Here is a 144179-nt window from a genome sequence, read left to right as displayed (position 1 = left end):
GTTAACCATCATGGTTAACTATATAAAAGAGCCCAAAATAGGTGATAATTCTTTCATTAGGAGGCAAAGGATATTCTAGCAATCAATCTCTGTTTCGATGATGGTTAATACGCACAGTAAGAAATTGGACAGCTCGTACATTATCCTTGCTTCAGATTCAAGCATAGGAAGAGCCATCATCAAGAGCTTTTATTTCCAAGCGGACTTCAGAAATGTAAGGTTGCCCAAGAATGATAGGGTAACTATAAGAGTCTTGAACAAAGTGAAAATTGCCTTTATGTCTCCAATAGTTACTTGCAAATTAGGACATGCAGCATATAACTCTCCAGAAGAATTGTTTGCGGCTCTCATTCGCCAGCCTGGATCAACATCTATGGGCCATTTGCCACTTTCATAGAGACTCCTAGCCATGATGATTATCTAAGAACCATGATCTAAGAGTGCAATACATGGTGTTTCTTTTTCTCAAATTTTGACAATTGTCTCTGTTGTTGCTCTTACCCAATGCGTACAAGAGTAGTGACTGCTTAGAATGAATCAAGTTTCTTCCTCATCATGCATGTGTTGTAGACGGCCTTCTTTTTTAGAGATAGACTGCCCAACCAGCTTGGACTAGCTGACCATTACATTTTCAGCCTTCACTTCTTCAATTTCTCCATCCATGCTTTTTTTATCTTGAGCTTCAATTGCTGCAATTAATTCCTTCAAGCTGAATCTCTTGTGCCTTCATCTTCTCTTCATCCTGCACATACACTTGAAGAGCTTGCAAAAAAGCATGCACTGTTTCTTCAGCATCATCACCAATATATTGTCTTTTTCTTTTGATTACATTAATAATTACGTCATGACATTCACATTTGGCAATTCTAAGAATTTCTCCTAAGGTAAACTCAATTTTTCTTCCGAGAATTCATTTTTCTAGGACTAGTTTGAGATCAGTTGCAGTTTCTATGTCAGACTCTGCAATTTGTAGCCTAGCTGCTTGCCTTTCATTTTTCCTTCAGCCTTCTTGAATTGTGTGCTTCTTTCATCTCTTAATCTGAGTTTGTATTTTCAGTAGGCTTTGGTTGTTTAGGCGTTCTTCTAGTTATCCATTTTCGGAGGGCAAGAAGGGGAAGGACCAGGATCTTCTTCTCTTCTCTTTTCTTCAACCAAGACATCTTTATGATCAACTTCAGCCAAATGTGTAAAGGCGGAGAAAGAATCTACCAATTCTTTCTAACCAGTTATCCCTTGAATGCATTGACTGGTGTTAGTCAAATCATCTTTAGCTGCTTTGCCATGTTCCATTTGATCTAATGCCTACATCCATACTTTAGATTACACATCAGCTTTACATGCTTTCAAATTGCAGCTCATAGGTAGCCGCATCAATTGATGCGTAGGTATTCTTTACAGCTAAATCTTCTAATATTTTCTTCATTCCACCATTGCCAAAATTTGACTCCAGTGGAAGACCACAGTTTCAACTGTATGGAATTTTCCGTCTTTCCAAAAGATGAGCTTTTGTGCTTCAGCCTCACGAAAGGCAATACATGTCCTCTTGTTGTGTTGTTGGCTGTCACACCAAATGCAGCGCCTCTTATAGCCTTCTATCATGGGTCTTTGAGTTGATGATTGTCCTCATTCTTCAATTTTGACATCCGACTTCTCTACTTTGGAACTAATTTTTGTAAGATTCAAATGAAGATCTCTCATTCTTTTAATGAGTTCATCCATGAGATAAGTTTTAGAAGGAACAGAAGAAGAAAGAGTTGGTCAATTAGTCAAATAGATAGGGGTTTTTGGAGGTGGATCGAGCTCCATCAATGGAGTTGTTGAAGTTAAAGTAGAGCCCAATCTTAGTCACATTTGCTCTCTTCGAGCAATCATGTTAACTACATCAATAACATCTATCCATACAATTTTGACTCCTATTTCGGAGGTAGCATCCTCTAGGAGATCAACAAGCTTCTCTTGCAGGATGGGATCTGCAGCCTTAAGAAATAATTCAATCTTCTGACCTTCCTTACTTTATTGGTCTTCAGCATCAAGTTGTCCAAATTTACTTTCAAACTCATGATATAGAGCTGTTGCATCTAATCCTTTGTTGGGTTTCTCAACCCAATAAGTGAAACTTTTCTTTGTCATAAGGCCAGAGTCTTCTAAGAAGAATTCTTTGTGTAGGGCTTTTTTAAATGCAGCCCAATCCACATCTCGCTGAAAAAGACCATGGATTCTCTCTTGAAGACCGTGCTTGGCTAGTCTAGCAAAATAGCGACTCCATGCATGTTGTGGTACACCAAAGAAGAGCATTTTCTCAACATACAATCGAATGAAAACAGAGAGATTTTGACCATTAAATTGTTTTAATTCTCACCCAACTTCTTCTAGGGCCTTGATAGCTATGGAGTCAGACTTCTCTTCATCTTGCCTTTGTTGTTGTTGTTGTAATATTTGAATTTGTTGTTGTTGAGTCTGCAGAGTATGCGCACCAACTGTTGCAGAGTATCTCTTGAAGAATCCCCCATCTTGAAGTTTTCTTACAATCGACCTTCACGTTGAAAGGTGAGAAGGATCAAAGCTTGCACTCGAGAGCTATGGCGAGAGAGCAAGAGCAAGAAAGAGAGAGACAAGAAATGGGAACTCCAATAGTCACAATATGTTACTGGGCCTTCCTTTATTCAAACTGTCACTGAAAGAATAAAGAATAAAGTGACGGTGATGGGCGCCCGCCACCTGCAGTGTGCAGTGGTGGTGACTGTCAGTGTAGTAATACACGAGCGGCTAGGCGGAGGCGTCTTTACCCCCAACAACCTCCCACTTAAAGGCGAATTTGCCCGAATGAGGAGTGAAAAGAAAAAGAAAAAGACAGTACAACATGTACACATATACAACATAATGAGGAAAGACATCATCTCATCCCATGCCCATTAACCTCCTGAAGAAGGCAAAGCGCTCTATAGAGAGGCTTTTCGTGAGCAGATCTGTAGGATTCTGGTCAGTCCAGATCTTGACAAGGTCAACAGACTTGTCCTCAACGACCCTACATATGAAATGATACCTCACCTCAATGTGTTTCGTCTTCGCATGGAAGACCGAATTATTGGCTAACTAAATAGCACTCATAGAATCCGAATGCAGTGTAGGGATAGCATCAATACCAACGTCAACAACCAAATGACCCAACCAAATGGCCTCCTCGCAAGCCTCAATGGCTGCAACATACTCGGCCTTTATAGTAGAAAGGGCCATGCATTTCTGCACCCTGGACATCCAAGAAATGGCACCTCTAGCATAGGTGAATACATAGCCAGAAGTGGACTTCCTACTATCTGCATGTCCTGCATAATCAGAGTCAATGTACCCCACGACTCCTGTATCCTGGTTGCCATGGCATATGCACATATCTGCAGTGCCCTTCAGGTACCTCACGATACCCTTCACGGCATCCCAATGCTTCTTGCCAGGTGTAGCCATATAGCGTGCCACAACACCAACTGCAAAGGCAATATCTAGACAAGTGGCGATCATGGCATACATAAGACTGCCCACTGCGGATGCATAGGAAAACTTGGCCATCTCAGCCCTCTACTCATCTATCTGCAGACAATCAGCCTCCTGTGATACTTTCACATAAGAAGGCAATGGATAGCCAATAGGCTTTACGTCTTGCATGCGAAAGTGCTCAAGGACTTTATGAATGTACTCCCTCTGTGACAAGTAGAGAAGTCCCTGATGCTGCCTGTCGCGTCTAATGTGCATACCAAGTATGTGAGCGGCATGTCCTAGATCTTTCATCTCAAAGCTCTTCTTGAGTTGAGCCTTAAGAGCATCTAGCTCATCATGAGCTTTCCCTGCTATCAGTATATCATCCACATAGAGTACCAAAATCAATAAAGAACCATCACGGGCTTTCTTCGTGTAAAGACACGGATCCATAGCACTCCTGCTGTAGCCCTGTGACTGCATAAAGGCATCACACTTATGATACCACTCCCTAGGTGCCTGCTTCAAGCCATAAAGACTTTTCTTCAATTTGCACACTAGGTGCTCCCTGCCAGGTTCTGCAAAGCCCTTAGGCTGCTCCATATAAATCGCATCATGCAAGTCTCTATGTAAGAAAGCCATCTTGACATCCATCTGGTATAAATCCAAGTCAAGCTGAGCAACCAAAGCCAAGACTAAGCACAGGGTGGTCATCTTAACCACAGGAGAAAAGACCTCATCAAAGTCCACACCATGCTCCTGCTTAAAACCCTTTGCTACCAATCTAGCCTTGTATGCCAGCTTGGGGTGTCCATGATGGCTTGGGATGTCCACGGGTACTTTTCAGCTTGTACACCCACTTGCATGGCAACACCTTCTTGCCCTTAGGCAAGGAAACCAAATCCCAAGTGTCATTCTTATGCAAGGAGTCTATCTCAGACTGCATAGACCTCTCCCAGGAGTGACTGTCACCCCTGCGCATAGCCTCATCATAAGTGAAAGGCTCTCCTACATCTATAACCAAGACATAATGCATCGAGGGTTGAAATCTATCGGGTGGACGTCTGTCTCTAGTAGACTGCTGCCTGTCCAATGCCCTGACCATGAGCATCTCCTGCAGCAGCTATAGGTTGTCCAACTAGCTACGTGGGAGCTCTCGGCTCCTCCTGAAATATGACCCTGTAGATCTCAACAACTCTCTCAGGTTGCCCATGCATCTTGTCTTCATGGAAGACTACATCATGACTGTGGATGACTTTCCACGCTTTCGGATCCCAGAGACGGTAACCCATCTCGCCTGCATCCCCATAACCAAGAAAAATGCAGCTGACACTCTTAGGATCCATCTTACTTCTCTTGTCCCTGGGCACATGGCAAAATGCCTCACATCCAAAGACACAGAGATGCGCATAAGAGGGAGGTTTTCCAGTCCATACCTCCTCGGCAACCTGGAAATCCAAACCAGTAGAAGGTGATCTGTTTATGACATGCACAACTGTACTAACTGCCTCAGCCTAAAAGCTCTGTGGTAGGCCTACATGGCTAAGCATACTGCATACATGCTCCTGGATGGTTCTATTCATCCGCTCAACCAAACCATTCTAGGGGGGGTGTAGGGGGCGGTCAACTGATGCTTAATACCCCTCTCATCACATAAATGCTCAAAAGCACGTGAGACATACTCACCCCCATTATCTGTCCTTAGGCATTTTAGCCTATACCCAAACTGGTTCTCAACCAATGCAAGCCATGAAACACAGCCAAGACATCGGATTTCAGCTTAATGGAATAAGCCCAAAATTTTCGTGAAAAATTATCTATGAAAGTAACAAAATGGCACCACCCATAGACTGACAAGGCATGGGCCCACAGACATCCGAATGTACCAATGCCAAGGGTTCACTCATGCATGGCCTACCAGACTTCTTATGCCTAGACCTAGTCTGCCTGCCATAAAGACAATGCTCACATGAATCAAAACATGCATAATCAAGGGGCGGTAAGTACTGCAAACCAGAAAGCATTTTCATTCCCTTCAAAGACATATGGCCCAAATGGGCATGCCAAAGAGATACATGTGGGATAGAACCCATAGACAAAACATGATCAAGGGAAGAAGCGGATACAAGCAAGGGATAGAGGCTGCAAGGGATAGCCCGAAACAGGACGGCATAAATGAAACCACTCTCGGCAAGGTGTCACATGAAAGGATGCACCTGACTCCAAGAGCCAACACTGTGCATACATAGAGTGTATCTCTATCATCTGCGAAGCACTAGAAGAAGCTGCAAGGATATAATCATCATCATCAACATCCTCAGGCTGCATAACATTGATCTCTTTAATTTTAACACTGGACTTTGCAGGCACTATGCTGCGATCAGAAGACTTATCCTGCACTTTGTCTTTCCCCTTATCTTTGCACCTTTCATTGCACAGTTCATGGCATTATGGCCTAATATGGCCCTTTTTTCCACAATGGTGACAAGTAACATCTTCATTCCTGCCACGACATTTACTACGTGACTTCCCATGAGACTTGGACTGAGATTTTTGAGAATCCCGTCCACGGCCACTGTCACTGCCATACTTTCCATATCCATCATTCCTGTCTCTAACTATCATAGCATGCGACATACGAGAGGCATCCAAATTCTTACGGTTAACCTCTTCCTACAGAAGAGCACTATCAACATCAGATAATTTCAAGGTAGCAGTAGAGGCACATAATGTAGTGCAGAATACATCCCATGACTCATTAAGAGTACCAAGCAAGAAAAGAGGAGTGACATCCTCTGCAAAAGTGATGTCCTGCAAAGTCAAGTTCTTGAGTATAGCATGGAACTGGCTCAAGTGAGCAGACATAGTCACATTCTCCTTCATACGTAGATCCATAAGCTGCTTCAGCCAATACATCTGACTCACTGGACTTTTCTTGTCATAGAGATTTTTTATTTTATCCCACAACTACCATGCACTTTGTTCTTCCTCAAATACATTGTAATGAACCTGTTCTGTGAGAGATAATACAATAGTGGACTTGCATAACTCATCAAGCTCAAGCCATTCCTCATCTGCCATAGTTGCAGGCAGATGCCCGCTCAGCCTCAAAGGTTTGATATGTGATTTCTGCACCAACACCTGTCAAATCTGGCTCTTCCAATAAGAGTAATTTGTACCATCAAGCTTAGTGATGTTGAAAATAGCATGATCAATGGACGAACTCGCCATAATGCAGGCTGGAAGACTGTAGACAGTTCAAAACTGTTTGCTGTTTACTATAGAAAATGGCAAAAAAATCACCAAAATCGAGAGAAAATGGCGAGAAGTGTAACCAAAGCTGCTGTCCACCAAGTACTAGTGAAAGTACATCATTTCAGAATATTTTAGCATGAAAAATCCATGTCAGTCCATACATATATACTTGCTGTAATAAATTACAGATTTCAGTAAATGAGAGCTAACAGTGCCAAAATCAGATCCCAAGTCAATCAGATACTGCCAAGACCAAAGCCCGCATCATGCGGGCATAACATAGACATATGACAATCGATAAGCATGAATCCAACACCTAAACATGTCATACAGACATTTGCCAGTGAGTAGGCACACCCCCCAGTCAACGGGGCAAAGTGTTCCTGCCACTACCAAGACTTGACACAAGTAGGTGTCAGCTCACAAAGAGAGGGACCCAAAGCAAAGAGTCAGCTCATAAGCATCAGAGGAACCAAGACATATGAACCATGCATCATCCTGAAGGGTAAAAGATCCCAAATAGTCTTAAAAGCTCAAAGAGCATAGACCGCCTGCTCAGTGGGGCTGTCAAGCATCCAAAGACGCTCCCACTGGCACAAAAGCCGTAAATATCAAGCAACAAAGCTCAAACAAAGCATGTATAGGCACCAGTGACCAGTGTCCAAGATAAAGCATCAATGGTACATCCCGGACATGTAGGTGGTAGAGCATTTGTATGTAGCTTCCATAAGCATGTAAGACATCAAGTACATCCCAAGATACAACTCTCGCAAGCCAATAAATAGCTCAAGTAAGCTCCCGGAATCCAAGGTCAAGCCAAGATCGAGCTCCAGTAACAATAGGCTCCAAACAATGTAACTAGATGTAGTAATGGCATAGGCTAAGCATGTCAAGACCGGTCAGACATAAGCAACATACATGCCATAAGTACATCCAAGACAGAGCATCCAAATGCTTTGCAAAGCGAGCTCAAGCTCAACCAACGATCCCGAATCAAAACCAAGCTCTATGTCGAGCCCCAAGTGTCAAGTTGAGCCCCAAGTGTCAAGCCCGAAACATAGCCCGAAAAGCATAGGCATAAGCATATGTGAGTAAAATGACTTCAGCCCAACTGTGTTCATCAGTGATTTATTGTTCAAAACTGAGAATTTCAGCACCAAAATCAGCTCCAAATGGTTGCTAAACAATAGGCATACATTCCCCTAACATCCAGGCATCAAATGGCAATGCCAAACAAGCTGTAGCATCAAATATCAGTGTAACACTATCATAAACTGCCTATGGACTATTATGATAGTCCCAAAACAGTGTTAAATCTGTCCAAATGCTATGCCAACACATCAACCATCAAAACCAAGCATCAAAGCATGTTCATATGCCCGAAATGGAGCCTTTCCAAGTGCCAATGGAGGGGGACAGCTGCTGTTGTGACTGTCAATGCTGAAGACACATATGGGAGGGCTGCATGATTGTGCCAACTGTAAATGCTGGTCTTGGGGCTACAAAAAATGGTGGCCAAGCTTCAAAGGGGTCCAGTTAAAGCCAAGGAAGGCCTCAAACAAGCTCCAGCAAAGGGGAGAGCAGCCCACATATGAAATGAGAGCTGGGAGTGTAATGGCTGCCCTGTTTCAAGAGGGCTGAAAAACTGAGGTAAATCCTGTAAAGAGTGAAGCAATACCTCTGTGTAAATGCCTTGAGGGTGCCCAAAGGGGCCGGGAAGGTGCTCGGGAAGCCGAGGAGTGACGGGAGTTCAAAGGAGTCGGATATGGCTGCCGGGAAGGAGACCCAATGTGACTGGGGATTCGATGGGAAGCTAAGAATGCAACGAGCCAAGATCAAGAGTTGGGAAGCCGAGCTCTGATACCAGTTGAACGGTGAGAGGGATCGAAGCTTGCACTCGAGAGCTATGGCGAGAGAGCAAGAGCAAGAAAGAGAGAGAGACAAGAAATGGGAACTCCAACAGTCACAATGTGTGACCGGGCCTTCCTTTACTCAAACTGTCACTAAAAGAATAAAGAATAAAGTAAGGGTGACGGGCACCCATCACCTGCAGTGTGTAGTGGCGGTGACTGTCAGTGTAGTAATACATGGGCGGCTAGGCGGAGGCGCCTTTACCCCCAACACAGGGGTACTTTTCAGCTTGTACACCCACTTGCATGGCAAAGCCTTCTTGCCCATAGGCAAGGAAACCAAATCCCAAGTGTCATTCTTATGCAAGGAATCTATCTCAGACTGCATAGCCCTCTCCTAGGAGTGACTATCACCCCTGCGCATAGCCTCATCATAGGTGAAAGGCTCTCCTGCATCTGTAACCAAGACATAATGCATCCAGGGCTGAAATCTATCAGGTGGACATCTGTCTCTAGTAGACCATCTCACGGCAGGCTTTGCTGCCTGTCCAACACCCTGACCATGAGCATCTACTGCAGCTGTAGGCTATCCAACTGGCTGTGTGTGGAAGCTCTCGGCTTCTCCTGAAATATGACCCTGTGGATCTCAACAACTCTCTTAGGCTGCCTATGCATCTTGTCTTCATGGAAGACTACATCATGACTGCAGATGACTTTCCACGCCTACGGATCCCAGAGAAGGTAACCCATCTCGCCTACATCTCCATAACCAAGGAAAATGCATTTGACACTCTTAGGATCCAACTTACTTCTCTTGTCCTTGTGCACATGGCAAAATTCCTCACATCCAAAGACACGGAGATGCACATAAGAGGGAGGTTTTCCAGTCCATACCTCCTAGGTAACCTGGAAATCCAAACCACTAGAAGGTGATCTGTTTATGATATGCACAACTGTACTAACTGCCTCAGCCCAAAAGCTCTATGGTAGGCATGCATGGCTAAGCATACTGCGTTCACGCTCCTGGATGGTTCTATTCATCCGCTAAGCCAAACTGGGGGGTGTAGGGGACGGTCAACTGACGCTTTATACCCCTCTCATCACATAACTGCTCAAAAGCACGTGGAAATACTCACCCCCATTATCTGTTCTTAGGCATTTTTGCCTACACCCATACTGGTTCTCAACCAATGCAAGCCATCTCTGAAATGCAGCCAAGACACTGGATTTCAGCTTAATGAGATAAGCCCAAACTTTCCATGAAAAATCATCTATGAACGTAACAAAATACTTTACACCACCAATAGACTGACAAGTCATGGGCCCACAGACATCCGAATGTACCAATGCCAAGGGCTCACTCATGCGTGGCCTACTAGACTTCTTATGCGTAGATCTAGTCTGCCTGCCATAAAGGCAATGCTCAAATGAATCAAAACATGCATAGTCAAGGGGTGGTAAGTACTGCAAACCAGAAAGCATTTTCATTCCCTTCAAAGACATATGGCCCAAACGGGCATGCCAAAGAGATACATGTGGGATAGAACCCACAGACAAAACATGATCAAGGGAAGAAGCGGACACAATCAAGGGATAGAGGCTGCTAGCCTTGGCACCTCTCGCAATCACAAGTCTGTCACGAGTGATCTTCCATGCAGAGTCAAAAGATACATGATAACCTGCATCATTAAGATGTCCAGCTGACAAGAGACTGCATGTCAAAGCAGGTACATGATGTACATCCTGCATAACAAAACTCCTACCAGAAGGGAACTACAGCCTAACATCACCAATGCCCACAATATTAAGAGAGTTATCATCACCCAAGCGCACAGAACCCGAAACAATATGGTATGAATGAAACCACTCTCGGCAAGGTATCACATGAAAGGACGCACCTGAGTCCAAGAGCCAACACTGTGCATACATAGAGTGTATCTTTGTCATCTGTGAAGCACTATAAGAAGCTGCAAGGATATAATCATCATCAACATCCTCAGGCTACATAACATTGATCTCTTCAATTTTAACACTGGACTTTGCAGGCACTATGCTGCGATTAGAAGACTTATCCTGCACTTTGTCTTTCCCCTTATCTTTTTGCCTTTCATTGCACAGTTCATGGCATTGTGGCCTAATATGGCCCTTTTTCCCACAATGGTGATAAGTAACATCTGCATTCCTGCCACGGGATTTGCTACATAACTTCCCACGAGACTTGGACCTCTAACTGTCATAGCATGCAATACACGAGAGGCATCCAAATTCTTATGGTTAACCTCTTCCTGCAGAAGAGCACTCTCAACATCAGATAATTTCAAGGTAGTAGTAGAGGCACATAATGCAGTGCAAAATACATCCCATGACTCATTAAGAGTACCAAGCAAGAAAAGAGGAGTGACATCCTCTGCAAAAGTGATGTCCTGCGAAGTCAAGTTCTTGAGTATAGCATGGAACTGGCTCAAGTGAGCAGACATGGTCACATTCTCCTTCATGCGCAGATCCATAAGCTACTTCAGCCAATACATCTGACTCACTGGACTTTTCTTGTCATAGAGATTCTTGATTTTATCCCACAACTACCCTGCACTCTGTTCTTCCTCAAATACATTGTAATGAACCTGTTCTGTGAGAGATAATACAATAGTGGACTTGCATAACTCATCAAGCTCAAACCATTCCTCATCTAGTATAGTTGCAGGCAGCTGCCCGTTGAACCTCAATGGTTTGATATGCGATTTTTACACCAACACCTGCCAAATCTGGCTCTTCCAATAAGAGTAATTTGTACCATCAAGCTTAGTGATGTTGAAAATAGCATGATCAATGGACAAACTCGCCATAATGTAGGCTGGAAGACTGTAGATAGTTCAAAACTGTTTGTTGTTTACTACAGAAAATGACCAAAAAATGACCAAAATCGAGAGAAAATGGCGAGAAAAGTGTAACCAAAGCTGCTCCCCACCAAGTACTAGTGAAAGTATATCATTTCAAAATATTTCAGTATGAAAAATCCATGTCAGTCCGGAGTTATATGCTTGCTATAATAAATGACAGCAGGGTACTTTGAGAGTCAATTTTTTACCAAATCACTGCACCAAGACAATAAATGACAACCAAGACATAACCAGCCATAAACGGGCATAAAGCAGCACCAAACAGTCATCAAGACCCTGAGCAAACACCCAAGCATGTCACCAAAGTATCTGTCAGTAAGTAGGCATACCCCCTGGACAATAGGGCAAAGTATACATAGCACTGGCAAGACCTGACACTAGTAGGTGTATGCTCACAAGAGTGCAAAGCCCAAGCTCAGGTCAAAAGCAATTCCAAGATATCAGTGCATGAACCATACAACATGTACTTGTAAGAGATCCCAAAGTCTCAAGTATCTGCAAAATGCTCAAATAGCATAAACCTCCTGCTCAATGTTAGTCAAGCATACAAGATGCTCCCACTGGCTCAAAAGGTGGATAAACGAGCTCAACAACTCAAGCAAACCAAGTCAAAGTACCAAAGACAGGTAACCAAGACAATGCCTCAATAGCATCCAAGGTCGTAATGCAAAAAGCCAAATCGTAACGGAAAAATCCAAGTCAATGTCCAACCGCTCACAGGAATACTCAAATGAATGTTGAGACAAGCTCAAACAACTGCCATCCACAGCCAAAGCATAAAGCATTCACCAAGATATCATAACCCGTACTGGGTAGCCTAGGCATAAACCATGTCATAGATGAAATGCCAACTACAAAGAAGTGATAGTCAAACCCAAATCGAGCTCTAATCTCAGCTCAAAAGCATTCCGGAGCATAAACAAGACATGTGGCATAGTCCAAATACATCATGACATCATACCGAGTAGCTGGGAGCACCCCGTGACCAATAGGCATAGCCCAACTGTAGCATAAATAGCTTCAACCTGAAGTTTCTAGTAGCATATAACCTCTGTAAACTGAGCATATCAGTGCTCAATCCAAGCTCAAATCCATAGGCAAACCATAGGCATACATTCCCGTATATATAAGCACCAACCGGGCATAATCGAACATAAAATGCCAAGACTTATAAGCATAAAATTGAAGTAACAGGTGGCTGCCCTGTTTTGGACAGATCTGGGATTGTTCAAAATAGTCAATGGCTGAGATAAATCAGCTCCAAATGCATCTCACATAAGAGGCATAACATCCACAAGTGATCCGGTATCAATAGACATCAGTAGAAGCATCATATAAGCCATAGGCATACAAATACATGTTGTCTCAGACCTAAAATCTATTGCAAAATATTATGTCATCAGAATTTGGCAAATCTGACATCACCATCGCGTCCGAGCGTGCCAAAACCCCAACTTAGACTCTTACCTTGCCTGAATCGAGTTCCGAATGCCCGAGATATGACAAAAAGAGTGATTTTTGGGCCAGATTTTGAAACTGTCACTAAAAGAATAAAGAATAAAGTGATGGTGACGGGCACCCGCCACCTGCAGTGTACAGGGGCAGTGACTGTCAGTGTAGTAATACACGGGCAGCTAGGCGGAGGCTCCTTTACCCCCAACACACATCGAGTTCACCAATTTCGAAGTGCGTAGGGTTGAAGGTCACCAGAGGGGTTTGGCAAGAAAATTGGACAAGATAGATGGAGATGTGTCTTCAAAAGATAAGTTGTTTCCAGTGAATGTTTAAGGGTTCAAGGGGAACTTCATGGTCATCCACAGGGGTTTGAGAGAGAAGAATGTATATGGTTTCAAGAGCTTAAACTCTGGAGATGGTAGAGATAAGAGAAGGGTTGAAGGCTTCAAGCCAAGTTGTCAAAGATGTTAATAAAGCTTCCAACTGTGTGTTCTTAGCATAGATCATTACCTCATGAGATCTAACTCAAATCAAGCTTGTTTAATTGACTATAAGAGTAGTCTCAAGATATGTATTCAAGTACAATAAGCCGTCATATATCATAAACAACTCTACATTCCATCATTCATACATGATGCCAAAGTATGAATCAACTTTGCATGATTACATTCAATGTAGACTGTCAGGGACACAAGACTATGAGTCAATTACAAGGCTTGTAGAGTAAAAGAGACTTGCTTCAAGAAAGCATCAAATAGAGTTTCTGATAAGGTTAAGTTATTACAGCCAAGAAATAAAGGGAAAAAACTCCTCTTAATCAAACTCAAAGCATCTATGAATGATCTACAAACATTGCCCTACCATAGGGGCACATAAGACTTGCATGTCTTGTCAAGACGACTTCTGTAGGGCAAGAATTGAATCAAAAGTTCAATGTTGTAGCTAATTCTCTAATTATGTCCAAAGATTTCTTCCCCAAATCAACCCAAATATCTTCTGGGATTCACCTTTGATGATAGCATAAGCTTCTCCTAACATGGAGTGCATAGGTCAGCCAAATGCAAGTGGCTTTTTTATACCGGTTGCACAATAACTTATGAGTACATGGAGCTTATCATGAGCTCTACATTTATTGAGATTCAAGCTTAGCAGTTAGTCACTCACACCAACTCTATCTAAATAATTCTAGACCGAATTGTCATCATCCATGTGTGCTATAATAACTGAGTTGGTCAAACTCAAACATAGTTAGTAGTACGATCGATTATAGTGACCTAGTTCATTTTGCCATGTGTGACTTTTATTTGTTACTCTATTGAGCATGATGATGGAATATTAAAAACAATGAGAGTACATTGTTCGCTCCATTGGCAACTCCATGTCTTTGTCTATCTCTTCTTCCCTCTTCTTTTGACATGGTATCAAAACTAGAGAGCTCGGCTTTGTGGTGCACAGGAGCTCAATTTTGAAGGAGTTGGAAGTGAGAGAGTGATTGTGACCTACAGTATGTGAACAAGATTGCCTTGCAACATTGGCAGCCATATCCTGCACTTGATGTGATATGTATCAGTGATTTTTTATGCCTACTCTCCTAACAAAGACTATTGAGGCTTGTAAAGTGAGTTTATTAGTATCCATTGGAGCCTTGAGGAGTGCTCATTGTGGCCAACATCAACAGCAATAAATCAACATGGTCTATCCAAATTTGTGCCTATTTTCATCCTAAAGCAATCTGCTAAAAATGGGCAGTAAGTTGTGTAGTGGGTGCACTCCTTACTGAGCAACAATATTGGCCATTGAGTGAAGATTCTAAGAACTACTAAGTGCACAATATGCATCAATAAATAATAGCTTAAAAGATCTTTCAGACCAACATGAACAAGCTCAAATTATGTCTTAGTCTCATAATAGAAAACTCTGTTTTGGTGCTCATCTACTATGTCTGAACACTGCAAGGATGCTTGACATTGAGTTTGGTAATATACTTATGCATTTGGATGCCATTCATAGGATCTAAAGATTAGTCATTAACTAAATACACAGGCAGGGTGTTGTCCTAGATTTATGATAGCCTGTACTTGACATGTGGATCTCACTGAAGGTTATGCTTGGTACCTACTTATGCTTGGATGATGCCACATGTTTATAGAATGGTTAATTGGTTGATTGAGCACTGAATGCTTAGATCTAGACCAAATTATAGTTGATTATAATAGAGAGTTAGCCATTTGCAGGTTGTGAGAAGACTCCTTGATCACTACTACTATTTATATGGACAACCATTGATGCTCACATGTCCCTATATTGAGTCCGAGAGTTTATGGTACATGTCAAATATGTTTTGAGGTTGTGAGAAGACTCCTTGATCACTGCTACTATTTATATGGACAACCATTGATGCTCACATGTCCCTGTATTGAGTCCGAGAGGTTATGGTACATGTCAAATATGTTTTGAGGTTGTTATGTGCAGAGAATACCTTGATTATTGTAGAGTTTTACCGATGGTTGCTTCCAAACTATTGTTTGTCATTTGATGTTGGAAGATATCTACATGAACTGTATGCAATCAATGATATCTACTTGAAATGCTACTACACAAACATGTTATGACAAATGTTTGAAGATGCTTGGCATGTTCTAAGCTGAAATATCATTGATTATTATAGAGATTTTATTGTCATTAACACTTGCTACTACTTGATTGAAAATTGGAATTTCTACTAATGAATGGACATGTCTAAATTGAGCTAGACTAAACTGAATACATGGTATCTATAAAAAAACTAGTGTTGAATCAATAAACCTCCTTAGTGCTCCACTTCTTATTAATGAAAATTATAGGTCTCAAAACCTCTTCTTATTAGTGTTCCACTTCATCATCAATGCAAAAGTTCAAGGACTCTCCTACCTCTCCACAACAAGCATCAAACACCAACAAAACACAACAAAGATTTAAGGATAGAAAAAAAGGCTTGTTGTGGTGGACTTTAAGGGGGGCTACTTCAGGGACATGTTGTTCTAGTAGTATCCCGGATGATCACACACATGCACACACAAAAATTCCTCTACAATACTTGTTAGATAATAGAGGGAGTGCTTTGCAACAAACTATCGAACACATGGATATCTAACATTAGGACTCCAACATCAATGCTAATGATCATGTTTGAGAACACATTTCTCAATTTGACACTCATATATTTTCCATGAGTAACATGCAACTTTAATAAAACATAGATGTCACAAAGAGAGTTCCCCTAAAACAGCATAAACCGGGATTATTCTAACCTAGACTCTAGGTCAGTGCCCTTGCTATTCATTTCCTTTGAGAAGATCTCCTTGCTATCCATTATGATAGAGAAAAGTTCCCAGCCAACTGGGGCCACCCATCCGTAGGATGGACCCATGGCCACATCCACCGCACTTTTCTCAAGGTTGCTTTAGTTGTCTAATTACCTACCACATTTAGTTGGATAGGCATCAAGCAGCTTCCTTAATTAGCCCGTTAGACACTAGTTCATTCACATAATATTAGCACTTGACATAAAAAAGCAGTGTCAAACAAGTTCCTTTTCAACAGGTTATCATATTTATCTTTGGAATACATTCATAAAGTCCAGCCCGCAAGCTTATCCATAATCTGCCCGAAGGCTGTCCATAATCCGCCCGAAGGCTATCCAGCAATCCACAGGGATTACTAATCCAAGATTCCGCCCATAGACTAGTATGCGGGCCTCGAGATCCAATCCCGAGTCACGTTGGCCTCTTGTACAGGGCCTGGAAGGCGAGGGATTTACAGCCAGAGCCCCCCTTGGCACCCAAGCGTCCTCCTGATCCAAGTAGTGCCCAACGGAGAGACCTCATGCAGCGGGTTCGGTCCACATTCTCGGTGCGGCTAACAACCCCCTTGGTTAGGGTCAGGCAGAAAGTTGGGGGTAACTGAGGCTGCCTCTCCCTTCAGGCCTTCAACTTGAAGCATTAGATATATTTTCATCCTTTAGTTCCTTGAGCAAACAAAGCAAACAGTGCTCTCTAAACTGTTACAAGCATAATCATTTCCAGTGGTCGTTATTTGGCCAACTGCTAAGGAGTAAATCCTTCTCTCCGAATGCATCCAACATTCAATCTGGGATCAATTGCGACTTGGCAAGATCCCCAAGGGTTTGTCTATTCTCCCTTTTGTCCTTGGGTTAGGGCCGTACCCTATTAACCCAACCTAACCAATACCTTAGGTTATATTAACAGTAAATCATGGCGAATATGTTGCCCCAAATTATTGATTGGTCCTTTGCAAGTACCTAATTTCTCTTATTTTGGCAATTTTTCTCAAGAAAGGTGACATAACAGGATGACTACTCATCCTCTTGCAAGTTAAACTTGCGCAAGAACCTGCTAATCTCATTCCAAGGAAATGGCAACTCTCTTGTGATCAAACCACAAGATCATGCGACATTGCAACTTGTTGCACAATTTCCGCATCTATTCCATGGGATTATTTTACCCATCGAACGGCATCTTCTAGTCACGGAATCATGATTACATAAAAAGCAGGGTTTAGGGTGTCTTCTTATTCAACCCATTCCCAATTGCACTAGGCCGACAACATTCCTAGGGGTTCCAACTCAATCCGAGTTTCATCTTTTGAACGAGTGATCCTTAGGGTAGAAACCCTAGATCATTTCTTGCAAGCACGTCCAATTTTCCCTACATTCCGTGAATGTGGATAGGACCTTTAGGTATGAGGGTTTCGACTTGGCAACAAGTGCGAAACTAGGTCAAGTCCTTAACGTGCTAAACCCTAGTTAGCACTTGGAGTATATTGTATCGATTTAACCATCCTATGCGAATCCTTTGCGGTTTAGGTATTTTGGGTAATCCGGTTTACTTGTCGTACGACAAGGACGGACTATTCCATAAGATGTTGTCCTGATCTAAAAGGGGAAAAACTAGTTGCATTACAATATAATTCACATAAGCACGCGATTCGTTGCCTCTATGTACGACTAGATTCACAATCCCTAACTTTACTTGTTAATACCAAGCACATGTTAAATTACGGCATAATTTCCATTGATCCTACTAGGACTTGCATTCACAAATTATGCCACTAAGCTTTTAAGATTTTACGCTTAAATGAACCATGCAGCCTTTCCCTAACTACATCTCTTGATAAATGAAATTCTTCGTACGATGAATGTGTATTATGCAATCTTTCCTAACTACTACGTAGTTAAATGAGATTCATGCCAATTGAAGCTAGAGTTAACCTATTTCATGCAATCCTTAGAATCTTTTGCATGTTGCAATTTCCTATGGTTGATAACGACTTCCTTAACAAATCATTACAAAGAAGATTTGTCTAAAAATGCGACATGCGATGTAAACTTTCCATGCATAATCAAAGGTGTACTACAATAATTTCAACTTTGTAATGATAGTCATTAGTTGTTCTAGACTCGTCACTTTGCAATGCACCAAAAAGCAACTTGCTAATAAGGTGCTAAAATGCATAGACACCTTATGTTCCTTTTTGGTTCATTCCATTGAAAATACAAATGACCAACTTCGTATCGTGAATTACTTTAGGTAAATTTCAACTAGCCAATTTATTTCAATCGCATTTAGCTAGGTGGATTTGACAAGCATAAGTGTATCCTAATTCCATGAAATAACCATGCATAACTGCATTACTTCTATGTAATTTAAAAAAATAGGAAGAAAACCTAGACTTATGGGCTCGGTGAAATATCCACATGAATATTAGGAGATGATCCTCCTGCAAGTGCGCCTTGTGACTTTTTAGGGGCCATCGTGATTTCGGCTTCTGGTTTGCCTTCGCGGTCTATAGATTACTCGCCTTGGTATGTAGCTTTAAGATCTTTGGCCATCTCCCTCGTACGCGGAAATTCCCTTTGAAGTACGGCTCCTTGACAAAAGTACCGACTTGTGGAATTTGGCTTTGGAAGACCTTAGGGTTCGGAGTTTAGGCCTTCTTTCTTTCGGGAAAAGAGGGGGTTCGTGAGAGGGTTCTTGTGAAAGCCTTGCGGAAACAGAGGCTTGAGAGTTATTCTTCTCCTTGAAATTCTGGGCTAGGAATGGTTTTATGGGGCCTTGCGGGAAAGGGGACTTATGAACTTCTCCTTCCTCTCATAAAAATTCTGGGGGTAAAGATCTTGTGGAAAGGGGGTTTAAGGAAACCCTCTTCTTCTTTACAAGACCCGGGGCCTAAAGGGCTTGTGGGAGATTTGGTAGGAAGGCCTTATAGGCTTCCTCTTCGAAGCCCGGGGGGGAAAAGATGATTGGTGGGAAATCTAGTGGGAAGGGCCTTTGTAGCTTCCTTTTCTTCAAAGCCCGGGATGGGCCTATTGAGTGATTGGTGGAAAGGGGTGTTATGGAAGCCCCTTAGAAGCTTCCAAATAAGAAGCTTCTAGGAGCTTCTGATCACGGACAGCAGCCCGATACCACATGGTGTGAAATGATGACGATCGGCCGAACGGAAAAAGGCTAGATTTTGACTTGGGATGGTGGCAGCATGGTAGCCTATGGCGAAGCTGGCGGCGGCGTATCAAGCCTCAGGTGGCTCCCTCCACCCCTTACGCAACCTCCTTCCCTCTTCTATGGCGACAATAGCAAGTTCAGGGCAGCCTCCCTCCCCCTCTTCTCACGACTATCCTCAGCTTCGCCTCCTCTTACACGATGACCTTATGCAACCTGACGCAGTCTCTCCCTCCTTCAACCTGCCTGGTTACCCCCCCCCCCCCCCAAAGGGGGGTTTTTATAGTCCAGGGGGGAAAGGGGTCCCCCCCCCCCCCACGTGGCCCCCTTGCATGGCTCACTTTCCCCCTTCCTCATGCAGCCCTAGTAGCCCATCCCCCCGCACTCCCTCTCCTCCAGCCGTGCATCGGCTAGGGGGGAAGGAATAGTAATAAATAAATAAATTGAATTTTATTTCAACATTATCCTCTTAACCTCCTCCCAAGAGGATGTTTCCCCGCAGATGATGCGGTTTTGAACCTCGGTCCCGGTTTACCAATGTGGAGTACTCCATTTCTTGCGTACGATTATAGATTAACTGCCGGCACTGGTAATAATATTTGCATGAGTTTACGGTGAGAGTGGGAGGTCAGTTTAGTAATATTTTTTTATTGAGATATCGAGCTCCACTCGTGATATACCAGGGTAACCGTTGTGCATTTATGTCACCGACTTGTCAGTTGCAGATGCGGTTGGTACACCGCCCATGAATTATAGCTAGATGACAGCTATCCTTATCTACTCTAGTTCGTGGCTCAGTTAGTATGCCACCTTAGTTAGTTGAGTTTGGTTTGAGACCCATATATAGGGTTCTTCTATTTCTATGTACTTGAGTTCTTTTGGCTTACACAACTAAGAAGAGGAAAACCGTTTTCAGCCTCCACCTTTGTATGTATTCCCCCATTGTGCAAGCAAGAAAGCTACAAGTGAGACTCCTTCCTTCTCTCCCACAATCTTGACATGGTATCAGAGCCTTGTTCGTGGTAAGGAGCTCAAGAAAGCAAACCAAGCTCGCGATGTTCTGGTAAGAGGACTAGTGTTGCTTTCATTTTTCTGTTTTGGGAGCAAGTCTTTGCAGGTAGCACAGCCGGAAAGTGCAAGAGTGCATTGTCTTAGATTGAGACGCCCTTCGCGGTGTAGCAAGAGGGTAGTATATGCTACGGGAGGGGGCTTTAGCCCTTGATTGCTCTGTTTTTTTTATTTGAGGCCATTTCGGGGCCATTTTTTTGAGGCGAAAGTTCTCTGCACGTACTCAAGAAAAGGCCATGTTTTATGCTGTACGACCACTGTTCTACAGGTCGATGAAAAGTTACTGTAGAAATTGCATTGTATGCCTGTGCGCAGAGACATTGGGAGTTACAGAATCATCCTTGTTTCCTATTGATGCAAAATCGTCACTAGGAAGTGACTGTGTAGTCAAATACCACTTTCATCAGTTTTGCAGATTTGCCCTTGTGAGGTTGAAGCTGTGTTCTTTGCAATGACAGAATTTTTTGCAGTGTTCTGTAATGGCGTCTGATTCTCTTTCACAAATTGTCACTGAAAAGCTTGACAAGAACAACTTCCAAGCATGGAAGTTTAGAATGACGAATTTCCTTATGGGAAAAGGATATTGGAAATTCGTTGCAGGAAATGAAGAAGAACCAGTTCTTCCTGATGTTCCCAATCAGCAGCAAATGCAGGCATTTAAAGCATGGCATGAGAGGGCCAGGAAAGTTATGTACTGGCTGTCTATCAACATTTCAGACTCTATGATTGTGCATATTCAAGATGCACGTATGCCAAAGGAGGCATGGGATACTTTGTCAAAAATTTATAGCACAAATACGCAAGCCAGGAAAATGCAGCTCAAGCAAGAGTTGCACAATGTGCAAAGAGAAAGTATGAGCATCAATGACTACCACATGAAGGTGAGGAAGATTGCAGATGCACTTGCTTCCATTGGGTCGCCAGTGGAAGATGATGATTTAGTTTCTGTGACCTTGAATGGTCTAGGAAAGGATTATGCACAGTTCCGAACATCCATTTCCATCCGTGAAAGATTTCCTGATTTTGAGGAGTTGATTGCTCTTCTAATTTCGGAGGAGCAGAGAAACGATGGTGCATCTTCTTCAGGAGGAACTTCAAAAGAAGCTGTCTTCTACTCAAATGCTGGAAGAGGTAGAGGCAGAGGTAGAGGAGGCCGATCTGGAGGCCATGGTAGAAATCAGAATATGCAGCAAACTCAAGAAAACCAGTCCTATGGAGGAGGACGTGGTAACTCTAGAGGCAGGGGGAGCCAAAGAGGTCGTGGTGGACGGCAAAGAGGCCAAAATGCAAATAGCAATGTTGAATGCTACTACTGTGGTAAAATGGGTCATATGGCTAAAGACTGCTATAAAAAGCAGAATGACATCATGAATGAAAAATTGCAACAAGGGAATTATGCATTTTCTAGTAGACAGGGTGATGACAGAAATGAGCATTTGTTTATGGTACAGCACATGACCAATTCTGTGACAAGTGCAGAAGAAAGAAACGATGTGTGGTATGTTGACTCAGGTGCATCAAACCACATGACAGGTCATGCAGAATGGATGCAGGATGCAAGGAAAATGAAAAAACCAGGATTTATGGAGACTGGTGATGATACTGCACATCCTATTGTGTAGATTGGAAAAATTCCATTGTCTATGCAGGATGGGAAAAAGAAATACATGTCGGATGTATTTCATGTCCCGAATATCACCAAGAACCTGGTTTCTGTTGGTCAAATGGTTGAGCAGGGCTTGCAGGTCAGATTTAATTCTCATGGATGCTTTGTTGAGGATATGAAAAATAAAGGTCGCTTGATAGCAAAAGGAAAGAAGAAGGGCAGAATGTTTACGTTGGATGCAGACATGCCTGAATTGAAATGTTTGCACATGGGACCGGTGTAGTTGCAGATATTGATATCTGGCATAAACGCATTGGCCATATTAATGTACAGCGACTTAAATCAATGCAAGCCCAAAATATTCAAGGTTGCAGAAATGCATAAGGTATGTGAAGCTTGTCAATTTGGAAAACAGGCAAGGAAACCATTTCCTAGACATGTTCAAGAGAGTAAGAAGCCATTGGAATTAATCCACTCTGATGTGTGGACTACTAAAGCTGCATCTCTTGGAGGCTGTCATTATTTTGTCACTTTTATTGATGACTACAGCAGAAAAGTTTGGGTGTATTTTATGAAAAAGAAAAGTGAAGTTTTTGGGCATTTCAAAACTCTTAAAGCTATGGTTGAAAAAGAAACAGGCCTACAAATAAAATGCCTAAGGTCAAATGAAGGGGGAGAGTACCTCTCAAATGAGTTTGCAAGGTTCCTGCAGGAGCATGGCATAAAGCAGCAATATTCATGCAGTCATACTCCACAACAAAATGGAATTGCAGAAAGAAAAAACAGGCATATTGGAGAGGTATCTCGTGCCATGCTCAACGAAAAAGACTTACCAGATTTTTACTGGGCTAAAGCAATTGCTACAGCAGTATACATAATGAACAGGACTCCCACTGCAGCAATACATGGGTTGACTCCAGAGGAGAGGTATACTAGTAGGAAACCAAATATTTCTCATTTGAAGATTTTTGGTTGCATTGCCTATGTTCATGTGCTAGATGAGTTGAGATCCAAGTTGGATCCAAAAGCTGAGAAGTGCATCTTTATTGGTTACTCTCTGCAGAGTAGAAAGGGTATAGATGCTATAACCCTTCTACTCATAATTTTACAGTGAGCAGAGATGTTATTTTTGATGAGATGAGTAGCTGGTATAAACCAGTAAATGTGATTGATGATGTAGATGCACAAAATGGTAATGCTGCACAGAATTCACAGCAGCAGTCACAAAATATTAGTGGACCTGGAGTGTCCTCTAGCAGTGATTCACATTCTTCGCCATGGACAGGCAGATTGAGATCAAGAGAATCTCCTCAAAACAATGCAGATAGTGGTATGCAGGTTTCACGAAAAGAAAAAGAGAAGGTAGATCAGCTCATGTTTGATGTGAATGCAAGTCACTCCTATGTGGATGGTGAATCCAGTGGCTCAAAATAGAGCATTGATGATGAGTTGGGTATTCCTTCTATTGTTACACCTGGAGTAAGGAAGACCAGGGATGTTTTGAGAGCACCTGGGAGTGAACCTACTTTGCTCAAGTCTACCAGAGCTAGGTATCCTGTGGACAGGCTGAAATATGATGGATTTACAACCATTCACTATGCCTATATGGTCAAAGTGATACAGGAAACAGAACCCACTTCTTTTGAGCAAGCCATGGGAAAAGAAAAATGGGAGAAAGCCATGGATGAAGAAATGGATGCCTTGGAAGCAAATGCTACATGGGAATTAGTACCTTTGCCTAAAGGTAAGAATGCAATTGGTTGTAAGTGGGTTTATAAGGTGAAGCACAATGCAGATGGTTCTGTGAACAGATACAAGGCAAGATTAGTAGTCAAGGGGTATGCACAAACATATGGCATTGATTATGAAGAAACATTCAGTCCGGTTGCAAGGATGGCAACCGTAAGAGCAGTCATTGCTATGGCTGCATCAAAGGAATGGTATTTACATCAAATGGATGTAAAGAATGCCTTCTTGCATGGTGATTTGCAAGAAGAGGTATATATGGAGCAGCCACCAGGTTATGTGCATGTTGTTCATCCTGAGTTTGTTTGCAGGTTGAAGAAAGCCTTGTATGGCTTGAAGCAAGCACCTAAAGCATGGTCTGACAAGATAGGACAGTATCTTGTCACTATTGGCTTTCAGATTTCTAAGGTAGATTTCTCACTTTATGTGAGAAAAATAGAGAAAGGTATTATTCTACTTGTCATTTATGTTGATGATTTGATTATGATAGGTAACAGTGATGAAGATATCCTTCATGTGAAAATGCTATTGAAGCAGAAGTTTGAGATGAAGGATTTGGGAGAACTGCGTTATTTCTTGGGCATTGAGGTGATTAGATCACCAAGTGGGATACGGCTCTTGTAGAGACAGTATGGATTGGACATGATGTCCAAATATGGGATGACAAGTTGTAAGCCTATTTCAGTTCCTTTGGAGCAGAATGTGAAGCTAAGCGCATATGCAGATGAGCTTCTGGAAGACCCTACTATGTACAAACACATAATAGGAAGTTTGATTTATATGACTATTACCAAGCTAGATTTGAGCTATGATGTTGGATTGGAAAGTCAGTTTATGCAGGCTCCAAGGAAACCGCATTTGGATGCGGCTAGACGCATACTCAAGTATGTGAAGTCCACATTGTAGTATGGGCTACTTTATGAGACTGGGGTTCAGATACAGTTGCATGGATACACTGATGCTGATTGGGCTGATAGTATTTTTGATAGACGATCTACCAGTGAATATGTGTTCTTTTTTGGGAGTGCTGCAGTCACTTGGAGCAGCAAGAAACAGCCTACAGTTGCCTTGTCGAGCATAGAGGCTGAGTACAGGGGCGCAGCAATGGCTAAGCACAATGCAGATGGTTCTATTAGTAGGTACAAAGCTAGGTTGGTTGCAAAAGGCTATGCCCAGACATATGGCATAGATTATGATGAAACCTTCAGTCCAGTTGCTAGGATGGCAACTGTCAGATGTGTGATTGCTTTGGCAGCAGCCAAAGGTTGGAGGTTGTAGCAAATGGATGTGAAGAATGCCTTCTTGCATGGTGATTTGCATGAAGAAGTGTATATGGATCAGTCAACAGGTTATGAATATTTAGAGCATCCCACATATGTGTGCAGGTTGAAGAAGGCACTCTATAGGCTCAAGCAAGCACCTAGAGCATGGTCTGACAAGATCAGAGAGTATCTTGTCAATATTGGCTTTTATATTTTTGATGCTGATCACTCACTTTATGTGAGAAAGGGAGATGCAGGTTTGGTCATCATAGTCATCTATGTGGATGACTTGATTATTACAGGTAATAGTGATAGTGGGATTGCTAAAGTCAATGACTTTTTAAAGAAGAAGTTTGAGATGAAGGATTTAGGTGAGCTAAGGTACTTCCTTGGCATTGAGGTGATCAGATGTGATGATGGTATATGGCTGTCCCAAAGACAGTATGGCTTGGATATGTTATCCAAGTATGGTATGACAACATGCAAACCACTTTCAGTCCCGTTGGAGTAGAATGTAAAGTTGAGTGCTGATATTGGGGATGAGATAGAAGACCCTACTATGTTCAGGAGGATAGTGGGGAGTTTGATCTACATGACCATTACAAGGCCAGACTTGAGCTACGCTGTTGGTCTTGTGAGTCAGTTTATGCAAGTACCTAGAAAGCTACATTTGGATGCAGTCAGACACATATTGAGATATGTGAAGTCCACATTACATTATGGACTTTTCTATGAGGCAGGTACAGATGTACATGTGTTTAGATACATAAATGTAGATTGGGCTTGTAGTATATCTGATAGAAGATCTACTAGCGGATACATGTTCTCTCTTGGTAGTGCAGCAGTTGCTTGCAGCAGCAAAAAGGAATCTACAGTTGCTTTGTCGAGTACAGAGGCTGAGTATAGAGGTGCTGCTATTGCAGCATGTGAGGTAGTATGGCTACAAAAGTTAATGGCTGATTTGGATGTGCAGGTGGAAGGTCCAGTTGTCATTTATTGTGACAACATGAGCAGTATACAGTTGGCTAGGAACCCTGTGTTCCATGCCAGGACAAAACATATTGAGGTACACTACCACTTTGTGAGAGAGAAGGTACTAGCAGGTGAGATTGACTTGGTATATGTCAGCACACAGGATCAGATAGCTGACATCTTCATGAAGGCATTGGGTACAGAGAAGCTTCAAAATTTTCGAAGCTTACTTGGAGTTGCAGAGATGCAGTTGAGCTTGAGGGGGAGTGTTGAGATGACAAGCTCAATACATGTGGACATTGATGATGGACGGCCTGGTTAGATGGGTCCACACATCTACACTTAGCACGTTGGTGGTCATTATGACTCTCACATGGCCACTGACTCATTACTTATTATATTCAGGTTGTTACACATATTTACAGAGCTGGCATAGTTATAGCGCCAGTCGACTAGTGTAGTCGGTTATGCATTGTTTGACTTAGTAGGCCACTTTCCTTTATGTTGTATCTTATCTATACTTCGTGTATATTGTAAAGTGTGTGGAAGAAGAAGAAGAAATCAGCAAGAAAACGTTTTGGCCTCCATCTCTCTTCTTGTCTCTTGAGTGAGCTTCTCCTTGTGCATTCTGTGTGTGTTCGGTGCATCATCTTGAGCAAGTCCCCCCACCACGCGATTCTTGACAGAATTGGGATTGAGCTCGAGGGGGAGTGTTGAGATATCGAGCTCCACTTGTGATATGCCAGGGTAACCGTTGTGCATTTATGTCACCGACTTGTCAGTTACAGATGCGGTTGGTACACCGCCCATGAATAATATCTGGATGACAGCTATCCTTATCTACACTAGTTCGTGGCTCAGTTAGTATGCCACCTTAGTTAGTTGAGTTTGGTTTGAGACCCATATATAGGGTTCTTCTATTTCTATGTACTTGAGTTCTTTTGGCTTACACAACTAAGAAGCGGAAAACTGTTTTCAGCCTCCACCTTTGTGTGTATTCCCCCATTGTGCAAGCAAGAAAGCTACAAGTGAGACTCCTTCCTTCTCTCCCACAATCTTGACATTTTTTTCAAGCGGAAATATTACAAAAGTTAAGAGGGCATGCACTTGAGGAGGTGGAGGTTTGCACACCCCAATGGCAAGGATGCAATGAACAGAAAAGACAAGGTATGGAAATATTGGCTATTGAATCTTGCCCCACCCTTGCTTACACATGCACTCAATTTGAGCCTTAGGCTAGGGAATCTTGCCCCACCCTTGCTTGCACATGCACTCAGTTTGAGCTTTAGGCTAGGGAAGGGTGTTTTGCTTAGGAGTCTTGCCATGCCCAACTACCACATTGGTATAATCCTATTAAATGTTTTGCTCAACACTTAATCTTGTCAAGAATACTTATGTAAAACTATCTTCCCTACCAATCAAAATAAGGACAAGATCTCAAAATATTTGGTTTCTTATGTTCAAAACATGTATGAAATGTGGCACTTTATGTTAAGGGCATGAAAATTTTCTAATCAATATTCTAGATTTCCAACCGAGACAAATCCTCTAAAGTGATGTTTCTTTAAGCAGTGATCGCTTTTTTATCAAGCATTTACATACACACACACACACACACATAAAAATGCAAGGAGAGAGAGAGAGAGAGCCAGCCACTCAAGAATACTTCTCATAAAAATTTAGTGCAAACAATAAGAGTGTAGAATAAAGGTGCTAAAAATGAGATGATCCTTAAAACTACCCTTTCAACCTTTGCATTAGAATGGAGAACTAGTTTATGATCATGGAAAATCTAGGTCCCTCATGGGCTAAGGAACCAAATCAAGGAAGATTCATTTAAACTTTGCTTAGAGTGCTTCAATCACTCCAAATGTCTCGTGTAGAGTTGCACATGCCAAGCAAAGGGGTTGAGATGGGCCAAAAATATCTACCTCGGAGTAGCAGCTTAATTGGTGGGAATATTGGGCATGTCGAGTGTGATCACAAGTTCAATTCTTGGCTGGGCTGCTTCAAGGGGTACTTCATGGACATGTGAGCAAAGACGTGAGTTCGTCAAATAAAACATATGCAGAAACGCATCACATTTAGTTTAAAAAATCCATGCTAAGACGTGAGAGTTAAGGTCGACATATACATGTAGGATAATATTGGCCCTTAAAGCAAGGTATGTCCCTCTTACCTTAAATACATTCTCATCAAAGAGCATGCCTCAATACAAGGCACTTCTCTATTTCCAAATAAGGGCTATTTTCTTTTTCTTTTTTTAAAAGGTACATCTTTAGAGTAGGGCCACACCTAGCTACTTAATCAAACTTTCAAAAAGTAAAGGTCGTCATGTTTTTAGCAAGGGCCAACCCGTATGTAGGATCGGGAGACAGTGGGATGCCACTCGCCCCACTAACCCAATGGTCATGCTTGTTGGGCTGGGGAGGGGGGGGGGGGAGTGAGGTCAAGTAAACCTCTCCCTTCCCCTTCTAGTCCCCCTCTCAAAATGGGGTTATTAACAAACAATCCATGGGGACTTTGCTAGGGAGCCTCTCAAAATGGGCTTATTAACAAAACAATGGAGAAAGCCTAGGCCTTTTAAGGCAACGGTCCCAATAAAATTTGTCTCGTGACTTGCCACCCGTTATTCGCTTAAATTTTGAGAGGCTGGCAAAGCGATGGAGCATTGGGCAATGTAAAAGCTGCTAGCGCAGCACAGCGCCTTTTGCATCAGTTTCTATATGCGATGATGATGGCGATGACGATGTTGATGATGTTGATGATGATGATGATACCACCTCTTGGAGGATCCCGGTAGCCAACCCTTTCCATTTGTCCGCCATAGCCATAGCCATATTTTGCTTCTGCACAGTTGCTCCCACACCTATGACGAGAGATCAGGCCGAAGACGGCTTGCTTGCGGACAGAGGAGCTCCCCCCATGGAGACAGAGACACAGCCCCTGATGAGCCCCTGCGTCTGGAGCAGCTTCCCAGACGACCTGTTCGCCCGCGTCCTCTCGCGGTTGCAGATCCAGGCTCTCGTCCGCAGCCGCACGGTCTGCCGCGACTGGAACCGAATGGTCCAGTCCCCCAATTTCATCCATCTGCAACAGCAGGTGCCTCCCCCGGATCAGCCGTCATGGCTTCTCATGTGCTCTTCCTTCAACTGCAGAGAGAATTGCTGTGCCTATGACCCCAATTCGGACCAGTGGCACAAGATTCCCCTGACATTCCTGCCATCCTACATGCGGTTCCCTCTTATTACCCTTGGGGGCCTTCTCTTTGTCAGAGGGGTAGTCAAGGAATCCAATGCAAGCGGCTCTGCACGTCTGGCTGTCTGTAATCCTGTCACAAGAGCTTGGCGAGAGCTTCCGCCATTGATCTGTCGGCGTGTAAACTCCTTAGTTGGTGCCATTGAGGACAAGAGCACCAGGAGTTTCAAGGTCATTGTCGCTGGCGGGTCTTCTGAGTGTGGGAAAGATTATGAGTGCTCAACTGAGGTTTATGACTCTCTCACAGATTCATGGCATATTGCAGGGACAGTGCCGCGGGATCACACCGTGAAAATTACAGTTTGGACATCTAAGACTGTGTCCTGCAATGGGATTCTGTACTGCCTCACATCGGCGAGGCCCTATAACATAATGGCCTATGATATGAAGAGGGGGATGTGGGAAGAGGTGAGGATACAACAACCAGAGGAACTTCTCTATCCATTCCTTTTTGCGAGACGCGGACAGCTGATGCTAGTCGGTGGTGTTGGCTTGGACAGGATGTGCCAAAGCGTGCACATATGGGAGCTCAAGGATGGAAGCCCAAATTGGGAAATGCAGCCAGCAGAGAAGAATTGGGTGGAGATCGAGTGCATGCCTGAACATCATCTAAAGAGATTTTGCCAAGGCAAAATAAGCTTGAATCTCAAGTGTGCAGGGAGTGGTGATATGGTCTACTTCTATCAGGATTCACATTCTGAAATGCTGCTTTGGGATTCCTCACAGACCCCCACAGCTTGGAGATGGCTTCCCATTTGCCCACTCAAAGCACGATTTTCTGTTAGGGGTCTATTCATTGAACCTAGGCTGGATGCCAATGTATTCTAAATCAGTGAAAAATCATGGTAACACTGCTACTGAGTTTGCACAGGATTTTGGAAAGTGTGGTCATCCGTTTGGATGTTGTTTAGTAGATATTATGATTGCTTGCCATGGTTGGTTCTCATAATGGCAAACCGGTTGTTCAGTATTGGATATTTTCAAAAGGAGTACTATTTCATGTGGCTTGTTGTGGAAGCCATGCCAGCAACTGGGTATATGTTGTAGATGGCATCAAATAACTGCCAAAGTCTATGGAGCATGTACATATATCTCAGTGAATCTCACTGGAGGACAGAGTGTATGGCTGTGCACATAAACCAGTTCTACAATAACCAATGGAAATAAACCCAGCTCCAAAAGTTAGTGCGATATGTTGGACTAACAGCCACACGGAGCTAGGAGATCACCTTCGTGCTTGGAAGATATGTTCATTCATGATTTCCATCACAACAATGAGATCATCCTAAGAATGTACATAAGCATTGATGTTCTATGCATAGACTCGCTTCCCTTTGACACAACTTATACGCAAATCATCAATGATTGGAAACAGTGCCGCTGTGATGAAACTTAGAGCATCTTGCAAACATGCTTCGTTATGCATGAGAGACGCTGTCCAGACAAGAGTCTCCCCTTTTACCAAAGACCATATTAATATAAGACCCTATGATGTAAAACTAAGGGGAGAAATGTTCCTTCCATCATGTCCTATAAATTCCTCTTCATAATGCCCACTAACCTCTCAAATCTCTCTTACACCTCCTCTGCTTGAATGTGGCCATATTCGGTTGCTTATCTGTTAAAGATTGTGAGTGTATGTATCTGTGTCTGTGTGAGGTGGGAATATTGAACTAGTATCCATGGTCACATTGGATAAGCCTCTCTCTCTCTCTCTCTCTCTCTCTCTCTCTCTCTCTCTCAAGCATGAGGTCGCACACAAAGGTCAGCATAACCCATGATTGATGATGCCTCCATCTGTTGAAAACAAGCTGTAAGGTACAACAATCTGGGATGCAAATTGGAATTGATCAATTGTTAGCAAGAATACCTGATACATTCTTTGTCAAGACCACCCCCATCAACATTGGGTGGAACTCCAACACATCCTGAATGTCAATCAGCAAGACCTCGACATGATTGCCAAACCATGAATCTCAAATGATCCTAGGTACGATTCCTCAACTCTAAAGCTAACAATGTCACATAGAGATTACAAAGCAAATCAAGGAGGCTCTAGAATGTAGGCCAAAAGTAATGGGGAGGATAAATAAGAGAAGAGGCATTGTCAAAGGAGGTTCAAGGTTGTGGATTTGATCACATTTGTGTCTTTCCATCCCACCCATGTAGCCTTATGACCCGACACCATGCCAAGAGTGCTCCATCAATAAGGACATTTTGTCTTTCTTCCCCCTCATAGGGAGTTTGGAGTATTGGGATCTCTAAGGCGAGTGCTTTGTTTGTATTAGCAAAGAAAGTTAAAACAATCTAGATCCAAGTCCCTTGGTTCTTAAGAGTGGAGTGCTAGTCTTGTAAGAGTGGTATGTTTGAGTTGTGGGAGCGGCATTGTGAACTATGGTGGTGGTGGGAGAGGTGGAGTCTCATCAAAAGTGATATACATGTGAGGATAGCTAATATTAGAAAGGATTTGAGGTAGCCTATGGAGGCAAAATGTAACCATGGGGAACATACGTTTTTAAGGAGATGGGAAACATATATGTAACTTGATAAACCTATGAAATTTTGCAACATTCTTGGATATTTTAAAATCTTATTTAGTTAATATTAGAGTGTCTATTTTGTTTTATTAGGTTGATTGCACAAGTCTTTAATTATGATCAGCATTAAAAGTCGTAATTTAAGAATTCAAGTCTAAGCCAACCAATAGGTATTAACACCTTACTAATAAGGTAGAGCAATTTCTCACTAGGGTAGGGTACATGAAAATTCTTGGGAGGCATTTGTTCTTATGGCTTTGGGCAGCATGTCTACCTTATAATAGAGAGGGTTCATTATGTTCCCGCATAAGCTCTTGATCAAGCATTTTGTACATAATTAGAAGTAAATCAATCCTATCTTGGCATAGATGAAGCCTTTGATTCTTTTAGAATCTAACCAATAGCGATACCCATAAATCTTTGATTATTCTTACATACTATTCATTTATAAAATTGTTATCTTGTCCTTTACAGGGAGTGTAGAACATTATTGTGTTACTTCCTCATATCATTGCCTCATATACCACCATGGTTCTACTTTCTAACGATGGAGGATTCTATGTAGTTCCTTCATTTATTTGAACAACTAGCATATAAGAATGGCAATTGGAAGGCAATAGTTTGTGGAAATCATTCCAGCATGCATAAATACAATTATTCTTAATAAGTAAGGAAATCTATAAGGAAACAAGTTTAATATTGAAAAGAAGTTGATGTTGTGTCCCTTAAGATACCTACCCAATTGCTATGTCACAAGCTATCCAAATAATGTGTTTAGTGTAACTATGATGTAGGTTTACCATCCCTAACCCACCTTGGAACTATAATTACATGAGATTGTTGGTTAGTAGCACTCTCAAATAGTGTTAGGGTACAACTAGCCTAGAATGAAAATTTCATAAGCATTTTATATATATTTCAACTTTAAGATTATAGAAAAACAACTATACATAATAACTCTTTGTAGAACACGTAAGTTGATCCCAAAACATGGTCACCAAGAAGAATAATTTTAGTGGCTAATGTTACAAGTTAGGTAATTTTAAAGAAGAAAAGTAGGGTTTGAAAGCCTATTAGAGTCTATATGCACTTTTAGAGGAAGAAGAAAATTTAGGGTTTGAAAGTCTATTAGAGCATATATGCGCTTGCACATATAGCCCATTGAAATCAATGGATCTATATATTTGTTTCAAGCATCAATTTGTTTGCATCCAGTACAAGAGGATATATTATCTACATTCTAATGCAATTGTGTGCTTTTAGCTTGTCATTTTATGCCTACTTTACATCGTTCCTATTAATAATGTCTTGCTTGATATTTTCCCTTGTGATGTAGAAACTTGGTCAAACTAAGACGCCAAGGATTAAGAAGAGTTCAAGAAAGGATGACAAAGGACCATTCCTAGCTAGGATGGTGACAAGCAAACAATCCCTGAATGTTAAATCCAAAGGCAAAGCCTCTCATGCAAGAAGGGAAAGCCAATGCATCTTCTCCAACAAGCACAAACAAGGAGGTAGATATAGGCAAAGACAAGGAGGTTAAAGCAAAAGATATAGTGCTTAGGGAAGCTCAAAAGACTTTGGATGATATTGTATTGATAATAACCAAGGCCTTTCACAGGGTTGTCAAGGAGGTGTTGGACTGTTGGTCCATCAATATGAGGTGGCAAATAATTGAAATATTGATTCTCCAGGAAGCAACATAGGAGTTTCTAATTAAACTCTTCTAATGCACAATACTAGTTGTTGTCCATGCACATAGAGTGATTTTTTTTGCACAAAGACATGGAGACCTTGAAAAGGGTATGCTATAGGTATGACAAGCTACTTCATCCTACCAATTCAAACAAATTGAAGATGAGGGATATTTTTCTCATCCCTTCAGTAAGAAACTCCAAGGATGAGGGTACAATGGGGTCAAGAAGTCTTCCAAGAAAGGGAGGCTAAAGCCAAGGAATGTATGAGGAATCCTTTAGGAAGGATAGGTTGATCACCACATCCATTTCCCACAAAACCTTAGGACTAGATGCCAAAACCTAAATAGACCAATTATCCATGGGCCAAAGATACTAATCAAATTGTATGACTAGGGATTCCATTGAAAGCATACCCTAAGGCATTTTTGTCTATATGCTCTCATGTGCAAGAATATAGATATCACAGATAATCTAATTTATTGCATTCTCTAGTAACACAACCTTTTCAAAAAAATTTCCATCTTTGCATCATTTTCAAGTCAATTTTGGTATATTGTTTAATTTTGGATCTGCATACCTTGCATTGGTTACAAAGTTCAAAGGAGATAATCATAACTATTGCTAGATAGTTTTGATATACCATCTCACATAAGTTACAAAGTCTAAAGGAGATAATCGTAGTTTTGGTATACCAACTTGAATATAATTGCTGTGATTATTCCTTAACACTCAAGTTTCAACACAATAATATTACACAAATTAGAGTGGGCTGACATTGCACTTGGTTCATGGTGAGTAGAGATGTCTTTAAACTTCCAAGCCCACTAAGACCAATACTCAATAGCACTCAATTCCCATTAAATGGTGTCAATCCAAGTTCTATCTAATCTAGAGGGGGTCACATTCTATCTACTCGGAGGGGTGTCACATTCTAGTAGCTCTATTAGCAGTTCATTCACTTCATTAATGGTATTAACACAAGTTCTGTCAAATGAGAGGGGGGTTACGTGTCCTACTAGCTCTATCGGCACGAAGATCTCCCACTTTTCTCGATAATTTTGTTTTAGTTATCTAATTACCCAGGCATGCTATCACACACAATGAGGACATATAAATGTAGCTTCTTTTTATTAAGTTGTTACACATGGTTCATTCCATGTTTGTTAGGTACAATACATAAACAACCAAATATTAGAAAACAATTCCTTTTAAATAGGGTTCAATTTCTTTATTACAATCCCCACAAGAATCATAACTTTCATGAAGCCCTTATAGTCCTTGTAAGCACTTATGGCCCCCAATGTCATTCCACCTCTTGAATAGTACTCAAGGTCATCCTTGCCTAGGAGGTGATGATCATGAAGTTCTACATCTATACCATAGGCCACCGAGGGATTTACTAGCTCAGAGCCTTACTAAGCTCCTCATCTTCTAAGTCTATCACTTGAGCATTCTCTTTGAATTCTCTAGAAGTGCCTTCCATGACAGACCCCTTTTCTACTTGATAAAGTATTTTAGGAGGTATTGTTTTGGAGTAAATTTGGTAGAGCTTCCACAAGGTTATGGAAAAGAGAGAAAAAGTTAGAAGGATTGATAATGCTTTCACATAAATAGAGAAAACTTAGAGAAAATGATGGGTATATTTAGCAATGTTTTTGCATAATTATGCTTGGATTTTGGCAAAGTTTCCATGCAAGTATAGCGAAAAGGAAATAAGATCAATGAATTTTGGTAGAGCTTTCATGCAGTTATGGAGAGAAGAGGCACAAAGCTTTGTGGATTTTGGAAGAGTTTTCATGTGATCCCCAAGGAGTAGAGCTTCCGTGTGTTTATGGAGAAGATAAAAAGATCTTGGTGGATTTTGGCAAAGCTCCTATGAGATCATGGGGAGAATAGGGAAAATGCTTGGTACATTTCAAGGGAACTCCCATGAGATAGCTAAAGAGAGGAGACAAACTAAGAGAGAGATGCTCCCCATAGCTTCACTCATGCTTGTAAAGTGGTGTCTCGTTTAAGAAAATTAGAGTGTCTCTAATGCTCACCATGGGTTGTTTATATAGATAGAGAGGAGTTAGTGCATTAAGATTGAAGCCATCTATTTCAAATGCTTTTTTAGAGATTTAGTTTAAGAAAGAGCTACACATGTTTTTAACCAAACAAAGATGTCAAAAAAACAAAAATACGGCCCATCCACACATGTGTCTAGCATGTGCATAAACATTCCTACACACAAAATAGAACTTCAAATGGCCATAACTTTTGATCCAAAACTTGGAAATTGGATTTGTTTAAAGCATTATGATTGTGATAATGAGATTTATGAGTTTACCACTTCATCTTGAGTCTACCACGTCATCTTAAGTGCTTAAAATTTTTGACAAAAAGCCAAAGTTGAATATCCATGTTTTGGCATCAGAAATTGCTATCAATATCTTTAAAAAACAAATTCTAAGAAGCTCATCAAATTCTCTAAACATTATTACTCTAGAACCTAGCTCATATGCCATAAAAGTTGCAATATCCTTGCTTTTATTACTAAATGTTACATAATGTCTAATTTACCAGGATGAGCCCATTACAGGAGCTTGCTACATATGATTAATATCAACCATAAACAATGCTTTTATTTCAACTCAATTATTAGACCCACTTTGGAGTAATTTTGTAAGTGTTTAAATGTCTTATTATTCTCTAAAATGTAAATAACTTTCAGAGCGTATTCTAATCAACAAACTTTTATTCTCCACTTCTTTTATCATTGCCCACAATTGAAATTAACACTTTTTTGTATTGTGCAAACACCACAACAAGATGGTAGTTATTCTTATGGTTGAAGAATAATGATCAATGCCCAATATGTCCTTAACAATTGCTTTAGGAAATCTTCACCTTCAATAAAATCATGTTGTCCAAATGGATCCGTAGGCATGGAAGTTTAAGCAGGAGACCAAGCATGGAGAGGACATGTACATCAATTGGCCTCATCTCAGAGCAACAAGAGGATGTAAAAGAGGATATTATTCCAAGAGGAAACAATAGGGTAGAGGGGCCAATTATGAAACACAAGCCAATAATAATAGACATTCTTGGTGCTACCAAGGCCAAATGATAAAACAAATTACACTCATATACAACACAAAAGTGTTTGAGGGAAAAGTGGCTTATGTCACATGGATTGGCTCAAAGCTGTAGGATGAGGATTCAAGTCCTTGTTTTATCATTGGTCCTACCTTGGCTACCACATGTTGACAATTGGAGGTCTTCTTTTATTTGATGTGATTTCACTTTTCATCTACGGCATAGCATCGTTGTTCATCGTGTGACCAGATTTATGTTTCATTGCTTCCCCTTAATGTTACAAACATGTGTGAAGCAATAAGGCAACAAATTTTTCAATGTTCAATGTGAGCACCATGCTTGAAGTTACATGTTCTAGTATTGGCCCTTGCAAAATGTGGACTATATTGCATATTCTTGATTGATTCAAATAGCACATCGTGGTTAACTACAAGAATCGTCATTATTTTGACATATGCATCAATTCATAACTTATTGACAAGACATTCAAACTATGTCATTAGTTCATTTATTATACAATAAAAAAATAGGCTCAATGATTTTCCATTACATATTATTTCACATTGCCATATAAGTATGGATTAAGTGATATCATCTAGAATTATCTCAAAAGGTAGTGGTGAGATACATGTCTCACGTGGATTATTCAAAGCCTTTTGAGGTGTGCCATCTAGCAGCAAAGCACTTAATCAAAATGAATTGTAAATTTCTCATAAGGCTTTGTTAACAAAGGTCCATGAGGCATTTGTGGATGGAAGTGACCTTCATCTTGATAGCACTAGTCGTGGTCATATATAAATGTGAAATATACTTGAAAATATGTATTGTGATGTAGAAATTAATTTTACAAGCTAGGTCAAGTTATGAGATGTGCCACTTTTGACCATATTGCAATGCTAAAATGTCTTTTTAAGGATTCCACAAATTATGAAACAAGAGGCTGTTGTCTCACACATAGTGCTTTCCTAGTCTCTAGGTATCTGTGGACACTACAAAAAAATCCTCTTTGTACTTAAATAGCAACTCATTCATAAAGTAGGGATGATGTCTTTGAAAAAAAAACAAAGGTTGTTGTGATGAAATGGAAGACAATCGATCATGTCAACAAAAAAAGACATTGGGAAGTTCAAAATGTTTACTTCGATTGACTCATGTTTTTTCATGCTCATGGGATCCATTGTGGTGTTCCTTTTGTTTTCAGCCTCTTCCTAAGTTTGTTACAACTCTTGTGAGGGTTGCATCTATTGTGAACGAATCATTTGCTCCTCCACTTCCTCTTCTTGTAATTCAGAACTAGGCCTCATATACCATTAGCTCAACCCCTTTCTTTGGCTATACCTATTTTAAGAGCTCTTCAATAATAAGCTCAACAATATAGGCATCCTCTTATGCCATCTTCTCATTAGAAACTATAGCCTCATCAACAATAGACTCAAAAATAGAATAAATATCTTATGTGATCTAGTCATCAACAATAGGATAATCAATTATAAGCTCAATAGCATAGGGTTTCTCTTGTGTCCTATACTCACATTAATAGTAACCTCCTGGATAATAGGCTCTTCAACAATAGTATGGGGTTCCTCTTGTGTCCTATACTCATTAGTTGTAACTCTTGAACAATAGGCTCTTCAATAATAGACTCAATAATAAAGGTTCCACACTCGAAGTTTTCTCTGTATTGTTGTCTTTTAAGGTTCAATCCTCTACACTGATCTCAAATGTTTCATCCTCACTAGGGTTCCCCTCCTTCATGCAGAGATACATCAACTATTTAATATTCATCTTCAATAACATTATTATGGACCTCTTCAGAGAGTGATAAAATGATAGTGGACTTACATAGTGCATCTAAATCAACCTAGTCATCATCATCCATATTTTTGGGTTTAATAACTTTGTTTCTTAGTGGCTTAATCTGCAATTTCTATACCAAAACCTGCCATATTTGAGATTTTCAATAGCCATAGTTGGTGCCATCCAAGTTGGCAATGTTAAACAAAGTTGTATCTTTGAGATGACTAGCCATAATGAGTCAAACAGAGGCAGACTATGCAGAAAATAGCATGTTGTAATTAGTAGTAAACATGCCACAACCACTACCAAAACAAGCTGAAAATAAGAGAAACGGCTAGAATGAGCAGTTGTCCACCAAATAATACCAAAAGTACATAAAAAGGACATGATTAAGCTCAGTAAATACATCACAGTCCACATAAAACAGCTTGCTATGATAGATGATAGTAGTGAGTAAATGAGAGCAAATAGTGAGTTAATAGAGATCTAATGACAACAGTAACTGCCAAGTCCGATCTTGCATCAAGCGGGCATAATAGAGGCACTATGATAGCCAATGAACATAAGCCAAACACCCAAATGTATCAAGAGAGTTCGTCAACACAACCGATACATCCCTTGAGTAATAAGCAAGATGTACACACCACTGGCAAGACCTGACAAAGGTCGGTGTATGCTCAATGAAGATGGATCAAATCAGCTCATAAGTATCCAAGAGCAAACATGGAAGCATCTACTAAGCAAATATCATAGTCAAGGACGTGTAAGAGATCCTAGTCTCAAATCTAAAGTAATAGCTCAAATCCATAACCTGCAAGCTTTGGGTAAATATAAGACCATAAGCATAAAGCTCCCATTTGCACAAAATTCGATGGCAAATGAGCAACCAAGCTCGAAGGTAGCATGTAAATGCATAAGACATCTCATAGCCAAGACCGTATATCATGAGAGCACCAAAAGCATGCAAGTGGTCAAACATCTGATAGCATCCAAGTACATCATGTACAAACCCAATTCAATCTCTGACAAACCAAGAAACATCCAAAAGAGGTTCCAAAGTATCCAAGTTCAAGCTCAACTGAAGCTTGAAGTGGCAAAGAAGCTCAAACAATGTAGGTAGCATGCATCACTGACATATGCTTCAAAGCATGTACCAACGGGTCATGCATAGACCATAGGTTTAACCTCTGTCACAAAGCATACCAGTGTAGACTAATGTCAAGTAAGAGCCAACCAATACAGAGCTTAAACAAGGCTCAAAATACATTCTGGAACCATCCAATACATTTTACAACCTCCATTTGCATCCAAATAGTCATAACAAGCATCTGGGAAGCACTCGAGACCAATAGGCATAACATAACTCGAGTTAAATAGCTTCAGCCCTGCTCTATTACAGTAGTAAATTCACTATCAAACTGAGCATAAATAGGGCCAAAATCAGTACCAAATCAATGGCATATCATATGCATAGCTTCCCATAACATCCGGGCATGATTTGGGTACCAAATGGCATCAATAGCTACTACCAAGCAAGCATAAACATCAAATGCTAATGTAGCACTATTTGGGGTTGTTTGTGGACTGTTATGACAGTCTTGGACTGAAGTATATCAAACCAAATGTCAATGCCAAGCTCAAGCCTTCAATGCCATGGTTGAAACCTCAAATGAGACCTTTGTGTAGTGCCAATGGCCTGAAGAGGTGTTGGAGACAAAGGCCACGTTTTTGACAGGCTGAGAAAATGGGGCAACCTACTAAAATCACATTTTTAATGTTGCTAAGGGAGCTGGCCACTACTTGATGGTTAGGGAGCTTCTATGGCTCCCCAAAGAAGCTTCCCAAGAGGCCTCAATAGGCATAGAAGAGAGAGAGCTTAGTTCCAAACCTTCATGGGCTGAGCCATGGCTGCCCTGTTCTTCAAACCCTGTGGACTAAAATAAAGAGTGAAATGAGAGCTCCAATACCTATAGATGAATGCCATGAGGCTGCCCAAGAAGGCCCAATGCTTGCCCAAGAAGGATGAGACTGACCGGAAGCTCAAAAGATGTGGCTATGGCTGCCAAGAGTGTAGGTATTCAATGCTAAAGGAGTGCCCCACCATGTTCAAGTTCTTGAAGAGCCAAGCTCTGATACTAGTTGAAAGGCGAGAAGGATTGAGCAAGAGAGCACTGAGGTGAGAGCTATGGCGGATGGAGCATAAGCAAGAAAGAGAGAGATTTCGAATGTGGGAAGTCCAACAGTCACAATGTGTGACCGGCCTTCCCTTTATTCAAATGTCACTGAAAGAATATAGAGTGAAATGATAGTGATGGGCGCCTGCCGCTTGCAGTGTGCAGGTGCGAGTACTGTCAGTGAAGTAATACACGGGCGGCTAGATGGAGGCGCCTTTACCCCCAACATCTATAGCTTCTACATGTAACTACTATGTTGAGTTTTTAATTACAACACTATATGCCTTGTTTTATACCCTGTTTTAACAATCAATTCTAGTGCCAAATCATCCACAAAGGCTTCCACTTGATGTCTCAAGTTCAAGGCTAAGTCTGGGGGTGTACTGAAAAGTGTCTTCAAGCTGAAAACATCATGAAATTTGATAAAAGACACAAAGAAAAATCACTATTTCTATAGTGTCCTACTTTGGGTAGCAAAGACACTTTAGGGTTCACTCCTAAAACCCTCCTTGAAGTCCTTTTGTCACAAGCTTTGATGGCTTTCCCTTCTACTTTGCCTTGGGAGATCTGTTTGAGCATAAGAAGCATACATACTTCCTTCCTAACCTCTCCATGTTTTTCCCCAAGTATGCTATCCACAATTGGCAAAAAGAAGTCCCAATTTTTTCATTCTTACCCTTTGCATGTTTATTATATTTGGACACTTTATCCTTGTCCCATGAAGAGTGGAAATTATATTGGGCACTCACTTATTCTTAACACTTTTGGTCCTAACCATTTACAACCTTTGCAAAGTACATGGTCATTGACTTGACAAGTATATCATATGCAAACTCCATCTTACACTTAGCAAGTCTTTGATGTATCCCAAACTCTCACTTATACTCCCATATAGTCTTTAAGAAATAATTAACTTTCATCTTTCTTGCCAAACACTGGTCATGACACACACATGAAATCATAATATTTCTACATAATCTGTAAATTTTTACTGAATGAACAAGCTGTGTCACAACATTGGCAAATAGGGTGAATAGTTTTGAAACTTTACTAGATAGTGATGGAAGACTTCACCTATTAACTTCCTTTCCTTGTGCACCAAAATTTGTTCTAGAATCAAATCTTATTTAGCCCGTCTTTGAACCTCACTAGGAAAATCCTATAGTGAATAGATTTGAAACTTTATCGGGTAGTGATGGGAAACTCCACCTCTTACCTTTCTTTCCTTATGTGCCAAAGTATGTTGTAGAATGAAAAGCTTATCTAGTTCCTCTTGAATATCATAAGGAAAATTCTCTCAAACATCACCTTGGAAAGGCATCAGAAGACTCACATGTCATGTAAGACATTATGGATCTTCCAATGATTTGATAACTTTAAACTACATGTCACATGATCAATATTTTCTATTACTTGAAAAGGCCCATAATGATCATGCTTAACTTAGGGCATAAATATTGTTTATGCTTCATCTTTTAATCCTTGCCTCTTCAAATCACAAAGAACCCAATCACCAACTTAGAACCCAAGTGCTAAATGGTAATGGTGCTTTGATTTCTTTTGTTTGTCCTATAATATTTGGAGACCTAGTTTAACCTTATTAGAAGCTTCTTTCAAACTTCTGATGTACTTATAAGCCTCAAGATCTTATCATTAGCATTGTAAGATATGTGAAATTTTCTTTCCAAGATTAACATTCTAATGTTGCCTTGCTAGTGGAACTAAGAATAGGATTGTCATTTGCAAACTCTATCAATGGAAAAAACTATTTTCATCCTAACATTTTAGAAGACACATATAGTGGAATTTTCCTCTTTTGAGTAATCTATAGGACCAGGAGAAAGACCCGACACGGAAAGCTAGACACATAGAAGGATTGGCACCATTGGAGGCGCAACACTGCCCGACTTAATCAACCTCATCGACAACTTGTGGAGCAAGAGACCACAAATATGGCAAAAATGAGTCCAAACCGTAGAAATGAAGAGCTTTACTTGGGAGATTTCCTAGTCAAAATCCATCACATAGTAAATAAATACGATGTGCACACCAGCATGGACCACCACGGTAGGCCATCAGAGGACATCATATTAGACCTCGAAGAGGAGAGGAAACTAGCATGGAAAGCCTTGCAAAGCATAACGGCATACAAACTAGGAGTAGCAAGCTGGAAAATTGTGCTTGGACATAGCGATGTGGCGAGTGTTAGCCCTAGCTAATAAGAACCAAACATGACCAAACACACGCACACACACATACACACAGAGCTCTAGAGGTAGACCTAACACTGAGCGAGCTTCTTACAAAGCGGCTTATAGACTATGTCAGCAGAACAAAGCACAGCATTACTAGTGACCTCATTGCTTGCAAGATTAGGAGTTGTCTAGGGCTCTAAGAGGCAATAAAAATTTCTTGTAGTTGCAAAGCAGCTAGATAAATACCAACCCTGAACAACGACCCTTATAGCTTCATGGAGCAATTAGAGCAGGCCTGTGAAGCCAATGGCCTCACTGATATTGCTCAACACTCACAAGCCTTCAACCTATCCCTAGGTGATAAGGGTAGGATATGGTACACAAGCCTAGACATTGCGGAGGAGTGCAACAACTTCAACAACCTCAAGAGTCTCTTCATAAAGAGATTCTCTGAGGCTGGGTACTCTGATAATCTCATAGTGCAACTAATGAACGTTACGCATAAGGACAAAGAAGACATCAGGGACTATGTTACCCACATGGGGAGTCTCTTTGAAAGAATCCTAACTAACGAATAACCCATTGAGAGAATGGTGTCCATAGCCTTCATCAATGGAATTCATAGCAAGAAACTCTACAAGGCCTTGGCAAGCAACTCGAGCATGTAGAGAGATGCACTAACTAGGGTCTTCGAAGAGGCCATATGAGTAAATGACCAGCTTGAGGAGAGGAGCTCTAGGAGCTCAAATCGAGATGAGGCCAACTCTAGAACCTTAGAAAGGGAAACGAGGTCTAGCGAATGATCAGTTCCAAGCACTCAGGAGGATAAGGGAAAAAACTTGACCAAAATCAAGAGCTAGCGGAGATGAAATGGAGCTAGCTAAACTACAAGAGATGATGAGAAGACCTATGCACCCACATGTCCAATGCATGTATTGTGACAGAAACCACCTTCCAAGTGAGTGTCAGGACCCTATGTCTTGACCTTGCACCAATTTGCAATGGGTTCGATCATGAGGCCATGCATTGCAGACTACCGAGGAGACTTCCATACTCACAATCTTATAACCAGCCATATCTATGGGAGAGGAGTCCCATTGACTCTTTCGACACCGAACGACGTGAAATCAACCATTCCTAGGATGGAGATCAATCAAATAGGCATACCTAGGCCGTTTGGATCTTTCGTAACCCATCCATCAAGCGACGCTCTAGTCCGCTATACCTGGAGGAGCCTTATGTGAACCCTTATGTCTTGTATGATGAAGAGGGCAATCCAGTTCTCATCAACTATCGACCAATGCCATGTGATGGCGTTAAGAAGAGGAAGATGCAGAGGCTTAGGAGGACAAACTCAAAAGCCGATTTCGTGTTGGACCTTGCGGTCACCCAGGACACATCTCTTCGCACTTCTTTGACAGGGAGCAAGCCAATTGAGATAAGGCTGACCTCAGATGTGCAAAGTGTGGAATCACTCACCTCTTTGCTGATTGCCCTAGACGGACACCAGCCTCTAGTTTGGCAATCATACCTTTAGTACCATTGGGGGTGTTCGGAGTTGAGACACTCGACAAAGAGGCCATGCCCATCTTGTTGCATGTTATGACACGAGCACAAATGAAGTGAATTGGCATGTCACTACCAGGACCTAGTAACCTAGATGCAGCCTCGATGGTGGGGAAGAAGAGCTGTTGGCGAAGGAAGAAGAAATCGATGCAAAGGTCACACTTAAAATTGAGAGTGCAACGACACTACCTGTTGGAAAGAAAGTCACGGATGCAGAACTAGAGACATCCGCTCCAAAGACTTCTGAGAAAGGGAGTGTTAAGGTAGGGAAGTATCCCAATTCGAAGTGCCAACTCGAAGCTATAGAGAAAGTCAAGGAATGGGTGAGAGAAGCCCAAGAATACCTAAAGGGATGCTGAGCCCATCTTGAGGACGAGATCAATAATCTCTCTAGCATGAGCACGCTAGTCTCTCCCACATGATTGAGAGATGCATCTACACCTCAAGTAGTGCCACCTTGACAGAGCTTGAATGCTACGAGCCAACAAACTAGTTAAGGCCATTGGCCAAGGAGTACTGAATTAGGAGAGAAGCAAGCAGCCAATAATCTTCTGACAACGCTAGTGGCAACCCATGTAACTCTGAGCTTAGGAGACTTGCTTGGACAGTGACCCTATGTCAAGAGTTAAAGCAATGGGTAGAAGGATCGCTAGAGCAAATGGGAGTTGACTTGCAAGACTATAATGCAATAATGCAAATATCGAGCCTGACGCTGCACTCAGTGCCCAAGTCCTTGCACGTTAATGCTTTCTAGAAAGGCACACAGAGATGCACGCAATCTTGCCGATCCTAGCTCTAGGTAATACCATGAGGAAAAGCATTGTAGACATGGGAATAGGAGTCAGTGTGCTTAGCCATGCAGCACCCCAGGCTTGGGGTAACCCGCCTATCAAGAATGCTAAGTTCAACATCACACTAGCTAATGGAATGAAAGTAAAGTCATTCAAAGTGCTGAAAATTTGGCCATTGAAGATCACAAGAGTCCAGTTCTATGTAGACTTCATAGTCATGAAAGGAGTGGACTATGACATCATGTTAGGCCGCCGACCCTGGATGTGCAATGCATGAGTCATAAAAGACTCAGGCAACGGTCTAATCTTCCTAGGAAATCGAACGGAAGTAGTGAGGTGGAGATGGATACTTGCATTAGGAAAAAATTGAACTCACAAATGGGCCTTTTAGCCCCCCCTCTCTCCTCCTTAAAACAAGGAAAAGAGGAGAGAAGAATAGTAAAATAATCCTCCTCTCTCTCCACTTTTGCAATCTTGTTTTGCCTTTTTTATATTATCTACAAAGATATACTCAGATTCCTTCTCTCTCCTCATTCAAGAAGTCTTTTTCAACCAAATTTTATATTAAAAAAGAAGTTAGTTACGGGAGTGTGGTGCTTCGTTTTCAATGCAAAATGATTAGTAGATACGATGTAATTGATTTTTTAATCGAGAATAAGGAAAATGAAATTTCAGAAGTTCCTTTTAAGATATTTTGGGGATTTTTTATATCCTAGCTTTTGGTCAAAAAACAAACCAATTGGTCAAATTTTGTGTTTTTTGGAGATGTTTTTGGAGGCAAAATAGAAATATCTAAAATACGAAAAGTCTTGGACATCCCTACCCTCTGAGCTATTTCCTCCCATATCTATACTCTCTCATGGCTCTATTGTGACCTCTTCTCTATGTTTATGCAACCTTCATTAACAAAGTGAATTACTTACACCCTCCTTTCCCTTGGCACCTTTGTGTGCCTCTCTGCGCATCTCCACTCTACCTCTTGTGACAACCAAGTAGGCTCCTCGTTTCTATTAATAGTAAAATGAATACAAGAAAGAAGGAGCTGCATATTGAGGTAGAGATTAAATATGTCCCATTATTCAAAAGAACCCAGTGTACCAATGTCAACCCTCAGGTTTTGTAGAGTTACAGGTAAATGGGATTGAAACATGTGGATTTGTGGGGTGATGGGGGAATCTACCCAATTGACCCCTTAAACAATAGACCTCCAACCTTCTCACGAATCACAAATTTGCTGAAGTATGTGTGCGAGGGTGAAAATGGGTTACTTGGTTATACTAGGCGGCTCAATGATCAGGCGTTCAAAGTATTTACAACTTGCCAAGCAACCATAAAAAATTGCCATGATGTGATCGCTGCACATCAACTTCATATACAACAGCTCACAGGACAAGTGGTACAACTGAATGACACTGTAATTCAACAAAATAATCAAATTATTTCAATGCAGGACACTATCCATGACATCGGTATCTCATATGAGGAGGCAAAGGCACAATTGGAAGACTTAAGAAAGATCAACAACAAGCTAACACAGGAGCACAAACAAAAGAAGAAGCCAATCAATGAGTTAATTGTGAATAGTGGCTAGTGGAAGCGACATATCAAAGCATGTAAGGTAGCTCAGAAAGAGAACCTAGGTGAGGGTGAGGTTGGATATGGTGCGCAGATCGGTCGCAGATAGCTCACGTGGTGAATCCCGGAAGGTCCCCAAGAACAAAGTACTCTACCTTTTTGCACAAAAAACCATGTAAAAGCATGCACGACAAGAGGCAAGAGACAAATTGGGTTCAATCTCCCCCATGCCTTGTGTGAGCGCTTCACAAAGCATATATTTAATGTATATTTCCAATCTTCATGCTCAATAATAGCCCAATTACAAAAATATGACAAGCTTTTAGCTTTTGAGTTTGCTTTCTACAAAAATAGGAAAATAAAGCTAATGGACGGTGCCCATAGAGTCTGGCACGCCCAATCTTAATGTCCAAATAGAAATAACATATCCGGGCGCATAAGCGCATACAAAATAATAATCAATAATCAATGTCTCTATAGACATAACAAAATATAGGCGTGGCGCCTATCAAAATATAGTCCAAATGTCGAATACCCGCTAAACTCCAATGCTTTCCTCCGCCACTGCTGCTATCTCTACACATCAACTGAAGCATTCACAATCGTTAGTAAAATAATACAATTAAACCGACAAAAGTGAATACCTAGCAGTCTTCAGCTACATAAATAAATCAAATGGTTAGAAATAAATCCTAACCTTAATTTATTACGAGTGCGCACTCTAAACTCATAAACGTTTATTAATTTAATATGCATTTTGCGAAATCACCTGCTATGGAATCACCCATGTACACACTAAATTAATGAAACGCCCAAAAAGGACAGGCGTCCCCATCAACTTCTCGCACAAAGAATCCTCTTTGTGTATGAGCCCCGGTCATCTAAGTTTACGGAATCCACCGTAAAACCTCACGGAATCCACCGTGGAATATGCCTCCTGGCATCAGGATAGGCCTGATCGCTTCACAAAAGAATGTTTTCATGCTCTACAGTGTGCTGCAGTAGAGGCCTTTTTAGTTGACTTGATGTGACTGATGCTCAACGTTGTGCAATACATGCGAAGCGCATCACTGTAACTCCCAAGGACTTCCAACTTGTAAGAAATCTTCAAGTAGTGAATGATGCATTCGTTCCAATGGAATGAACACAGTTTGCAATGTTATCTTTTTTGGCATAGTATTATCCTCGTGCATTGGACATATGACTATGTCCTAGTGCAAAACTATTGTATGCACCCTTAAAATATGAATTAAAATTTTACACTTGTCCTTCGCTCTCAACTTTGACTGTGCATCTTCGCTGTATTTTCAATTCTTACTTATAGTTTTTGTTAGCACTGTCAATTTCAATAGGAATAACATGCAAAAATTTGCCATTTCTTGTTGTAGACTTTACTCCTAATGCCTCTATATAGTTTATGTGGTGCGAAGTTTCTAAGGGCCAGTAGTCGCGTTGTTGATTTCTCAATTATCAATGCCCAAAATCTGGAGCTACATGGAGAAGAAAGTGCAGAGGTAAGCAAAACGCTCAAAACCCTAATTACTCTCAGCAAGGAGCTTCAATGGAGACGAAAATTCACGAGTATAGAGAAGAGAGGGAAAGTGGTCTGTTGCTCAACTTTTGGGTCAAACTAATTTTGTGAGAGGGAAAAAAATCGAAATTGAAAATTCTCCAAAAAAAAGGGGGGAAATAAGAGGTGAGAGAAACTCAAATTTTGTGTACTATTCATTCTCCCTTTTTTTAATCCCCCACTACCCCTTTTTTTAATAGAAAACTCAAGATTTGGAGAGAGAAGATTCACCCTCCATGGATGTCAACATCTAGCCTTCCTATTGGACAATCCAAAAGGTCCACATCTTAACCTATATTATCTTTAAGGGCCCATTTGTGAGTTCATTTTTTTCCTAATGGAAGACTACACCAATCGACCTAGACACCATCTTAGCCATGCTAAAGGGCAATGCTGAGATCAGAAAATCTTACAGGCCGCTGACCAAGTATATCCCTTGCCTCGAGGATGAGTGAGATTGGATGCATGTGTTAGCCACAATTGATCTTCCATTCTTGGACAATGAGAAATATGAACAAGTTGCCAAGGCAGTTGGTGAGCCCAAGAACAAACCCTTAGTACCAATCTGTATGATGGCTAGAAGCTCTCCTAGACAACCCACCCCATCATGTTCCATGTCCCAAACAACAAATGAGAGCTCCACGAGATCTTAGAGCACCTAATAGACAAATTAGCTGGTAACCCAGCTGCAAATCTTAAACCACTCAAGGATCTCTTGGACGAACCCAAGTGGCGATGGACCAAGGTGCATGATTTGAACTTGATGTACAATTGGGCCTTAGTCACCAATGATAAGGAAACATAGTATCAAGACCTAAGGGATGACGAGCAGTCGGATGATGACGACTCAGACAATGAGTATGAGGACTATTGTTTCTTTAGTGACGAGAGCAAAGGAGAGCTCGACACAATAGAGTATGACACTGAGGGACACATGATTAAACAAATATGGGCAGACTTTGAACCACAAAAGAAAAACGTCTTCAGAATCGAGAAAGGAGTCATGCGTAGGGATTGCGATCGCACATGGTTGGAGCACATAGGAGTGATCGATTATTATGAACAAGTAGGCCTTGTCCAACTAAGTGTCGTACCATTATTTAGAATGAAATCACCATCCGAGCTATGACCACCAAGAGAGACTCCCTCTTCTAGCAAAGATGGAGAGTTCAATTCTGAGTCGAAACTAAGCTCAAACAGTGATTCTAAGATACCCCGACCATCTAAGACCAAACACACTAAGGGAGACCTACAAGTCCACCTAAGGCGCCAAAGGTTGAAAGAGGAAAGAGGGAGACAGTCTAGGGAACCGCAAGCTGAGGAGCAGAGAAAGACACAAGACCTACTGAAACGATTCACAAAATTTAAGAAAGGCGATAAGGTAGTGATCTTGCTAGGAGCAAAACGACAAGGGCAAGCAAGTGAGTTGATAGAAGGACCTGCCAAGGTGAAGGAGGTCAATTTGGCTACGGAAGGGGAAACACCCTGAACCTGTGTGACTTGAGCAAGCGAGAAAAAGTGAGTCTCATTTCTCTCTTACAAGAATATATAGACATATTCAATTGGTCCCTCAATGAGCTGAAAGGGGTAGATCCGAGCATGGTGACTCATAACATCCCCATGACACCTAATGCAACGTTGGTCAAGCAGTGACTGTATCCTATGAATCCCAAACACGCTTACGTTGTCAAAGAAGAAATCGATAAGCTGTTGAGAGCAAGATTCATTTATAAAATTGAGCACACGAATTGGGTTTTGCCCATCATGATCATACTAAAGAAGAATAGAAAGATCAGAGTGTGAGTCAATTATAAGAAGGTCAATGCTGCTACAACGAGAGACAATTATCTATTGCCATACATTGAGCATATGCTCGAGACAGTAGCTGGTAAAGAGGCCTACAGTTTTTTGGATGGCTTCTCACAGTACAATCATGTGCAAGTACATCTTGATGATAGGCATAAGACCGCATTCAATATCGTGTGGGGTGAAGGCCTACATAGTCATGCCCTTTGGGCTGACAAATGCACTAGCCACATTTCAACGGCTCATGTGTGCTATATTCAAGGACATGCTTAGGTGAGATTTAGATGTGTTCATTGATGACCTAAGTATTCACTCAAGTTGGAAGGAACACCTAGACAAACTCTAAGCAATCTTTGAATGGTAAAGTTTATATCGTCTCTCATTTAACCCCCTGAAGTGTGAATTATGGGTGAAGCATGGATGTATCCTAGAGCAGTGGTGTCCAAGAACATCATTACCATGACTTCTCAAAAGTTTGGGTTATTGTTGACCTACCACCACCACAACCGATTACAAAGGGAGGTCAGTGCTTTCTAGGCCATACGGGATACTATTGGTGATTCGTGTTGAACTATGCATTAATTGCTAGACCTCTATACAAATTGCTAATAATATTCGAATGGACCAAGGAATGCCAACGTGTATATGAAGAATTGAAGAAGGCTCTAACTATCACACCAATCCTAAGAGCCCCAAACTGGACCATAATCTTCCACGTTCACATTGATGCCTTGAAGTTTGCTGTGGGAGCTGTGTTATGCTAGTCTGGTAAACACAATCTAGACTATCCACTTAGCTTTGCTAACAGACAACTCACGGATATGGAGATGAACTACTCCATGATCAGAGATAGAGGGTTTAGCCACGGTGTTTGTTGTAAAAGAAATTTGGTACTATCTTCTAGCTACGCCTTTTACCTTTTTTGTTGAACATCAAGCCTTGCTTTATCTCATTAACAAACCCTGTGCTACCAGACGCATTGCTCGATGGTTACTTCTACTATTAGAATTTGACTTCTCTGTGGTTGTATGCAAAGGGAAGCAACACTACATGGTTGATCATATGTCTTACATACCCACGAGAGAAGCTATTGGATAGGGCATCACAGACGATTTGCCAGATGCACATATGTTTAACCTGTCTAGCGAGAGGGATTTTTTTAGAGTCGATTTGATGCCATATTGGGCAAATGACATAGTCTAAGTGTTGGAACACGAACTACTTAAACGACCTATCGAGAAGGCCTGACTTAGGTGACTCATCCTCAAGATACAAGCCTATCAATTGGTAGCATGCCAGCTCTATAGACTAGGGCAAGACGAATTGTTGCATAGATGCATGTGCAAATATGAGATGCAGGACGTACTTGCAGAAGCACACATCGAATTTTTTGGAGGACACATCAGCGAAGTCTGCAAGGTGCTGCAGTCTCAACTATGGTGGTCTACTCTTTTTCGAGATGCCGCACAATTCGTAAAGCACAATGATGAGTGCCAATGGGCTAAGGTACCTATCCGCAAAGACCAAATGGAGCTAACTCCAATCATTGCAAGACAACCTTTTGAAAAATGGGGAATTGACTTCATTGGACCGATTAGTCCTACATCACAATACTCAACAAGCTAAGTACATTATAGTTGCCATGAATTATCTCACAAAATGGGCAGAAGCACGAGCCACTAGAAAAAACGATGCTAGAACCACTACTAAGTTCCTTTGGGAGCAAGTGATCTCACGATTCAGTTGTCCCATTGAACTAGTTAGTGATCAATGCACACACTTCCTTAATGAAATGATAACTCACCTCTTATCGGTCTTTCTAATCATCCATCAAAAATCCTCACCCTACTACCCTCAAGCGAATGGCCAGGCTGAGTCTACTAATAAGATCTTAGTGAACATCTTGACCAAAGTAGTCTTTGCCTCGTGTAGCAACTAGGACAACAAACTGATGGCAACCTTATGGGCCTAATGAACAGCCTATAAAATGGTGGTGGGATGGACTCCCTTCAAGTTAACCTACGGGATTGAAGCTATACTACATGTAGAGTTATTTGTCCCAAGCCTGAGAGTAGCCATCCAAGAGAGATGGGATGGATGGAGCCCTAATTGAGCTAGAACGCTTATCAAAGACTCAACTCCTAGCTGCCCATGCGTTGATTTGTGAAAAGGCACGATGCAAGAGCTAGTTGACAAGCATATCAAGCAATGAGAATTCGAGTAGGGTGACTTAGTGTTGTTGTACTCAGTAAAAGGCCATAAACAAAATATGAAGTTTAGGGGATTAGGGCCTTTCCGAGTCTGCACTATCAGCCGACCAGCAATATAGAGCTCCAGACCAAGATGGAGAGGGCATAGGCTTATTTAACGGTAGCATCATAAAGAAGTACTACCCTCCCACACATCCAATGCACAAACTCCCATGCTAGAGTCCCTTGTGAAGGTCCGAGTTGCCACAATAATGGAAATTGATGAGGAGGATGAAGAGACAGTAGCACATGCTTACCTGCCGCGCATAACGGTCACTACCCACAACAAACACATGCCTTTGATGCATTGATTGATGAGGAAGCTGATTTTAATATCTTAACTCACGATCATTGGACTCAAATTGGCCAACCACAACTACAACTCACCAATGCCAAAATTAGCACATTTGGGGGCCAATCGTATGCACTTTTTGGAAGTGCAAGGTCACAGTCTCTCTATCGAGTCTGAAAGTATATACGTATTTTTTATGTGTTACCGAATACAAAAGATGTTGGTAAGGAATTGCTACTAGGATGCTCATTTAAAAAGCAAGCACATTGTAATGTTGACTATGAGTCGTAGCGTATTCACTTTATTATCGACAAGGTATGAATAGTCATAGCTTTCAACAAGGGTAGCACGGCTCCATCAAAGCCTGCAAGGCCACTAATAGAGAAACTCGCCACCAAGCACAGCTTTCAGCAAGGGTAGTGCGGCTCCATCAAAGCCCGCACGGCCACCAGTAGAGAAACCTGCCACCAAGCACCCACCAAGCCACACTGCCGGCAAACCATTGAGATCAAAGCTAAGGCCCCTGAACCACAATTCAACTAGATGCCTAAACATCAAGGACTACTGCCTAGAAGCATATACACATGACCTCTTAGTGCCCCTAAAGCTTCACAAACATTTGGCATCCCAATGTCAGAATCACAAACCATGCTTAGTGCGCACAAAAGGCTAAACCACACACTTAGGAGCAACCGCAACCGTAGACATCAGCTGCTAAGCTGTTGAGTCCAATCAAACCCTAGCCTCTAACGACCTGCTTTAAACCCTCCTATGAACGATGATCAATTCTTACCTTAGCCTCAGACTTGGCTAAAAATACTGGGGACGACTTGGCTGTTTGCCTTAGCACTTGGATGCCACATTTACCACATGTGCTAAAAGCTATGACCAATTAGACCTAGGCCTTTTAGACGAGCCTTTAGCAATGGAGGTACACACACTGCCTTACTCATGGGAAGAACTAGAATTTGTATTCGTTAAGGCTCCCCAGGTAGCTTAGGAACTAATTTCTAGTGAGATTTTTTGTGAACGAGCACGCAAGCAACACCTCATTATGTCTTACAATAAGGACAGATCCTTGCCATTGACCAGGAGATTGAGGAATTGAAACAACTTGCTAACAACAACTTCTCTTTCTTGCAAAATTGGTATGCTCTCAGACTTCAATGGGAGCAAGAGGGCTACCAAATCATGACCAACACTGAGCAAAGTCGTGCAATCAAGACCTCAAAATATAACCCAACTTATGTAATAGCTTTGACCTCCTATATGGTGTTGACCACCATTCTCAACCAACCCCTAAAAGAGCACATCATGACTCACCCCTATGTAGATCGCATTTTGATAGAGGAGGAGTTACACATTGCCAGCAGAATAGACTCTAATGACTTTCTAATGGATGTCCTCACCTACCTCGCTCATGTAAGCATCCGACCTTTTGACATGGACCACTCTGCTAATCTGGAGTACAATCCGAACTTCTACACTTGACTCATGTGAAAGTGAAGCACCGTGAGCATGCGTTATGAATGCCCTTAACCCTTTAAATCCTACGAAGGATTCTTCTCATCTCCTGGGGGGGGAGGAGGTAAAGTGTGGAACATAAAAATGGACTAGTAGAAAAGAATGGATAAAAAGCAACTTGGGATTGAGAAAAGCATCATAAAATTTGTTGGAATGCATGGAGATGCCTAAAGGAAAAGTCTCTTTCTATACTTAAGCATTTCATTTTTCCATAAGCACAAAACCATTTTCTACATGTATATCCACAAGAAATTGTTTTAAAGAACACTAATGGTGAGCTGTGGCTTCATGACACGCAGCTACAATGGCAGGATAGGAAAAAACCAGCAAGTTGCCATTCTTCGAGGAAGAGCATGTAAAGTATAACCTCTTAGTGGAGACGAGGGCCTACAACCAATTCAAGTTCAGGAACATCCATCCTAATTTTGGAGGATGTAGTCATGGAGGAGTAGGCCATAAGGATCGTGAACCAATACAAGTTGTAGAAGTATGAGGAAAAGGTTAACCAAGCCATTGATTATGAAAAGTGCATGGAGTTCATTCCGACCTTCGATAAGAATCGCGGCATTGTAACGGTGCACTAAGGAGAAGACACCTTCGATAAGAATTGTGGCATTGTAACGGTGCATGGAGTTCATTCCGACCTTCGATAAGAATCGCGGCATTGTAACGGTGCACTAAGGAGAAGACACCTGCCAAGTGGAAGTTGAGCTAACCCCAAAGTTGGTGGAGAGGGCGTTGGGCCTAGCCAACAAGGTGGAGAGATGGCCAAAAAGGGATGTATATAGTATGCTTGGAATAGACAAAGTTCTGGTCCATACTAATCATGGCATCATCTTAGCAGATATCCCTAATCCAGAGATCCAGCTGCAAGCCAAAATGGTGCATGCTCTATTTTCCAGTCAAAGGTACGATGCATTGATGAGAAGGATCAATGTGTTGATGTTGGAAAGCATTGCGGCTAAGTCTCTAGATGAAGTAAACTTGAACGACTTCGTGTAGAAGACCATTGAGACTTCAGCAAAGGCACTGGCCATAGGAGGAAGACTTGCAGGTGGAGAGTCCTTGGCCTCCAGGGCAAGAAAGACATCATTCTCTAAGGCCTTGACCATAGGATTTTATGGGGTCTTGATGGCCATCATCAGGGAGACATTGGGGGAAGCCCAAGGTAGAGAAGAAATCAATGAAACACCGGACACATCACCACCTCACCGTGAACAAGAGCAGTCTCGTGAGAGAATAGTGAGTGATGAAGAAGAAGAGTAGGAAGCACAATGTACCTGTGGAGGGGCCAAGAAGTCAAAGAAAAAGACTCCACACGAGAAGGCCGAAGCAGAGAGCATGAAGAAAGAGAAAGAATACCTACAAAGAGCCCAAAGAGAGTCCAAAAACACTAAAGAAAAAAGAAAGAGAAAAGAAAAGGAGGAGTCAAAGAAACCAAGAGGGGTGAAGTAGAGAGAAAGAGGAAAGCAAATGAAGAAGTTGAAGAGCTCAGGAGGAGAGAAAAGGACATAGCCATGGCCATCCACCTAGTGGAGCAACTCTCCAGAGAGGAGAAGCTGGCTACCATGAGCCCTCATGAAGAAGAACGCCCAAGGACAAGCTCCCAGGTACCCAAAAGTATGCCACCCCCAATAGTAGAGGGCAAGGGCAAGGGTCTAATTGACCCCATGCCACCTATCCTAGTGCCTACCACCCCAGTCTCTGCACCCACCCAAGGCACTTCTACCACAATAGATGCCAGTAACCTTATGGCATGGGTGCAATCTGGTCAATAAAGAGATAACTCAAGATGCAAGTGGAGCAAAAATATCGCCATCTTGCAAATGCAAAGTCTAGACAAGATCCCAAGAGATAGAAGATAGAAGCATCCACAATGACTACTTCTACAGCACTGCCGTCGTCCGCCAATTATGATGATTACGTCAAAGAACTCCTTTCATAGTTGAAAAGAGCGGAGGAAAAGAAGGTGACCGTTGCTGAGCTAGAAGCCGAAAAGGATACGTTAGTGGCCTTCCAACATCTCGAGAAAACCCACCAAGTGGTCTTGTGTCAAAAAGAGATAAGTGAGCTTAAAGTCGAGCTCAAGGCCAAGGACAGAGAAGAAGACAAATGGCAAGTAAGGCTCGCCGAAGAGACAAGAACCTCATGAGCCTACAATGACATTATGACAATATAGTAATGCTATATAAAGACCTACAAGGGGAGATAGAAAAAATCCAGGATGCCGTGAAGGAGTTAGCAGTAGCAACAAAAGAAAAGAGGGGCCGAAGGTATTAGAAGAGGGTAGCCTTAGAGCTAGAAGAGTAGAAAAGATTGAAAGAGAAATTGAGGAACAAGAGCGGAGACTAATGATCCTAGCTCAAAGGTAGGGTGAAGGCTTGGAAGAGATGAATAAGAGAGCAGATGAATGGGTGGGCAAAAGTGAAAGAAGAGTCAAAGACCTAGCACATTGTCTAGCTCATGCAGAAGGTGACAAGGTGCTAGCAGAGAGTAGGGCAAAGGCCGCACAAGTAAGCTTAAAAGCCCAACAATGCGCCTTCCTCAACACTGTCATGGACATCACCCAACCAGATGAGGAGGAGGCCATTGATTCATTAAAAAGAAAGCTGGGAGTCACCTGTAGGGCTCTGAGACAGGGGTTACATATGCCACCACAAGCAACAGGAGTCAGCTTAAGCCTACAAGATTAGAGGAGATATTTGCTAAGGGAAAGCTTGACTATACAAGAATTGGATGCCCTAGGATTCACCAAAGGAGCACCACATAAACATAGAGAAGAGGAAGGAGTAGGATCGAGCTATGAGATGATGGGACAACAAGATGATGAGCTAGTCCCACCGCCTCCCTCTCCACAGCCTGAAGTACAACAGGAGGTGGACACCTCTGTTGAGAGGAAAGCGAAGCTCAAAAAGAAGAAAATGAGAATGCTAGAGCATGCACGATTGCAAGCTCAACCGGTAATGGTTCCAATAGCGCTAATCCCGCCAAGAGAAGACTGCTTCCCAATGAACTGGAATGCATAACTCATAGTTTGGGAGTAGCAGGAGAATGGTCATGAACCATTCGACTTTAATTTCTGTTTCCCCACCAGATTGAGCAAAGTATTATCAATCAAGGTGGTGGAAGAGGTGACTAATGTCAGAAGGAGGTTGGGAGACAGATGGACCTGTAATAGAGAAAAGAATCCTACCCTATGGGGAACAGAGGCTCTGACTACTGGGAGAACAAGGTCCTAGAAGTGCCTACAATGGTAAAAGGCTATGAGTACCAGCCAAGATGGAGGAGGATGATCTGGGATGGCAACATGGACTCCTTGATGTCATTTTGCAACACCCTGCCCTTCAAGAGAAATAACCCTACCTATATACCATATCCTAGAAGGGTTGAGGTGGACTACAATCTAGATATCCACGGCAGATATGATTTCCCAAAAACATACAACGTGAAGGCCACCAAGCCAGAGGACGCTTTGACCTTCAACAAGAATGACTTATATGCTTCTATTGACTTTCCTTAGTGAGTTTTCCTCTTGCCCAGACCTTCACTACTTGTAATTATCTTAGACTCCTTAGGATATTGCTAAAGCAAGATCCTACCCCACCAGAGTACTGCCTCCTGCCACTCTTTTTTATCTTAATATTGGCATAAATAGCTGCGCCATAGCTAGATTGATGATGCAAGCAACTCTCTTACCATCCTTTTGCATGGCCCTCTTAGAGCACATGAACGACAGCCACTTCACTCAATGTAACCACCCATTCCTATCCACCACTCCTCTTAACGTTCAAATGAACCTAAAAGGATACATCCAAAGTAGACAATTTCTTAGCAAATCCATTAAACCTTCAACTTCTCCCTTGCATGACCATGACAAGAAGATTAGTTACTTAGTTATAATCCAAAAAAACGAGAAAAGAAAAGAAAAAGGAAAAAAGAAATGTGAAAAATATAAGAAAGGATAAGAGAACAAGCGAAGAAAATAACAAGAGAAAGTAAATGAATCACTTCACTATATGTATAGGCCACAGTCAATGCACCTAGGGGTCCTCAAGTTAGGTGCGTCCAATGGCCTCGGTCAGTTGGCTCCGCCCCTAACCCCATAGCCCTTTTTCAATTCCCCACTTCATGCTTAGGGCACATCAAGGGCAGGACATACCTAGGGAGGTCACCCTCACCTATGATTAGACCTGTCTCCCTAAGCTGCACCCACTGCACCTCCCTCATGCACGAACTGGGTCTTCAAGTGTGGGACAATACTCAGGCTTTGCTTGTGGTTCGACCCAGCTCCCAGTTCCACTAGCACTAGCACAATGCACCACAAGGTAAGGTAGACACACCCCCAAGTAGTGCACATTCTTTTCTTTTCTTTTCAAGTAAATACAAATGCTGCAAACCACCAACTTCGGAGGTCCTGGCATCCACCCAATTCGCTCTCAACCTCCACCACCTCAATCATTTGATCAACTTCTCCCCAAGACCAATCCCCATGAGGCCCCATCATCATCAACTCATACAACTACCCTTCAAATCACCCAACCCTTATCAACACAGACCCACAAGTGCTATGGGATTGGCACTCGTCTAGGAGGGGGTAATGTTAACCACAATGTAAGAAGAAAATTCAAAAATATGGAACAATGCAGAAAAAGGTAGCCATGCACTACAAGATATAGACCTTATAGCGACGTTTAAAGCGACGAAAATACAAACAACAAAATTTGCCCCCGTCGTCGCAAAAAGCGTCGTTATTGACGACGCCATGGAATCGTCGCTATTTGCGTCGCTATATGCGTCGCTATTTGCGTCGCTATATGCGTCGCTATTTGCGTCGCTATATGCGTCGCAAATGCGACGCATATAGCGACGCATATAGCGACGGTTATTTGCGACGCATATAGCGACGCATATAGCGACGGTTGCAGAGAATTTGCGACGCTGATAGCGACGACAATAGCGACGCCTGCAGTAAATTTGCGACGCAAATAGCGACGGTAACAGAGGAAAAAAAATTTTTGTGGCAGGGCAGCAAGCTGCCCTGCCACATATAGCACTGTGTGCTGTATGAGAGCCATACAAAATAGTTTCTGCACTGCTGCATACAAAGCGTTTGCAAACAAAAAGAATCTATACTGAAATCATAAAACTGATAGATGAAATAAATACATGATATCGCATAAAATGCGATTGGTACAATCATAAAACAATATCACTAATACATAGAAAATGTCTACATAGATCGGGCGACTAAAAACTAAAGGTATGTGAGCGCTAAGGATCCGAGGGCGAGCTACAAATCGTCGTCCCCCGAAAGCTCGTCCCTCTGCAAAGGAGCATCAAACGGATTCTGCAGAAAAAGAAACAACATATCAATCCACCATACAATAATGCATTCAAATATCTCATGGTAACTACGGACATGAAAGATGAGAGACTTACTGGGCCGCCGCGTCTGTACAATCGGTCAATCAATGATCTGAGACCGTGCCTCTCTGCATATTGAGTCTCAAGGCCTTGCGGATCACGATTTGTAATGGAGTGCTGCAAAGAAAACAAAATGCTAACTGTTAGAAATATGATTGTCAGTACAAATAATATCTCAAAAAAACAAATAAGCAAAACAAAAGAGAAACTTACAAAGTCCTCCAAATATGTCCTGTGGCCGCCACTCCCAAGATGATGTACCGATCCGGCCTCGATTCGTGCCCTCGCCGCCTCCCGCTGCTGACTCCAACGTCCTGGCGAATTTGTAGCCTCCTCCCTCAGTCGGCGCCAGTCCTCTGCATCTAACCACTCGGGCTTTGGAGCCCCACTCTTGATTGCCTTGCGTGCGTCGGATCGTCTATGTGACATGTATGCACGCATGCAATCCATCATCCAGCCCGTAGAGAATCTATCCACTGCGGCTGGCACCGGGAACTCCTCATGCAAGGATGCTACTATGTACTCCTTGCTCCCCTCCGGTATGTTCCTCCAATGATCCAGGACGTTGTGCCGAAAAACTTGTTGGCACAACTCCCTCATGCGAGCTATCACCCTCCTCCCCTCATCATTCATGATGATAGCTCCTGACCTGCCATCCACTAGGTATCCATAATCCCTAGGAGTGTGCCTCATATGGGCCCTCTCCCATCTCCGTCCACGCTCCTGGGCATATCCAGGAGACCCCTGAACATCCGGTGTACCGACGGGGGTACCCTCTCCCGGAGTGCCACTGAAAGGGGTGCCACCAGAGGGGGTGCCACCAAAAGGAGTGCCACCAGAGGGGGTGCCACCAAAAGGAGTGCCACCAAAAGGCGTGACATCTGCCGACGGCTGCGCAAAAGCCGGAGTAACTGGAGTGGACGTCCCCACAGGTGTGACAAATCCTGGAGGTGACCGAGCTCTAGCTGAACGACGAGACGGAGACACCGCGTCCGTGTCTCCACAGCAGCACCCCCCTGATCCTCCTGCAGTCGCAGTCCCTCCCTCTGGCCCAAGTCGCGAGCGTCGAGATCGTCTGCTCGAAGCTGAAGCATCTGATCGCACTGAAGCTGATCTAGCAGAGCGCCCTGACGAAGAACGAGACAGCTCCTGATCTGCTATCTCTCTGAATCTCGCGAGCTGATCTGGAGACATACGTGCCATCATCTCCTGAAACTCCTCATCGCTCATCCCTCGACTCATCCTGAAAATAAAGATACCTGCAGAGATAAAAAATAATGTTAGAATAATCAATTGAAACTATACAAAGCGCATTAATATAAATCATTTTTGAAAAATCCATCTTAAAATGCATATCTTATCTACCTTTATGGAAGATCTAAACAACGAATTGAGTAATACAATTCTCCAAGAATGAAGTATTCTATGGTCCCATGTTAATCTCCTGACATAACTCTGCATACACTGGAAGGTCGATAGACATGTCACCACAAAAGAACGAGTCTGCCTCGTTCTCAAAAAATTCTACGACTTCTGTATTTCCATCATTGTTAGCCGATGCGGGCTCCAAGCTTGCGGTGGCCTCCACCCCTTGTAATTTCGATCCCTCTATTTGCATATATTCTTCATCTATGCCTGGAACATCGCTTTGATCGTATACTCTCGCACCTCTAGGAGTTGAAGGTATAACATACCACCATCGAGGTTGTCGGGGATTTGGATAGAAGATTACCTGTTCACAAACACTTACAAACCGTCTTCAAACCATTGTGACATAAAGCATGTCGTATTACAATTAGCAAGCAAATGACTAGAAGATTACCTGTTCACAATGTGCCGGCAACACAAAGGTGTCGCGCAAATCCATCCATTTTTTTTCGGAATCTATTTCGAGAAATCCAGATGGACCTCGTCGAACCGTTGCGCCAGCTCCTCCAAGTACCACTTTGAACCACTGCACATCGAATATTATCATGGAGAAGCTACGGTAATCCACCGTAATAATACTTTGCAAATTCCCAAAATACTCCATCTCATCCACAACCGTGTTCGGATCCGTTGCTCGTCGCCGGCTCTCTTGCTCAAACCTTGCCATGACACCACAGTCCATTGTGGAGCGCATTTTGTCAATACGCTCCACCCGAAAATGCCGTCCGCGCGACCACGCTGCACTATATATTTTGTACTGCACATTGAAACACTCAAATTAGATGTAGCAAACAAATTCAGATACGACACATTCTAAACCCCTCATTACCTTTGGACTACATCCCCTCGAGAACTCCCACTCCTCCATTGAGACCTCTGCCCCTTCGCTGGATGCTGCGATCAAGGCTCCATGCAACCATCGTGTTGACATAAACCGCGGCATCTCCTCCATGCCTTCGGGATATCGAATCGGTCGGTGACGCGTACTGCGTCGGAATTCAGCTCGCGCTTCCTCTCGATCTTGCCTTGCAATCTGGTACTTGGCGAGCCACGTCTCCATGGAGGCATGGTGCAACATACAAAAGCGATTCACTTTCTCTTCCATTGAGGCATCCATTCTTTTTTCTACCCCATTTCCAACCACCACATCTCCAGTCAGCCTGTCATCGTCCTTGAGCGTCCATAGCATTTCATTGTCTGGTTCCACCGTTGGTAGCCATTGTGAGATATGCACTAATGCCTCTGACACCAACCAACCCTCCGCCATGCTACCTTCCGGACGAGCTCGTTGTCGCACAAAGCCTTTCAGGGTTTTCATGAAGCGCTCCAGGAAGAACATCCATCGCGTATGGACAGGTCCGGCAATCTCCACTTCGTCCACAAGATGCACAAGAAGGTGAACTTGTATCGTGAGCATGCTAGTGGGCAGGTATTTCTCAAAGAGACAGACCGTCTCAACTGCTCCCCGCCTTGCGGATTCAATAGAGGACGTCTTAATCTCTTTCTGTGAGATCCATTGCACCAAAGTCGACAGCTTGTAAATGGCCCCGCGAATTTCTGGAGTTAGGCATCCCGCGATCGCGATCGGTAGGACAAACTGCCACAAATGAGAAAGCATTAAGAATAATGGTCACTTTTCAAATTTCAAAATGTCCACGCTTATTAAAATCCATTCTGTTCACAAACCTGACATATCTTATGCCAATCATGGGATTTTAGCCCAGACATTTGGTCATCTTTAGAAAATGCGGACCTGAGAGAACGCATCATACCCGTCGGAGTGCGGATAGACTTGATTACTTGCTTCACAATGCGCTCTTCTTTGGTAGACAAAACCCAGGGAGCGCGAGGAAGCTGCACTCCCCCTTCAGCACTCGACTGCGGCCAAAGCGCCTCCATCTTACCTACCTCCTTTAAATCCATTCGTGACCCTATAGTGTCTCTCTTTCCTGTGATGTGGTCCCATAGCAAGCTGCCCACATTTTTGAAAATATGCATGGGATCCAACAAGTGGTTGACCTGTAAGTGGGTCCAATATGGCAACTCGTAGAAAACTGAGAACCGTCGCATTCCATTTGGATGTGATTCCGGGTTTACCATTTTCAGCTCGTACCAGCTTGCAGCGTTCATACGTGCTGGAGGTCGTCCAAGAAAACCTTCCCTGAGTTCATGATCCTCCGGCAAGAAAGTGGCGTGTCCTTGATATACCATCTTCTTCATGGTTCGTGACCTTCGGGAGTCTAACTGTGGCCCACACAATGGACATGCATGATAACCTGAGGTAACGAGACCTGCAAGGCGATCCACGACCTAGTGAATACTTGATTGAATGAAATAAAATATAGATATTACCGGCGTGAACAAAGGTCTGCTCACCTGAGCACTCTCCCAATCCCGGAAAGTCATGCATCGTCCACATGAGAATGGCTCGAATGTTGGCTGATCGCCGACCATCGCGCCTGCTCATATCTTGCACCGTGACCCCCTCCTCCCACAAAATCTTAAGCTCATCGACTAATGGACGAAGATACACGTCCATATTTTTTACTTTGTAGCGGCCCGGGACGAGCAAGCTAAGGATGAGATGTCCTTTCTTCGTAGAAAGCCATGGAGGAATGTTGTAGTTGACAAGCACTATAGGCCACACACTGTAAGAAGTCGAGCGCAGACCGAATGGGTTCACACCATCCATGGCGAGACCGAGCCGAAGATTCCTTGGCTCTCGCGCAAAGCCTGGGAAGGTAGAGTCAATGTGGCTCCATGCGCGCGAATCTGCTGATATTCGTTGCACTCCATCCGTAGACCTATTCTGCACATGCCACGTTGTCAAGCTTGCCATGGCAGACGTGCGAAACATGTGGTTTATGCGGGGGATGAGCGGAAAGTGTCTGAGGACTTTTTGAGGGATGGTCTGCCCTTGCAAGTCCTGTCGATACCTGTGAGCACCACACTTTGGACATGTCTCCATAGTCTCGTATTCATCTCGAAACAATATGCAGTCGTTGATACATGCATGGATGTTATTGTAGTCCATGCCAAGCTTCCGTAAAACATGTCGTGCATCATCACGAGACTCAGGCATGGTGTTTGCAGGTGGCAATATATGATATTTCAATAACCTGAAAACATCATAAAACACCTTGAAAAATCCATCCATATTTACAATAATACTGTTTAAAAAAAAAACAATGAAGTCTGTATGCAAGGTACCTGAATAACTCAGTCACACTCGTATCGCTCCAACCGTATTTCGCTTGCACACTTAAGAGTGCAAGCAATGTCTTCAACCGAGATACTCGGCACCCATCATATAATGGTATGGATGCTTCCTCTCTAAGCGGGTCAGATGTCTCAACATCCATGGGAATCAATGCATCGATCATTGCCTCCATCTCAGGCTCCAAGATTGTAGGCAAGTCGGGAAGGTTGTCTGTCTCCTCTGGCATTGACGATATAGATGGGCCTTGCGAGTGGTCTATTGGCTCCTGCCATCCATCCATCTCACGTCCACGAACTCTTCTAATTGGCCGCAAAGGGTGCACTCCCCCTTGGGTCGAGACATCACCCCCCTGGACACAAAATTTGCCAACAAGACCCAATCTTATTGTGTATGGTTTTCAATTAGCTTGAGAGTACAATGCATGAAAAATGCTAACTTGAAAATACCGTTTGCTGAAAATCTGCAATCGCCTGATCAATAATCTCAGGTTGAAACTCGCCAAATCGTCGTACGTGTTCTATAGACAATCGGCGTTTTCGTCTAATTGCCAACTTGCATTGAGAGCAAGGACATGGGACACGCTGATTAAGATACGACTCGCGGTCTTGAACAATAGGACCTTCTTCGTTTGCCATCTTATCTACATTACAGCAAACGAGGCTTAAATGGATAGCTTTTTGGAGATGTACGTCAACTTGCAAGTTGACCATAAACCTTGCATTGTATATAGTAGTCGAGAGATTTTCCGATGTTATATCTCGGCCTTGTATCATGCTCAACGATTTGTTTGTCCCGGTAGATAATTTTTTGTTATATCTCGGCTTTGAGTATAAGTAATCCATTTTAAAATTAATGCGCGCCATCTATGAAATTTTACAACTATAGTAATAAAATTTATTTCAATCAATTCTACTCATAGTCATAAGACCTGAGAGAAATTATCCTATACTCAATTTAAGGGATCTCCACTTCTATAACAATAAATTTGGGTTAATTTTGATGAAGTACGTGGCCGTATGCAAAGCACATTGCATACCATTATCGATACGTATATTATCTTAAATTTCATTCCCTTCCCTCTCCCTCTCCCTCTCCCTCACCCTCTCCCTCTCCCTCTCTTTCTCTCACCCTCTCCCTCACCCTCTCGTTCTCTTTCTCTCCCTCTCTCATTTCCTCCCTCCTCCTCCCTCTCCCTCTCCCTCCCTCTTTCTCCCTCTTTCTCCCTCTCCCTCTCCCTCGCTCCCTCGCTCCCTCTCCCTCCCCCTCCCTCTTTCTCTCCCTCTCTCATTTCCTTCCCCTCCCCCTCCCTCTCCCTCTCCCTCTCTCTCTCTTTTTCTCCCTCTCCCTCTCTATCTCTCTTTCTCTCTCATTTCCTAAACAAGCAAAAAATAAAGTGATTTAAACATCCTCCAAGCAAAAGGGAGAGGGAGAGATACAATGCACTCTCCCTCTCTTTCTCTTTCTATCCCTCTCTCATTTCCTTCCCCTTCCTATCCCTCTCACTCTCTTTCTCTCTCATTTCCTCTCCTAAACAAGAAAAAAATAAAGTGATTCAAACATTAAACAAGCAAAAGGGAGAGGGAGGGAGAGAGAGAATGCACTCTCCCTCCTTCTCCCTCTCTTTTTCTTTCTCTCCCTCTCCTATTTCCTCCCCCTCCCTCTCCCTCTCCCTCTATTTCTCTTTCTCTTTCTTTCCCTTTCCCTCTCCCTCTCCCTCTCTTTCTCTCTTACTCTCTCGTTTCCTCTCCTAAACAAGCAAAGAAGAAAGTAATTTAAACATTAAACAAGCAAAAGGGAGAGAGAGAGAGAGAGAATGCACTCTCACTCTCTTTCTCTCCCTCTCTCTCCCTCTCCCTCTCCTTCTCTTTCTTTTCCTCTCCTAAATAAACAAAAGAGAACGATTTAAACCTTCAACAAGTAAAAGAAAGAGAGAGGGAGACTCACCAATGAGATATGGCGAGCGTGGGCGGCTTCTCTTTGCAACGAGGGCTCCTCCTCTCCTTCGCGAACAACGACGGTGGCGGCGGCGGCGGCGGCGGCGGCGGCAACAAGTCTCTTCCTCCTCTTCTTTCACAAAGCCTTGGCTCTCTCCCTCGCTCTCGCTCTCAAAAGGCGAAGAAAACAAAATGAAAACGGCGCTCTGGTTTCGGCCGCGCTTTTTTCCCTGCGGCGTCGCTATATGCGTCGCTATTTGCGTCGCAAATGCGACGCAAATAGCGACGCGTATAGCGACGCTAATAGCGACGCATATAGCGACGCCAATAGCGACGCCGATAAACGCCGTCGCTAATCGGCGTCGCTATTGCCCCAGTCCCTTGTAGTGATGCAAGAAATAAAAGAGAAAATGCCAAAAGCGCAAGGGCGACTGCAAAGGTCAAGTCGAAAGCAAAGGCGCATTTCATAATGCAAAGGTGCCACTTAAATTTTGTAAAAGAGCGCCAGGCTCCCTCCTGTGTGAATTATAAAATATAGATGGGCATAGGTGAAGGGATAAGGTAACTAGAAGGGAATTGGCAAAGAGGACCTTGGCAAGATGCCCGATCACGTAAAAAGGGGATGGGCACCCAAGGTATTGAGGGCTTGTATATAAACTCAAAAAGTGAATGAGAAGCTCATTCTTTGGTGTGTGGCTAAAGTGGTATTTTTCTTCTTCTCTTCTTCTCTCCTTTCTTGCTTATGTGTGCTTGAGAGTGGGAGTTAACTAGGTGATTAGTTTTTATTAACTATTGTAGTGATTAGCTAGTAGTTAATTATTAGTTAATTGGTTTTTAGCGATCAGTTAGCTATTATTAGCGATTGGTATTAATTAGTTAAATTTAGTAATTAGTTATTAGTTTTAGTAAATAACTTTAATGCTTAATTACACATGTAATTACTATAGTTGTACTTGTAGTTAATTTAAAATTGTTAATTAGTGATAAAGGTTAGTTTAAAGTAAGGATGTTAGTTAAGGGTTAGACTTAAGGAGTCAGATTTAAATATGGAGATTAATTAGGGGTTATGGAAATTGGTTTTAATTAAATTAATTTATTAATAATTTTGTTATTATGTTTAAAACTTAGTTAGAGTGCTAGTTTACTTTTAATTAAATTAATAGTTAGTTTAGCTTTAACTACTTAAGCTAATTAATTAATTAATAAGAGACTATTGACTAATTAATAATTATATTTAAAACCTAGTTATATGGTTATTTTAATTTTAATTTAAAAAGTAAATTAATTAGAAGGTAATGAAATTTAAGGCTTAGTTATTAATTAAAATTAAAAATGGCCCAATGATGGTTTACATGTGGGAGGCTTAGTTCAAATGTGTGGGGTCATGGTTTAGTAAATAGATTTAAATAGAGGCCATGGTTTAGCAATTAGTTTTACTTAAACTAATTAACTAATGATGGTTTAGGTGAAACTTAGTCATTAATTTAAACTCAAAATGGCCTAAGGATATTTTAGGTGTCATAGGCTTGGTTTAGGCGTGCAGGTCACGGTTTAGAAATCAATTTTAATTAAACTAATTAACTAATGATTGTTTTTGGTGTACAGGGCTTGGTTCATGCTAGTTTAGGTATGGACGACTATGGTTTATAGTAACGTGCAAGTGCATCCATTAACTAATTTATCATTAAATAATTCATTATTAGTTGTTATTATTTTTGAATGTGAAACTTGCAATTGTTGTACTTACAATGAGTGTAGTCTGCTCATTTGGTTCTATGTCATCATTACATGCTTCGGTTTAATAATGGGACTATATTCTTGATACATATAATATTTCAAAAGGTTAGGCTCTACTTTTTAAAATTATCATCAACAATGGGAATGTAGAGAGGCCAAGAGAATTTAGAAGTCAATAGAAAAATGCTTCGAAGCAACATGCTTCCATGCTAAGCTCAATGCCAAGAGCATTCTTTTTGGAGTAGAAAGGGACCTCAATGAGGGTTCCCTAAGAATATGTGATGTGTTTAGAGCTGTCATTACTAGGACTTATTGGGCCGATAAAAATGTAGTGGTTTTTGTAGGGTTTCTAGACATTCTCCTCTTGCAATAGATAAATGTAAACATAAAGTATTGTTGGCTTGTAAAAGGTTAGGAAAAAAGGTAAGGTTATTCAAGACCATTTTCAAAGCCCTCCAGAAGGTATAGGTTGGCTACGGAGAATTGCCATAATGGTCGATGTAAATATTTGCATATTAATACATTCGCATTATAAACAAATATTAAAGGAAAGTTAAAAAAATGTATATCTTCTCTAAAAACTGGGGAATGATACCTTCTCCCATAAATTATAAAATAATGAAGAGACTTGGTAGAATATTTATAAATGCAAATGATCTTGCACAACCGAATGTGCAAGTATCATTGGTACACTAAATTGCATAGCTTGCAAACTAGTCATGATATAACATCATATCACCATCTCACAAAGGAGTGATCAATGTATGGAACAAATGTAAGTTTTGATAGCTCTGTCAAGCACAATCCTCATCCTTGCATGCCAATGTAGTACTTGAAAAAAAAAAAACTACTACTTAAACTTGGTTGCACATGTCATCTTTACTATTAGTTAAGGGGAGGTGGGGGCAGGTGCCACGTGGCAACCCCCAACCTCCCCACAAAGAGATGCGGGGGCGGGTGTCACGTGTCCAGCACCCGCCCTCGTCGTGAAAATCGCGCCGGTCCCGGTGCGAAGCGCCGGGGTGAGTCTAGGCGCTCCGTGCCTAGTCAATCTAATTAGTAAGGTGAGAAAAAAACACGTCACATCTTGTTCACGTGTAAGGCTACCAAAAGTCTAGTGCGAGCTAAACTCGAGGTGACTCTAAATGACATGCGACGCAAGGTCATTCGATGTTTCAAAATGACGAGCTCCAAAGCTCCTCATGCAAATGTATGAGGTGAGAAATCACTTAGGGTGACAAGTCTCACAGGACCCCGTGTGAAGCGGACTTTAAGAGGTCGTTGTGTTATGAGCCGGGCGAGTGGGCAATGCTTTCTCCAGCAGCAACAATGATCGACACGTGAGAGAAATTGAGAGAGCATTTTTCATCGAGAGAGAGAGAGAGAGAGAGAGAGAGAGAGAGCGCAGCAGGCGAAAGCATGGCGGATCGCGGCTTGTCAAAGCTGAGCTTGGACGCTAAATGGGATGCCTGCTATGACATTATGCTGCGGCGTTTCGTTTACTCGTCCGTTGCTGGGGCAGGCTTAGCTCTCCTTCTCTTCAGTAAGTTCTCTCTCTCTCTCTCTCTCTCTCTCTCTCTTTCACACACACACACACACACACACACACACACACACACACACACACATTAGTCGTTTTTCAGCTCGCACTTGCGCAGATTGCCAGCAACGCTCTTAGGTTACATTGCAGGGCATAATAGCCATTCTCAGTTGATCATCGCAGAGCCTGGTTTTTTGATGTTAACGTTATATCTGATCGGAAATCAATTTTGAAGATTTTACTTGCTCATTCTCATGACCAGATTTATCTACTCGCTATTGATACAGACAGCACCTTCTTTTTCACCGGGAGATCCCTAGTTGAGATTAAACGTAACGAATAATGCATGTTCTTTAAAACGACATGCAATCTGCTGTCTAGAGCTGAAAATACTTCACAATAAATACAGGCAAGGTCTATACCTTGGATTCGCAGCTCTTGCTTTTGCTCAATTGTCTCAAAAATTGTTAAGAATTGGACAGTTTTGAAAGCGTAGCGCCTACAAGGGTGAAAGCTATGCCTTAGACAATTGCACCATATCCTCACAAAGCTGCAGTGCCTGGTATGTCCATATCTGCTGGTATACCTAATGTCGCATAGGAAGGAGCATAGTGACGATTCCACTTGTCATCATGTTTACATAATTACAGGGAGAACGGCAATGATTTACTTGTCTGCATTGCATTCAAATCACACATTGAAGGGACTTGTTTGGTGCCAGTAACTGAAGTTTGAATCACCTAAGTTCTTTGAACTATGTTCTCTTGCATTTGTGATACTAGGAGCAGAGCATCTTGAATCAACGGCATGAAGAAAAATTGGTGCTTTCTGTGAGAGTGCGCAGCGAAAGAAGAACACGAACACAGAGGAGAGGAGAGATGAAGCAGAGAATGAAGGAAGAAAATCTGCACTGACTGAGATGAATGCTGAATACACTGGAATGGACAGAACAGTCCCTGCACGCAGCCCGGAGCGTCAGTGAGGGAACCAGGACAGATTGGAAGCAGAGGCAGCACCAATGCCGGAGACGGAGACGGAGGGAGCAGTGCTGAACCTGCAGAGCATGAAAGAGATGAATGCTGGACTGACTGGGGGGGCAGCTATAAATAGCCCCCAGCCAGAAAACTGGCCGACCAGCTAAACTGGCCGACCAGCTAAACTGGCCGACCTGGCCAGATCTGGTCCGACTGGCCAGATCTGGTCCGACTGCCCAAAATAATGGGCAGTCACCCCAAAAACAGCCCAGAACTGGGCTGTAAAATGCCCAGGGCTGCATACATACTAAGGCAGCCTGAAAACACACTGACAGAGCTCCTCTGTCTCCTGTCAGACTCTGACAGGAGCTCACAACCAGGAGATGACAGACTGAGACTGAATAAGAGCAGGCTAACACCCCCTCTCAACTCCTGGGAGAGACTGAAGACCCAAGAACCGCATGTGATGAAGCAAAGAAGCCTGAGGCAAAGGCTTCGTAAAGAGATCAGCTGCATTGGCCGCCGTAGGACAATAGACCACCACCAGCTCCGAATCCACGATCCGCTCTCGAACATAGTGATACTGAACCTCAATGTGCTTCGTACGAGCATGAAACACCGGGTTCTTGGCCAGAGCAAGAGCACTCTGGTTATCCACGCGCAGCTCCGTAGGTCCGGTCTGGGAAAAGCCAATCTCCGCGAGTAAGCGACGGAGCCAAACTGCCTCCATAGCGGTCGAACATAAGGCCCGATACTCAGCCTCTGTAGAAGAAAGTGCCACAGTAGGCTGCTTCTTGCTGCTCCAAGAGACAGCACCAGATCCAAGGGTGAAAGCATAACCTGTAGTGGATCGTCGCGAATCCACATCACCTGCCCAATCAGAATCACTCCATCCAGAAAGGGTAATCCCATCTCCATACATGATCCCAAAGGATCGAGTCCCCTGCAAATAGCGAAGAACCCGCAGGGCCGCCTGCCAGTGATCCTGGGTAGGAGTCTGCATAAAGGAAGACAATAAAGCCACCACAAAGGAGATATCCGGCCGAGTGTGAAGTAGCCAGATAAGAGAGCCAACAAGGCACCTGTAACGGGTGGGATCGGTAAGAGGAACTCCAGCTGTCAAAAGCTTGGACTCAGGGTCCATAGGGCATGAGATAGGCCGACACTCAGCCATATCAAACTCCGAAAGAAGCTCGGAGATGTACCTGTGCTGCGAGATAAAAATGCCCTGTGCCATCTGATAGATCTCCAGACCTAGAAAGAAGTGAAGGATCCCTAGATCCGTCATGTCAAACTCCTGCTGTAGAATGGACCGTGTATGCTCCACCTGCTGAGTGTCGCTCCCTGTAATAATAAGATCATCCACATACAAGATGAGAAACACCGAAAGAGAATCCACAACCCGTAAGTAGAGGTTGGGATCATAAGCGGAGCGCGCAAAGCCACTCTGTAGAAAGAAACGGTCAATCCGCTGGTACCAAGCACGAGGAGCCTGCTTTAGGCCATAAAGAGCCTTCCGCAGCCTGTAGACATGATCCTCCTTCCCCTGCACAAGAAAACCAGGAGGCTGTGAAACATAAATCTCCTCCTCAAGAACGCCATTCAGAAAAGCAGACTTGACGTCCATCTGATAGACAGGCCAACGGTGATGTGCAGCAAGAGCCAAAAGCACTCGGATGGTGGACATCCTAGCTGTAGGAGCAAAAGTCTCAAAGTAATCCAACCCTGCACGCTGGGCAAAACCCTTGGCAACAAGCCTAGCTTTATGCTTGTCCAAGGAGCCATCTGCAAGATATTTGGTCTTAAAGACCCATTTCACACCAATCACCTTCCGTTTCGCGGGACGCGGAACAAGCTCCCACGTATGGTTTCGCTCGATGGAGTCAAGCTCGGCCTGCATAGCCTGTCTCCAAATATCCTGTGCAAGAGCCTCCTCCACAGTGGAAGGCTCGGAATCCTGAAGAATCTGTGACATAAGAGCATAGTTCACACATAGTGAACTGTCCCGCTGGGCCTGTAAACGGGTTGATCGACGAGGACCTGTAGAAGAAGCAGGAAAGTGAGTAACACCTGAATCCTGCATGAGCCGGCGATACCATAAAGGAATCCTGAGAGACTCCTTCTGTGAGGGAGACCGGGGGGTCTCCGGAACCTGTAAAGCACCCGAATCGGAGAGGGACTCCCCCTCAGCGAGTGAAGGTAAATCCTCCGCATCTGAAGAAGGCTGTGTATCCCGTGAAAACCCCGAAGAGGCGGTAGAAGAGCTCGTAGAAGACGAAGGCACATCCACCAAAGGGGTAAGGGAAGCCGAAGGAGGAGGAGGAATAGGGGGGGTGCTAAGGGTGATCCTGGAAGGAAGTGAAGGGAGAGAAGGTGGGGGGGGGTCCGTCGATGACGAAGAAACATCGGAAATAGAACCATCAATCGAATCCTCAGAGGCCGAAGCCTCATCAAAGATCACATCCCTGCTCACCTCAACCTGCCGCGTCGTCGGGTCGTAGAGCCGATATCCCTTCGTGGTCGTACTATAACCAACGAAGATAAGCTTTCTCGACTTAGAGTCGAACTTCGTCTTCCTCTTCTTCTTGTCCACATGGACAAAAGCATCGCACCCAAAGATGCGAAAATGGGACACGGAAGGCTTCTTTCCAAAGAAAGCCTCATATGGAGTCATGTCCTGTAACGCCGAAGTCGGAGAGCGGTTGCGTATATGCACCGCTGTAGCCACCGCCTCACCCCAAAGGAAATGAGGAAGACTCCTATGCTCCAGCATAGATCGGGCCATCTCAATCATGGTCCGATTTGCACGCTCCACCACACCATTCTCTGATGGTGTGTTCGGATGGGAATACTCCACCCGAATACCATGCTCCCTGCAAAACTGAGAGAAAAGGTGAGAAGTGAACTCTCCACCGTGATCAGCTCGAACACCACGGACTTTGGAAGTTGTTTGGGTCTCCACAAACACCTGCCACTCACAGAAACGGGAGTACGCCTCGCTCTTGTACTCCAAGAAATAAGGCCACACATAACGACTAAAGTCGTCCACAATCAGCATCAAATACTTGGCCTTCCCAAGGGAGGCCGTGCCCATAGGTCCGCAAAGGTCGGTATGAACCAACTCAAGCGGTGAAGTAGCCCTCCTAGAAGCAACCTGCGGGTGAGGCTGCCTGTGCTGCTTGCCCCTCAAGCAGCTAGGGCACACAGTGTGAAGAGGAGGGAAATCAGGAAGTCCCTCCACCATCTTCCTCCTAGAAGCCCGGCGAAGAGAATCAAGGTTCAAATGACCATACCGAGCATGCCAGAGTAGCCCAAGCTCATGGGAAGTCCGCGCAGCCAAGGCTGTGAGCGTATAAAGCCCACCCTCCTGTGTACCTGTCCAAAGGGCATCACCTGTAGAAGCATCCTCCACTGTGACTGCATCCGGAGTAAAAATAACGCGGGTACCTAACTGAGTAAGACCATGCACAGATAATAGGTTAAAACCCAAATCAGGCACATAGAGCACTTTGGCGGAGGAAGACCGCCTGTCGGAAAACATAGGTAAAGTCCCCACTCCATGAACAGGAACTGTAGAATTGTCACCAATGGTGACTGTACCCCCTCTGGAACGAAGATCCTGAAGCCAATCCTGACGGAAGGTCATATGTGAAGATGCGCCACTGTCAACGAGCCAAGGCGTCTCCGGAGTGGTAGAAGCTAGGGCAGTGTCTTCCTCAACAAAGAGATGCACAAACGCAGATTCTGTTGTGGCTGGGGCCGCCTTCGAGTCCTTCTCCTTAGGCTTCAAATGGGGATACTTCTGCCAACACTTCTCCTCGGGATGAGTGCCCTTCCCACAATGGGGACACTTGGGCTTCTTCTCCTTCGCATCCTTCTTATCTTCCTCCTTCTTGTCCTTGGACTTCTCCTTCTTTTGTTTCTTCTTCTTGCCACCACCTGTGGCAGCCGTAAATGCCTTGGTGGAGCCACTGGCTCCCACCTCTTTGAGTCGCTCGTCATGCTCCAAGACAAGCGGGGAAAGCTCCTCCCATAGGAGAGTCTCACGGGTTCTCGTAGTGATGAGGCTGGTGTAGAAGACATCATAGCGGGGTGATGGCAGCTGAGTCAACAGAATCATCGCCATATCCTCAGACGATATCAGACGACCAAGAGAGGCAAGCTCGCCTCGCATATCCTCCATCTTCGTGATGTGCTCCTTCATGGAAGAAGAACCATCAAGACTGAGCATCCGCAACTTCTTCTCCAGGGAAATCTTGTGGGCAAAGGTCTTGTGTTGATACAAAGACGCAAGCTTTGTCCAGACTTCCGCCGCGGTCTTTAACCTGTGAACATGTACAAGAACAGAATCATGGAGACTCATAAAAAGAAAGGAACGGGCTTGAGAGTTGAGCCGATCCCATAAGGCTGCACGGTCCATAGAGGTGCCATCGGACGAATCCACGGGGGGTCGGTCGATGGGCGAAGAAACAAGATCCCACAGATCAAAGGTATCAAGGATGCAAGCCACCTTGCATGACCATAGGGAATAGTTGGAACCATCCAACTTGTCTTCCTTCGGAAAGGAAGGGAGAATCGGCACCTGGATAGAGGGAATCAAGGAAGGCATCCGCACAGTAGATGCAGTCTTCACTGAAGAAACCTTCGCAGTAGATGGAACCCTCTGAGATGCATGGATTGAAGAAGGACGAGTGCGAGGAGGGTCATCCCGTTGTCGAACTTCACGATAGTCCCGCCTCCGCTCAGAGGAATGATGAGAAAGAAGCTCATCCTCTGAGTCTTCAAAGCCTGAAAACTGGTAAGACATCTTCCAATCTGCAAAATACCAAAGAAAATTGTGCCGCTGACGAAATAGGACCAACAGTGTGGTCACCAACCACCAAGATGCAGGCAGAAAATGCCTACAGCCACCTGGATCTGCAAAACGCAAATAGATCTGATGGCGAACACCAGAATCGAGACCACCAGCACCGGGAACTTGCCCAGACAGAGGTCGCCTGCAGGATAGGAGCAGCCAGGGTAGAAGCGACCTGCAAAACAGCAAAACGCAGGCTGTAGGAGGGTCGCCCTGCAGCAGAGGAGGTCGCCTGGCAGCAAACGCAAGGTTGCTGCGTCACTGGATGACGTGGCAGCCCCTGTGTACAGCAAACGCAGGCTGTACAGCCTTCTGATGCAGTCGCCTGGCTGGTGTAGACCTGTTGGCAGCCTCCTGAAGGAATCGCCTGGCTGTTGTGGGACTGTGAACAGCAGCAGTAAGGTATTTCTCGCGTCCTCCGTGCTCTCAATCAGGCGATGATACCATGTGAGAGTGCGCAGCGAAAGAACACGAACACAGAGGAGAGGAGAGATGAAGCAGAGAATGAAGGAAGAAAATCTGCACTGACTGAGATGAATGCTGAATACACTGGAATGGACAGAACAGTCCCTGCACGCAGCCCGGAGCGTCAGTGAGGGAACCAGGACAGACTGGAAGCAGAGGCAGCACCAATGCCGGAGACGGAGACGGAGGGAGCAGTGCTGAACCTGCAGAGCATGAAAGAGATGAATGCTGGACTGACTGGGGGGGCAGCTATAAATAGCCCCCAGCCAGAAAACTGGCCGACCAGCTAAACTGGCCGACCTGGCCAGATCTGGTCCGACTGGCCAGATCTGGTCCGACTGCCCAAAATAATGGGCAGTCACCCCAAAAACAGCCCAGAACTGGGCTGTAAAATGCCCAGGGCTGCATACATACTAAGGCAGCCTGAAAACACACTGACAGAGCTCCTCTGTCTCCTGTCAGACTCTGACAGGAGCTCACAACCAGGAGATGACAGACTGAGACTGAATAAGAGCAGGCTAACACTTTCATCTCCTAATCACTTGTTTATCTGCTGAAATATTGACATCATGTCAGTATGGTACATGCATTGCTCTGATTTGGTCAATGTTGACAGCCCCAGGTACAAAAGAGAAGGTCCTCTTGCATTTCTGATAGTAGAAGTGAAGAGCAACATAATTACTGGATTAACAGAAGTTTTGACATATTTTTCTTATGTAGACTTGTTTCTCTGCTCTTTGGACATCATGTCAGTGTGGGACGTGTATTGCTCTGATTTGTCCAATGTTGACTGCCCCCTTTTGTAATAAAGAATAAGCCGAGTGCAGAATTGAATCATTTCCAAGTCCTGTCAATAATTTGTCAGCATGGAAGATGTGCTAAGTAATTTGTACAACCTTGACAGCTGCTGACCAGCTGATAAGAACAATCAAAACCAACCGCAATTTCGGATCATTTCCAAGTTTTGTGATTATTGTTGTTGGGCAAATCATGTAGGCAACATTTTGCCATTGATTACATAACTTGTTCATCAGGTTACTCAATTGTCTATTGCCCATATTCTTTGTTGAGGGATTAATACCATTGGTCCCCATGCTAGTATGGTGTAGGCTTGTACCAAATGCTAACCTAAGCTGCCACATTAGGCAATGCAAAAGGCTCAATAACATTTCACTTGGCAAGCTTACGAGATCTTGCTATTTAAACTAACACCATGACAACAACTTATTATACACTAGCTTCATATACTATGGATACTCTTGTTGCCTTAGTAGTATGAAGTCAACCTATGGCAAATCTAGGAAAGTATATTAGAACCAATCCTAGGTGTTGATCAATTGTTTGAATGTGTATACTATCAAAAGATGACGTACCAGAGATATAGTAGGGGTTGCGGGGAGGAACACGGAGTGAACTCGGCAAACATGGAGAAGAGAAGAGAAGAGAGAAGAAACTCTGATGAATGGAATGATAAAGTTCCGAATCATGGAGTGAATGTGATACAAGGAACCAAGGGTGCCGTAGCACAAGGAAGATAATGAAGACAGCCACGAACCACGAACCGCAATGTCCTCCTGAAGGGGTGTGAGGGTAGTGGAGAGGTTGGAGAGAAGAGGTGATGGACTGAATGAATCAGCCGTAAGGAATGAATAAGAGAGTGGCCTATAAATAGGCACAGTCAGTCTAGGATGGTGCCCCTTTTTGGGGCTGCAAACCCTAAACGCAAAACGCAGAAACGCAAAAACGCAAACTGCAGGTGAAGGATGAAGGGTTTCTCAACATCCCCTCTCAGGCCCAAAAAGGGGAACAAGAGGAGTGAGGTGGAGATGCAATGCTACATACTGAAGAATGCTCATGCAGCAGGTGCCACTTGGACAGTGTCCCTCACTTGCCCAAGCCCCCTGGTACAAAGATGATGAAAACATGCAATGCATAGGAGGAATGTCGGATTTTGTGTGGTGCCAAGAACCATAAGGATATGCCCGTACTCGATCTTGGGAGGTGGCTCCATGCTAACCAAGTGACGAAGGCAAGAAGAGAAGAGAAGGAAGAAGATATAGAGGATCCCTAAGACCCAAGATTTCCACCGGAAAGGGAACCTGTAGTAAAAAAAAGTAGATAGAGTGAATTGGAGAACTCGAAACTCAACCTCGAGAGAGAAGCCACTAGTTCCGTGTATCCATGCTGGAAGGAATACAAAGGTCTTGTCACTATGTCGCGGTTGAACCTCCGAGGTCTCGATCTAAGTGGTATCTGAAGATCTTGGGTATCAGTAGAAGAGATGACTAGTCGAAGACAGCCACCCCAAGAAAGTAGAGGATGGGTGAAGAACTTCATGTGGAGTAGGTTTCCCCTTTGAGGTGGGAGGTGGAGGGGCCCTCGTTGAAGTCGCAAAAGAAGTAGATGCCCCCTCTGAGGGCAAAGAAATAACATTCCCCTCTGAATCCCCCTTTGAAGTAGATAGGGAATTCAAAAACTCATGGATCTCGGACTCCGAAATATTTGATGACGAAGGAAGTACCGCCAGTTGTGCTGAAGAAGGTATTTGGGGTGCCGAAGAGCTCCCAGAGGTAGCCTATGAACCTGAGTAGTTGAGGGTGGGGAATGGTGGGGCTCAGAATGAGCAAGAGGTGGGCAACAGTCGCTGTCTCTCAGTGGAGCAGATTGGGTAGTCGAAGAAGAGGAAGGAGTCGAGCAGATACCCTCTCTTGAAGGAGCGGATTGATGAGGAGACAGTATCAAACAATCACTCTCTTTTGGTGGTGCGGACTGTATATCCGTAGGTTGTGGAAGCCACTGTACCTGAAAATAAGTGGGAGAAGACTACCGCTGGCATTGAGACGATCTCCAGGAGGTCGTAGCGCCAATCGATTCTCCATGTGCTCGAAAGGACTTGGTGCACATTAGATGGGTCTTATTGCCTTGAGCATAGTACTCTGATAGCCGATGCACAACGATCTATGTGGCCCAGAAAGGAGAGGTGGCACAAGGAGTGCGTGGTGGAAGATGCATATACTCCGGAGGGGTGGGGAGCAAAGGTCGAAGTCGGCAAGCATTGGTGGTGTGTCCGGTGATACCACAGTAGGAGCACCCAGTAGTTTGGACATCTGTTGGTAAAGAAGCCATGGATACTAGTGTGCCTTGCTGAAGAAGGAAGAGGTCAGCCACCATGAACCACGAACCGCAATGTCCACCTCAAGGGGTGTGAGGGTAGTGTGAAACATGAACCACAATGTCTACCTCAAGGGGTGGAAGGGCAATGGAAGGACTAGAAGTGAGCTGCCAGTGGGAGGAGAATGTGACCAGCAGTAAGAGGTTACAACCAGTAAAAAAAAACGCAGGTGAGGAGAGAGAGAGACTAAAAACGCAGGTAGGACAGCCTGCAAAAGAGAGAAAGACAAAAAACGCAGGCAGTAGGATTTTGATGATGTGGCAGGTTATACGACAGCAGGTCTGCACAAGAACAGTAGTCGCTTGGTTGGAATCAGCTCCAAACTGCGTGAAGAGGGTTGGAAATTAGACGCAAACTAATGGAGACAGCTGGACAGCTTCAACTGAGATGTCCTCCGCGAACGGGGTGTGGGCACCAAGCTGAAACATCTGAAATTTGCAAAAACGAGATTTTGATGCAGTGGAAGAAGAAGAGAAGTGGATGTTGAACCCGCCACCGGTCTTTGCCCTCACTGGAGTGGAGGATCTTCGCTGCTAGGCGAGCAAATCCAGCTCTGATACGATGTCAAAAGATGATGTACCAGCAAGACAGTAGGGTTGGCAGGGAGGAACACAGAGTGAACTCAACAAACATGGAGAAGAGAAGAGAAGAGAGAAGAAACTCTGATGAATGGAATGATGAAGTTCCGAATCATGGAGTGAATGTGATACAAGGGACCAAGGGTGCTGTAGCACAAGGAAGATGATGAAGACAGCCACGAACCACAAACCACAATGTCCTCTTGAAGGGGTGTGAGGGTAGTGGAGAGGCTGGAGAGAAGAGGGGACGGACCGAATGAATCAGCCGTAGGAATGAATGAGATAGTAGCCTATAAATAGGCACAATAAGCCTAGGATGGTGCCCCTTTTTGGGGCTGCAAACCCTAAACGCAAAATGCAGAAACACAGAAAACGCAAACTGCGGATGAACGGTTTCTCAACATATATATTATCGATCCTTTTAATGCTCCTTTTGAAGGAATTGTTTTGTGACCATAGGGGATAATTTTTCCTATTTGAAGTATTTCCATGGATCAATTAGTATTTAGGTCTTCAATTGTAGTTTACTAGCCTTTATTCAAGGTTGATCAGATGTAAGGCATATAGAGATTGTGACTAACCATGATCTATTATTTGATTAATTTGTTAAACTCACCTTAGTTGTCAACCTTTGATGTTTCTCCCCTCTTCCCTTTTCCATGCGGCATGCATGCATGTTTTACCGTTGTATGACTTGAGAGCAGCAACCAATGTTCTCATAGAAAGGTGTGACATTCCATATCGAAATAGGTTTGTATTATCAAAATTAGCACTTTCTTCTTTGATCATTTGGAGGCAAGAAGTTTTGCATTTTCACCATAAAGTATTTTCATAAATGCTTGTATTCGTAGAAACAACCTATACCCTATATCTAGACACCTTGAATGAACTCTTTTTGGCCTATAACAAAATTGCATTTTAGAATCTTTGTATAGTAGGATTTAATTCACTATGGATGATTCATATTTTTGATATACTAAGGATTGTTTACCTTTTTGTTGCCAATCTACTTTGGAATATTTACTTTTTGATAAAGAAGATGAAAAAGTAACCCAACAACTCCTTAGATGCAATATGGGTGGATAACTCGGACACCTACACCCTAGCAATGACTGTAGATGGATTGCTTGAAAATATGGACAAACCCTAAGGCTGACCTAAACTAGTGTTGTACTTTCACTCTAACAAGTACACTCTACTCCTTGCTTTAGCTCACTCGCTATCAATGTCTCATTTCTCTCTCCTCCATAGCTGGTGCATTTCTCACAAGGCTTTTCTACTAGAGCTAGAGTCAACTTTAGATTGAGCTCTTTTTTGGGCTTAGTAGAGCAAGAGATCTAGAATATTAGTAGATGCTTAAGGGGGAGGTAGCACTTCCACTTCTCTAGTTATGAATAGCTCTAGTATATATTGGATCTCAAATGTATTCAACATGCATCCCAGGGATTGTTTTCTCCTAATAGTAAGTTTGCCATGGGATCACTATTCAATGTCCTATCCATTGTAGATATGTGGGATGCTGATTGGTATAGTTTTTCACTTGCTACTCTAAAATCGTACATTTGCATCATATTATGATCACCAATTATGGAGCATTAGCCATTGATCATTAGAGATTGATTAGCAATTGCTGATTTTCAGTTGATGATCCTCAGTTTTCAGCGGTATTCCGTTGGTTCTTATGGACAATAGTGATGTTGATAGTTCAGCCATGGTTTATGCTCAGTTTACCCTTTACTATGGCTGATTGGTTAGAACACTTGTTAATGAATATATTCTATGAGGAATTGGCAGCAGTTCTAGATGCTTTCTGTGTATTATGTGATGGTTATGTTGGTTGAAAATTTTCAGCAAGTCTTTGGCAGTGGTCATGTTGTTTTACTTTGATGCCATGTGAAAATTTGGATGCAATATCTTTTTCGTTTGGCGAATTGCAATGCAATTTGGGATGATTGAAAGGATTTCAAGGGGGAGGTTTGTCATGGGATATGTATTTTTAATGCTTTGCTTAACATTTGGCTTTGGCATCAATCAAATGTGCACGTGAGGTGCACATTTGATGTGCAAGTCAATTAAGTCACAATGATGGGCCAAGGACCCTAAGTTTGTAGTTGGAGTCAAAGGCAAAAGTTATAACAAGTTACATTGGTCAAGTCCTAGTGGGTGCGTAGTGTCAATTTTGGCCTAGGGTATTTAATTGGGCAATAGATGGATTGTGATAGTGGTGACATTAGAAGTAATGCTTAGAAACTGCGCAAAAGTTAGGGTTTACTAGCCATGTTAGGCCCCATGCTAAAGAATTGAAGGCCTAGCACTTGGAATCAATTGCTGGAAATTGGGTAGTTTTAGAGATTCTAAGAGGCCAGCCCTTTCCAATTGAATTTGGAGTTATATTTCATAGGCCAAGGGCCTATTGAAGGCTAGTCTTCTGTCAAATTAAGGGGCAAATTGGTTTGAAGGCTTGCTAGTCATTTATGATAGCAAGAAACATTGGATTTTGAAGGAGATTGGAGTCATCTCAGTGTACTTGTTCCAATTGCAATACAAGTTAATAAAATATTAGGAGGGGTGCCATTTTTTGTGGCCAATCAGGAGTCTATTGTTCAAGATTAATCGGTAACATTTATATTTCAGTTTGTGTGAATCTATTGCTTGGTGTATAATCAAGTCATTCACCACCCTTTCGGAGAAGAAGACTAGTTTCAAAGTCTCTACACTAATCAAGAAGAAAGAAAATTGTGAGTAGTCCTTGCATACACACACACACACACACACACACACACACACACACACAGAGGAGGCTGCATTGCTGCTCCAATAGTCGACAACCATTTTGAGCTAGAGCAGGAGATGCTCCAGGAGCTAGTGACATGCCCAGAAGAGATTGGAGTAGGAGGTGACAACAATTTGATTGTATTCGGTGTGCTCCATTAGTGGAGACAACTTTCATGGTTGTCTAGATAGGCAACAGTTGATTTCTTCCATTTTGTTGCTATGGAAGTCTGAATTTTCTCTTTTCTCAGCATTCTCTCTCATCCTCTAGTCTATTCTCATTCTTCCTTGGCACCCTAGGAGCATAGTTGAAGGCCAATCCTTGAGCAAGCCAAGGGGCAAATTGGTTTAAAGGCTTTCTGGTCATTTATGATAGCAAGAGGTACTTGCAAAGTGGAAGAGATTAAATAATCTCAGTGTACTCCATCCGTTTGTAATAAAAGATAAAGAAATACTGTGAGGGGTGCGAGTTTTTGGGGCCAATAGGATATCCATTGTCCAAGATTTAAGTGGACACATTTGCATTTTCAGTTTATATGAACTTTATGCTTGTTGTAATTGTTGATTAATCAGGTCATTACCACCCTTTTCAAGAAGGAAAAGCTGATTATAGTCTACCATGGTCGCAGTGTAGTAACTCATTGGGCCCCAATAATTAGTACCACCGAAGAAGCTTGCGCACATGCATCGCCTCAATACTTTCTAACATGAGTACGGGACAAGAAGTGTATCTTGTCATACTCACCACTTGTAAGACATGCCCTCCATGCATGCCTCTCTCACTAGTAGTGTTCCATACCACTCAACAAGATGAAAACGTACTTGTCAAGTGTGAATCATCACGGTTTTGTGAGCGAACAAAGGTTTTGTGCATCCATGAACATATGGGTATTGGGCATCAAACTAACCTCTTAGCCCTAGAGCCAAGCAGGTTCATCCTGAGCTTGGAACTGGCAGCACACCAGGGCACGATGACGTCCCAAGAGTTAGTGTCCCATACCACCAATCCACACATCCTAATATATGGATGCATTGCCCTACAGGCCAAGAGTCCAAGAGTGGTGATCACATGATGATGTGCAAAATATAGGGCCTTGGGTGCTATAAATAGGACTCGGTTGCCGTAATTTTTATGTACCCTTAGTGCATTCACACCAAGCCACCTCATAACCATTTTGACCAATGCTACTAGTGTCCATTTGGATATTCAAGTATGTAACAATTGGTCCCTAAAATGTTGGAGCCCCTTGTAGCATTTCTTTTCACACTATTCCAAGATCTTGTGTACAATGATAGAATGGTTGGATCCTTTGGAAGATGGAAGGCCATGCCACAAACCCTTTGAATATTGTCAGGGAGTCTCCACTTCCTCTATTGACTGATGCCAATCTCTTATGAAGTCTTGAACATTTTACGTACTCTGAAACTGGGAACCCTCAAATTCAATTTGCACCTTGATTCCACGATCAGAAAGCCCAAATTGAATCTTCTCTAGTTGCATGCAAAATAGCCTTGCAGTAGACCCCTAGAATCTCACCGAATTTGTTGTCAACTAATCAAGTTTGCACAATCTCTATAGCACATTGAGGCATGCCCATTTGTATCTTAACACAACCATGCAAAGCCTAAACTTTGATCGTTCAGACTTTGGATCAACAATTCCCAATCAGTGACGCATTAGGTCCAACTTTGAGGATCAAATCTTCCATTTGTATCACTAAATTCAGCATGCATTTCACATGGATGAGATAGAAGTAGCAGGGGAGAGAAAATTCTCCATTTCCAAGCGTGAAACAAAGACCAACATCAATTTCCAGCCCAAAATAGTGACCAACATCATCAATGCTTAATTTGCCTCTTGTTTTTGAATGCTTAGGGAGCCAAAATGAGTTTTCAACTGTTGCATGCAGGTCAGCCTTGCTATAAATGTCCTATTCTATTTGTTGTTAATCTTCGGAAATCTAGCAACAATCCTTCATGCGTAGTTGAGATTTGTTGGCATGCATTCCAAGACAACCATGCAAACCATAATTTCTGTTAAATTAGGTTATAGAGTAAATTCATTGGGTTCTCTTCTTCCCCATTGGCTATAGTATTTCCATTTGCATTTGATAGATACCCTTCCATATTGAGATATAATAGATACAAGTGGAGTTCAAGGCCGTCCAATGAAAGTGCTTGCGGTTACCAAGATGCTAGACATCCCTATACCCAATCATCTTGTGCACGAGTGTTGCCAAGTTTTCAAAATGCCTAGAAAGGAAAAGTAGGAAAAAGTAGTAGATGATGCGCTCATAGTATCTTGAAAGAGTGTTTTAGGCAAGCCAAAACAGTGCAATACGGTTGAAATGCGTATTTAAAAGCAAAATCCAATCTCTCTCTCCCCCCCTCCCCCTCTGACGAGTGACTATATGTTCAACGAAGGAAAAGCAAGGGAAAGACATTTATAAAAAGCATTTTAGATATATGAATATGCAAGATTTAATTAGGATGTGAACTAGTTTTTTTAGGTTTAGAACTGGTCTCCAAAGAAGTTTGAATATCCATTATTAAGTTCTATTAACTTAGTGAGAATTTTGGATGGATCAAAACACATGCAAGGAGTTAACTTGAGTGCTACAAGGTGTCTAGGCCTCATAATACAAAAAAGCAATGCATTTTGGGAAAAGTAGCATTTTCGGTTATTTTGAGGGGATTTTCGCAATTTTGCTTGTGTTGGCTTGTAGATCAGATTTGCTCTATTTGATTTGAGTACTTGGATGACCATATTCTAAGTTTGGATGAAAATGTTACGGAAAAAACAAGTTGTAGCCAAGCCCAGGATAGGATTGTTGTCCTTAGGGTTGGGTTCATACTCCATTGCTTACATGGTTTCTTGCTTAAGGCATCTACTTGCCTATTGTTGGTGGATGCTTTGGGCTATCAAAGGGACATAAGAGTTTTTTCTTTGTAATCAACTTAGACACAATGTTTGTAATGCGAGGGTGTAGCTATAGTTGTACATATTCATTTAAGAGTAAAATACAAAGATAGTTGGAATCTTTTTGTCTTCCATCAGTCTTGATTCTTTTTTTGAACCCCTGTGGTTTATGGCTTGACACATATCCCCTTGACATTTGGTGAATCCAATGGAACCAGCCTTTCTTCTTGGAGAAGGTGGTAATTCCTTGATCAAGCACTTAATTACAACAATCAACAAATAAACATAAATTGAAATGCACACTTTACTTTAATAATATTGGACAGGAGATATCCTATTGGTCCCAAAATTGGCGCCTCTTTTGGTATTTCTTTAACTTCAATTGCCAATGGATTGATTACAACTTGAGATCCCACGATCTCCTTGGCTAATCCAAAAGCCTCTTGCTGTTCCAACAATCAGCAAACAAATTGGGCAATTTGTCCCTTGAATTTCACCCAAGACTTGCTCTAAATTGTACTCCAATTGGTCAAACGCTGCCCCCAATTTACAATGGATGGCTAGGTATTTGAAATCCCTGACAATTCACAAATTTCAGGTGTTGATTTCAGTGTATTATGCCTTCTCCTGTTGCACACATCGGGAGATGGTTGGTAAACCCTAATTATTGTTGTAAATCAAGGTTTACAATAGAAATCCTCTTGCCGTCCACCAAATCTGGTTGAGATTTGCTTTGAATGGTTAAGAAATTCTGAGATCTCCTAAGAATGGATTGGAATAGGTGAGAGAGTTCCGGAGAGAGAAAATTTAGAATTTCATGCGAGAAATTCCTAGATTCAGCTTGTAGCACGCACCAATCAGCATTTAATGTTGTCGACTGTTGCCTGGAGCCTCTAGAATGTTGTTGTCTATTGTTGAATGCTGTTGCTTGTTGCTGATAATAGTCTTTTCGCTATTGCCAGCTCCAGAATGGCTCCTGTTTGCTATCCTAGCCTTCAAAAGGTCCCCCACTCTGCGAGAAAATCAGATCAACAGTTTCCTGTCAAAAGATGATGTACCAACGAGATAGTAGGGTTTGCGGGGAGGAACATGGAGTGAACTTGGCAAACATGGAGAAGAAAAGAGAAGAGAGAAGAAACTTTGATGAATGGAATGATGAAGATTTGAATCATGGAGTGAATGTGATATAAGGGAACAAGGGTGCCGTAGCACAAGGAAGATGATGAAGACTGCCACGAACCATGAACCACAATGTTCTCTTGAAGGGGTGTGAGGGCAGTGGAGAGGTTGGAGAGAAGAGGTGACGGATTGAATGAATCAGTCGTGAATAATGAGTGATAGAGGCAGCCTATAAATAGGCAAGAGGCTGTCTAGGGTGGCATGTGGAGGGAGGGGATTAACTGTCTAGGGTGGCGCTCCATTGTGGATGCCTAGCCCCTTTTTGGGGCTGTCCATTGTGAAACCCTAAACGCAAAATGCAGAATGCAAAACTGCGGTTGAAGGGTTTCTCAACACTTCCTCTCTCTCTCTCTCTCTCTCTCTCTCTCATAGGTTAAAAACTCTGGAATGGCGGAGATCCAATCCCAAAAAACGTTTTCTCAGTTTGCATGGGCAGTTTTGCTAAGTGGTAGCCTTCTAAACCCAAATTTCAGCATTACCTCGTCATTTAATTAAATTTTAAATTTAAATAATTCTAAAAATTAAATTTAGCCCTTTTGACCTTGCTCGAAATTAAGTGTGCTCATTCATAATTAAATTGGCTAGGCCATTTGCAACCCGGAGTTGTCTTCCACCTTTGTTGACCCTTTAGACTAGCATTAGTTAATTAATTAATGCTTAGTCCCTAGTGTCACCATTGACACTTATTGGCCAAACAACTGTCCTAGGATTCACAGCGGTGTGATGGGCTCTGCATGGCCTTTACATGCCATTTCAACTTCCCCCATGGGTCCCGTCTCATCCTCTTTGATGCCTAGATGGGCTGCCATGTCTACAGAGATGAAGTTTGCTTGTGCACCATTATCAAAGAATATCAATGCATGCTGATGCCTAATTTTGTCCCATGCTCTGCACAACCCAGTAGCATCATCATTGGGCCAATCACTAACAACATTGGGTACCAATCCCATTGATGTTTTAGGCTTCTTTCCCTTAGGATCTCCTTGATTTTTTTATTTTCCAGCTTGCTGTTTATTGAAACAGTTCCTTGCAATGCGACCCTCCCGTTCATAAATAAAGCATTCATCAACAATCATCAATTCTCTATGTTGGGTCAATGTTTTCAAGCCCTTTCTTTGCGGTTTTGGCCTCTTTTCAAGCTGGTTTTCAGCCCCTTTTCTTAGCCTTAAACAACAGTTTATTTGGCTTCTCCCCACTCTTTGGAAAGTCTGAATCCTTCCCACATAGCAAAGCATTTGTTGTTGTAGTAGCAGTCTCTATGAGCCAAGACATGCTAGATACGATGGATTTAATGCGAAAATCCCTAATTCCTTTAGGTAGCCAACAACCATATTTTTCCACTTGCTCATGAAGGGGTACGAGGTGATAAGAAGTGATGGGCAACAATGCATCCCAAAACTTCTTATTGTATTGTTCCAAATTCTTGCATTCTTTGGCATCCAACTTATTCCAAGCTGTTGTTATGTCCACCTTAAAGGTACTTGTCAACCAATTCGATGCAAACATTTGCTTGAATTGTATCCATGTTGACGGTGTTCTACCTTTCATCAAAAGAGTGGACCACCATTGTAATGCATTTCCCTTCAAGAAAGTGGCTGCCTTTTGAATCTTTGAGGGCTTAGTGAAGTTCCCTCTTGAATAGGCTGCATCAAATTGCTGAGCGAGGGTCAAAGTTTTCAGCCTATCTTATGCACCATTGAAGAACTCAAACTTCACTACTTTCCCACCCTCATTATAGTCTTTTGCTGGCCCTTTGGATGTCAAGTTGTCATACATTGGTTGCTGCAAAAGGGTGCATTTGCTGAATTTATATAAAAACCAACACCAAACAAAGCAATTGCATGATTAACACTCATTCCTTGAGCCCCATAAGCATTCGGGTATGCAAATGCATTGCCAAATGTGCTACTTTGTACCCCAAGCATCATCAAGCCAATGCTGCCATAGGGATTTGTGTCATATATTCTTATATGTGGTCCTTGTCATGAAAAATCATGCTACTATCAAAGTATCCTAGTTGTCCCATCATTGCATGCATACCTGCGGTGGTTCAAAATTCATTGGATTGGCACTTCCATGATGGCCTTGCATTTGTATTCCTTGCCTTATGGGTATCAACTGTTTTACTTTATTAGCATATTTGGAAGCTTCAAGTGAAGACTTTGACATTATCTTCAATGCACCTTGCTGTCCTTCTTTGGAGTATTCAAAAATTGGGTGAATTGCGGATCCTTCGCTAATTCAGCAAAGACATTTGCTATTGTTCTCATTTGATACTTGAATTGGTTATTAAGGGCCATTTTCAACTGGGAGTTGTTCCCAACCTGTGTTGATTCTTAGACTTGCATTAATTTATTAATTAATGCTAGTCGCCAGTATCACCACTAAGACTTATTGGCCAAACAATTGTCCTAGGGTCAAAACTGATGCCAATTGAATACCAGAACCCAATTGGCATAACTTATCACAACTATTGCCTTTGACAGCCCCACTGTATCTTTGAGATGCTTGGCATGTTACCTTGAAATAATTACCAGGTGCAGCACATGTTCTAAACAACCTTGCACATTTGATTAATAATTTAATCGAATGTTTTTGGCAAGATTAAAGTATCTCAAAATTTCATGTCTCCCTCACATCCAACATAAAAAGCCACATCCATATTCGACAAGATGGGAGATCATATGCATGCAGATGATGATATTGTCAGATTGAGAGACTTCATGAGGACCTATGAGATGTTCAAATAGCAAGAAGCTGTGACTAATGCTTTGGAGAAGGTCATAGCAAAAGTCAAGAAATTTGACGATTTCTCTTTTTTATGTATAAAAGCTTGAGATGGCTATGGTACCAACTGAAGAGATACCAAGGTATTTTGACAAAGTTGTGGCTTATGAGCTATGGACTAGAGTAAATGCAATTTATACAAAGCATGAGACTATATGGGTTGCTTTCAAGCGAGCTTTAAAAGATGGATTTTTATCTTGAAGATGCGACTCGCTTGATAAAGAGATATTTCCTAGAGTGGGTTTTCAAACTTGAAAGGGGCTTTCCTTTCCAAAGCTATAGAGGGTTTATGAGCAAAAGTATGAGTAATTGAGTGCTATAGAGGAGCTAACACTTGAGATAGAGAAAGTCTTGCTTCTTTTGTAGGTTGCAGATCCTCCTTTGTACAAACGGAAATGGAAGAGCTTCTTAAAGATGATGTTGGAGAGCCAGGATTAAGGATTGATTGCACAGATATCCAAGAAGCAGTTTCAAAATTGGTAAAGAGGTAAAGAAGATATGAGCAATTGATGGATTTACGAACTATGGCTATGTTTGCATGGCTTGAGCCTTTGCCTTGGCCACAACCTCCTATACCTACTACTTCTACACTAGCAAATGATGATGTCATAGACGAGCTTGTGAAGAATATGAGAGATTTGCAGATAAAATTGGTTGAATTGAAAGATCTTGGGAGAGTTGATCCTTTTTAGACTTTGCCTAGGAGTGAATTTGTTTGTAGATGTATGTGGTGTGACAATGTTGAGCATGATTGCAAGAATTGTGAAGCTGACAAATATGTTCTGAGAAAAAATCTGATTTTTTGGAAGAATGGGAAGATTATGCTAGTGAGATAGGTTTGCATATTGCCAAGAACTTTGGAAAGGACGGAATAAAGAAGACTTTAGAGGATTTGTTTGCGCGGACTGCATATGCTGCTGTAGATGTTGTAGTCTATGGATTGTAGATTGAGAAGAAGCTTGACGATAAAAAGACAAAGAATTGGACCTATGCGGCATGCCCTATAGACTACGAGAAAATGCAAGGTATCTCAGATAGAGCTGACTAGTAAATGATGGACTATCAGAGCTTAGATTGGAAGGGAATCTGTTATAGGTACCTATTTAGTTTATGCTTTGGTTAAAACACAAAATATAGAAGTGATTGTAGAAGAGAAATGAAGGGAATCTTGGCATTTCGAAGAAAATAATTAGAGGGGGGTGAGAAGATTATATCTCCTGCTAGATGTGGACCAAAGCAGTGTATAGAGGGTGTACAACAGAAAGAGCAAAAAGAAAGCCAAGATTCTAGGATCTCCTTAGCTAATCCAAAAGTCCCTTGTTGGTCCAACAATCAACAAACAAATTAGGCAAATTACCCCTTGAATTTCACTGGGGACTTGCTCTAAATTGGAATCCAATCAGTCAAATGTACAATGGATGGCTAGGCATTTGAATTTCCGATAATTCATAGATTTCAAGTATTGATATCGGTGTGTGATGCTTTTTCCTTGTTGGCATGGATCTTGAGATGAATGCTAAGCCCTAATTACTATTGTAAATTAGGGTTTACAGTAAAAATCCTGTTCACCAAATTTGGTTGAGATTTGCTCCAAATGGTTGAGGAATGTTGAGATCTCCTGAGAATGGGTTGGAATAGGCGAGAGAATATGAAAGAGAGAAAACCCAAAATTTCACATGGGAAAACCTCAGATTTAGGTTGTAGCTTGCACCAATCAGAATTTAATGCCATTGCCTGCTACCTAGAGCCTCTAAAATGCTGTCGCTTGTTGTTGATAATGGTCTTCTTGTTGTTGCCAACTCTAGAAGGACTCTTGTTAGTTGCCCTAGCCTCTAGAAAGTTACCCATTGTAGGAAAATCAAACCAATCGCTTCTCCTCTCTCTCACCGGCTGGAAACTCCTGAATGGTTGAGACCTAGCCCCAAGAAACGTTTTCTTAGTTTGCATGGGTATTTTTACAAAGTGGCAACCTTCTAAATCTAAGTGATGCATGGTTGATCCACTATTGTGGAAAATCCTAAATTGACTATTTGCCCTCCAAGAATTTGCAACCCTGTCACAGGCTTTCTCCAAGCTTGAAAGTAATACTGCTATACTCTAATTACTACGTTGGGCCCACTTTGTCGTCTCAAAGTGTGTGTACATCTGAAGGTGATGTTCAAAACTATTTGGTTTTGAATAGTGTATGTGTCATGAATGACGATTGACAAGTGGGGTTGTATTTTGTTGCTTATTATCTTTGCCAGGGCCTTGTGGATAATTGACAATAGAGTGATGGAAAGCTAGTTGAGGCTCACTGCTGCACTCTTGCCACCACCCCTTCAAGGGAGGAGATAAACCTATGAAGATATGCTAGGGTTTGCACTGAGGAAACATGGCATGTGCAACCAAGATTGAAACACAAAGACTTAGATAGAGACAAGCAAAACTCAAACCCTAAATGCAAAACACAAAAACTCAAAACTCAAACACAGAGAGAAGAAACTTTGAAGTAAATGAATGTTGTAAATGAATGTAAGAGTGTACAAAATGTTGAAGGGTGGAGCAATGTAGTGTTAGAGAGTGATGTCCACTGGAGATGGATCCTAAGTGTTGTTACCACCAGTCAGAGTGTGGAAGATGAGAAAATTGCAAAACGATGATGCTAGAAAGGGTTGGAGCATCAAATGCAAGCAAGAATGGATGTAGAGATGGAAGACGACCCCCAAATGAGTGTAAACGCAAGCAGTGGATGTCACCTAGATAAGGAGGAGCACCAGTACCTGTCGCCTGGAGGAAGAGACCCCAAAAGCAAGCAGCTAGAGTGTGTAGGAATTGTCGTTGGGTTGGTTTGGGACCATGGGTTGGGACCAAATGCAAGTTGCAGAAGGTGATGAAGATGTTGGCGATGGCTAGAGGATGCCCATCGCAGCTTGAAAGGGTGTCTCTCAATGGGCGGTAGCTGTGGAAGAAGACGCCAGGCAGTGGAGCAGCAAGAGATGGGATGACAACAGTCATGAAGGCTAGACGCCACATGGAGTAGATTGATGGCTGAAATTTGTACACAAGGGGCGATTGAAACTCTCTCGAACCATGCACAAAATTTGCATTTTTCATTAATTAAGCGTGTTTTGGGGCTGTGCAAAAATGCTCATTAGCTGTAAAGCATGTGTTAGCTCAACACCCCTTCTTAGGTCCAAAATTGAGCCTAAAAGGCAAAGCCTGGCAATGTTTACCTCAAGGCGTCCCAACCCAAAGCAGCTGGGGCATTGAACAAAGGGCGTAGGTTGGTTGCGCGGTGGCCTACCAAGACTATAGAGGCGATGGCTAGCTTACTAATGGAGTCCAAGTAGTCACCCTAGAGAGGATAGGATATCGGACAAAGGGTACTCATCGCTTGCCCAGTAGCCTACCAAGCCCTACAAAGGTGGATGGAACCACATTGAACTTTTTTTTTGTTTGTAGTGAAAAGTTAATTTAAGGGATGGCAATCGATTAAGTAAGAGTGACCCAAAAGACTAGAGTAGAGATGGTACACCCAATATATCACAAAACAATACAAGCTTACCTAACCACTTGAGGATGTCGATGACGAAGGAAAGGTGATGAAGTATCATGTGAAGAAGAATGGTGGTGTAATCCCTTGGTGGAAACAACATAGGATCTGTCCAGTGGTGCTCTACACAATGGATGCATAGTATGCTACATGTTGAAGAATGCTACTTGGATAGTGTCCCTCCTGGGAAAGTTGTTCACTTGCCTAAGCGCCCTAGTACAAAGATGATGAAATCATGCAATGCATAATTGAAGGTACAATAAGGGGGGGAAGGTCGATGTCGAAGGCAAGTACTGAAACTTGTAGAATACCAAGAAGGGTAGGAATCCCCTCTTAATCTGGATGTCAATGTCGAAGGAGGAAGAGGACCATATGTATGAAAATGGTGAAGCATTCCTACTAGAAGAGCAAGGATAGAAGTTACTGCCATGATAGCATCAAGAGAGATGTTCCATGATCCGCCGCAGGAGGAGAAGCCTCCATGCTAGTAGAAAAACTCAAAGTAGATGGAACCATGAAAGGAACTGCATGCATCTCTTGTCTCTAGTTAGGAAGAACTGGTGCAGGCGTGCATGCTAGCCCTACATTGAAATACAAAGCCTTACAAAGTATAGATGTGAGTAGTGAGATGCTCCAAAAAACAAAATTGAAAATAAAAGAAAATAAAGCTAAGTGCTGTGGAAGAAGATGTCAGGCACTAGAGCAGCAAGAGATGGGGTGGTAGCAGTCACGAAGGCTAGATAGCAACATGGAGGTAGACTGATGGCTGAAATTTGCACACAAGGGCGAGAAACCTGCAAAAAGGGATGAGGCTGAATGGTGGGTAGCCTATCTATTTATAGATGTTGAAAATTAGAGTTTTGGGGACCACTGAAACTCTCTCGAACCGCGCACCAAATTTGTGTTTTTCATTAATTAAGTGTGTTTTGGGGCTGTTTAAAAATGGTAATCAATTGTAAAGCGTGTGTTAGCTCAACAAAACCAACTTAGTCTAGAGGTTGGACATTCACCTTGAGCTGAAGATCTCTTGGAAGGCCATAGGCAATGGTTGTTTCACCTCTTGCCAACCTGCCAAAAGGTGAACGCGAAAGTTCTAGAGACCACCATTGCAGGGTGTTTTTAGTCTTGAGCCTGGAAAGCTTGAGGCAACTCCTACTTCATGATAGGCGTTGAGAGGAAATATTCCATCTTGCTTGTGACTAGAGTTGGGAGGCAATCCCTTGCCTCCTTGCTCCGTTAGGCATTCATACCATGGCTTGGTATTGCTGGAAAAGTCTTGTTTATATGTCAGTAGCTAGCCCTCTCACCTCCTTTGGGCACATCTATAATATCCCACTCTGGTCTGGCAATGTTGGGCCAATGTACTTGAATTTTCTGAACAGTGTCCCATTTTGGGCCTACAACATTGGTAGGCAGGAAAAGAATGTCATCCTCGTGATCCTTTGTGTTGGTGAGCGGTGATCTCACAATAAGATCTTGAGTCTGAACTATGTTGTTTGTTGGGGGATATCTACAGGTTCCTTTGCAGTATGCTCTCCTCCTCCCCACACTTGTTTAGCTCTCAAGTATTGGGATATAAAGGCCTGGTAACCTCCGTGTATAGTACACGCACATTGTACATGTGAACACACCCTTTACATGCCCTAAGTATAAATACATTTTATTCTTTGTGTATCAACACATTGTTGGTACACTCTTATCGATTCGTACTTTCACTCTGCTCACACTCTCTCAAGCCATCACACTCACTCGTTCACTCCTGCTCGAGCTGTCTCTATCGCTTTCAACAATTGGTGTCAGAGCCGACTTTTGTACACGCTTCCTGTGACGAAGACCAGCAGCCGAGCAGCCGTGTAGAAGACGAGCATAATATTGCTTGAAGTGACCAGGTAGGCATGTAGTTGACGGTAGGCAAAATGTGTGACAGTTGGGCGAATTGCAGACGGGCGTTGAACTACAAACGGGTGGTGATTGTGCGACAATCAGGCGACTTCTTCGGGCGGTATGCGATTGGGAACCAGGCGACAAGCATGCGACTTCTGCGGGCGGTTCGCGACTGGACATACGGGCGACGTCTAAGGGTGACTTGACGTGACGGGGTTCAACAGACCCCCCCCGGACGGTTTCTTTGTTTTTTTTAAAAATCAAAATTTTCTCTAATCCCCTCATTACCACTTGGCTTTGATGGGAGTTCACACGCCAGAAGCACAGGTCATAGAATCTGTGAGGATTCGAGTCAGAAAATTTGGGGCTTTTCCCAGATTTGATCTCATCTAGGCTTGACAGTGACATTTGTCAGAAATTGTTGACATTGTGAGTGGTGACCTCAATTAATTTGGGGATTTTACCAAATTTGTTGGATTTTCGCTCTTCTGGGCAAAATTTCTTGACATTGGATCCCAAAAATTTGGGGCTTTTCATGTATTGGCAAAAAACTTTACTAAGTTGGGTCAGATTGATTGACATTCATGCAATTTTGGACTTGAAATTTTGGGGATTTGCGCAGAATTTGGTAAATTTCTGCATCTTTGCTAGTGCAATGGCTGGCTAATGTACAAACAACAGAGATTTATTTCTGGTTGAGGAAAAACAATAGGGTATTTTACTGGTTCAGCTTGTGCTTCCGCAGATTAGTGCATTTACTCTTGTGTTCCTGATAAAATGGCTGCAACTTCTTCCAGTTCAGACATCAAGAGTTTGATGGAGATTAAACGGTTTGATGGTCATGGATTTGACCTTTGGAAAGACTGTATGCAGGGCATTTTGTTCATGAAGGATTGTGAGGATGCTTTGCAGGAAGATAAACCCACACTAATGTCTGATGCAGATTGGGCTAGAGTGAATAAAAAGGCTGTGGCTTACATAAAGATGGGTGCCACTGATGACATTCTGACAGACATTAAGGGTTTAAACACAGGTTATGCAATATGGGAGAAGTTGAAAACTACTTATGAGATCACCACACCTGTTAATTAGGTGCATTTAATGCGCAAGTTGGTGAATATGCGACTGGATGAGTCAAAAGCCTGCAGCTGAGCACTTGAGAGTGCATTTACAGGGATTCTAAATCAGCTCAAAGATGCAAACTTGGACTTTGATGATAAGTTGAGGGTGATCTTTTGATCATGACATTGCTTGACTCTTGGGAAACCTTGGTGGTTTCACTCAGCAATAACCCCAATCTCTCATATGATGGGGTGAGGGGTTTTATCTTGAATGAAGAAATTAGATGTATGTCTAGTGGAGAAGGCAACAACTCAGCTTATAATGTAAGAGGCAGGGCTGAAAAGAAAAATGCAAATGCAGGACATAGAAAGAGGAGCAAGAGCAAAGGAAAGGATAAGAGTGACATTACTTGCTATCACTGTGGTCGGAAGGGCCACAAGAAACCTGATTGTAGGTATTACAAGAAGGAACAAGAGAGAGAAAAATGCAGGAGATAAAAAGAAGAAGGAAGAAAAGAAAGATGCATCAAAGACAGCCAAAGGCAAAGGGAAGGCCAATGTGGCCTCTAGTGTGGTCTTAGAAGAGCTTTTAGATACAAAGGCTGATGTATTATGTGCAATTGATTATGATGCCCTTGTATGTCACATGCAGGATATGCAGATTACCAAAGCTGATGTGATTGATGCACTCTTGTCAGTTGATGATGGTGTCACTCAGACTTGGATTGTAGACTCTGGTGTCTCTTTCCATGTAACTCCTTGCTTGGAGTGTTTTGCTATGTTCAATGCAGGCAGTTATGGAAAAGTGTATCTTGGAAATAACCATGCTTGTAGCATTGATTGGATTGGCACAGTACACTTGTCTTTAGACAATGGTCAAGAGCTTGTGTTGAAAGATGTCAGATATGTGCTTGGCATTAAAAAGAGTTTACTATCTGTTGGTTAGCTTGACTTGCATGGCTACACCACATTGTTTGGTGGTGGTTTGTGGAAAGTGAAAAAGGGTTCCATGCTGATTGCAAAAAGAACCAAGAAGGGCACTTTGTATTGTTTGCATTGTAAAGCCTTGAATGGCAAGTTTCTTGCAGTTGCTGAAATTTGTAGCCACTTGGAGTTATAGCATAAGAGATTAGGCCATTTGAGCAAGGACTTGATGTCCTTACCTCTCTGAAGAGGGTTGATGGAAAAGGCTCTAAACTTGATTTTTGTAATGAGTGTTAGACTTGATTTTTGTAATGAGTGTTAGTTTGGAAAGCAAATAAAAAATTCTTTTTACTCTGGTGTCTCACGTAAGTCCAATGTCTTGGACTTGGTGCATTCTGATGTATGTAGTATGCCCGCGAAATCGTTGGGTGGTGTTGCTTATTTTATCTCCTTTATTGATGACCGTTCCAAGAAGATATGGGTGTATTTGCTAAAAAAGAAAAGTGAAGTGTTTATTGTTTTTAAAACTTTGTGACCATTCAAACGGGTAGAAAGCTAAAATGCTTGAGAACTGATAATGGGGGTGAGTTCACATCGACTGAATTCAAGTCCTTTTGTGACTTGCATGGTATTAAGAGGGAGCTTACAGCCCCTTATAGCCCTTCTTCAAATGGGGTGGCTGAAAGATATAATAGGACTTTATGTGAAAGAGTGTGGTGCATGCTATCCACTGCTAATCTCTCTCATGCATTTTGGGGAGAGGCACTCAAAACCGGTGTTCATATTTGCAATCGCTCTCCAAATAGGTCCTTAAATAATGGCATCCTTGAGGAGGTTTGGTTTGGCAAATCGGCCTCATACGACCATTTACGTATATTTGGCTGTGATGCTTTTGTGCATGTTGGGGATGAGCTGAGGAACAAACTTGACTCAAAATCCACCAAAGGCATCTTCATGGGCTATGTGTTAGCAGTCATGTTTGTCATGCCTTGTCATCTCCTGCCTGTGAGCCTCAGTCTGAGTCAGACGAGGACATTAGGAGCTCTGACATGTTTGTCATGTGTTATGATGGGGGAGGCTAGTCACTCTCGACTGGCTGTCTTAGGATGTGTATTTCTTTTTGGCCTCTTTTAGTGGGCAGCCACTGGCTGCCCGGCCACATTTTTGGTCACTGATGTGGGGCACCCATTTTAGGGCATTTTTAGGGTTTGCGCCCATTTTAGGGCATTTTTAGGGTTTGCACCCATTTTAGGGTTAGGATTAGGGTTTGTCCTTTTGCCTGTTTATAGGCAGCCCCCCTCCCCATTTGATCACTTATCTTCTTGCAGATTCCGACACTCCTCCTCCGTGGTGGTGCTACCATCATCATCAGCCTGATCTGGTGCCCTCACTGACGCTGTGGGCTGCGTGCAGGGATTGATCAGTCTCCTTCCGCCTTCCCGTTTGTATTCAGCATTCATTTCAGTCACTGCAGATTTCTCTTCCTTATTTTCTGCTTTCTCTCTCTCTCTCCCTCCGTGTTTGTATTCCCCCTTCCGCAGCGCACTCTCACATGGTATTAGAGCCGAAGGAGAGTACACGGAGCTGAGTTCTATGCAGGAGAACACTCACAACCTTGTGTTTGCTGGTCAAGACATCTCCAACAGCAGAGGCGTCACCTTCTGCACCATCTTCTTGATCAAGGCGGCCTGTTTTGGTGTCACATCTTTGCATTTGCTGCTGGCGTCATTCCCAAAATCTGCGTTTTCAGCTTCTGTGGCTGCGTTCAACCTCTGGCAGCACTCCTCCAAGCTGGCGACCTCATTTCTCCTTGCGTTTTGAGGTAGGAAGTTGTTTTTCTGTGGTGATTGCATCGTTAGCACTTGCGTTTGACATCATCCTTGCGTTTTGTGCAAGGTGGCCAGCTCAGGAGCTTCTGGTGTTTGTGTTTCGGCACCGGCAACCTTCCCTTGTTGTGTTTTGGTGTTTGCAGATATCGAAGATGTCTTATCATCAGTTTACGGGCTTTGATGACTCAGATGACGAGCTTTTGTCTCGACACTCATCTGAACAGAGGCGTGATTTCTATCACGAGGACCGTCGTCCGGAGTCTATTCCTCTTTCTCGTCCCCCTTCTATTCATGTATCGCGGCGAGCCCCTTCCAGTGGGCCGAAGATGCAGCCTTTGGTACCCCCTGTACAGGTACCCGTATTTCCTCAGCTGCCCAAAGAGGACCGGTTGGATGTCTCCAACTTTTCTCTATGGTCCTGCAAGGTGGAGTGTATCTTGGACTCCTTCGATCTTTGGGAGCTTGTTTCTGTTCCTATTCCCCGGCCTAAGGTGGTTCTCGCAGATGGGACATCTATGGATCGTGCAGCCTTATGGGATCGGCTCAATTCTAGAGCCAGATCTTTCCTCTTTTTGAGTTTGCAGGATTCTGTCCTTGTTCATGTTCACAGGTTGAAGACTGCAGTAGACGTGTGGAGAAAGCTCGCGTCTCTCTATCAATAGAAGACGTTTGCCCACCGGATATCTCTCGAAAAGAAGTTGCGGATGCTCGCTATTGATGATAGTCCTTCCACGAAGGACCACATCAACAGATTACAGGATATGAGGGATGAGCTTGCATCCCTCGGTCGGACGATATCTTCTGAAGACATGGCTATGATTCTCTTGACTCAGTTGCCATCTCCTCGGTTTAATGTCTTCTACACCAGCCTTCTTACTTTGAGGACCCGTGCCCAGCTTCTATGGAAGGAGCTATCCCCGCTTGTCTTGGAGCATGACGAGCGACTCAGAGAGGTCAGTGCTAGTGGATGCGACTCCACTAGAGCCTTTGTTGTAGGTTTGGGAGGACAGAAGAAGAAGAAGAAGTCGAAGGCTAAGAAGAAGGACAGTTCTTCAAGCTCTGACTCAGATTCAGAGAGACCGAAGTGCCCACACTGTTGGAAAGGGACACATCCCGAGGAGAAATGCTGGAAGAAGTACCCTCACCTTCGTCCGGGAGCGAAGGGTGGATCTACATCGGAGCCTTCTTCTACCTCTACACCAGCTGTTACCCATGAGTCAGTGTTCCTTCATATCCATGCTTTGGAGGAGGATCCTTCTTTCGTGGCTGCAGTGTCTTCTGCGTAGCCTTGGTTAGTGGACAGTGGTGCTTCGAGTCATATGACTCCTCGAGGTGATTTGTTACAGGATCTCCGTCCATCAGAGGGTTCAGTCACTGTTGGTGACATTTTATCGGTGCCTATTAGTGGTGTTGGCACATTGCCTTTGTTTACCGACCGACCTTTGAGCTCCTTTTCATAGGCCCTACATGTTCCGGATTTGGGCCTTCCCCTTCTCTCAGTTTATGGCCTTACGAGGCTTGGCACACGAGTGATCTTCACCGAGCATGCCGTTGTTATTGAGGATTCTTTTACAGGAGCCGTCTTATCTATAGGTTGGTAGGAGAGTGGGCTTTACAGGCTCCATTCCCCTTCTTTGATGCAGGGTCCTCCGCGGCAGTCTATTGCTACACCCGTTCCTGCTTGTGCACCTTCTATTCCACAGGTTCCTTCCCATCCCCCACCTTCTCCTCCGGTGGTTCCCTCGTATCCCCCATCCCTTTTAGCGGGGGACGATCTTGGTGATGCGGCTGTGGATTCCTTGGCCCCTAGTGTTTTAGAGGGGGATTCCCAGGATCGTGAGGAGCCCCTTCAGCGGCAGTCTACATCAACGGACTTCATCGACACTGGCATTCCTCTTGCCACCCCAGGATCTATTTCTTCTTCGGCCTTCAGCCACATCGAGGATCTGAGAGGGGGTGTTAGCAGTCATGTTTGTCATGCCTTGTCATCTCCTGCTTGTGAGCCTCAGTCTGAGTCAGACGAGGACATTAGGAGCTCTGACATGTCTGTCATGTGTTATGATGGGGAAGGCTAGTCACTCTCGACTGGCTGTCTTAGGACGTGTATTTCTTTTTGGCCTCTTTTAGTGGGCAGCCATTGGCTGCCCTGCCACTTTTTTGGTCACTGATGTGGGGCGCCCATTTTAGGGCATTTTTAGGGTTTGCGCCCATTTTAGGGTTAGGGTTTGTCCTTTTGCCTATTTATAGGCAGCCCCCCTCCCCATTTGATCACCTTCTTGCAGATTCGGACACTCCTCCATGGTGGTGCTGCCATTATCATCAGTCTGATCTAGTGCCCTCACTGACGCTGTGGGCTGCGTGCAAGGACTGATCAGTCTCCTTCCGCCTTCCCGTTTGTATTCAGCATTCATTTCAGTCAGTGCAGATTTCTCTTCCTTATTTTCTACTCTCTCTCTCTCTCTCTCCCTCCGTGTTCGTATTCCCTCTTCGGCAGCGCACTCTCACACTATGGTGATGAGGGTGAATTTGGCTATAGAGTGTAGTTACCTCAGTCCAAGAAAATTATTCGCAGCCGTAATATTGTGTTTAATGAGGCATTACTGAAAGGCTCTTTAGCCTCCAATGAAGATTTGAAAAAGGTGAAATTTCAGAGTTTGCAGCCACCCATTACTTCAGAAAATGAACCTCAAGCTGTTGTACCACAGGCTGAAACTGATGATCCGCCGGCTATTTTTGATCCGAATGATGATGGACAGCAAATAGAAGCACAAGGAGGTCATGGACAACAAGATAGGCTTGCTGATTATGAAAATGCAGGTGCTGGAAATGAAAATGAAGGTGCTGTACAGCATGAACAGCATGCTGAAAATGGTTTACAGCAGCAAATGAATGTTGAAAATAATATTCCTCCAGATGTAGACCCAATTTTTGAAAATGTTGATCATTGGGTACGCAGGTCTACACGCGTAAGAAGGCAACCACATAGGTTTGACCCCTCCTTGCATTATGTGATGCTTACAGATTAGGGTGAGCCTCTTATATACAAAGAGGCCAAGTCATGTGAGTTCAACAGTAAGTGGGAGCTAGCTATGCAAGAAGAGATTAAATCTTTATATCTAAATGATACTTGGGATCTTGTGACCTTACCCAAGGGAAGGAAGCCACTTTCAAACAAATGGGTGTACAAAGTCAAGACAGTTGATGGGAAACCCAAGTACAAGGCAAGGCTAGCTGCCAAAGGGTATGCACAAAAGGAAGGGATTGACTTCCAAGAGGTCTTCTCACCTGTTGTGAAGATGACCACTTTACGTGTGCTTTTTGCTCTCATTGCTGTTTTGGATTTAGAGTTGTATCAAATGGATGTAAAAACAGCTTTCTTGCATGGTGACATTGATGATGAAATCTACATGAAATAGCCCAAGGGCTTTGTAGTTCCTGGAAAAGAGCAAATGGTGTGTAAGCTAAAACGCAGCCTGTATGGGCTGAAACAAGTACCACGGCAGTGGTACAAAAAGTTTGACACTTTTATGCTATCTCATGAGTTTACACGCAGCCATGCAGATCATTGCTTGTACATGAAAAAGGATACAGATGGCAGCCCCATCATACTTGTTTTGTATGTGGATGATATGTTACTAGCTGGGAAAAGAAAGACTAGCTTGGATGCTCTCAAAAATCAGCTGAAATCAGCTTTCTCCATGAAAGATTTGGGGAATGCAGAGCATATTTTGGGCATGAGGATTTGTAGAAATAGAACGTAGAAATTGCTGTTTTTATCTCAAGAAAAGTACATTGGAAAGGTATTGGACAGATTTAACATGGCTGAAGCTAAGCCTTTTGGGGTACCCTTACCTCCTTATCTCAAGCTTAGCAAAGCCAATAGCCCGAAAGATGACGTGGAAGCAAATGCTATGAAGGGGCTCTCTTATGTATGTTATGGTTGCTACTCGTCCAGACATTGCTCATGCAATGGGAGTTGTTAGCAGGTTTATGTCAAATCCTGGCAAAGCACATTGGGAGGCTGTTAAGTGTATTCTTCGATACCTTAAGGATACACAAAGAAAAAGTATTTGCTATGGGCAGAGTGCACTTAGTTTGCAAGGTTATTGTGATGTAGACATGGCAGGTGACTTGGACACACGTAGGTCCACCAGCGGGTATGTCTTTACAGTTGCTGGGGGGCTGTTTCTTGGTGTTCGAGGTTGCAGAATATTGTTGCACTGAGTACCACTGAAGCTGAATACATATCAGCTACTGAAGCTTCTAAGGAAGCTATATGGTTGAGCAGACTTGCAGATGATCTCGGCATGTCTATGGGTAGTGCGGTTTTGGGATGTGATAGCTAGAGTGCTGTGTATCCGGCTAAGGATGCCATGCATCATTCATGCACAAAGCATATAGATGTGCGATATCATTTCATCAGACAGATTCTGGAAGATGGTCAAATCACATTGACCAAGATTAAAACACAAGATAACCCTGTAGATGTTCTCACTAAAAGTCTAAGCAAAGCTCAACACGAGCATTGCATTCGAGTAGTGGGAGTTGGTTAGCTGGAGGTTCATATCGGACCATTGGGATATAAAGGCCCGGTAACCTCCGTGTATTGTACACACACATTGTACATGTGAACGCACCCTTTACGTGCCCTAAGTATAAATACATTTTATTCTTTGTGTACCCACACATTGTTGGTACACTCTTATCGATTCGCACTTTCACTCTGCTCACACTCTCTCAAGCCGTCACACTCACTCGTTCACTCCTGCTCGAGCTGCGTCTCTATCGCTTCCAACATCAATGCCTTCTCTTGGCAGATCCTGCTCAGCTTCCCAATAATCCGTGCCACCTAATCTGCAATTCCTGCCACTGCATTCCAATCTCTGGTCCAAAGGCTGCATGATACTGTCCACTCAGCCATATTCATGGAAAGGCACCATGGTCGTGTAGCATGTCTGATGGTGCTGAAGTGAGGGTACCCTTCTCAATGGCCACCAGTGGTAGGCCATAGCTCTTAGAGCATCTCTAACTAGCCATTGCAACATGTGCTCTTCCACTTGGAACCTGGTCTTCTCCATTGTCTTCTTGGACCATGCACGAGAGTGCTTAGCCTAGAGAGGAGAGTAGTTTTGCCCATTATGGGGATCCAGAAGATGTGTCTTGGTGTTATTGGCTTTGCAAGGGAAGATCCCTACCTCTAGGGGAAGGGGGAACTTTTGCATACCTTACACTATGTAAGTAAATCCAAGACCCATTACAAAAGCTCTCTTGTGGTAGCAGGAGTGGGGTATGTTGAGGGAAAGCCCTAGCAGTCCGTAGATGAAGATAAGATGGAGCTTGAAATAGAGCAAGAGGGGGGGTGTGGGTGTTTGGGTTTTCAGTGAAAGAAGAGGTGGACCACCTGGAGGCTACTCATACTGCCACAAGCAGCAGGCATGCTGTAAGCAGGGAGGAGAGAAGCACTGGAAGAGGGGGAGGAGAGGGTAAGGTGGTGCAGCACAGTATGGGAGGCAGGGGTGGAGCAACAGTCAAAATTCAATTGGTCCCCCAAAACAACTGGACAATGTGGTGCCATGAAGTTCTTGTTCAGGTTTGTGGAACAAAGGGAAGACATTTAGGCACATCCTAAAAGACGAAGCATGTGCTGATCTCCACACTCATTCCTTTCAGACCTGTCAAACTGCAGATCACAGTGCACTGACACATTTTCCTGTCTCCTGAAAGGAGAGGGGACAATCTGGAGGCTGCATGTACTGTCTCAAGCAGCAGGTACACTGAACAAGGAGGGAGGTGGTGGAAGAGAGAGTGGAGGCTGCTTGCAGGGTTAGGCGGTGGCTTACTAGGTCCCTGGAAACAAATATGCATAGTGGTGCCATAATGAAGTTCTAGAGATTCCCTGGAAACCACTAGACAGTGTGGTGGAATCTCCAGAAACAACTAGACATAGAGGTGCCACAACAACGGTGTAGAGATTCTGGTTCAGATGTGGTCTAGACAGATAAGACTGATAGGCATGAACAAGGCATGTGCTCATTTCAACAATTTGTAAAATCCGCTTCAAATTTGTCAATCCAAATCCTTGATACATGGTATATCTTTGATCAAACACAAAAAGGTGTGTCTCAGTTGATGCTTTCTGCAATCGCTTGAATTTGTGGTAATTTTAAGGGTGTACTTGAGGGGTGGCAAAAAATTCTGAATTTTCTTGAAGCTATAAAAATCAGCTGTCGCAAAACATCCGACAATACTGGCTTTGCAGATTAGGTTAAGCCTAGTTTTCCTTTTTCAGCAGTGGTTATCTACAAGAAAGATAGGAAGGATGAATCTCCTACATCTATCTGCATAGTTTCAGTGTGGTATTTCTAGATTATGTGCAGAAATGTGTTGGCAAAGAATTATTGCATGCTTTAACTCTTTTGGGGGTGATTGTGGATTTCTCAGGGAGTCCAAAAACAAGATGGGCAACTGTAGCCTTTGGAGCTGGTTTGGGCCTGGGATCAGCTTATACAGAATGCTCCTATATAATGGAGAGGCCCTTGTCAAAGCACCTTCAACAAGAGTCTTCCCAACCTTCAACTCCAGGATCACATCATCATCAGTAGAAGTATGCAATAAAAAGTATTTCTCGACTTGCAATAAGAGTTTGTGTACTTTCTGAATTTATAAAGCTGCAAACTTCTGAGTACAAGGCTATCTCATTTGAAGTATATGACCAAACAAGTGGAATTAAGACTAAGTTTTTACTACCTGGAAGATTTTATGTTTGTTAAGTTGTGTGTCGGTTTGGGCTATCTGGAAGGGTTTGTTTTTTCCATGAGGCCTGTGATTTTGTGAAGCCCAGTGTAACCAAAGCTCATCAGGCATACAGCTGTGGAGAGAATGAAAGCATGAATCCATAATAAATTTGCTAGCCAAGGGAATTCTCAGCCCAAGGTTATGGATTTGAAGCTCAACCCATGATGCCATGATTGTACACACAGAGAATCTAACATAGCTACTGTCAGTATGCTTAGTATTCCATTTTGGTACAATTTCTCCATTGCGGATAAGATATTATTGACCCATTCATTCTTACCTGTTGATTCTTCTTCACACGTTCCACCCTTCAGTTTTTCTGTGGCCTTGCTGACTGACCTGGTTGTGACTAGTCTGTTCCTGGTTTTTCTAATTCTTGCCATGCAGCTAATCTAGGCCCGTACCTTTAAGTAGGATAAGGTCCTTTGACATCCTTCATCTGACACAGACAGCTGGAAAATTGCAGTACCTTAGTCAGCATTCTTTGTGATCCAAAATTACACCTGCAAGCCTACCCGTGAATCATGTGTTGTACATGCTTTTGTTTTAGATTGTTTTGAAGGTTCTCCTGCACATCCTATCGAGAAACTGTTTCTTTTGCTATCACTTGTCTTATGGCACCATCCTTCAGCAAGGAAAGGTAGTATGTAGTTAGAAGGCAGTCAGCAGGAACACAAACTGGGATTGGAAGATGGAGCCTTGATGGGAAAATTCACAAGTAGTTGATACGCAAGCATTTTGTTGACTCTTTGTCAATCAGCATAGACATGTCCCATCTAATCCCTCGCACTGTTGACATTCTGGCTCATTGGGCCTTCATTGACCCATACCTCTGCCTCTTCTGTGGACCATGTAGTTGCAGCATGGTTGTGCTAACCTGGTGGCTGCCTTGTCACAATCCAGAAATCACGAATGACAGATTGACATGGTTCAGTGGATGTCTTACATTATTTTTCACATTGTTGTGTACAGTATCTGTTTCTTGCTTTTACTGATTGTTTCTTATGGTGCCACCCCTGCACCCTGCATGTGATATTTGAAGGATACTGCATCTCCAAGATACCAATGCAATTGCACATAGCAGTCAATGTTTTTGTTCACATGGTCCATCTCAAAGTAGTTAAGAGTTTTCTTTTGATGCCGTTCTTGATTTGGGTATTTTGCAGATAATTATGGCTCGAGGTGGAAAAACCAAATGCCTGATGATTTCTTTCATAGCATGAACTGAAAAGAATGGGAATTTGAGCAAAAATTGTTATCAACTGCAAAGAGTCTTAAAGTTTTCAGTCACATGTTTTTTTGGATTGTTAATTGATTTTCAAATCCTGATACTGATTGCGATGGCAAGCATAAGAGGAATGAGAGTCTCAAAGTGTGCGTCAATCTTTTCACTTGCCAGTTGAGAACACGCTTCTCTTCTCAATTCACACACTTCTGAAAACGTTATGTGCTTTAAGCAAGCTGTCATAAATGCAAGTGTGTTTTTAAACTTGGTTGTGTATGAACCAATTGAATTTTGATCACACAGACAGTGAAATTATCAAACACACATGATTTTCTTGGGCTGCTGTAAATCTTTTTGATTTCATCTGTTTCGTGCTTTTCTGTGTCTTCTTGTGAGGTGCAGAAGTGGAGTGATCCACATTTTTCCAGTTCATGAAGGGATCAATACTCAATTATCATATATACAGAACATCAGAATTCATGGATAGACTTTGTAAATGATGCCCAACCAATGTTATTCCGAACCATTGTAGCAGTTTGAGACATTTGTTCTACATCGTCACTGTTAATGTTCGTTGGATTGTGCAAGCTCATCTTAAGGAGAAGTTTCAAGGTGAACATTCAGAGAAAGTTACATTCTGAGTGATATGTGCCATGCTTGAATTATTAGGAGATAAGGGTGGAGCTAAGTGCAAAGTAATGTGGGAATGTGTGGTTAAGTAATGGTAGATTATAAACGCATGAGGCAGCAACATGAAGATACCGATTCTTTTCTTTGACATAAAAGTTGTCCATTCAATCAATTTTGGACTGATCAGAGTAGAATGAGCTGTAATTAAATCAGTGTAGAAACAAATTTGAAAGTGCAGTTAAAATGAAGAATCATTTTATTAAAGTGATGATGTTTGATGATTACACGCTTGTGTGTGTGCATATTATTGTGGTATGGGGCTTGTTTGATTGTACTAATTGTTGTAAATTGAACCAACTATGGAGAGGCAAGAAATGAAAGTGAAAGTAGGCAGCGTGAGCTGAAATGATAAAGTGTATTTGTTGAATTGAAAGTGATAGAATGAAAGCACAACCTTAGACCTAAGATAGAACAAGCCCCTAACTCAATTGAAGTTAGCTAACTCTCAATGTAGTGACAAGTTATTTACTTAGTTGTGTTCACACTGCAAGCTAATTGACTAAAACATTTGGCACTCCCCATATAATTGACAAATTCTAACACCCCTTGTATCAATGTGATGGAAGTATGGGAAGATCAATGAGCAAAGGGATAGTAATTTCAAGGGCTTTTGTAAATCCTCAAACTTGTCACGGGATAGTGTTGTGAAAATGTCGGTAATAATTGTGTGTAAGAACACGAATCAAATCGATATTTCCTACATAGGATCTCTTTCATCTAATGGTGATGCATCTCAATGTATTTGTCCAAGTATGAAACATAATATTTTGTGGTATTGCAACAATACTTTGAATGTTAAAAAGAATAGGCATAGGACTTTGCAAAGAAATTTGTAGACCAGTCAATAATTTATGTATGTATATAGATTTGACTATTGTTGTGAAGGCTACCATGTATGAAGTCTTGTAAGACAAGGTTGCCATTGTAGGTTGTTTCTTAGCTATAGAATGCATGAGTGGTATAAAAAGAAGCAATGTCCACTAGTAGATTACCTAGTATCTAAATCACTAGTCCAACCTAAATTGTCATAAACATGCAAGTCTTTTCTTATGAAACAATGAAGTATATGATCGAGTACCTTGTAAATATATAAAGAACCGCTTAACAAATTGCCAATGTATTATCTATCCATTGCATGTGAATATGCTCATCTAGGATACTACAAACTATATGCAAGGATGTTTATTGCAAACATAAATAAGAAACTCGATAGTTTGGTTGTAAATTGCAACATCATACATCTCTTCACCATCATGCATGGATAGCTTGAGCCTTGGCTTTATAGGAGTGTATATAGGTTTGTAATCTTACATATTAAATACATGCAAAAGCTTATCCATGTATTATGATTGTGACATGATGATGCCATGTTGGGTGAATTGAATCCAAAAATAGTATAAATAGGCTATATTTGACATAGCAAAAGTATGTTTCAGTTGAGTCTTAAAATTGATAATTTTATGCTCTTTTGGTTCAATGAGTACTATATCATTTACATATAGAATGATGATCACCAAGTTTGCCAAATAAGCATTAATCTTAGTATACTATGCATGAGGAGATTGTTTTAAGCCATTAAAGAGCTTTATGTGATTTGTAAACCACATGATCACAAATTCTAGAGATTTTGATATATAAGTATTCTCATGTAGGTCATCATTCACAGATGTCGTCTTGATGTGTCTTTCAACCATAATTTGTAGCCAGATCAATAATGCACCTAGTTGTGTCCATATGGGATGTAGAAGCAAATGTCTTCTTAAAATTGATGTCCTTTTTCTATATATGGTCTTTGACTACTACTAAACATATATTGTATTTGTTCATAGTATCATCAATCTTGCAGTTTAATTTATAGATCCATTTGGTTCTAATGGCTCTCTTGTTAAAAGGCAACTCAATAAGCTTAAGTATTGTTGGTGGTAATAGAATTCTTTTTTTTGTTCAATGTATATCTTGACAGGCTTCCCTCAAGGAAGTAAACTTATCATTATGTAATATTGAGCTCATAAACACATATTCATCACAAGAATTATCTACTTATGAAAGATCAACCAAATGAGTTCCCCTTCCTTTCCCTTCCCCTCTCCCTTTTGTGCCCCTCTCCCTCCCCCTCCTTGCATAATGTGTTATATGTCTACTAGTGGTACTTCTAGTGCACTAAGGCAAGGAAGCATCCATTTTACTCTCTTAGAAAGTTTATAATAGCCATCTTGAGAGTATTTTTGGTACATTTATAAATGCCCTTTCTTATGCTATTCCATGTTTGCTGTTGGAGGCAAAGCATTAGTAAGTACTTGTTCAGTAGTAGTGTTGTAGCAATATCTTATTGTTATAAGTTTTTCTAGCCATTAACAATGGGCTTGGATCCTAAAGAAAGTGGTAAGAGGTCATAAACTATATCACCCAAGTCATAAGTGGCTAGCATTTTATGGGCTTCTTGCACTTGAGTTAGGGTCTTCCTTAGACTTGTTTGAGCATTATAGTGCCTTTAGAGCTTCATTGCAGCTACTACTAGCAAACTCAACAATAGGAGCAACAATAATAGTGTGAATTGTGTATGTTGCTGCTGCCTATCTCTTGACCCTATTTGACATCTCCCCTAGCTCTTGTTAGCTCCTGGTCACTTTGGCCTTTTTCTTGCAGCTCCCCGGCACTCGCATTGTGCATGTTGGATATCCTTTGGAGGTTCCAATCTCAATTCTTGTTGTGTATGAACAACAGACTTGCTGTCACATGTCCAAAACAATGCCTACTTAAAGGTTATGGCTCCCATATATGCTCCATTGATGTCCATTTGATGTTGATACATTGGTGGATGATATGGCATTCATGTGAGATGCTATTGGGCTGATTTGAGCACACTTTTCACTTAGTTTTCTCAGAGATTTCATTGCTCTAATAACAAGGCTAAATGTCATTTATATGAAAAAAGCATACGCCTCTTGTCATTTGATGCTTCCAGGGCTTGGGATTGGTGCCCACATGTTAGTTTGAAAATTGGGGATGCTTGATACATGACTTGGAATGCTTTTGGGCTTTGATTGAGCTTGCGTTGGCTTAGTTTTAGTAGAGATTTCACTATTGTAATACAATGGACAACAAGCTTCTCTCCAAGAACACTAAATGCCTATTACTCTTGGATGATGTCATTTAGGTGCTTCATACAACTGTATTGATACTTAGCATTGGTCTATGTGCTTGAATATGCTTTTGGATGCTCTCGAGCCTTGATTTTGAGCTAGTAAACATTCATCTTGATTGTGGTTGCATGCTTTGGTTGCTTCAGTGGGCTATGCAGTTACAAGCTTGACATACATATTGGGTTCTATGCTTTTGGATGTATGCTCTATGGATCTTGGATGTTCGGATGCCATTCACATGATGTTTTGAGATTTCCTTGCTCATTTGGCATTCAACTTTTGCTTCAGTGGGAGCTATTAGCTTTATGGCATTGAGTCACATTGGCACTTGGATGTACTACAAAGCATTTAGTTTATGCAATTGCGCTTGAGCTTATCACAATGAGACAATGGGAATCATTGTGACATGTACATGCTCTCTTGATATTTATTGGATGCAGGTATCCTATCGTGGGTTGATTTGATCTCTTGGCTTGGACATGCTACTTATGCCTGCCAGGATGTTGTTAGTGGTATTTATATACTTTTGGGTTATGCATTGAGCTTTTGGTCAGATGGTTATGCATATGGCAGTTCTCTTTATTTACCCTTGAGTACTACCCTGTGCATGATGTCTATGCCTATTGCATATATAGTCTTTGACATATTGGAGTTGTGATAATATTCAATGGTGTCGGTTGTTCATGGCTTCTTCCTTCTTGGTTGCTCACAGTTGGTTGTTGCAATTCATTACAACATGTCATTTTAGTTTTATGCATTCTATTTGAGGGAAGTCACTTGGACTTGACAGTCTTTTGCTTACAATTTGTGGGTAGCTCATTACTTTGGCAATATCTCCTATCTCCGGCTTGATTTAGCAGTGGACTTGGGGCTGATTTTGCAAGGTATTACAACATCCCATCTTTCCCTTTTACTTTCTTGGTCTCATTATGGCTAGTGATTCTCAGGATAATGCTATCTTCAATATTGAGAAATTGGATGGGACCAATTACAACTATTAGAAGACCTAGATATGATAGGATTTAGTGCAAAAATTGCAGGTTAGACCACTCAAAAATGGGGGTGCCAAACCCAAAAACATTGTAGTTGAGAATTGAGAGGAACTAGATGAGTTATACAAGTCTACAATCATTTTATCACTCTTTAAGTAGGTTTACTACAACGTTGTAATCAGAAATCAAACTCATATGAGCATTGGATATAGATTAAGTAGCTTTATGACAAGCAGAGTCCCACATCTTAAATGTATTGGCTGAAACATTTGATGGACCTTCTTATGAAGGAAGGGACTTCTATGTTTGTAGACTTGAATGAGTTTCACTTCATCATCAGCCATTTAGCTTCATAGGAGATTGAGTTCAAGGATACTTTGCATCCTTTATTTCTACTTGAAACTCTACTTGAGTCGTGGGACACTTCCATATGGCTCTTTGTGCTAAGGATGGACTGAAATTGCAAGATGTTGAGAGTGCCTTCTTAATAGAAGAGGTGAATAGAAAGAATATGGATGCTTCTTGTATGTCACATGCATTAATTGTGAGAGATCAAAAGGATCAAAATGGCTGTGGTAGAGACTCTAATAGGTCTTTGTCTAGGACACATCGACAGTCTCACAGTAAGTCTTGTGGCTGTAAGTCCGGTCTTACTTTATTATTGTGGGAAAGCAAGTCATATTTAGCCACCGTGCCATAAAATGCACGAAGATAAGCCCAAGAAAAAGAGAAAGGGTAAAGTGCAAGACAAGAATGATGATTGTAGCATTGTGCCTAGCTAAGTCTAGTTACCCTCTATCCTTTGCTTGTAACTAGGTCAGTTGACGATGTTTTGACTATGGCTCTAGTTCCATATGTATCTCTTTGGCATTTTCGCCTTGGGAACATGCCTTTAAAAGGAATGAAAATGCTTACAAGTTGGTAGTATCTTCCACCCTTAGACTATAAATGTTTTGAGTCTTATGATCATTATTTATATGGCAGGGATATAGTATGCATAAGAAGTCTGGCATGAAGCGCATGGGTGTGCCTTTGGATCCTGTTCATTTGGATGTATGTGGTCCCATGCCCCGTTAGTCACTAGTAGGTGGTGTGAAGTACTTTGTCACATTCATTGATGATTACTCACGTTAAGGTTTGGGCTTACTCTATTAAGAAAAAATCAGATGTCTTGTCTATCTTTCAACATTGGCTTACTCTTGCTGAGAACTAGTCTGCGTATAGATTGAAATACCTAAGGTTAGATAATGGGGGGTGAGAGCTCAAAAGATTTTGAGTAGTTTTGCAATGAGCAGGATATTAAGCATCAATTGAATGGTATTGTTGAGTGCATGAATAGGACAATTCACAAGAGATTCCACAATATGCTTATTTAGGCAAGCTTATCCTAGCACTTTTGGCCTAAGGCTGTTACTACTGCTATATACTTGATCAACCAGTCCCCTTGCATTGCTTTTGATTGCCAAGTCGTAAAGGAGGTCTGGAGTGGTAAACCTTCATCATATGCTCATTTGTGCATCTTTAATTGTGAGGCATTCTGCCATGTTCCCAAAGATAAGCATGATAAGTTGGATCCTAAGTTTGTGAAATACATCTTTCTTGGTAATTGGGATGCAGGTGAGATGGGCTATCGCCTATGGGATTTGTAGACTCACAAGGTCATGTGTAGCCATGATATGGTTTTTCATGAGGAAAAGATGCATAAGCAACCCTGAGTAGATAGTTGAGGTATGCATTGTGATCTTTCAGGAGGAGCCCCCTACTCCTATACATCCCGATAGCCTACAATAGCTGATGTTCCAGTGGCCCAGGCCCTCACTCTTGTATGGTGATAGATGCAAGTAAGCCTCTCTCATGAGGCCATGCACTAAGACAGCCCCTTATGGGAGAGGGCTATGTAGTCAGAGTTTGGCTCCTTACAGACTAACCATATGTGGGATTTGGTTCCTTTTCCTAGTGGTAAGAAGGCATTGCCATGCAAGTGGATATATAAGCTAAAAAGTATCCCTAGCTGGCCCAAGCCAACTTATAAGACCAGATTGGTAGCTAATGTTTTAAGTAGGAATATGGTGTTGACACTAAATGAAGTCTTTTCTCCTATTGCCAAAATGACGCGATTCTATTCTTGGTACTAGCATTGGTTGCTTGGAGCTTTATCAGATGGATGCAAAGACAACTTTTTTACATGGGGACTTGCATGATGAGATCTATATGCAACAACCTAAGGGCTTCGAAGAAAAAGGTAGGAAACACCTAGTGTGTAAGTGGAGAAAGAGCCGTTATGGCCTTAAGCAGGTACTTATGGAATGGTACCATAAGTTTGATGTTTTTATGTCTTCACAAGCATATAGCTGTAGTGCTATGGATCCGTGTTTATACACAAAGAAGGCCCTTGATGGCAGCCTTATGATTTTGGCACTTTATGTGGATGACATACTTATTGCTAGGAGAGCTCACGATGAGCTAGATGCCTTGGAAAATCAGCTCAAAAAGAGCTTTGAGATGCAGGACATGGATATTGTGAAAGATGCGGGATCTAGAGCATGGTAGAGGCAGAAGCTATGGAGGATGGAAGATGAAGATACTACTCATATTGACATTGACAAAGAAGACAACTGTTACACAAGTGAATTAGGTTTCAAGATTGAGACTTGAACTCATAAACACAATCTTGTGTAGGACTGACAATGACACAGACACTTGACAGAAAGAGACAAGTACTATTGCATTATCATCATATGAAAGTGATAGTCAAGTACATCATTATATAGGATTTCTTGGTAGCACACTACATCACTGTGCCTATGGGATCTGTCTCTCTTCCTAGAATGAATTGCATCTTCCTAGCCTAGTTGTTCCATACAAAGGGGCATACATAGGGTGTGATTGGTAGATTCTCAACACCCCTCCTCAATCACAACCTGAAAGTACAAAGTGTGTAGAGGCTTTAGCAAGAGCAACACCTGCAAAGTGTGGGCATACCACAAACATGGCAAAACACCAGAGGCTGTCGCAGAAAAGGCTAAGTGTGGGTACCATAAACATGGTGGACATCCAGAGGCTGTAACAGGGGCCTCATAAAGTGTACAAAGGCTGTAGTACAAGGCTACATGAGGAGTTTTTACAAGCTTATGAAAGGAACATTAAGGCAGGTACAATGCTTTTAAAACAGAAAATGAGAGACAAGGACCGATAGGCCCTTGTGGTCTTTTTCAGCATATGCTTTCTCTTTGTCAGCATGGAAAATCTTCTTATCTTTCATCTTTGGTTCTTCAGCTTTGAATGATGTGATCATTTGGTCTTCATGGCAGATCTGCTTCTTGTCCTTCTTCTCTTCTTCATGGCCTTTTTGGTTTGCTTCTTCTTTGACTTTGCTTACAACTTCAGTCTTCATGTTCATGTCCCCCTCAAGCAAAGGTATCATCTTTGAGGTAGTGGAAATGTCTTCAAAATCTTCTGATGAATTCATTGATTGAACTTTGATGTAGACAGCTCCATGTCTTTTTGCAAGTAAGATAGCCAAGTCTTGCATGCAATGTAAATGGGCAACAAGAGTAATGTTACTCTTTATGACAGGTAACCACCCAAGAGACTTCATGCTTGGCATTTCCATGATGGAATCAGCTTTAAAATTTCTGAAACTTTCCAGCATAGAGTTGAAATCTAATGTGTCAAAAGACGCAACCATTGGCAGTGTGAAAACACACTATGTAGTATTAAAAGATACTATGGTTGAACTTGATGATGATTCTTCATGCTTTGATTTTGTTGATGCTTATCTTTCTTGAATCTTTTTCTTGCTGGGAACTTTAGTAACACAGTGGATCAGAGTGGCAGAGGCTTGGGTTGAGTGTCAGGAGAAAGAAAATGAAGAAAAATGAGTTTGAGAGATTTTGGCTATGGTGAAATTAGGGTTTCTGAGACTAGGACCTGGTTTTTCTCAGATTGCAGGAGCTATACTTGATGATTTTCAGAACTTTTTTTTATAGAAAGATAGCTTACTTCATGGGCCGGCGTGTTAGCATTAACAATCATGCTCGCTATCAAAGCCCCATAACAATCGATCAGATTGTGGGCAGTATGGCGCGCGCAGAGAGCTCGAACAGAAACGACGCAGATCAGGACAACGACGATGAATTTTCGCAATGCCAGGGCTGTCGATTGCCAATGTGCCTCTATGATGTGCCAGGGAGAAGCGCAAGGAGTAGGAGAACAATCCCCTAGAAGGAATCAGGAGCTGAAGTGGCCTGATTGAGGAGTTATGGAAGCTCCAAGTGAGGTAGGTCTTGTCTGGCTATGGCAGACACAGGGCAGAGATTGAGAATTTTCACAATGCTGAAGCTATGCTTGCCCAAAGTCAGTGATTGATGTGTCAAGAAGTAGCTTTGGAAGCAGGGGAACACTTTTCCAGAAGGAACCTCCAGGAGGTTTGACCTGTGGAGTGAGATATAAGAGCTTCAAGCTGACAGGGTGATGCTGGCTATGGCTGCCATGAAAGCTCAAGTGAAGGTAGAGTTGAGAGATGAAGTCACGGGCTGGAACTGTGGTGACCAGAGTTGAAGAGAAACTGAGAGAGAGCAGAAAAGAGCTAAGCCATGCTCAGCTAGGCTCTGATACCATGTGAAAGATGCGGGATCTAGAGCATGGCAGAGGTGGAAGCTATGGAGGATGGAAGATGAAGATACTACTCATGTTGACATTGACAAATAAGACAACTGTTACACAAGTGAATTAGGTTTCAAGATTGAGACTTGAACTCATAAACACAATCTTGTCTAGGATTGACAATGACACAGACACTTGACAAAAATAGACAAGTACTATTGCATTATCATCATATGAAAGTGATAGTCAAGTACATCATTATATAGGATTTCTTGGTAGCACACTACATCACTGTGCCTATGGGATCTGTCTCTCTTCCTAGAATGAATTGCATCTTCCTAGCATAGTTGTTCCATACAAAGGGGCATACATAGGGTGTGATTGGTAGATTCTCAACAGATATGCCTCACATATTCTTGTGATGTGCGCATCATGCGTGATCACTCTAAGGGTCCCCTTTATTTATCCCAAAAGGAGCATATTCAAAAAGTCATTGAATAATTTCATATGTAGGATAGTAAGCCTATTGACTGTCCTCTACCTTCTCATGTGAAGGTTAGTTAGACCAATCGTCTATAGTTTGATGAGTGAAGGCCAATATGGCCAAGATTCCTTATGCATCTACCATGGGCATTTGATGTATGCCATGGTAGCCACTCGTCCTGACATAGCATTTGCACTTGTGATATGCTACATGGCTATACTTGGCAGACGGCATCGGGATGTCGTCAAGAGTATCATGAGGTACTTGAAGGCCAAAGCACCTATGTGTATATGTTATGGTGGCCAGGATACATGAGTCTTGGGGTATACTGACTCTGATTATGTAAGACATGCAGACAATAGGAGTCTACCTTTGGCTATGTCTTCATCTTTGTTGGAGGTGCTATTTCTTGGATATCCAAGGTACAGAAATGGACATCCCTCTCTACTAATACTGAGGTCGAGTATGTTGTAGCTACTGAGGCTTGCAAGGAGGCTCTTTGGTTAGACCTTAGTATTACTAATGTGGTCCCTACATTGCATTTGGATTCTATGAGTACTATCTAGTTAGCGAGAATCCGGTTGTCCATATGTAAATACAAAATACATTTGAGGTGTGTTGCCACTTCATCAGAGAGGTCATTGAAAATAGATCTATTGACCTTGTCAAGATCTCTATTGACCAAAATCCTATAGATATACTCACAAAAAGTCACTCAGTAGAGAGCATTTTGCCTTCCTAGCAAGTTGGGTATTGGATGAGATGACATCTTTTCTTATCGTATTGTACTTATGTACTTTGTCACATTTTTCTTATTCTCTCCTCACTAGGGGCACATTCGCCTTTAAGTGGGAGATCATTGGGGGTAAAGACACTTGTTTCTAGCCGCCCATGTATTACTACATCGACAGTATCTGTACACCTATACATTGCAGGTGGTGGGTGCCCATCAGTGTCATTTTATTCTTTATTCTTTCAATGAAATTTGAATAAAGGGAAGACTAGTCACACATTGTGATAGTTGGAGTTTCCACATCTTCTCTCACACACACACACACACACACACACACACACTCTCTCTCTCTCTCTCTCTCTCTCTCTCTCTCTCTCTCTCTCTCTCTCTCTCTCTCTCTCTCTCTCTCCTTCCACCATAGCTCTTGCTTTTGCTCATGTGCTTCCACTCTAGGCTCACTCCCTTCATAGGGGTTGAATGCAATGATACAAACAAGCACTTTCATAATGTGTCTAGATATCCCACTATCAAAATACTAAGTATGTTATCTTTCAACAACATTAAATGCACTATCAGACATGGATGTATCATAATTGCATCTCAAGAATGCATAGTCCTCCTCTAAAAATTGGTTGTAGCATTCCATTTGAAGATCAAGTGGTAGATGTCTCTTGAACATCCAAAACAAAGTCCCTTTTCTTCTCCTTGACCAACCTTTTCTTAGATTCATCAATCTAATGTCTTGGTTTCTTACAATAGTGGCATTCTTATTTGTGTCTTGGGCAACCTTGTTAGATGGATGTCCCATACCATCCTTTGACTGATTTTTTACATGTTGCTTTACTTTTCCCTTGCCTTTATATTTAGAGAGCATGGCTACATCCCCTGAACACATAACAACATTTTTTTAAAGTTTGTTTCTCTTGTAATAAATCCCCCTTCCAAAAAGATAAATTCAGTAAGGTGGAAGCCAAGATAAGACTTTGGGAGTGAATCTAGAGTGGCATTCACCATTTTTGCATCCAAACTAGCCTCTACAATGTTCTACAATTGCTCATGTAAGCCTTGCAAGTGTGTAAGGTGATCGATCATGTTGTCACCCTCATCCATATGTGCATTAGCCACTTCTCTCTCCATAAGAGATTCTTACTTCATTACGAGTTGCAAATATACATTTCAAGCCAAGCTGCTTGAGAGGCCTTGCATGATTGTATATGAGGTATGATAACTCTCTTAATGACAAGGCAATAAATGACAAAGCATGTGCATCCTTTGAATCTCATCTCCTCTAATTTGCACTAGGAGAAGCGAGGACATCAATAGGAGCAAGTGGCTATCCTCTAGCACCATGCTAAGATGTATGGGGTGCAATTTGTCTTGGGTTTTGGAAATCACCTTGACATAATCTCAAAGATCCTTTGCAATGAGTAGATTGTGTACTATAAAACTCCATAGGGATAGTTGGTGCCATCTAGCTTGTCCTCCTGAGTGAACTCCAAAAATGTTGCTCAATCCTAGGTATCGTGATTTGACATTGTTGCAAATTAATGCACAAATTGAATCGCCAAACACTTCCAAGCTTAAGTGTGAAATGTACTCAACTATTACAAAAATCCTAACATTGGCTACGAACACAAGTATAAAATTGTCAAAACTATTAATCTCCTTGAAAAGCATACCCACTTTGTTTGCAATTTATAGCAATCCAGTGCTATATTACTATATGTGTGTTGAGATGCATGCCAAACATTAAATGCAATAACTTAATGTTGAAAATTCCTAATTTTCACTACAATGACCCAAATTTGTACAAATTTCATTGCCCAATGTTACACAAACAACAAGACAATGCTGTTGTAGCACTTGTCCAGTACTTTAGGATGCATGTCATGCAAAAGCCCCAAATCTTGGGGAAGAAATTTTAAGAAATTGTAGAGATTTTGTACTTACAACCTAAAAATTTGATGGAATGTTGCCTCAGGATGTGTGTTGATAGTAACCAACAACTTCATGGTATGCTGGGATGTGTGTTAAATGTGAGAATCACAAAAGCCCCAAATTTCTTACACAAAATTTGAGGAAATTACACAATGTCGACACTTCGGTGAAGATGCATGTGTAGAACTTTGATTTAGGCAAAAGCCCCAAATCTATTTTGACTCTAGATGTGTGCACATAGACTAAAGATATCAAGAACTTTGATAAAGTCAACTGCTAGTAGCTGAATGTCATGCAATAGAATGTCGAGTGCAGCATGCATTGCTGGTAGAATTGTTGGCAATATAGAGGTAATGTAGATGTGGCAACATGACAAGGGATGGTAGGGCAGATGACATTATAGAAGTTAGAGTAGCGTAGAGGGTGGTAGAGGCGTTGTTGATGCATCACTAGCATTGTAGAGGGTAGATTGAGGCATGCGACGTAAAGGGTGCTTCTAAATAAGCAAGTGGGTACAATGAAGTGGCGGTGATAGTTGGAGCTATTGACAATCATGCGTTGAGTGTGGGTGGTGCTTAAGGCAGTTGAGGGCTACATCTTCAGAATAGAGGCCTTGTTAGTGACATTGTGGAGAGCTAGTGGTGGTAGTGTAGCTACTATTGTAGGCAATGCTATAGGGTGGCGACCATAGATGGAGATCTAGGTGGAGTTGGGCACACAGTTGGTAGTGACAGGGGTAGAATGGCAACCAAAGTTGATGTAGCTCTTACCTCTCCTCCTTTACTCTTTTGAATAGTAGATTTGCTACTTTTCTTCCTCAAGCTAAGAGCTGAGCTGGTGGTTGTAAGTAGGACCTTGGGCAGAGTGGCACCAAAGCTGAATAAAAATTGCACCCATACGACTCTGATATCAAACGTTGTAAATTGAACCAAATATCGAGGAGAGATAAATGAGGGTGAGAGTAGATAGTGTAAGCTAAAACAGTAGAGTGTACTTGTTTGCTGAATTGAAAGTGATAGAATGAAAGTGCAATCTTAGGTTTAAGGTAAACCAAACCTTTGACTCAACCAAAGTTAGCTAATTAACTCTAAATGTAGTGACACAACTTATTAACTTAGTTGTGTTCACACTGTAAACTAATTGCCTAAAACATTGGGCATTGCCCATAGAATTGACAAATTCTGAAACTAATCATATATTAAACTTTAAATATATATGTTTAGCCAGATTTTCAATTTTCTAGCTAAGAGGTGGTGGTAACTAAAATATAGTGTATTTCAAGAAAGAATTGTGAATACCACTTATTTGGGACAAAGTTGAGATGGCATGCTTCCACACAATTTATATGTTGAAGGAGCTGATGTAAATGGGTTTAGACAGTCTCAAAGTACAAAACCTTATACAACTATTTTGTAGTTGGATCAATGCAAGGTTTGAAATTATACAATTTGCCCTACAAGCATGGAGAATGACAACCTATATGCATCTTACAATGGTCATGCACAACAACATGAGTATCAGTAGCAATCCAATGAGTTCATGCATAACATGAGTATCAATACATTAGGGCAAAAAATGCATCAAAAAAGGCACTTATAAGAAAATGATTAAGTTGCTAATTAGTTGAGATTTTGGAAGAATGAAAACGCCAAATTTGGTTGCTCATATGTAATTAATGAGAGAATATTGAATTCATTAAGAAGCTCAGTCACTCATTAATTTTCCTTGATCTTTAATTTATGTCAGGGTCACCTTTTCGACCGTTTTTCGTCTTGGAACTTGGGACAATTTGTATTTTCAAGAAATGTCCACCTATATCACGATTCACGGTTTGTCTACTCCTGCTTCTTCTTTTCACACGCTCTTTCTCCACGCTCTTTTGCCATTCTCTTCTTTGTGCTCACTTTCTTATCACTATGATCGTTGATCTGCTAAAATGTTTAGCAATACCTCTGCAAGTAATACAAATGCGAGCACATGCAAGTACAAACTTACCATCCAACTAGATCCAATTTATTCATCTTGGAGAAGTATACATCGTCGAGTACTAATAGATGAGATGGAGGCCAATAGATTGTGAACTCAAGGAAAGAAACATATAGATTTGTGGGTGGATGGAAATATTTATCCGAAGGATCCTTCAACAAGTAAATCTCCTAATTTTTTTAATATTCATGACTACGGGAGATATGTCGGGGAAGGTCATAATGGGATGCTTGGCTATTGTAAAAGGTTATACTCTATATCTTACACATACATGGCTCAGATGAATGAAATGAGAAAAGCATTATTTATTACACATAAAAAGCATTTTTGAGCTAACAAATAAGATTGACGTTTTGGAAAATGCTAATAAGTCATTATAAGAAAATCTAACTAACTAGCTTGTGTGAGAGAGTAAAGAAAAGAAGATTGAATCTTGCAAAGAAATACGTCTCTAACATGTCAGGTATAAATATTTGAGAGAGTGAGGAGAGAATCAGTTTTTTAAAAGAGACCATGAATAAGAATGATATTTTGAGGATTCTTAGGTCACCTCAAAATATGGATTTGAGAGGTCCAACTCTCAAAGAATTGATCAAGGACTTACAGGACACAATAAAACCAAACGAAATTGTAGAGATATGTGATACTGTGGGCATTAGTCAAAAGGTTATCTAGCTATCTCAAGATTATGGTTTCAAAATCTAAAATGTAATAGAATTACTGCATTTGGGTTACCTAGAGCCCTAAGAGTATCGGTTGCAAGGACTGCCATGAATCGTAAGATTCCACAAGTTTTCGGGGAATACATTCATATTGAAGCATCTATGCCATATGAAAAGTCAAAAAGAAAATCTAGTTTTGAATACAATGTATTTAACAATATATGGGTTGATCTAAGAAGAGTGCAAATTGCAATGGTTCAGATGTATAGACTCACGTTAGAGAAATGTCACGTATTTTGAAGTTTTCCTTGAAGTTAGATGAAGCACATATTCAAAAATGACAAAAGATGGAAAGAGGTAGCATTTGCATCATGAACAGGGCATTGGAATACATCAATGGTAGGGGTCAAGCACCAGTGCATAAGTTCCAATCTGAGATGGAGATTTGATGGGTTGGTGCAGCTTAGGTATCAATTGAGAATCATCAAACACTGAAATGGTTGTTTACTCATACATGTATTCCAAACATTATTAAGTCTCAAAGTGAAGGAGAAATGTTGGTTGTTGATAGGGTTGGTAAATTTAATGTGGAATGGTACGTGAGCGCTGGCTTGAAAACAATCAAATGTATGCTTGGAATATGTAATGTGAAAAATGCAAAATATCCTTGTATTTATTGCATGGAAAGTGTTGGGTTTAAAGATTGGAGCACCTTGTGCCATGTAAGAAGAGCCCCAACTAGAGACTCTATAGATATGAGATTAAAAAAAACAAGGAACATATATGGGACCCTATTCTTTCAATTCCTCTTACAAATGTTCATATATGTACTTTGCATGCACAGATTAGAATTATTGATAAACTTCTCAGGTTGCATCTCGACTATGCATACTCAATTAAACCTTTGTCTTTATCAGATGAGTGTATTGACAAATGTGAGGCATTACTCTCCAAAATGGGTTTTCATGGAGGTCAAGTTCACTTAAGAAAAGATCCAACACTTTCAGAGAAAACAAGAGATGTCTTGGCTGATGTCTCAATGGGAGGCTCAAACCTAGACATTTTTTAGGTAACCATACAAGAAAACATGTGAGCATTACTTGGGAGCATTGGAGAGAACTGTGTGGGATAACGATAAACATTGCAACCACACCACGACTTGCGTTTCTAAGGATGGAGGTTTGGAGACACCTCGATGTCTTCCTAAAGCTCCTCAAGCAACAAACGAAAACCTATACGTATCCAAAAGATCAAATGTGCCATTACAAATCTTGTTCAATTAATAAAGGAGGCATGGGGAGAAAAATATATCACATTTTATTTGGTAAGATAGAATATTTAATCCAAGCTTTCTTCGATAAAATTTCCATTGGCATAAAATGATCGTTACTCTTATGAATTTGTAGCATATCCTTCATATCCATGGGCCTTACTTTGTGGAGGAGCAAGGTCCCCTAGCAACTTATAGCGGCCAAGGCATGGAAAAATCTCACTATCAAGCACACACAAGTTTTTTTCGAAGCACAAGACATGGAGGGGGAGTTACAAAAAGCAATGCTCTTGCGTAGCTATTCAATTGGTTTTTTCGACGATAGCTTCAAAGAATGAATGCTTCAACTTGAGAATTCATAGTATTTTTCAAGAAAGAAAAGTACAAAGCTAGTTCTAAGGAGCCTTAACATCATCCTCCCCCTTTGGCATATTTCCTCTATAACACAGAAATTTTCTTCTCTTGTAGCCAACTATTGATTTTATATCAGTTTGGTTTGTTGCCAAATCATAAGATGAGAGGGCTAGAAAGTAGCCTACTCTAGAGAAACCAGGACCATAAGCAAAAATCCTAATTGCCGTAGTCTTGTCCAAAAACATCACCTTGTGTGCATTGTACTATAACCCAGAAAAACCAAGTAGCCTTGTGAGTGCCTTGATACATAGTATAGGCCATGTTGCTTCCTCTGAGAAGATGTTATGAAATACCAAGAAAACATGTGGATCAATCCTTGCTAAGTAATGGCCAAGTGCAACATCTTTTAGTGAACTAATACCATCTCTTGTCCCTTTACCCCATCCCAAGAAGTTATTGAAACCTTCAATCTGCAACTGTAACAAAAATTAAATGTCAAATGAATGTTGAAATCAAACATATTAATGTATATCTTACAAAAAGCGAGATAATAGTACCAATTTATTTTCATCATTCTCTAGCTTAGTTGGATTCCATATGTTAATTGATGATTGTGCCTCATTGGTATCTTCCAATTCTTTAACATACTGCGACTCTTCTCTTCCAAAATGAAAAATTCCAAGTCTGTCTTGAAGGCCGTGGGACTCCTCTTAAGTAATCCCATACTCTTTCTTAGCACTCTTTGCCTTACGAAAACAAAGAGAAAGAGCATCCCCTGCTTCAATAAACTTGTCGTCCGTAATTTTGGTGTCAAGTTTAAGTAACTCTTCTTTTGATTCATTTTTGACGTCAACAATGCCATTTGCAGCATTAGAAGCCTCTGCAATGATGGCTAGACAATAATCCTCCCTAAGATTGACGAGTCTTTAGATGTCTGCTAATAGTATGTATTCCTTGTCCTTAATAGGGAAAGTTGGAAGTGAAGCAACCGTATAAAAAGAAGAGTCACATAGAAGATCTGCATTTGGATGGTTTTCTTCAATAATGGTCTCAACTTTGAATTGGGCAACATCTAGCTTGCCAGCAATATATGCTTCTTGCTTAGGGTCCAAACATTCCTCTGCATCCTTGTCATTTGCTACCTCGTCCAAAAGGCAAAAGCTAGAACATTTTGGACCCTCTAATCCTTGTTCATTAAATTTATCAAGATATTTAACAAGAGTATATGCAATGAATGCAACTGTTTTGGACATTAGCATGCATTTCCTAGAATGAGGAGAACAAAACAAATCAGAGCTACAAAACCAGTCAAGCGAATGAGATGTACACTTTCTTAAAAACAAAGCCTTCTCTAAAGGTGAGCTCCCAATAGGTATGTTAACATATTCCTTTGCATCCTTTTCAACTATATTGGAAATGCAAGACTTTCAAACTCAGCAAACTCCTCCAGGAAAAACTTCTTGCATGAGTTCAATATATGGTCTAAATCCCAGTCAGGGTTGAAAATATCCTTTGCAGTTCTGTAATAAGATAATTCCATGCCATTCTGAAGAAGAAAGTCTAGGAGCCTTTCTGATGGAGAAACCTCTGTGATCTGAGACAATCCAGAAACCCTCAATGGTGACTTGCCTTTGACTGGAGACTTCATACGTATTCCAACACTTGTTGCGGAACAAGGGGAAGAAGCTATGGGAATTTCAGGAGAGAAGGTAGCACAACAAGAAGCCCTTGTCGACCTTGATGACAATCTTCTTCTTTTCTTATTAGGGGTTACCTGCTAGCCTGCAACATCCTTAGATTTAGACATGAGAGAAAGTAAGATACGGCACGAAAGTGTGCACACGTCGCCTTAACAAACAATGCCTCCTCGCTTTGTATTTACATATCTAAGTTACGATGCGAAATTCGGCAAGCGACCTCAAGGACAATACCTCCTTGCTTCGTATTTGTAGATCTATGATACGGCGCGAAATCAAGGGATACTGCACGAAAGTGCGCAAATTGACATATGAAACACTGAAAGTGGACCTCAATTCTAGCTAGGCTTGATAATTTTCAAAAAAATTCATAATAGCCTAATTACTTGTTTATATAGACATGCAAATATATGCTACGTGGAAAGCCACGTAGACAGCCACATGGAAAGCCACATGGATGGCCCATGCAAACCCTAACCAGTTCAACAATGCCACCATGTGTCGCCATTCTTACAGGTATAAAAGATCAATGCTAGCTTACGTGCCTCACTTTTCGAATCTACGAGCGTCGAGATCAACGATTGTCACATTTCCTTATACCATCCATTTGCAAATACAGCGCGAAATGGTGTTTTTTAATCCTACGCTTGACTGCACTCGCGCCGTATCGGTAGTCCGCAAATACGACACGAGGAGCTTTTTTTCCAACCAACTCTTTCCTCTCATCGTGATGTATCGGTATTCCGCACATACGACGTGAGAAGCTTCATATTCAACCTTAGATTTTTTCGCCTATCGCGTCGTATCGTCATCCCTATGATTCCAATTGTGTCGTATCGTCATCCATATGATTCCTATCGTATGCTTCACTCCTCTCGCACCTTGCAAATACGACGCGAGTAGCTTGATTTCAAACTCGGGCTGCACTCCTCTTGTATCGTATTTGTCATCTGCAAATACGATGCGAATAGCTTGATTTCAAACATGGGCTGCACTCCTCTCGTGCCGTATTTGTCATATGCAAATACGGCATGAGTAGCTTGATTTTAAACGTGCACTTCACTCCTATTGTGCTGTATTTGTAGTTTCTGTTTTGGGTTTAAGGTTTTTTTAATGTGGTTTAAAAATTTTCTAACTTGAACTTTGTCTTATTTTCCAGCATGTCATTGCTAGGACAAAGCAGATTTCAAGAAAGGTGTATTTAGACAACAAAGAGAGTGAGGAAGAGACAAGACCATCAACTCCTCAATCTTTCCCTCTTGAGATCTCACCTACCCTTGGTTGCCCTCAGTCTCCTTTCATGGAATCTAAACAATCAATTGCAGAGACAGTGCCTTCTCCTACCCGTAGTAAGCTTCATCATGTACATTTCTCCCCTACAATTGCCAAGTTTCCAACCTCCCTTAGAGCCCCTATTCAACATACATAGCAACTTGGACCCTCTTATGCCCATGCAGAAGAAGACCCTTCCAAGTCCAAGAGAAAGAGAAAATCTAGATTTTATTATGTTCAGAAATGTTTTAGTGAGATAAGGAAGGCACAAAGAGCTACCCAAGATTATCAACAAGGGTGTCGACTGAAGTTGGCATGCAAAAAAAATGGCAGCTTGCAGCCATTCTTTGCCTTCAAGAGGCTGTTGAAGACTTCGTTATTGATTTTATGAACGATGCTTACATCGCTGCTGCCCACTCTCATAGAGTGGCTTTGATGAACAAAGACTTTAGTATGGTCAGTAGAATCATGTATAGGTTCCACAAGGTATTGAGGCCCTTGTTTACTAGTGATCAAAAAGCATTTGAGATCCTTAACGTTCCTCCAAAATTGTCTAGGAGAGCGAAATGACCAGTGGTTGAGGAGGTGACACATTTATACCCTCCAAAGATCGGCCCCGAACAAGTGTCTGCCCATCAAGAACCCAAACAAGTGTCTGCCCATCGATAACGACCACAAGAGATTTTAGAGTTAGAGGATGAAGTTTGCAAGAGGAAAATCATTGTCCTTGGTCCTGTCAATTTGAAGAGAATGGGGGAGGTATACGGGCAAATTGTTGTGAATGTCTCTTGTACTTCTTCAGAAGAAGACTATCTTCGTATTTTCCGTGAGGACAAATCCATGTTTGTTAAGAAATATATTCAATTATCAGATTCTGTAGTCTTTTGTTGCATAAGGTAAGGCTTTTTGACTCATTTTTCAGAAATGGAATGATAGTGTTGTTCACTACAATTGACATTCCTTTGTTACTGGTTTTAGGGCGTTGATTGCTTCTTTGAGCCAAGAAATTTCTAAAACTATATTTATTCTTGATCCATTGTTATCAATGGAATTGTTTTCAAAATCTCGTTCAAACATAGAATTATTTTTCAGAACGTTCGATCCAATCACAAACTATAATATTTTTTTTCCTTACATTGAAAGATATGCAATTTTACAAAGGGCTTAATGTATACTACTTTTTAGTAATATGCATTCCCTACTAACATTTTACTTTGCAGAGGACATTGGAGCTTAATATATATTGATATTCTTACTAGAGAAATTATCCTCATGAACTCCCTTACTGGTATCTACGGCCAAGCAAAATTGTGCGTTGAATACAATAATCCTCACTTTTTGGTTTATTGTTTATTTTATTTGATTTTTTTAAAGTAACATGTTTCCATTTACAGTATTGGCAGGTTGGTGGTTACCTTTTTAGACACCTCATATGAGGATCTTGCTGATCCTCAAAAACCATAAAGCTTTCTCTTACAAGAAGTGCCCTTGCAAAATGATGCATATACTTGTGGATGGAGAGTAATTTCAAATTTTTATAGGACAATAGATTCAAAGATTCTCAAAATAGATGGGGTTAATGTAAGTATCTTTCACATTCTTTTTTGAGCAACATGTCTTTCAGTTTTCAGTTTTCACAACTACTACATTATCATCAAATTTTTTATAATCATTCAATTTCTTTGTTTTAATTCCCTACAAGTACGAACTATCACTACCCTTACAACTTATTACAACTTTCCTTGTAGTGCCAAGATTACCCCAATTCATACACATGGTGGATAAGAGAGAGATGTATTGAGTTAATTTTGGACAAGGCAATCACGCTTGTCAAGCTTGACTCTCCTCCACTTAAATCCTTAACTAAGAGTAAGGCAAAAGGCAAGTTATTTGGAAAGATAAGTAAGGTAAGCTCCAAAAAGACAGAAATTCCAACACTTTCTCATCCATCTCCTCATCAATCACCTAAAGAGAAGAGGCTCCATGTCCAAGTCAAATTCTTTGACCAACCAAAGAAAAAAGTCATTGCAAGGAGATTAGATATCTTTTCAGAAAGTGATGAAGAAGTTACAAAGCTGAAAGAAGACAAATAGATGCAAATGAAGCAAGATTCTTGTATATCTACACTTCAATTTTGTAAGTCCTCATTTAATGAAAAACTTTTTGTCAAATATAAATGTCATCAATGTTTTCACATTTATGGCTCGAAGCTTACAATTGTGGAAGGCAAGCAACTCATACAAGAGAAATTCCTTTCAGCTCTTTTCCTGACTATTTTACCATTTACTTTGAACTTATATTCTGGGGATGTACTGTCTAGCATCTCCAAGGTATCCCTTACATCTTTAAGATTCCAATTGGAAGTGATATTTATCTCCTTTTCTATAACTTGCACCTTAACATTGAAAGGCACGCAATCTGTATTAGAATCAAAGGGAATCCAAATGCCTAGTTTAAGTTTGTATCTCCTATAATCAAAATCCAAAGCAAGAGTTTGTCGTGCTATATTATAACACAGAGACAAGGATTGGGGGCATACATTACACCTCATGGTGTCGCCCTTATGGTCAACCTCTCTAGATTTCCAAAGCTTTCCTATAATGTTATCTAGTTCTACTTCTACAAAATTTCTACTTAGCCAAGATACTTTTGTTCTATGTAAGTTTGCTATTTTGAAGCAGCCCACAAAGATATGTAAGGGGATAAACCATGACAGGCATATTCTTCTTGAAATCCTTCTAGCTGTCATGGACTTTTGAATATCTTGACATATTTTGAATTTAAAAGTATGCATGCTTGCCTTATTAGGAACCTCCCAAATTAGAGATGAGAGACTTGGAAATGGCAAATCCTTGATATGTCCATATGTACCCTCTTTAGACGGAACCACATATTGTGCATAATATATAAAAATTCTTCTGTCAATACTAAAAGAACCGACGGTCTCATCAGCACACATAATGTCTGCAAATGCCTTATGAATCGCATTGAAAGTTCCACTCAAACTCTCCACAGGTTGCCATTCGGTACTTGTTGATGGAAATACATCGACAACCAAAGTTTGATACTAATACTTGCTTAAATGAAAAAAAAAATCGTATATGTTATCAACTTAAGACTTACAATATGTCTACTAGCAAACAGGTTCATTAGGAGACAAGTGCATATCCTTGGCCATGTAAACATGTTGCACTTTGACTAACCACCCTTCATACGTAATTTTAAAAGCAATGATACGCCCTTTCCAGTGATGTTTAATATCCTTTCTTTTTCTTTTTTTGACCTTGTGAGAGCCTTTGCAAGAGGGCAATATGGTCACCCAATCGTTTATGCAAAAGGTTTTGGGCTCCCAATTTCCGTTTACTCATTGGCTATAGATAGTGTAGGCGTTTATTAAATGAGACTGGCACCTTTTGGATGCCATACTTAGATTGAATTTGCAGAGAAAAGGAAAATGAGCAAAGAAAGAAGCTCACCAAGAAAGACGAATAAACAAAGAAGAAATATTGAAAAGACTAATGAAAATATATTGGGAGTGCCAAAAGTCATTATTAATTTCACAACATCTTTATCGTAACTGATTTTGTCAGATTTTATAAGCAAATAAGGACTTCGGGGACTACCAAAACATGTCAATGTTTGGAGATTTTGGCTAAAAGAGAGAAGATAATCACGAAGTGGACTCTACTATCTCCAAAAAGGAGGAGACAAGAATACCATATTCTTGTACACGTGGCAAACTCTCTTTGGCCATTTTCTTAGTCCTGTGATTAATGCACTTTTTTGAAGCGTTTTTGGCCCTAATGCCATTATCATATGCCTTGTTTGTACTTCTCTATGAAAACAACCTAGCCAAATGTCATAGAAAAGTGTTTCAAACTTGAACAATGTTTTTCTTATTATCCATTCTCATGTTTGCATTTATGTTGTTTTTCTATTCAATAGACACTTTATTGCACATTGACATGTAGGTTAACTCCTACAAGCCATCATTACTACACTCAAATTCCAATAACATCTATGTAGAAGCTTCATAGCTTTATTAGGAAAATATGTCATTCCAAATTAGCTATGTTTTGGGTTGAAGGGGGGGGGGGGGGGGATGATGACTTGGCTTACACATATGCATCTAACAAGGTCATGCACAACATAATGAGTCTCATTAGCAACCCAACATGTACATGCACAACATAGTCTCTTTAACATTATCATATGCCTCATCATACTTTGTGGCAATAACGTACTCCAACATCCTAAAAAAGCTATTCAATCATGATTGTTGTCCTAGGGTCCCAAAAAAAGCCATTCAAACATAATCAAGGTTTCTCTTGTCAACCTTGCGCATGTTGCATTGTCTATTTTTTTTCTATTTGATAGGCACTTTGTTCTAATTGACATGAAGGTTAACTTCTTCAAGCCACCATTACTAATCAAACTTTGCTAGCATCTAAAAACTCCCTATCTCTATTAGCCAAATATGTCATTCCAAATTTTACATGGTAGCGAGGAGGTACAAAGTAATGGCGACCAATGCTCTAGTGGATAATAATGCAAGTTTGCAAGGACTATCATGATTAACTCTTCATATCTTTCTTCCTATGTAAATATCTAAACAAGCATAATTAATAGACGAGGAAACTCTACTCCAAAAATATAAATGGAGACATGATGTGAGAGACAAAATAGTTTTGTTCTAAAGAACCCTTCATTCATTTCACTACCTTTTTAAATAAGAAAATGTATAACAAGATTTGGCCTAGCCATTGTAAATGAACCCCAAACATAATAAGCAATCTACCGATTGATGATATCCACCTCTCTACGACTAGAGAACTGTTTTGCCATTGTATTCCGCCTTCATAAAGTTCTTATTGCAAGCTATTACCAATTGTCAGTATCGGTATTCATCTGTGCAACCTTCCTTGATCTATTTTTTATTAGGGCCATGCATACTAAAGTTCTTGTGTAATGGTGGCAGTGCAATTGAACATTATTTTTCTACAGATGTTGTTTCCATAATATTCTATCCCTAGAATGATCATTTGCTAGTTAGTGCAAACTATAAATGCATGTGTTTGTTCTTGCCACCTTTAAGTATCCCACTTTTAATTAGGGACTTGAATATGTTGTGATGGAAGTGCAATATCTATCACTACTTTTCATCATCATATGTTATTTCCAATTGTGTACAAGCACTTCACCATCATTAACCACAAGAGAACATAGGAAACCAACATAGCAAGCAATCGAAAAGAGGCAAAGTTGAATAAAGATTGAAAGGCAATAAAAGTGCAAATCTAGAAAAGGCACGGGTCATCGCATATATTTTAGAATATTTTATAAATTAATTCTTTCGATCGTGTACATACAATATTTTCCAATTAATACCATGGCCATGTAAAAATTGCCCCCCCCCCCCCCCCCCCCCCCCTATTAAAAGAAAATCCTAGATATTAGTGGTGACCCATGTGATCCATATGGTGTTCAAATGCACATGACCCATGCAGTCCATAATGGTGTTCAAGAGCTCCTAAGACTAGGGAGGGGCCTCCTTCACTTGACGGTGACCCATACTACATTCAAGTGCACATGAGGGTCAACACCAAGTGATATTGGGGCCCTTAAGTCTAAGGAGAAGCCTCCCTCACTCTACGGTGACCCATGCGGTGTTAGTGCACGTGGGTCCCACTAACACAGAACCCTCTATATCATGTGCATTCAAGGCTTGTTAGACAATATCCTTATGTATGAATACCCTCTATATCACATGTGTTCAAGGCCTATGGGGGTTTTGTAGCTAGCAAAGAATGATAACATGATTCACCACTTTGTGGAGATGCCTCTCACTTGGCACTCATAGAATTAGAAATAGTACAAAGTTAGAAGTAGCCCACACTTGCTGCTTTGTTGGATGGAACCTTGCACAAAGAGACAGTGTCCAATGCTAGATGAATTTGTTTCGTGAACTATCACATTGAGGAAGGACGAGGGATTGAGCAGGCCTAAAGTAGGAGCAAGACAAAAGCAGATGCATCGGATGCAAGAGAGCACATGTGATCAAAGGAGATCAAGAAAGCATGAGTGTAAGGCACACCCTAAACCATTAATTGTTCACACATATATGCTCAATGGTGCATCTTTAAATGATAGACCCATAATCACAAGGCTACCTCTTTTTAGGATTCTAATTTCTATCTCCCTTTTTCTTGATGGCAACAGTGGGCCAAACACACTATCTCCCATGAAGATCAATGGCTCAAATCGATCAATAAAGACTGGGGATCAATGGACGAATACAGATGGCTATTCTCAACATGCAATACTTTATTGTTACTTTTTGTTGAACCCCTAGAAATAAGCACATATCCTAGAAGTGCCTTGCATTATGTCATGCTAGGGACCCATACAAAAAAAAAGCTAAATTTTTTTGCCTATTAATGCAAAAGACTCAATACACGATGCCCACACCCTTAATAGGTCAATGCAAAATACAAGATCCTCACGTCAGAAACCACTTAGTACAATAGCTCCTCCAAACATAACTCTGCACACATTTTGCAAATTTCTTACTCTTGCCTTCACCTAGTCCCTTGCTCTACCTCTCACCTAGCTAGCAATCTATTGAGCCCTCGTATTGAGCCTCTGCCCCCAAAAGGAGTGTATATCTGACTCATCTATATCAAGAATCCATTGCTAAATAAAGAGATTCTGCCACCACAACACCAATTCCTTCTTGACCTATTCATTGATAAGGCCATGTTTTGTTTCCAATAAAAGTCCTTGAGCACTACATAATTGAGATTCCCTCCCCCCCGGTGATGGACCTCACACTAGGGTTTTGATTCGGTGGATGGTCTTTGAGGGCTATCATTGAGCGATTTGTGGCAACCCATTTGCCACGTGATGCCTCCCTTACTCTATGGTGGCTGTTGCCTCCCTTGTAATTGACTTCGATGGTCCCCACTAAGGAGTGCATGACTAACCATTGCCAGTAGAAGCCTCACAACCCATTGCTAGGAGAAGTCTCCCTCACTCAGTCTCGTGGCCGATGTTTTGTGTCTTTGAGGTTGCCACCAAGCTGTGCATGGTCACCCTCGGTGAGGGGAAGCCACTATGGCTTGGTGGTGACCCCTCGTCCTGTGTAATTGTCTTCGAGGGTCACCACCAAAAGTGATGCATGGCCACCCATTGCCAAGGAAAGTCTCCATCTCTCGGTGGTGACCCTCATTCCATGTTATTGTTTTTGAGGATCACCACCAAGTAGTGGCTATCCAATGTGAGGGGAAGCCTATATCACCACTTAGTAGTGGCCCTAATCCCATGTTATTGTCTTCGATAGTCAACACTAAGTAGTGTGTAGTTTGTCAGTGTAAGACAATAGCCTTTATTGCTTAGTAATGACTCTCTTTGGACTTTGGTTTAGGCTTGATGCCTCCATCTCACTCAAGGCATATAAGATACTAGGTTCACTGGGTAGTGCTTGGAGAGCTATGTATAGGATAGAAAATCACATGTACTTTGCAATACCACGCTTGCACTTTCAAAGGTTGATTTGTGAAATTTGTGAGGAATGGAGCATTGACATGAGAAGGAGTGCGTTTGCAATTCTATCTCTTCAGCGGATTGCAAAGGACTTGCTTGTGGAGTTTTTTGAGAATGCATATTTTATTGTATCCCATGATCATAGGGTGACAATCATGCCCAGAGATTTCCATAGCTTGCACCACTTGTGGCTACAGTATGCCATATTACTGAATCCTATTGATATCTTAGATTGGCATATGCGAGAATTCTTGTCGTCCTGCCTCTTCACTAGGTTGAGATCCCTTGTCCCACATGAGAGGGACAGATGCTCATAGAGAGCACAAGTAGTGGCCCAGCACAAGTGGCTAAGATTTGGATGCAGCCCCACCAGCTTGATTCCCATCACGTTGAGCCCCTCTAGGATGAGCCTCTCTAGGCCCTTCAGGATGAGCCCCACTACTTTGAGTTGTTCTAGGTCATCCCAGCCCTCAAGGCTCTCCAAGACAAGCCCCTCCAGGCCAAGGCCATCCAAGTTGAGCCCCTCCATGCTGAGTCCCTCAAGGAGAGGCTCTTTTGAGCCCCCCAAGGATGAGCCCCTTCAAACTGAGCCCCTCCAAGAGGAGCCCCTCAAGGATGAGCCCCTCCAGGCTGAGCCCCTCAAGGACAAGCCCCTTCAAGCCAAGCCCCTTCGAGGTGAGCCCCGTTGCCTGCAATCATCCTCAATGAGTGTGGGGCCCCAACTTGCACGGGCCCCCTCCTCTCACTCACCTTCTACACCTGTGCCTCCATCTCACCTCCTCGACATCTACCAATTTTGATGAAGGATGAGCTCATCCTTGATAATGAGCTCAACCTCGTCCTCAACAAGTGTGTGGTAGTGATGGGAGATGCAACGACCCCTGCTTGGGTAAGTGTACCCTTTGAGAGGAGAGTGGTGGGTTGTGGAGCTGGAGGGCATTGACACTAGAGTGCTTGCTTGCCCTAATGATGATGAGTTGACTGACTCCATCCTTCTTGCCCTCCAATAGTAAGTTTTCATTGTTTGTTTCTAGGCATTGTCAATCCTTGATCTTGTTGGTATGTTGCTTTACTAATCATTTTTCATGCCCCTTGCTTTTGATAGCTATGCAATATCACTGCTACCACCAAAGATCTAGAGATTCATATATTGTCTTGACCTGCTACTATTGAGTCCTCTATGTCAAGACGATAATGTCTCAGGGATAGATGCTTTGAAGCAATGGAGTTACAAGTCGACCGATGATGTGTGAGTTGTTTTCATTTTGTATCAGTAGCAATAAGTGCTTGATTAAATAGCATTGCTTGTTTGTATATACCTAGTTCTTTTAGGTTTGTTTTGGTGATTGATCTTGTTCGATGATTGAATAGGTCTCAGTGGAGTCTAATATTATACAACATGCATCAAAACATTTGTTATTCTACATATATTGTTGGCAATAGGTGCTACCACAAAAGAGATCAACAATAAGAATATATGTCTCTCCTTTGAGATTTAGCTCTTGCTCATTGAAGATGTCATCCCTAAACTAACTTCACATGTGTCTATAGGGCTAGGCACAAACTTGTGGCCTGCATGGAAGGTGTTCTTTTTGTAACAACCCTTTTATGTAACTTAACTATAGAGATTGTGGGGGTCCCACAATAGGGCCCTCGAGATGTCAGTTGTGTCGATGGAAGACGTGCCTCAACGTGTTTCTCCTTTTAAAGGTTATATACGGTCTTTCAAATGTGAGTGGCGTTTATGATGCAAGCTTGTTTTGCCAGTCAAAGCTCGCAATTTGTAATTTCTTATGTGGCACAAAGATATTGATATAGGGAATTACTCAAAGTTTGAAGTCAAGAAATTCAAAGTCAGCACCATTCATTTTTTGGCTTTTGCAATTACCAAGCATCGCAGGGAGGAGGTGTTGATGAGAGATGAGTTCGAGTGAGAGAGAATGCAAAGGAGGTGTGAGTAGGAAGAACAAGAGCAGACAAGAGTTGTGCAAGAGGCAAAAGATGCCATATGAGGTCATGAGACCACCATGAAAGATGTTCCTCAATGGGATGAATTGAGAGAAGCTACAGAGAGTGGGTCACAAGTGGTGGAGAGGGGATTGCATAGATTTGAAGCTCTTTGGCATGATATGGAGGAGGCATGTTAAACCTCCCAGCCTCAGCCAACAGCATCACCCCCCCATCCAAAGGACAACCTCGAGGACAAGCTTTCCGGTCTTGCAAGTAACCTCATTGCCCTCATGACTAAGCTGGATCTCAAAGATTTAGCCCCTACCCTTGAGGCGCCTTGAACTTGGCTTTAAGGCCTTTGCACTATAATTTTTTGATACTACTTCGCCACTTTGTAAATGGAAATGGAAATACAAAAAAGAAAGAAAAGGAAAGGTTCTTATATGTATTGCTAAACTTGTTGTTTACATTTATTTGATGGTATGGTCTTTCTTGAGTACAAAGCCCCATAAAACATTTACCATTCATTTGGGAAAAATACTTGTGTCTACAATTGTGAAAAGGCTTGTTCATTTTGGTTATAATTGGATTGATTAAAGTGATTATCATGTGCAATGAATCCCACAAGGGTCACCACCAAGAAAAGGAGTCCCCTCCCTAGGCCAAAGAACTCCTACTTTGCTTTGTATTGACCCTTCTGTGCACTAAATACCATATTGGTCACCACCAAGTGAGAGAGGTGGCTCCTTGGGGCGACGACCCCTATATTGCTTCGTCATGACACTCCAAGTGTAGCTTGCTCAAATTCAGTTTCATTCTCAATGACAATTAGGTGTAATGTGATTTGGTCGTGGCCCAGAGTAGATGAGTACACATTGATATGAGAAATTACTCAAATGAGGCACAAGGAACCTACATTTATGAACCTATTTACCATGTACAAAAAGTACCTAGGTGGCATAGAAAGGCATTGTGGGACTATCAAATTTGGTACTCTAAAGTACCAAGACTACTAATAATGCTACAGTGAGATTGACAATAATGGTACTAAGAAAGTACCAAAAACTACCAGTTTTGGTATCTTGGGAGAGAGAAAACCACCAATAAAGATAGACTTGGACAGAAGTATGGAACGGTTCCAAAATATAAAATAAGTGTTGAGAGCTAGGGAATGTGCTATACAAATGCCAATTAGGATGCTTAAACTTCAGCCTATTCTACTTTATTTCTATACAACTTCTGTTCTATTTTTATGTTCTTATGCTTTGCCTTTGTCTATCTCTCTCATCACACTATTGTTGCAGTTGCTGTATCTCCTTATAGAAGTGCGGCTAGCTTCATATTGTGATTGTTGAGTGTAGATGGTGACATGTATATTTCTTTCGCAATCCAACCCATAACTGTGCACTCCTCTCATAGGTAGCTCTGCGATGGAATGCTAATGGCAACACAGATGCATAGAATTGTTTGTTATTTGTTTACATGTGAGGCTCTTTTCTTTTCTTTTTGTTGCAACCTGGCAAACATTGAGAGATTAGGTAGAGATAATGTGATGTAAACAATTCCTTTGATCATGTGAATGTAAGGCAAGATAAACAATGCAAATAGCAATGCATCTTTTTATAATCAACATAGAAGTTAAACAAAGTAGAAAGATAGATGTCTTCATTGTGAAAGTTTGTACTTAATTGTCGTAATGTGCACATTGACCCTACCTTCATAATGATAAAAAATTCACCATCTAGCCAAACATCAATATCTTGTAATGAATTTCAGAAAAACTCCCTCATGTCTTGGTCTAGTGGCACTAGTTTCCCATGAACATGGTGCCATCTTCTATACAAAAATGCCATGATGAAGTTTTGAGTGGCAATACTTGTAGTTAATAGAATCTAGTTGCACCTTGCATGTGATTCCATCTTGTACCTTTGTATCCTAGCATGCATCCACAAACTCTAGGATACTATATGGGTGCTTTACTAGAAACATGGTCCTTGAGGTCCAGACTTCAGTGTTGGAGAAGAAGTCTATGAAAATGGCTATAGGTATAACAGTAGATATTTTCCTTTGACTACTTTAATTGTTGGGCTTTAGGTATTTTTGCATCTCATGAAAAATTTTGCACCTGTAACTCTCACTTATTCTAGAATTTGGTAACGACCACTCTTTGGTCTTGAACTTTGGAAGGGAAAGGCTAGACAAGGCTTCCCATTGCCTAGTGGAGGGAGATGGTATATAAAAATGGTCATAAAAGAATATGCCCCTCTCAGCTAGTCCCGCTTTGGTCCTCCCCTTATAAAGCTCTTCACCAACATAGCTGTGGATGACATCCAGAACATCTACCACACATTCTACTAGCTACCACTCCTAGACGCTTGATGGATACAAGCTTGCTAACATCACAATTGGGTCTATGGAGAGGGAGATCATAGGTTGTGGGCTTAACGTGAAGCTCCTTATGCATGAAAACATGTTGTAGATACACCTCTTTGATTGTCTTGTTGGAGCCACCAAGCCTAAACTTCGCTACCCTTCCCTTTCAGCATGATAAAAAAGGGTTGATTTATCGAATATCTTTTCCACTTTCTTTGCTGCAACTACCCTTTGTTAAAGTCAAGGAAATCCACCTATCCTACTTATCAAGTGTATTGAAAGTGACTATGGACTCGATGGAATCACTAGGTTCTGCACCGAGAACATGCCTCCATAGAGTTGGAAGATGGAGGGCGAAATTGTGCGACTGAGTGGAGAGAAAACAAATAGAAACTCTAAAGGGTGCAGAGTGAAGGCAAGAGAGAGGAAATGAGCATTGAGCACTCAAAGATTTCAGATGAGGAGAGGCTTCTGCCACCTTTTTTTCCCTCAATAAGAGAAACTGCTAAAATATGACATCAAAATATTACTATTGGAAAATGACAGTCACTCCGCTTTATTGTTGGGAAAACCAACAATTACTCTACTCATTTCAATAAAACTAACAATATAAAAAATGCCAAATTTATTTTTTGAGATTACAAAAATGATTTTAAAAAAGAAAGTTCAATCACAAAAGTCTTTTCCTCATTGATGGAGTGCACTCTCTCTTTATATACTAAAGGCCAAATAATGACCTCAAACTCCTGCTTATGTCTCCTCTTCAACAGAGCAACACAAGCATATGATCTCCCTTTGAGAATTTAGCACTATTGATGCAAGGTCAACACAATCCACATTGCAATCCAAGTTTATGTCCCCTTCTCTCATGTATGTATACAAAATTGACCTCCACAAACCCATGTGATGCTGTATGCCACCTGCAATATGGATATTGATATTAAGGTGATAAGAATAGATTAAAAGTTGAAAGTCACCTCTCTAGTTACAAGTTACATTTACGACTCTAAGTTTGCTGCAAAAAGTCTTTTGAATTGACTACTATATGAAAAGTTATGAGGTTTTCATATTGTCAATATAAACAACAATTTTATTTTAATCCAAGTTGGATATTCATGTAGACATCACAATTGAAGATGGATATCAAGCAATGGTATTAGTAAGGACTATTGAGATAGAGAAGTGCAATAACTTCTTGAAGCATATATTGCACTAGTGTGGGTGTGTTGTCCTCTAAGTTAGGGTTCATACAACAACAACGTATGTGAGAAAGTATTGTCATGAAAGATAAAGAGACGTACTATAGTTGCTATAGCTATAAGACATAATGATTTTCTAGGATCATTCATTGTGCTTGCAAAGGTACAATGTTGTCAAGGTTAGGAATTAGACAATGGTATTAGGTTGCATATATCAACTTCCCATGTAAATCTCTATCTTAAAGATAGAGATTTTGGTATGGTTCGAATGCGTAAGCATGAACTATTGTTGGAAGGTTGTGAGTGATGTTATCATTAAAGCTAGTCATGTAAAATGGAATTGAGACTTAGAAGAAATGCTTATGGCTGTGGATATAACTTGTTGTGAATTATTGGCTAGTAGAGATATTGTGATTGAAAAGTATTTTTGTCATTTTAATTGATGACTCCACTTGCAGATTGCATGGAATGCAACTTGAAAAACAAGGGATATAGAAGTTTTTAGTTATTAAAGAGGAATTAATGTTTGATGTGGAAAATGTTTTTGCTTGGTTATGGCTGGTTATGGATTATTGTTGGCAAACATGCTTATGCTTGGATATGGTTGGTTTTGGAGGTGATTGAAGATACATGTCTTGGCTATTGTGTTATGACCTATTTGTTGGCATATACTCCTCCATCCTCAAGTCTTTCCATCGCAGCTTCTACTCAATTGGTTATTACCATTTAGAGCATATACCACCATATAGATGAGAGGTAAAATGTACAATGATTGTTGGCCCTTATGGAAATGCGAGAATCACTAGGGCTCTAGTCATTTAGGTAAATACTCATAGTTCTAGCGAAAGAAATCATTGATTGGTACCGTACATGGTGATGGTTATCAAAGGGACTCCAATTAGAAGAGAGGGATTGTGTTCAACCTAGATTAGGGTCACTATATTCAATGGTGCAATATCAGCACATTGAGAATCCTGGAATGAGTCTCAGATGGAGACTAGTTACACCCTGTGTAATGGGCTAATTAAGAAAGCTAATTTTATATGTCTCATAGTCTGATAAACCTAAATAGATAATGAAGCATGCCTGGGTGTGTGCATGGGAAACTAGTAGACGATCATCACGAAAAGGTTGTCTAATGGATGACTAGACCTAATGAGTTAGGTGTGCTATTCAACGAATGGAAAATAGGACCAAGGTAGAATAATGAACTTCTAGCATAAGGTCTTAGATCTTTGCTAAGTACCATTTTAGGGGGGCGGAGCTAAGATTTTTCAATGTGGATAGAGGGGTCCCTAGTGGTACAAGGCCATACGTTATATTTCGAGTAGATTTGTGTAATAACTAGCTAAGTCTGTCAATCTTAAGAGGTTTAGATGCACTGCTCAGGTAGGCATCCAATTGACTACTAAACTTTCTCTTCCTTGGCTATGGGTGCATATATTACATTCCTTTACTAGTACAATGCAAATGATAGCTTTCTTTTATCATAATATGTTAACGATTGGCTTAATTTTGTAACCTTAAGAACTACGATTTCCTCTTAATCTCAAGGGATTTGAGATAAGTTTACCATAACAATCTATCTCAAAAATTTTCTTTTAGGGATGCTTATATGCATATTTCTTAAGCATATAGCCTGTGTACAATTAGTCTCAGCCTTTCAAAGTCTCACTTGCTAGATGAACCATATTCCAAAATTAAGTATGTAGTACGAGGGCTTCTTGAAAAAAACCTTAAATGGATGGGCATTCATCCTTAGGACTTGTCAATCAAAACCTTGAATGGATGGGCATACATTCAAGTGCATAATGTCAAGACTTGTCAATTAGAACCTTGAATGGATGGGCAATTCATCTATCCTATCAATTGACCTTATATCAAACTTTTCCTCTTAGGAAGTTTTACATGTCCTATGCCTTAAGAATATGATTTATGTTGTAGTTAGCTTCAAACTTTTGAAGCCATTTAAGGTTCAAATTCTAAGCTCTCTAGAATTCATAATGTGGCTATCCTTAGTATTCCCTCCAATTTGCATGAATTATTTGCTTCCAATTGGTAGAATGCCGACACACAAATTTTGTAAAATAATTTATCCACTTTGGCCCAAGCAAGATTTGCTACAAGTTTTGATTAGAACACATTTTATTTTTGCTAATTATTGGTTTGGTTTGTGCTTTTTTACTTATACCACACACACTAGCAATCTTACATTCAATCCAACATGGCATTGCACTTGGTTTGGGACTCTAACTACTTTAGTGAAAACTAAGGAATCAAGTCTTTACCTAGATATCTATAGATCCTCCTTAGCCAATAAAAAGATTGAAATTAATGTTTTTTACAAGCAATGCAATATGAAAACACACCTCACAACCCAAAGATGATACCAATGGAGTGCAAGCATATAACCTTGCCTAGGTAGAAAACTCAATAGGAAATTTCAACAACACACAACCAAATACTGGTGAAACAAACAGAAATCAACAACATCTATAACCTTGAGCAACATAGGAAGCAGAGTAGTAACAACCACAAAATAGTATTGAAGGTCTTAAGTTTGGTTTAGATCCACAAAACTTCCACAAACTAAAGAGTAAGAGATAGGCAGAAAGAGGACTCAAAACCTGTACGCTTGTAGAAGTTCTTGCAAATAGAATGACTATGCAATGTGCACTTTCAAATCTCTTGTACTTTCGCATCCAAAGTCACATCACAACAAAGTGAAATTATGATAAACTACACAAGACAAAATTTTCAACACGAAGCACCAAAAAAATTATTTCTATAAATGAAGGTATGATAATGATTTCCAAATACAACAAAAAATAATATGTACATCTCAAAGAGCCTTTACACCACCAAAAAACAAGATGATGCCAACTTGAAATCCAAGAAGTGTTGGGATGTGACACACCACTTCATATGAGAGTAGAAGCCATGTCATAAAAGAATGGAAGCCTAATTTACTAGCTCTAAATGTGTTCCATGACTAACAAGTCATTCCAACACTAGTAGGGCTATAGGTAGCAATCACCATCATTCTAAGAAGAGATCAAACTACCTTGTAGCCAAACAACTTGTCATTCCAACAAGGTTACTGCCTCCATCTCCATTAGATGTAGACAAACTAATTTGTATTAGAAGTCGACTTGGCTTATCACGCTAGGATGGCGACTCCCAAGCTTTGAATTAGCCAAAATTGAAGCAAGACACCCCCAAGATCGTATAAGAATCTCAAAACTTGCAAGGACCTCTCGAAAGCACATAAAATCCTAGCCAAGCTTGCTAGTATGTTAGCTTACTCAATAACATGTAAATAGCCTCTCACAAAATCATAGTCCTTAGAAACTCAACTAGCTAGTCCTATCATTAGCTCTCACCATCTATCATGCTCTGTACCAACATCAACACTATAGTCCTTGTTGATGATGTTCCTATCTTAATCATGACCATTGACCATAGCAAATTTTGATCACTAATCAACAAATAACTTCCTCTTTCTCCTTCAAAAAACCACACAATGAGGCTCTTATTCATGCTACTTTGCCCCCATAGAACACGCTATGAATATTCAACAACTCTCCTTGACACATGGCTGGCCCTAGTCAACACTTTGAGCTTCCCCTTGGCCATCATGCTCCTCCTCCTCCAAAATCAACGACCATCATGGCCACACTACTCAAACATGAGCCTTACAATCCAAAAACATACTCCATAGCCTACTGCTCTCTCTCAATTTTGCCAACTCACCCTAGCAAAAATGATTCTTCTTGCTTTTTCTCTAAGGCTAAAATCCCTATTCTTTATTTGTCTTTGCTTTAAGCTTTTTCCACATTGTTATTCAATGTTTATTTTCAAGAAAAAACTATAACCAATGATTTTTTCTTCATAATAATTTATAAATTAAATACCTTTTTTATTTTTCTTTCAATATTTCAAAGCCTCAAGCACATTCTTGCACCCAACTATCTTTGGGATGCTAGAGCATGCTATTAGCAAGATCATCCCTTCAAAAATTTACCACCAAACCTCATTGAAATTCTTCAAGGCCCCACTCATCACTACACCTTGAAGTCAAACTCAAACTAATAAAACCTCTGTGAAACAAAATTTCCAATGCCGATCTTACTAGACCACCCGTTTAGAAGGTAACATTTGCATCCTAGATCCCCTTTGGCCTTTTAAAAACATCAAAGTCTTATGTACATGTTCATGCAATGCACCTACCAAAATAATGCTTTCTTGTAAGACAATCTTCTCAAAAAGTCATGCTTCGAGAAAGTGAAGGGCAAGAATAGTATTGTGTGATCAAATAGTTGATTTTGCACCCAATAAGATGGATGCACTAAAAATGATCGTGCCTAGCCTAGCTAGAGTACTTGTGCATCACACAACATGCAAACACACATCTTTGATTTAAATTAGGAACATTAGTCTCACCCCTCATCACTTGTGAAAAGAAAGACGAAAGTGCTCCTCTCCACCTACCCAAAACTCTCATCTACTCATTGCCCATGGAAAGAAAAATGAAAATGCTCCTCTCCACCTACCCAAAACTTGCATTCTCTCAAGAAAAAGTGGTCCTTTTGATGTTGACCAAAGAAAGTAATCCACCTCACAACTCTTAGAGTCCTACATGACCCTCAATCTCACTTTACACATTTTCCACTCAACCAATGTTCTTAACTCAATGAAAGTTGTGCATGTAAGAAATTGTTGGGGATTAAAGGTTGCATGTGCCTAGTTGCCTACATAGTACTTGCACACTTGTACATTACACATGTCTCTCTCTTACTTGAACCTCCACATCTCTTGCTTCTCCCTTGCTTCTGCTTGTGCTTCTACCCTTGCTCCACTTTTCAA

General features: G+C 41.7%; 2 protein-coding genes across 5 annotated transcripts; both read left to right on the top strand.

The window, feature by feature from the left end:
- Window positions 1–28677: 28677 nt before the first annotated feature.
- Window positions 28678–30087, top strand: LOC148024991 (F-box/kelch-repeat protein At5g15710-like). Its single transcript, XM_087694682.1, has 2 exons — window positions 28678–29742; window positions 29835–30087. Exons 1-2 carry the CDS (start codon window positions 28948–28950, stop codon window positions 29934–29936), a joined length of 897 nt encoding a protein of 298 aa, XP_087550808.1. The 5' UTR covers window positions 28678–28947; the 3' UTR covers window positions 29937–30087.
- A 39146-nt stretch (window positions 30088–69233) lies between these two features.
- On the top strand, window positions 69234–107047 carry LOC148024990 (MICOS complex subunit MIC10-like). 4 transcript variants are annotated; one of them, XM_087694681.1, is made up of 3 exons: window positions 69234–69471; window positions 104845–105007; window positions 106826–107047. In XM_087694681.1, exons 1-2 carry the CDS (start codon window positions 69348–69350, stop codon window positions 105003–105005), a joined length of 285 nt encoding a protein of 94 aa, XP_087550807.1. In that variant the 5' UTR covers window positions 69234–69347; the 3' UTR covers window positions 105006–105007; window positions 106826–107047. The 4 variants fall into 4 exon arrangements, with proteins under 4 accessions (XP_087550807.1, XP_087550806.1, XP_087550805.1 ...); XM_087694680.1 differs by having other exon boundaries at window positions 104845–105021; window positions 106826–107045; XM_087694679.1 differs by lacking the exon at window positions 106826–107047 and adding an exon at window positions 106365–106654.
- The last annotated feature ends 37132 nt before the right edge of the window (window positions 107048–144179 follow it).

This window comes from Lygodium microphyllum, chromosome 15 (assembly GCF_053477565.2).
Source record: "Lygodium microphyllum isolate KBCC chromosome 15, Lygodium_microphyllum_v1.1.10, whole genome shotgun sequence".
NCBI lineage: Eukaryota > Viridiplantae > Streptophyta > Polypodiopsida > Schizaeales > Lygodiaceae > Lygodium > Lygodium microphyllum.
This window is presented reverse-complemented; position numbering and strand designations above follow the sequence as displayed.

Excerpts from the sequence above, each read along its gene's own strand:
- LOC148024991 (XM_087694682.1), top strand. The coding sequence starts at position 28,948 with ATGACGAGAGATCAGGCCGAAGACGGCTTGCTTGCGGACAGAGGAGCT. Across the intron at positions 29,743-29,834 it reads AGAGGGGGATGTGGGAAGAG|GATGTGCCAAAGCGTGCACA; the intron begins GTGAGGATACAA and ends TGGCTTGGACAG.
- LOC148024990 (XM_087694681.1), top strand. The coding sequence starts at position 69,348 with ATGGCGGATCGCGGCTTGTCAAAGCTGAGCTTGGACGCTAAATGGGAT. Across the intron at positions 69,472-104,844 it reads CTTAGCTCTCCTTCTCTTCA|GGAGTCCAAAAACAAGATGG; the intron begins GTAAGTTCTCTC and ends TGGATTTCTCAG.